Raw genomic sequence first — 144,179 nt, 5'->3', positions numbered from 1 at the left:
ATGATGGAAGAACTAAAAAGCTCTAGTTCAAATGAAGTAAACTCACTTTACGAAGTTGAAGGAGACTCCATGAAGATGATGTATCGGGATGTGGAAGAATGAAAAGATGAAGGACATTGAAATTAAATAGTGGTTTGGGTGTGTTTCCTAAAGGAGGTTGGGTCAACTCTCAAGGAAAAGGTCTAAGAGAATTCAAGTAGACAATTTATCTTAGTGAACTTGGAACAAATATTTCCAAATTGATTTACAAAGCTTAAGTCACTCATGTTTATAGAATGAAGGAGTTAGCCCAAGTAAAAGAAAGTGAATCTGAAAATGGAAAAAAGTTTCAAGAACCTTTTTCAAGATTGAGAATGCATGCACCTTTCAAAGTGCCTTGACCTTCAAGTAATGTTCTAAGAGTTACCTGAGGTCCAAGCAATCCTAAAGAGCACCTTAGTTCACATAGTCACTCAAGAATCAACTTGCAAAGCCAAAACTACACATTTATGGGATGCTTCCTAATTTAATTGATAAGGTTATTTACATAACCAATTAAGTTGAGGTTGTCACCCTAAAATGACAAAAATACAAGACCTAAAGGAAATATTTATTATAAAGAAAAGGCTAATTTTATACAAAATATACTACTCTTCATCATATATTTACAATCAAGGAAACAAATTGGGTTTTGTTATTGGCCGATGTTGTATCTCCTTGAATGGTTTTCCATCATACCCTCCCTCTAGATTATATGTCCTCATATCAAAAGATTTCTAAGAAACCTCAACTTTAGCATTTTATTTCTTCCCAGATCAAAGATGTACTTACAATTTCCATTAATTAAAATTTAGAATGAGTTTTTATACCAGAGTGAGAATGTGGTTGAAAACATTCAAAAGTAAAGGTTGGAATCAACCAATGAGATTCATTAATGACATGAGAAGAGTTAAAAGATTCAAAAACTCCCTTTAAAATTTCTAACTCAGTTATAATTGGGGGAGTGGGAGGTGCCTTTAGTAGCACTTCCTCCTTGAGTATGATTTCTTTTGTCTCCTTTTCTCTTCGATCAATTTCTTCTTTCTCTTTCTTTTCTCTTTTCTTCTTTTCTCTTCTCCCATTTTCTTCTTTCTCTTCTTTTCTCTCATCCCTTTCTCTTATAGCTTCCTCCTCTATAACTCTTCTAACTTATTCAACTCTAGCTCTTAGAATTTCTTCTTCTCTAGCTCTTAAAGTTTGTTGTAACTTGTTACAAAATTGGCAAATGTACCAAAATGTATAAATAATAAATTGGATAAGTTCAGATATTGTTTCCGACAGACACTTGCATTGTTAAGAAAAATTATGTTTATTCACTAATTAATGCTAAGAAAACTTTGAAGTAATGAAAAGTAGTGCTGTCAAAATGGGTTGTAACCCGTGAGCCAACCCGACTCACCATGGGTTTGAGCCGGGTTGGGTTTGAAAAAAATGTAATTTTTTTATGCGGGTTAATTTTCAACCCAACTCACTTAAAGCATGGCTCACATGGGTTGAACCCGTGGTGAGCCGGGTTGGCTCGCCAACCCATCTAATTTAATTTAATTATCCATTATTTTGTGTTTCAATATTATTTGTTAGCATTTTTTTTATTATATTGTAGATGGGATAAAAAAAAGATGTTTCAAGAGAGAAAAATATTATAGATTTATCTATTCAAGTCTCTAATATTATAAATGGACAAGTGATACAAAAATTCTCAATATTAAAAACTTATTTGTTTGTCTTTTGTGTTTGTTTTTGGATTACGCTTTGATTGTATGATATATTGTTTTTATTTTGAATTGTCTTTGGAGTTTAACATCATTTTAGAGTGAAATTTATTTAGATTTGAAATAAGAAAAATTTAAATTTTTTTTATTTTAAAAAAACTTATAATTAAGTGAGCTAACCCGTTTAACCCACTAACTCGTGGTGAGTCGAGCTAGGTTCGAATTTTTTTCAGCTCGTTAATAAGTGAGCCGAGTTGGATTGGCTCACGAAGTTACCAACCCGTGGTGGGTCGAGCCAGATCGAGCCTAGTTACCTGTTTTGATAACTCTAATGAAAAGTATTGATTTTTAATTATAAAATAATTCTAAAATTTTAGAAATAATTAATTAAATAGATTTAGGTTTAATCCTTTTCGACATCCCTATTTATGTACAAATGTCTCAATTGGGTCCTCGTTTTTTAAAGTGTATCAAAATGGTCCCTAATTTTGAAAATTGATATCAATTGAGTCCTTTCCGTTAAGTTGGCTGGACGGCATTAAAAAAATTGATGAGTGGATGCTGAGATGACGAACGAACGCTCGTCCACCAGCGAACGAACGCTCGTCCATCAGCGAACGAACGCTCGTCCACCAGAGAACGAACGCTCGTCGACCTCTTACTGCTGGACGACCGTTCGTTCCACACTGGACGACCGTTCGTTCGGTGGTCGACGAGCGTTCGTTCGCTGATGGACGAGCGTTCGTTCGCTGGTGGACGAGCGTTCGTTCGTCATCTTAGCATCCACTTATCAATTTTTTTAACGCCGTCCAGCCAACTTAACGGAAAGGATTCAATTGATATCAATTTTCAAAATTAGGGACCATTTTGATACACTTTAAAAAACGAGGACCCAATTGAGACATTCGTACATAAATAGGGATGTCGAAAAGGATTAAACCATAGATTTAATAAAACTTATCATAACACTTCACCAAGGATTGGTTTCATGATCTAATTCCATGCATAAACACCAAACAATATACTTCTAATTCCTACTTGAGCATTCACCACATGTAACAAATCATAATGCTTGGCAACAAGTCTAAACTTCAAAAATAAAACCACTGATGCCTTTGTAATTTTTATTATAATATGAATTCATTTCGGGAAGTCTTCATCTAGGTGGGCATATTCTTAGTGTTTTTTCTTTTCTTTCATTTACCTCTTATCCTTGGTGGTGCTCGCAAAGTAATGTCATCATTCCTTATCCTTTGTAGTGCTTGAATGATTGATATTATTGCTTATCTTTTCTAGTGTTATTTAGTCTATTGTTGGCGCTTTAGTGTGACTACAAGTTCAAAAAGTAAAGATGTTTCCTATCTTGTGAGTTAGATGATTAGTGGAGATTATATATAGTTTTTCATCTCAAGAGTTAAGTGTCACAATATTCTTTCTGATTCCTAACATTCTTAATTTTTAACTTATGAGATAGGTAACAAGTGGTGAATCATTATATTACCTATCTCATGGAATTTGAATAGTGTAAGGTGTTCTAAAATTTTTAGCATTTCCTTGTAGTCTTTTATGTTTCATAACTTTTTAGCGCAAAACAAGTCAAGATCACACTATTCAATGTATAATCCAAGAAAATTGTCAATCATAGTTACATTAATTTTTCTAACATGAACAAGTTGTTTTGAGTTTAGGCAAAGTTTCAACATGTTAAATATTATCACTTAGTTCTCTAATGACTTTGTGCTTTATATATGTGTATGGAATGATATGATGACTTCTTATAGTCCTTAAGAAATGGTTGTTAGTTTTAATTTCTAATATAATTAGAGCAATATTTTAGATGTTACTTTTGATATTGATGATTGAAAAAGTTTAACACCTTTCTTGTTGGGATCATAAACATACACATATACGAGCAATTACAAGAGAAAAGTAAAATAACAAGAACTATGTGGTTCAGTCAAAATGACCTATGTTCACTAGATGATATTTCATATTTTATTAATTAGGTTTACAATTATATGAGTATTTATAAAATTAGAGCAAATAAATTGGCAGACCAATAAACCCTTGAGACTCCACGTACTCAACTTTATCTTACAATAAGTTTTCTTATTGTGCAATTATGTTTCCTATCTTTATATAGCTTAATTACTTGTTCCTATTTTGATTTTTGGTTGGAAAGTTTCAAGTTGGTATCCGTTAAACTTTTTGTCTCAATTGTGTCCCAACTTTTGAAAAGTGTCTCAATTAATTTTTTAAAACAAATATTAAGGGTATTAATGACATGACAAATGACAATTTGTAATTTTTTTTTATTTTTTAAATTTATTTTTAATACTTTTACAAAAACAATTTCACATGTAAAGTCTTTGATGTGACATGTAATACTCTTAGTGCCACATGATAGAATAATATCACGTATCTATGTCAAGACGTCCGAGGCATACCCCCGACGTCCATATAGACGTCTGAGGTATACCCCGACGTCTATATAGACATCGGAAGAAGATACCCCCGACGTCCATATGCCTGAAACGGGTTGTTTAGGGATTAGGGGGTTGGACGTCGGTTTGTGCACTACCAGACGTCTATAGATGTCCGTTAGTGCACTAACCGACGTCTACTAGGTGTTTTTTTTTAAAAAATTAATTTATTTTTGCATTAAAACCACACCTGAAAGGCAGAAAATTGTCCCAGAACAATATAGTATAGTATATATGCGTTTCATATAAAGAAAGTTCTACTTAATGTACAAAATAATCCAATACCAAAACTATCAAGATATAAACTTAAACTAAAACTAAGCAATGTTCAACAACAAATAAAATTGTTCCTAACTCCATCTTTGCAGAAGATAAGCTGTCCACTCTTGCCTTATCTGCCTAATTGTGTCCTCTGGTATAGGAAATGTACTCTTGAAGCGCTGCAAAATTGAAGAAAGATTCATTATGGTTTCATATATGTTTAAAGATGAATTTGATTTGTAATGTATTCAAGGTATGCATCATTACCTCATTCCAGTCATCTGTAATGACAGCTCGAATGATGGTCTTAATCCAACACATGACATAGAAGCCACATTCCCATGAAACTTGCTGCTGGTTACACTAAAATGACAAACTAAATAGTCAAGAATTTAGATCATTCAATAACATAAAAAATGAATTAGAACTATAAATGACTTATAACCTTTGGATACAAAATTTGAACTAGTTGACCTCGAGATTTACCAATAAATCTGTACAGATTGAAAACACAAAGTAAAATTATCATAACTATATTTATCATAAAAGTTTAAGGTGAACATCAAATTCAAAGTCATTTTTGGAGAAACACTTACCCTTGAAGCATGGTTCTCAAGTCATTTTTCATCTTCCTGTGCAACGAACAAAACCATATAATTTTACATTGTTTGGGAATGATGACCATCAGCTGCCAGTGCAACCTATCACGAAGGACAAATAGTTATTTAACTAATTAAGGAAACTTTAATAATGAACTTTTACATATAACAACACCTACCCATCAATGTATGGCACAAGGTATACGTCTCTTTTTTACTCATTCATCCATGTTTGCAAATAATGTTTTCTATTTTCAAGTGTGTTACCAGAAGGTTGAATGGTCTGAGGTTCAACAAATCCGTACATGGAAGACCGACCTTGGTCTACAACGATTGTGTCCATGTACCTAAAACAACAAAGTTAAGTTGTTAGAAACTATAGGAATCTAAATAAAAGGAATATGGAAGACAAAATTAACTATCTTACATGCACCACAGTTGAATGATGGAAATATTCAACATCCTGTCTCGCCCAATCACCTCCAATGCATCAGGCAATGTGATATATACTGGCACATGGGGGGGCAGACCAAATACTCTCAAATCCCAGTATAGTTCTAATGGTGCTCTCTTCAACCTGGGTAATCTTGTCATTAGCTTTGATAGAGGATCATCCTTCGCTTCAGCCATGTCATCATCTTCATATTTGACTTTATCATGAATCGGCTGCTTCTAAGGACGTGTGAACTGAAGATAAGAATTTCATCAAAGAGTTATCAACAAATATTTTTAAACTTAACATAGAAATACTAATAACAAAGATATTATACCTGTGGAGTAGAGATGTGTGACATGATAAATGCTCTAGGCCAGGCTATAAATGATCCTATGGCCTCTCCCACAAAATTAATTTTTGGAGTGGGTACAGGCACTTGAGCCTGGGGATCCCGAATCTCGTCAATCGTCACACGCACGTGGTGGGGTAATATGGGAACACCATGAATAGTCTGCCCTCCCTCAAGCACTCGTCCGACAACCACAATGCGTGGGGGATCCCCATCAACCAACAGCTCATATTGACCGCTATACTGAGTAGGTTCTACAGCAGAGCATGATCCTCAAGTGCTGACACAAGGTGGTGTGGGAGTTTCAGCAGGTCCCATGTTGCCCTGTGTCATGGAATGCAGCTTCTCTTCAAGCGCTCTTTGTATTTCTTTTTGTTCTTGTAGCTTCTCCATGAATCATTGCTCCATTGATCTCATGCTTTGGTTGAGTCTTTCCTCCCACTGAAGATCCATCTGCCTCAGTGCCTCCTCACTCATTGGTTGAGTGGTTTTCTATGTAGGGCCAAAGTAGTCACGAAGACCTATCGCCCTAGGAACTCAACGTACACGTCCTGGGTGCTCAGGCTTTCCAATGGTCGTTGTTAGAATGTCGTTCCTATCTTGGCCAGCAAATGTTCCCTAGGTCTGCTGCTCAACCAACTCATCCTGCACATAAAAAAACCAAGTTACTTAGAAGACATGCTGTGATAGATACACAATCAAACAATGTTTAGAATTTGAACTTACAATTCTTTGTGAGATCAAGGCAGCTGAGGAAGATGTCGTGTTCCCATCAAATTTAGTCCGAGCAGCCTTCCACAGCTCGTACCTAGCAGGTGTAGGTGCTAGGTCCGGCGACTCAAGTCCCAAGGCATCCGCTCTAGACTTTCTAATTTTTTTTCCAGTTTTGCATAACTACCTCGTGATAACAAGTGTGGTGCATCGTTTAGCCTTTGACTTTCTTGGGCGGCTAACCTTTTACCATGTGAAACCATGTATATAAATAAGTGTAAAATCATAAGAACTCAATGAAAGACTTTTCAGATGTTAAGAAACATACCTTCCATTCCTTAGACTCTCTAGATGCACAAAACTGTATCCACTCCTCCTCTGTGAAGGTATAATGCTGACATGGATTTTCATGTTGTCTGTCTCCAAAGACATATAGTCGTGTCAGACGTGTCAGAATACCCCTAACAGAAGGAAGTAATATGCCTTGAATAACAACAGGTAACAATTGTTGCATCAATACATGACAATCGTGAGACTTTAAACCAACTAACTTTAACTCTTGCATAGAAACAAGGTTACTAATATTTGAAGAATAACCTTGTGGAACCTTCACACTTCTTAAACAGTTACAAAAACTTTGTTTTTCTTTTTTAGAAAGTGTGTGACAGGCTGGGGGCAGATAGGTGCGTCTTTCTATTATCTGTGGATGTAACTCAGATCGGATTCCCATGTCAGCCAAATCTTGTTGTGCTTTTATTCCGTCTTTGCTCTTCCCTTTGACATTTAATAAAGTTCCGATGATACTGTCACAAATATTTTTTTCAACGTGCATCACATCAATACAATGTCTAACATCAAGTTGACACCAATATGGAAGCTTAAAAAATATTGATCGTTTCTTCCAAATGTTTTTTGGAAAGGTACTTTTATGATGTTTTCCAAACACAATGTCAATGTTTTTGACTTCGTTGTACACCTGTTCACCATTCCGGGGTCTGCACACAACCTCATCCTCAACACTTCCATTAAATGTTTTTTTCAATCTACGATAAGGGTGATTACGAGGAAGGAATTTTCGATGTCTTGTATATACCGTCTTCTGTCCATGCTTCAATTGAAGGTAACTAGTGTTTTCTTCACATATGGGACATGCAAAATGACCTTTAACACTATAACCGCTCAAGTTTCCATACGCTGGGAAATCATTTATAGTGCAAAACAACATTGCACGCAAACGGAACTGTTCCTCAACATGTGAATCAAACACGGCAACCCCTTCTTCCCACAATAATTTCAAATCATCAATTAAAGGTTTTAAGTAAACATCAATGTCATTTACAGGTTGTCTAGGACCCGATATCATCATGGACAACATCACTTATTTTCTCTTCATGCACAACAAAGGAGAAAGATTGTAAATCATCACCATAACTGGCCATGAACTGTGTTTGCTACTTAAGTTTCCATAAGGATTCATACCATCAGTTGCAAGTGCAATTCTTAAGTTTCTTGGATCTGCACCAAATTCTGGAAATTTTTCATCAATCTTTTTCCATTGTGGTGAATCAGCAGGATGTCGAAGAAGATTATCGCACTTTCTTTCGTCAAAGTGTCATTTAAGGTTCTTAGCATCTTCTTTAATAGAGAACATACGTTTGAACCTAGGTATTATAGGCAAATACCACATCACCTTAGCAGGTGCACCATCATTACCTTCATTAGCATTGTTTCTGTCAGATTTCTTTTTAAAACGGGATAAACCACATGTTGGACAATACTTTAGCGAAGCAAACTCCTTTGTGTACAAAACACAATCATTAGGACAAACATGTATCTTTTGATATTCAAGACCCATTGGACATAAAAAAATTTTTTGCCTCGTAATTACGAATAGGTAGAGTATTATTTTCTGGAAGCATCTCCTTCAACAACTCCAACAACTCGGTGAAACTTTTATCGGTCCATCCATTCCTTGCTTTTAAACTAAACAACTTTAAAGTTGTAGATAGACGTGTAAAGTTCGAGCATCCGGGGAACAACAGTTGCTCTGAATCATTTATAAGAGAATCATACAACTTAGCTCTTCCAAAATTATCTTCATCGACATCACGTATCGTGTCCTCTAAATGATCACTCATTCATTCTTCCACATAATCTGTTCCTCGTGATGTGGTAGACTGGTCCAATACTTCTCCATGCCAAGTCCAAACGGTATAAGTCCTCATTATGCCGAACATGAATAGATGGTCATGCACATTGCCTAAGTCTTGCCGTATTTGATTAAGACAACGAACACAAGGACAAAAATATGTCCCGTTCACATGCTTAGCATTTTGTTCAACGTATTGCAAGAACTCCGAAAGACCCTTATCATATTCTTCACTGATGCGACGTTCATTCATCTAGCTTCGATTCATACTATGTTCGTAAAATCATCAGTTTAAGTTTTTAACTCTCACAAGGTTAGACCCTACCCATTCAAAAAAATTATTTTTCATAATTTGCTAAGACACGTGCAAAGAAGTCTACATCATAAATTTGATAAGATTTCGGTAGCATTTCGCATTAGTCTCCGAAATATATGAAATGAGAGTAGTCAACGATGACCACAATTAAATATGCATCCGGAGAACAACCCAAATACTGAACCAAAATTTTATCAATTTTATCCATAAACTCCAACTTACATGTTATTTCAAATTATGAAAATTAATTTTCTCAAACTGTCCAATCGGACAATTCAAAATTTAATACAAACGATTAAAAGATTAATTGTTTGTGTTAAATTTCAAACGGGAACTAAGTTTCACTCAATGATTTGATACTTATAATCTAACATGTCAATTATAATAACACAACTAATACATGCATATTCAAAAGCCAATAACACATGCAGACCTTAAAGTCAAAAACATGCATACACAAAACCCAATAACATGCATACAAAAAAATTATCAACGAAGAAGCTAACCTTTTTAGCAGATTCCAAATGAAATGGAGGGAAATCGAGGAGTGCACGACCTAAAACGTAGGCCAAAAAGAGTAAAAAACGCCACCCAAGAACACGCAAGAAACTGCACCAAAACGCACCGAAAACGATTTTTAATCGGTTCAAATCAAAGATATTTCATCACAGAGCAATTTAATCGGATTAAAAGTAAATTTAAACGGTTCAAAAGAGAGAAAATGCACCTGGAAATGCAATGCCGTAGAGAGAAATCGTGGGGAAGACGATAAACAGTGAGCGTAACTCCTCGCAGGTTCGCCATTTTAGTATAAATGGCACTAGACATCGGGTACTAGGGTCCCCCGACGTTTATAATATTATAGACATTGGAGCCATAACTAATATGACGTCTTTTGGATTTAAATATTCATATTTGCAGGGGGTTTTAGATGTCCGTTATCATGGCCCCGACGTTTATAATATTATAGACGTCGGGGGCCCCTCTAACGGACGTTTCAGTGGCTGAAAAAGTTAACTCTTCAACTACACTGTCATCCACTTAAACGTCCATTGTGGAGGGGCCCAGACGTCTATAATATTATAAACATTGAGGCCCCTCCAACGGACGTTTCAGTGGCTGAAAAAGTTAACTCTTCAACTACCCTGTCAGCCACTTAAACGTCCGCTGGACGGGCCCCGATGTTTATAATATTATAGACGTCCGGGCCCCTCCACAACGGACATTTCAGTGGCTGAAAAAGTTAACTCTTCAACTACCCTGTCAGCCACTTAAACGTCCGTTGGAGGGGCTCCGACGTTTATAATATTATAGACGTCCGAGCCCCTCCAAACGGACGTTTAAGTGGCTGACAGGGTAGTTGAAGAGTTAACTTTTTCAGCCACTTAAACGTCCGTTAGAGGGGCCCTGACATTTATAATATTATAGATGTCGGGCCCCCCACAACGGACGTCTAAAGTCCCACCGGTCAATTATTTACGTTGGTGTTTTCATGGATGGACATCTATTGGGTGACGTTAAAGGCCAATTCTGCACTAGTACACGCTAAACCTAAATTAAAAAAATAAAAATGTTATCGATTATAATCAAAAATGAATTTAACCCCTTAACTCAAGAATTACACATATTCGAATCAGAATACCGGTAAACTAATCCAGAACCTACCTATATTTAAAAAAAAAAGAACAAATTAAAGATAATTAATTTCACTAATTTAATCTAATTTCCCTATGTTTTGAAGAGAACAACAGCCTAGTTTCGTCTCGCAGAGTTCATCTTTCTACAATCCGGGGTCGCAGAGTCACAATAAACCCTAACGTTCCTTGCCTTGCCTCCGATTGATACACACCACCACACAGAGCTTCATCTCTCCACCCTCCACCGTGGTCGTTCGCTGGTTTGCGGCGTAGCTGCTTCACGTCAGTGGTGATCCGCGTCAGTGGTGCTCGTCGACGTCAGTGCTCCTCCGTGTCGGTGGTCCTCGATGTAGCACCACCTTCCACTAGCTATTGGCTTTAGATTAATTAATTATTGAATTTGGCAACACTAAGTTTCTGATTAATAGTGCCAAATACTAAGTTTCTGTTTGACTATGGTGTTGTTGTAGTCATACAGTGTGGTGCTTGTAATTGAAATGTTGATCTGTATAATGCTGAAAGGGAAAGCACGACAACATATGGCAGCAGTGAATAAGGTGTTTGTGGAAGCATTATGGTAGAATTGAGCATGAAAAATCCATGGTGATCACATGGAAAACCATTTTTGAATTCGTCTTTTTTTAAAACATAACGTATGAGCTGTTACCTGATTCTCTTGTCAGGGTGGTTCCCAAATAACACGTGATTGCTTAAATAATATGATGTTTGTCTTCCCAATATATTATTTATTTGTCCATTTTGTGCAAGGTTGTGTTTGATGTTTGTTGTGTTGAGCGTGCAAATTGTCCATCACTCTGTGGAGATAGCAACTTAAAGAGTAAATTCTGGGGACCGTCAATTCAACTTGATCCTGTTGGCATTTTGACTTTGGAATTTGATGATGAAGTATTCCACTACCATGTGTCCAGATTTGGTTCTAAACTCATGGAACTTTTCGTTCAGGTTATTACATCAATATACTTACTGTGTGTTATTGGGAAAGCTGTATTGTGATCATTAGGGTACAATCGGATACATGGAGATCAGAGTTATTAAGAAAAGGAAGACATAGTTATATTGTGTTAATAAACATGAACGTTGTTTGATGTTATCTGAATGTTGTTTATTGTAAAAGGAATGATGTTATCATGCCTTATGTTCATGAAACAGCTTCGTATTTTAGGTACCAATACATGGGACAGATTTGAACTTAGATTTGAACTTCGTGTGTACAAGAGATTTGAACTTTGTTTGGAATGAATGAATGATGTTATTTTTTCGATTTATCTTCCCTGTTTGTTTAAGCTGCAAATTTAAAAATTTGAAAATGATAAATTTTCTTTTTCAAATGGTGTAATGAGTAAACTCAATTAACGTATCAACCTCTAATCGATTGAGTTGGATTGTCAAAATTTTTGTTTATCATAAAGTAAATTAGGACTCACTCATTTTTAATCCAATTTATAGTGAGTCAATCAGGATTAATTCAGTTTTGACATTTTTAAACATTTATATAAATAAAAAATTTAATCTCAATTAAAAAAGATAATATTATTCTATTTTAAAAAAAATAAGACTAAATTAAATAAAATAAACATATATAAAAGATTAAATTGAAATTAAAACAAAAACAATTAAAATTAATACGTGGTATTGTCCTAACATGCACTAAGATGTGACACGTGTTATACTAAATACACATGTGGATAGCAAAAGATTTTGTAAAAAAAGAAAACAAATTAAAAACAAAATTGAAAAAAATTAAAAGCAATTAAAAGAATACCACACATAGACAATTGTCATGTAATTAAGACAGATTGTAGAATTTTTTTTAAATAACTTAATTGAAATACTTTTTTAGAAGATGAGACATATTGAAAACAAAAAATTAAGTCTATAAACTTAAAATTTTTTTTATCAAAGTGGATATCAAATGAGGATGTTTTTATTACATTTGTTAATTATTTATCTTAGACGTTTCTCATATTAAATGAAGACCAGCAATTTTCTTTTATTGATGTTTCTTTTGAGATATTTGTAAATAATTTTTTTTATACATACTTAACATAAATTTATTTTAAAGAATTGAAAGACATAAGTATACAAACTTCGCAATACAATAAAAGCACCTAAACTTATTTTAATTATTATCAGCACCAAAATTAAGATAATCATCTACCAAACTCGTCCAAATTCTAACACATCTTTGAAAGTTATTTTAAAAATATCTTATCTCTAGCAAAATCAATTCTACAATTAAAATTAGATAAGTGATTCAACAATCATTCTCATACAAATTTAAGTAAAAGATATTTTCAAATCACGTCTTCTTAGTAATTGCCAACTCATATTTTTCCACATAATGCATTTATGAAAGAGTGGAATTATTATATTTGTATCAAATAGGTATGGAAATAAGTCAGGCTATACGAGCCTATGACTTTGGCCTACATCAAACCATTATTTTAGGAAGTAGGTTAGACCTAGCCATTTTTCAAAACCATTTGGTCAAATCTTCGACAATTTAAAAAATTCTTTTTAGATCTAACAAGTCAATGCATTTAAATAAATTATTATATTGTTATTAGTATCATTATTATATTAAATTTGTTACAATATATTAAACTCATTTATTTATCTTAAGTATGTTTATCTACCTAAAAGATCAATCCTATAAGATTATTAAAAGATAAATTTCTATATTACTTAAATAATTTATAACAACATAGGTTTCTAAACAAATAATTTATTATGTTATAGTGTATACAAACATAATTATATTTAATATACATCTATTACATAAAAATATAAAACAAATCTACTAACTCTTTAAGGATCTTATAACAAAATATATTTCGAAAGATACTTGTAGATTAAGTTAGATTTTCATTAGATCTTATCATGTTATTTTATATATATATATATATATATATATATATATATATATATATATATATATATATATATATATAATTAATTAATTAATCTGATACACGTTTCTCCAGCCATTTGATATATTATTTTTTACTTTTTTTATATATTAACTTTTACTTTACCATAGCAAAAAAAAAATGTGAAATGAGTGTACCTCTGTCAACTTAGATTTTACCTTTTCTATCAAAAGTTACACTTATATCGACCAAATCTTTCATTTCATAGTTGCAACTTTTTTTAACAAAATACAAATTTATTTTTTTGATAAAATATCCTAATGTTTCTGATAAAAATGATACATTAAGAATTTTAATACGTTATAAACTTATTATTTTTAATGTGTAAAAAATATTAATGTAAAATTATTTTGTATATTATTCAGTGATGCCACTGACACAATATTACATCTATGTTGTTGTGTATATTTAATATACACTGACATGATATTCATTTATGACATGATCAAAGTGTTGTTTCTTGCCAAATCTTTTTTAAATATAATTCTTGCATACAATATTATATGGTTTTCCCACTGATCATGAAACTAACGTATCAGGTCAGTGATGTCACCAATTTATAGACCTCAATAAGTGATGTCCTTCTTATAAATTTAATTTCATTAATTTTGCGTGACAGGTTCAATAAATCTGTTTTTCTTTTTCGTTAAATTATTTAAATTTTTATTATATCCTTTATGTATTAATTCTAGACTTATCTTTTCTCATTAATATCGGAAAAATTTCCGTTTCCCATTTCTTTGAGTGAAATTTCCATGTTCAAAAGAATAATATTTTTAAACATGTCTTTGGAGAAAAAACCTACAAATTTTCTTTTTCATGAATTTACAGAAAACTGAAAATTTTTTAGTTTATTTGTTGAACGAAGTAATCATTAGAGAATAAATTAGAAACTATCACAATAACAATTTTGTTGTGGACCAAACTAGGTTATATAGTTAGTCAAATAAAAAAAACTAAGTAACTTATGGATTTTATCAAACACTGGTCAAAGCACATAGTGTTGTGTATTCATATTTTTTAGATATCTATAAATTATTTAAATTTTAAAAGTAGTAATTAAAAATAAAATTAGAAAAACAAAAGGTCTATATAATTATAGATATAGATAAAGATAAAATAAATTTTACTTAACGAAATAAAAAATATTATAAATAATATTGTATAAATTTTTTTTATTATAAATAATTATTTGAATTAAAAAATAGTTAGTAAAATGATAAAACTCAAAAATATGTTATGATTTGGAGTAGGTATCAATACTTTACCCAAAGTTTTGAACTATAATTGTTGGAAAGTTCTTAAAGTCACTTGTTCATCATAAAAAAAAAGAAAAAAGTCAAAAGATCACATGTGATGAAAAAATGGTTGAGTTGTGAGAAAGATATGAATTTTTTTGGGAGAATTATTGATATAGCATACTAAGATATTTCTGAATTTTTTATATGTAGATGCTCTCTTCGATTTAGTGGTGTTTTTTAATATTGGAAAACCATATTTCTTCTAGTCAAGTCTTATTACAACTTATGAAAAGACCTTTTGATCTAACCAAGTATGTGAATTGTGCGAATTAAATTATGGGAAAAAATTGATGAAGTGGTTTTATAACATGCCGATTATGAGTGATCATAAATAAATACTTGTGTGTAAAGTGAAATAATCATTCTTTGTGAGTTATTTTTACTTTAACAGTTTAGTTATAATCTTTTATACTGATTGAAAGATTAAAGTGATATAAAGAATCATGTCATGTTATCTTAAGTTTTGGAACTACAAGTGAAATTCTCTTCTCTTGCATGATTAGGATCGAGAAGTCATCTGCTTTTGAGTTTTCGACAGGTTGACTTGAATTTTTCTTTAGGCTTAATATCTCTTTTGGTGCCTCAAAAGAGGGAAAATGTTTAGAATCGTCCTACCTTTTTTAAAAAGTTCAAAATGGCCCCAACTTTTGAAAAAACTGGTCAAGTTAATCTTTTTTTAGTTACGACGTCAAATTTCTAACGGTGCAGCTGCCACCTTGGAGAACACTTTATGACGTGTCCAGTTTATTTGACTGCGTGGCTGTGTGAGGTTAAAATTGAAAAAAAAATTGGATAAAAAAAAGGATTATGTGGCACTGTAATGTACTCTACGAGGTTAAAGAAAAGGGGTTAGGGTTAGTTCATAATCGCGAATTGGGATTACACATTGTGATGAAAGTGGTGTTGAAATTGGGGTGTCGTTGAAGCTGAAATTTGAAGAGGGAATTGAAAAAGCGTAATATTGCAACTGTGATTCGTGTCTGATCGAACTTCAATCCTATTTATTCGTCTCTGATCGAACTTTCTACGAAGACGGAAATTGTGCAGTGGTGTTGGATAGGACAACGAAGCTATCTCGATGGCTCAGATTCCGAACCTAGATAATGGTCCCATCAATCTCACATCCATTAGGTCAAATCCCCACTTACTCATCATCCCATTCATTTTTCACGGTCACAATCTTCACAATTTCAGCTTCAACTTATTTTAACCATTATTTTTATCGTTGCGTTCAGGGAATAGTCCCAAAAAAAACTCCTCAATATCCTCAAGAATGTAATTCTTGCTCTTGAATTTCTCTATTTCTTTTCGTAGAAAATTGAAGTTGGTCAGTTATATGATTTGGAATTAAGATTTGATGTTCGACAATTGCCTGTTTCGTTTATTTTGATTTGATCGCTTTTACTGTAACGACACTGAACATTGAGTTTGCAAGCGTGTGATTTTTTTTCTCGTGTTCTTGCAGGTTCGAGGAAAGAAGTGTTTGGTCATTAATCCGAAGCTCGGGGACTCTATCTCACTTATTATACAGACATCCATTCTCAAGGCTCTTTTCTTGCCCTTAGTAAGTTGCTGGGTTTATCCCACCTCCCCTCCAACCACCACCATTGGACGAAGATCCTTTGACCCAACTTTTGAAACATGAAGAATACTCTTGGGAAGAACCATTCCTATCTGACCACAAACAATTTCCTCACCTCACGGACCAAGTTCGACGAACCCAAACCCTAACCCCTCTCTTTTAACCTCTGCCAAAGAATTCCCACGTAGTTTATATTTTTTTTTTTCAATTTTAACCTCACATAGCCACACAGTCAGATAAACTGGATACATCATTAAGTTTTCTCCAGGGTGGCAGCTGCACCGTTAGAAATTTGACGTTGTAACAAAAAAGGATTAACTCGACCAATTTTTCAAAAGTTGGGATTGTTTTAAACTTTTTAAAAAAGGTAGGACGATTCTGAACATTTCCCTTCTTTCGAGGGACCAAAAGAGATATTAAGCCTTTTTTTTTATTAATAGTGGCATCTTGCACGAGGGTATGAAAAAGTTTGAAGGCCAAAAACTTGTTATGAATATTGATAAATGTATCAAATCATACAAGTAACAAGATTGATCCGTGATTAAAGAAGTTAGTTCTCCTATACATTCTTAGCACTAGAAAAAGAATAATGATGAATACCCTCGACCTCCAAAATGAGACTATACTTTCTCTCCCTTTAGATCAAATTTCCTCTTTCAAAAAGCTAAATTTTTTAATTGGGTAAAGTTTTCTATTTGTAAATTTCTCAAAACGCACAACTCATTGAACGAGTTAAATAATACTTATTGGACGACTAGATTGACTCGTTGATTGAACTAAATCGAATTAGATTGAGTCTGAAATTTATACTTAATTTTGTAATTGAAATAATCTATTAATAACTAAATTTATCATATTCTTTAATATTATTTGTAAAATTATAAATTAAATACTTATATTTTCTAATTTATTAAATAAAACCTTAATTATCTAAAAGATAATAAATAAAATATCAATAAGATAAAAACTAAACATAATAAAAACATGATCATGTTAAAGTGAGTTCTTATAAAATTAAATTCAACATTGAAAATTATATTTATAGTATAATTTCTTAACATCTTGTGCTCTTATTAAATAAGATATGACAATTAATTTCATTGTACTTTTGTGTGTTCATGGAAATATAGGTTAATATTATTATTTTCGTTTATACAAAAGGTTAACAGAAATTCATGTTATTTAAATTGAGTAAAGTCTTTTATGTAGAAGAAAGTGATCAAATAAGTTTTCAAAATTTTATGAGTAGTTAGATCTAGATTGCTTGAAAGTATACTTTCAGGTTAGGAATCAATTTTAAAAACCCATTGCTTAAGTTCATAATAGAAACTTCATATTTACAACAATAAAAAAATGTTATCATCATTTCAAAGTTTTAAAAAAAAATTATAAGTATTTTCTTTTTGTATCTTACTCTTTTTTGTCTGTTTTATTATACTTGAATTTATCAAACAATTAGAAATGCTAAAAAAGATAGTAAGAATTAATAATGAGAAAATGGGAATGTATAAATTATATTATGATGAAATTTTTTTAAAGTATTTTAAAAGTTAAAACGTATACCTTTATTTATGATAATTGGTTTATATATATATATATATATATATATATATATATATATATATATATTTATTTATTTATTTATGTACAAATTAATTGGTAGAAGTAAGTAATTGTGGATCAATTATTCATAAATTTGGTATAAGTTTCTTACTTTAATTTAATTTATTCTTATTTTGTAGAGAGCAAAACTTGAAAATAGAAAAAAAATGAGAATGTGATATAATTTGACAACCAAGTTCTTCAAACATCCCATAGACAAAGATCAATATTACAGTTATATTAATTCTTTTATTAAATATTATTATTTATGTTTTACTTATTTAATTTGACCAGTGGCATAGTAATATTGATTTTATTTTTAAGAAATAAATTGGATTAAACTTAAATAGTATATTTTGTATTAGTATCTAAGCATAAACTTAACACTTTTACCTGTGTGGGCCCCTCCTCTGTCATTGCATTCGTGTCGTCTCCACTGACAAACGACGAAAGGCTGTGGTCGACGAGCTTGGCAAAACCCTAGACACGAAAATCAGAAGGTTCCGATCATTCTTTTCATCTGTCAATTCTCTCATCTTATTTCTTCAATTGTCAATTTCTTAGGGGAATCGCCGAAGAGAACTTGCGCATCCTTTGTTTTTTCTTGCAATTGTTGTTCGTCACCAGATCACCCGTGCTTCCGTTTCTCGCTGGGCTTGGTATTTTACTGTAATTACCTAAGACTTAACTGTGTTTGAACATGTTTTGTTTGCTTTATACAATTGAAGATGCAACTGTGTTTGAATGTGTAAATGCTCTATTTGATTTATAAAAATAAATAAATATAAATTTAAGGCGGGTATAGGCTCTACCTGTTGTGTCAATGTCAAGTTAGTTTATACTATGCTTTTAGTCCTCTTGTTGAAGTGTCAAGTTCGGATTCAATTACATTTTGTATTATATTTTTTCAGGCTATTAAATTTTTACATTGATAAGCAAGCTGTACCAGGTAGAGTATAGTCCATATCCTTTTCAAACCTTTCTCCTGGACGAGAACCATTCTAACTAATGCTGCATTTGGATATTCATGAATGAAATTAGTGTGGAAATTGCGTTTTCCTTCTAGTTATTCTTCTTCTTCTTCTTAAATGCATGATACTTTTACTTAATAGGGCACGCAACCTTGGTGTTCATTCATATATTTCACTGTAGTTTAAATCTTTTGTTTAATTTGTTAATTACCAGAGGATTTGTAGTTAAGCTCTTAGCGGTGTGTTATAAGGCAATATTTGTCTGTTCTATATAATAAGTTAATACTTACCAGTTATGGGTGTTTTATACAAAACCACTGATCTCATACCTTACTTTCCTGAATACACGGCTTTATAATCATACCTAGTCTCGCACCAAATTCAATCACTGATATTTAAGTCAGGACATTAGGTAATGCTGGCAGCAATAATATTATTTCAAATAATAGACAGGGATGGATTCCAAGTTGCAATACATCCAATTATTTTTCCTTGTTCAGACTCAAGTCATGTTTATAACATTGAATTTCCACACTGATTTTGTCTTGACTTAAAACGAGTTTCGAAAATAAGTACTGATCTAGCCATGCCCTGCAGTCTCTCCTCCCCTCTAAATTAAAGGCTTTGTCATTATTATATGAATTTAATTAAGTAATTTAATACATTTCTTGATTGTTGAATGTCAAAGATAATTTTTTATTCATATATAGAAAAATGAACTATATATATATGTAAACACTTGTTTGTATACTGACTTTTTCTTCAAGTAGGTTTGATAATGACCAATATCATGGTTTTATTATTCAATAATTTGGTTATGTGAAAAACTTCAATGGCTCATTGGCAAAGGGTAGGAACACGAATATGGAATTCTTGTCAGAGTCAAGATCAAATGGGAAGAATTGATGTTCAATGGTTCTAAGATATAGAAATTAAGTCTATTGGATGGTATGGTTTTTTTATATACATAATTGGGATGGTGAAGGCTTGTAGTTTTCATAATTAGAAAAATAACCTAGATTTTAGAATTGTGGATGTGATGTTTGAATGACTTGTGAAACTTTTTGTTTTAATCGGATATAAATTTTTCAGTTATGATGTGCCCAAAAACATATATGTTTAGTACCACTAGACCAATATATCTGTGGTGCAGAGACAGATATTTAAAACCAATTCAGTTTAAGAACTTATTCTAAAATCAGTTTAGTTTTAAAAATTATTCTAAAATAGTTTATTTATTAACTCTTATTGAAAGAATGGAACTTGAGATCCTCACCTTTGGTGTGACTTGTATTTAGATATGAGAAAAGATCAGTGAGTTGCTGCCCTCACCTGATGTGTGTGTGTGTGTGTATATATGTATATTTGTGTGAGTACGTGTGTATTTATCTATGTATGTATGTGTAGATAGAAGAGTACAATACAAGGAAAAGTTATATCCTATAACACTCAACCCTTGGGTTAGGTACATACACCCAAAAAAACAACTTTATGAAAGTAGTACAATACAATAACGATCATAATTTTAGCACTCCTCTTTATATTGGGTGAAAGTAGTACATACACCCAACAGGGAACATATAAACTGCATTGCTGGCCCTCTCAAGGACTTGGATATAAAATTTGTAAGTTGGTTAGAGTTGATAAATTCAGTACCGAGCTCCTTGGACAATAGTGTTTCTTTGACAAATTGATAATCAATCTCTGTGTTTGCTCCTCTCCTGAAACACAAGATTGTAGGCAATATAAAGGGTTGTATGATTATCATAATACAACTTCACTACTCAACATCAAATTTGAGCACGTGGAGGAGTTGTTTCACAAGTGGCCATAGCCATACATCTTTATTCAAATTCTGAGCTGGATTAGACAACAACATTTTTGTTTCTTGCTCTTCGAGGAGTAAATATTCCCTCCAATGAGTACACAACCTGTGGTGGGTCTCTTGTTGATGAGACAACCAACCCAATTTGCATAACAATATCCTATAACTTAAGTATTTACCTTGCCCTCATAGAGAGTCTTGTCTTGGAACCTTTTTTTATATATGACAATTTGAATTATAACATTCCCATGTGAGGATTCTGCATGAATTGAACAATATCTTTGATTGCATAGGAAATATTATGTCTTGTAATAGTGAGACAAATGAGTTTTCCCATCAGCCTTAGATAGCTTTGGATCTGAAAAAATTCACCATGGTCCACCATCAACTTTTGATTTGGATCCGTATGACCATCACCAGGCTTTCAATTTGCTATCTCTATCTCCTCTTGAATGTCAATAGCATATTTTCTTACAAAATAACGACACCTTCCTCGGTTTGAATCACTTCAATACCCAAAAAGTATTTCAGATAATCAAGATTGTTGGTCCTCTCTTTCTAGAACGCTATTGAAGTCTCCATTTCTTTGCTACTAGATTCCATCTCAGTTTGCGCATCTTGCTTCATGGAAGTCAATCTTTTGAAGATGTGACTAACAGCTATTTTCGAATCATTTTACCAAAGCCGTCGCAAATGATTCCCAGTCTAAATCTGTGTTGTCTTGGCGCCAATTATAGAACTGAAGCATTGTCGCACCCTCTGTGCTCATAAAAGTATTTTGCAGCTTACTGAATGAAGGAGTGTCTTGCACCTCAGAAATTTTCAGCCCAAGCAATCCAACCAATTGGATCTCACAAAGGCTGGAAGTTTCCCCATGGTCCAAATTTGTGTTTCCTCCATCTCTAATAGGGCTCTTCTTCGAAGACCTGGCTGGTCTGACCAATTTGTTAAGAACCAAGAATTGAGAAAAGAAGAAAAGAAAGATTTTTATTGAATTGAATGAAAAGAATAATAAATACAAGAGCACTCGTCTAAGGGTTTTCCCAAATAGCTAGTCGATAAAATTAACATCTTTCTCTCTCCGCTCCCTCGCCATGTTTGTTATAGCAATGTGTTCCTTTTTTCCATATATGTATTTATGTAATTACAATTTGCAAGTATAAGCACAAGCCTTATTGGTTATGAAATTGATCATATCTACAACATTGATTTTCTCCTTAATTCTGCAGTGAAGATGTGACCGTAGCTCTGACTGAAACCTTGAAGCTACCTCTGATGGGCGAATGCAATGGCTACAGCTTCTCTATCGGGTCTTCATTTGGTGTCTTTTTGAGTGCAATTTTTGTTGTCTCCTTGATTTTGGTCCGTCTCATTTATGTTATATATCACAGTAGCAGGCCTTTGAGTAAAAGGGGTTCAAAACCTGTCAGTACCCTTATTATTTTAGGATCAGGTGTTAACTTACTTTCCCTTCTTTTCCATCCAAATTAAAACATTTCATGACATTACCTAATTTTTAGGTTTATTTGCTGTAGGTGGTCATACTGCTGAGATGATTAATCTATTGGCAGTGCTGCAGAAAGATCGGTTTAATCCAAGATTCTACGTCGCTGCTGCTACTGATAATATGAGTCTTCAAAAAGCTCAAATGTTGGAAAACTCCCAGTCTTCTGAGGTTTTCATTTTTACTGTGTCAAGAAGTACCTTTTATTCAGAGAACTTTAATTTTCTTTTCTACAATATAAAATCGGATAGTGTGTCACGCGGTCTCTTTTTTGCTATATATTGATAAAAAATTATGTGTTTTAATTGCTGTCTGTAGTGATTGGTTCTCAACATGTTATGTCGTATGTTTTTAGGAAATAATGTAACTATTTTTGTTTGGGGATAGTATATTGGCTGAAGTCCTGTATAATTGGATGTTAATTATTGTTGTCAGACAACTAGAAACGTGACTACTGTTGTTTGCAATAGGTGCACCCAAAGCAATACTGCAAACTCGCGTATAGGTTTTTTGCAAGAGGCATCTGGGAATGTAATAGTAGCTTATGAACGAGAAGTTTGTAGTCTTTAATAGGTGCTACATTTATTTTTTGGTTTATTTCTTCTTGAAACTTTTGCAGTTCCAGACTCTCGGACCGGAAATAGAAAATATTTATTTATCTAACTTCTATTTTCTATTTTCTTCTACTGACATACTGGCAATATGTTAATTTTTATTTGCGCTTGATGGGTTTTGAATGTCACTTCTGCTTCTTGGTGGTTTACAAATTCTTATCAGAAATAAATTTTACTGCAGAATGCCACAGGGGTCACCGATACTGCACAGTTCATGAAGATATACCGGAGTAGGGAAGTTGGTCAATCGTATATAACCTCAGTTTGGACTACATTAATTGCACTGGTGCATGCGTTATGGCTAATGATTAAAATTAGACCTGAAGTGGTACCGTGCCATTCATAATTTGCTTCTATTACTTTTTACTCTGTTTCAATTTGACGTAATTTTGTGTGCTACTTAATCCAGATACTTTGCAATGGACCTGGAACTTGCATTCCCCTCTGTGCAATTGCATTCATATTTAAGGTTCTTATTCCCCCTTCATTATTGTTATATTAATTTACTGTCTACTTCATTTGATAGTTTGTGCCACTGAAACCGCCCAAACTTCTGTGCAGGTACTGGGAATCAGATGGTCATCGATTTTCTATGTTGAGAGTATTGCAAGAGTGAGAAGGCTCTCCTTGAGTGGCTTGCTCCTGTACAAGTTGCGGATGGCTGATCAACTTTTTGTTCAGTGGCCGCAGCTGCAACGGCAATATCCTCGAGTAATCTATGTTGGTAGACTCATGTAACCAACTGATTTCTTTGATTGTCGTATTGTTTATATACAAGTTCTCTCTGCATTTGCCAAGTGTTTTTATAGGTTAAATTATTACTATTCTTTGTTTTTCAAAAGGAAAAAGGAAGATAAGAAAATTAAGATTATTCAAAGAGATATGGAATACATATAATTTTCGGGATGTGAAAGCGTTTCTCGATAACCACAAATTACCAAACTTTTAAAGACATTTTTACTTTGTAGTAGTTTCATTTAAAGCAATGTACCTTTTTTAAGAGAAAAACAGAAACAAGGGCCGAGTGCAAACCAGTTCTTTTAGCTTACACATCTATATCAATATATATGGTTATTTTGGTGCGGCTATGATTTTTGGTGCAGATATTATAACATGGCTTGAAAGCAATGGATACTAGAGCAATAGAATGATTACAATCATGAGATAGCTAGAATTGTATGGTTTACAAAGCAGAAGTTTTATGGTCACTGCTGTTTCTGTTTGGTTTTGTTTCTACTGCAAGTTACACCTTATCCCGTGTTATAAAATAATTAAACAATAATAAAAATAAAAGGAGTTATTGTTATTGACATTCCAAAAAACTGAAGACGAATGAGCAGCAGTTGGAAACTGTAGTAGTAATAGTCCTCTGCAATTGACATTTTAAAATAATTTATTAGAACATGAGTTAAAATGTGCTAATTAAGTCGATAAATGAATTAAGGGCATTGGTTAACTAAACAAAACGATTTTCGTTTTATAACTCATTGATATATTCGGATCATGAATTGCAATGTATTTTCAACATAATTTGTATGATAAACTATTTTTATTTATTAATTTCTTATCTTAGGACGTTAATTAATATTTTTAAATAATAAATTTAATTAAAATCACCACACAATATTTTGGCAACGTTAACCCTGTTTAATAGAGAGAAGAAATAAAGGAAGAAAACATGTTAGGTGAGAAGAAATACGAAAAAAAAATGAAATAAAAGTTTTTTGGTTTAAGATAAATAAAAGAAAAAAAAATGTAAAATAAAGTTTGATTTTAATATTTTTTATCGGATTTTAATTTATATTAGTGACAGTTCTATCAATTTTTTAAAACAATGTTCGTTTTCTTCTATATATTTATGGTTTGAAGAAATGATGCCGTTTGAGATTCACATTCTTTTACATTTTTTAAACCAAAATTGAGTTGAACATTTTTCACACTTCTCTTTCATTCCTATCAAACAAGACCAAGATGTTAAATTTTATTTTTATATTTTATTTTATTTTTACTTTCTAAAGAAGTTATAATAATACTTTTTACTTTCTATTTCTTATTACAAATTTTCTCTGATTGAAGAGATTTGATGTTGGATATTTTCTTGTTTTTATCACACATTCACAGTTAGACATACACATAAATGAAACGCCCTTCAATTTCTCCAATTTCAACTATTTCCCTTCCATGAGAGAAGCTAATCGAAAAATGGAACAAGCCAAAATTGTAGGCTTAGAAAACCACTTTTATTATAGGATGCATATTACTGTCATCAATCCCATGGGTTGTCATGATGGATTGGATCACCAGAGAGCTTGATGAGGAGAAACCTTTAGCTCTTGGCAAGGTTGGGTGGGTTGTTGGGGCCTCCTTCATACACCCCCATAATTTTCTTCTTACACCCTCAAATTTTCCGAATTCAAGAAATGACCTTTTATTTTGACTACGGTAAAAACCTATTTTACTTTCTCCTTAGCATCTCAGTCATACTACCACCCACCCTCTATCTATACATCTTGCACCCCACCAATTTCTTCTTCCTCCATTCCTTCCACCACCTCTACCTTCCACCTTCCTTACATCTCGTCTTTAATTTGTTTTTCATCTTTGCACATTCCTTCCTCCACCTCCAACCTCCTCCTTCCTTCATTTGTTCTTCATCTTTGCAATGAACATGACGCACCTCCATTTTCTCCACTCCTCTTTCCAGTCTTTTGGTCCATATCCTCTCCAGGTAAGTTTACTTTTTTTTTTTTTAATTCTAAGAATGATCGTTTGGGGTGAGAAATAGTATTTTAGGGAGTTGAGAATTGTTGGTAAATGAAACTAATTTCGAAATTTTGTGTACCAAATTTTGAAATTCGATTAATGTTGAAGTCTAGTAGACATTGGATTACAAAATTTGATTAAGAAATTTTCTTAAGGTTTAAATAAGGTGACAATCGAATCATGAAATCTAGTTATTTTTGTTTATTTTTATAGTATCCAAATTTCAAAATCTATTTGAGGGAATGTACCAAATTTTAAAATATGGTTGAGGGAATGCATAGGAAAATCCAATTTTTTAATTGTTTGCTTTAAGTTGTTTTAATGTATGTTGAAAATGGTTTATTGCATAAATGACAAGAACACAAGATGACTCTACATACCAAGAAAAAATTTCTATGTAGGGTAAAGATAGAAAGAGACTCATGACATGTGCTCGTAAAAGAAGTTATAAAGATGATGATGTTAGAGAATCTATACCATTAACTCGTCATGATGTTAAACAAGAAAATGAAGTAGGTGGATATCTTGGAAGTCAACATGACACTTCTTTGCTAACCAGGTATGCAGATCACATACCATTTGCATTGTAGGAAGACCATGTTAGTAAAGTAAATGACTTTTTGTTTTGTTTTCATAATTGATTAGTGTTTAAATTCTATATGGTTTGATGTGCACATTTGTCTAGGATCGAAGAGAGATAAAGTTAGTCCCCCATGAAAAAAAGTTAAACAAATTTGGAGCATGCAATGTGAATAGTGAGAACTTTGTTCACAATTATGGTTTAATGACTTTGTGTGATATTTCTTACGATTATGCCGATAAATGATTGAAATTAGCCTTTGTGAGAGTGGACATATAGAGACAAACAATTTCAATGTTCTTGTTTGTGAGATGATTGTTATAGTAAATGATGTGTCAATGGACCTACATCTTCCTATAATGGAAGATTTTGTTTGAACGAACCCTTAAACTTTAATATTGCTACAAAAACCTATATGAATTTATTGGGCATGGATCGCATGAATGTTACATGTAAGCTTAGGCAATGCAAGGTCCCCACATAAAACTTAGTTAAGAGACCTATATAATGAGTGTTGTGAAAAACAAGAATGAGAGTATATCGCATGAGTCTATGTGTTGCATCTTGTTGGATGCACAATTTTCACAAATAAGAGTGTCACGTACATCAATGTTTCCTACTTGATGTTGTTTAGATATCTTCGATCATGTGGCAGATTTACATGGAAAGTTGTTGCACTTGCACACACCTACAAGTAGCTCAAAGATACTAACTTTGCATTGATAAAACAATTAACTAAATATCTAACTCTTTTATAAATACATATGATAGTAACTAAGGTCAAGACAGGATGGTGAAAATAATTTAAAAAATTCTAAGAAGTCACCACCATAGTTTATTTTTTTTTAAAAAAAAACTATAAAAAAACCTTAAAAAATAGTCTTTGAAATCAAGTATGAGTTCGAAAATTAATTATATGTGAGGAATGTCTTCTTTAAAATATTATTTAAATTTTTAAAAATAAACTCGACAAGGACGGACCCTAATCTTACTTCTACATTTTCATTGATAATAAAGAATAAAAAAAATCACAGTTCTTATAAAAACTTTATATATATGGAGTCTTGAAATCTCTTTCATAAAGGTAAAATCATCACTTTAAAAGTTAAGTGGGTGCGGATAGATATTATGGAGGTGCAGTAAGAAAACGCTCTTATTTTATGAGAGCCTAAAAACGTTTGTATATCAGGCTCTCCAGCCTGTTTTCTAAATGAACTACGATTTTTTTAGCTGCTCCGACTTTATATTGAATCAACGTGTACACTTGACTTACTATAATTTTTTAAGAAAACAAAATATGTATATATATATATATATAATATTAAAAATAATATTATTTTAATTTTAAATTTAATTTTCTATAACTATATATAAAAAATACAATTTTTTAGTATTATTTTTTGTTTTTAAATTTTATTCTCTTAATTCTACTTTTTAAATTTAAATAATAATTCATAATAAAAATTTTATTTTTAATTTCATTATTTTAGTTATTAATTTTTTGAATTCAAATAATTACTTATTTTAAATGAATTATTTACTTTTTCCTAATTTTGATAACCATTCTTTCAAATTTAAATAATTATTATTAATAAAAAAATATTTACACAATATTACTTATAATAATTTTTATTTCAATAACTAAAATTTATTTTATCTATAACTATATATCTATAATTATATATACTTTTTATTTTTCTAATTTTACCTTTTTAATTAGGTTTAATGTTTCAGTAGGTCCCTATTTTCGTCCAAAATCTCAAATTGATCATCTTTGTTTTCGGCATCTCAATTGGGTTCTTATTTTGTGAAAATTACAACAATTAGACCCTTGCTGTTAAATTAGGTCCAACGACGTTAATGTATGGTTGACATGACACTCTGATCTTCGTTTCTAAATAACACGGAATTCAATATATTCGGACATGTCTTTTCTATTTATTTTTTTTACAAAAGAAATTGGCAACCATCATAGCGCTGTCGTCATCTCCTCCGCGCTGCCACCATCTTTGTCAGACCTCCACGACCACCAGCCAGCCACTACGACCATCGTCTTCCTCTGCAAAATCCTCACCATTTGCAACCATCGTGAATCAAATCACACACACAGAAATCACGAAGCAGAGAAACCCTTGCGGGCATCTCCATTACACCACTACTTAGTCTGTAGATTGGGGAAGATGTTTTTATAATCACGGTTTCACCCCTTCATTCACGGCGACCAACGGTGGATGCGAAGGGTCTCTCATTTTGCGATTTGAAGGCGCGAAGATGGCTCTCTAGTGGCTCTGTGTTTTTTTTATTTGTAGGGTTTCCATGGAGGCTTCAATGGTGTTTGGGTGGTGGCATGGTTATTGTTGCGGCATGGTGGCCATGGAGTCTTGCGGTTGACAACGAGGTCGATGGTGGCGTTTCGCGAACTAGGGTTTATTGCGATTGGGATTTAGGATGAGCTCTTTCTAATTTTGTGGTTTGCAGGTTTGGGCTTGGCGAAGGTGATGGAGGTGTGCCATGGCGACGTGTTGAAGAAGACGAAGATGATCTTCTGCGATGGAGGTTGAAGCTTCATGCATCAATGGAGTTTGCGGTTTCTGGGTTCTTCTACAGGTTTCTGATGCGGTTGATTATGGTGAAGCGTGAGGGTTGTGCGAAATCCCTGTAATGGAGATGAACATTTTTAGTTATTGATGGTGGAGAAGATGAGTGCTGCGATCTGATGATGTTATCTGTGGTGGAGGTGATGAAGGATCCCCATGGAAATTTGCGGCAACTTTGCTACTGGTGGTCCGATGATGGATAGTAGGGGAAAGGCTAGGGTTTCTGGGGGTACAAGATGATGATGTGTCAAGGGTGATAACCTGGCTCAGTTCAATGTTTAATAAAAAAAATAAAATTCCACATCAGATTTTCTTATTAGTAAATAATATGAGCACGTCATTTAAAAACGAATATTAGCGTGTCATGTCAACCATACGTTAACGCTGTTGGACCCAATTTAATGGTAGAGATCTAATTATTGCATTTTTCATAAATTAAAGACCCAATTGAAACGCTGAAGAAAAGAGGATAAATTTGAGATTCTGTACAAAAATAAGGACCTACCGAAACATTAAACTTTTTAATTACTATTATTAAAATTTAAATAATTTATAAATATATAAAACTACATTCGCTGATGCAATAATACTTATATTTCGCGGCGACTGTGTTCACGCAGGTTATTTTATAGAGGATTTATCAGAAAATTAAGCGTGCGTTTGAAAAGTTGATATGGCTGCCCACCAAAACAAACTAAAAACACTATAAAATTCAGTTTAGGTTATTATTATTTTTGTCTTATCTAACCTATTTTACAAACTTTTCAGTTTGATTTTTCATGTTGGCTCAGTCACTCCAATTTTACAAGATAATTTCTTTTTAATTCACTTTGTTTTCTATAATGTTTAACAAAATTTTCCGATAAAATTAAATGTTATTACAATTTCTTTATATGTCAGCAACTGTCTTTTTAAACAATATAGCTTATAAAAAATTATACTTTAATTTTATATAGCTTTTTAATATATATTGATATGGTCTAGACCGAATCCTAACTATTAGTTTTTGCTTGTGGGACATAACTTTTGTTGGCCAAACATTATTTTAAAACTACAAGAATTAATCCTAGGATTACCGAGTTATTTCCCATGTCCAAAAATAAGTCTTAATTACATCACTGCATTAGTAAATAAATAGCTTTTTAATTCGCAAGTTGGTTTCAAACAAACCCAAATGTACTTTCAAGTTGGTTTCAAACAAATCGAAATGTATTGACATTATATGCTTCGGTTTAATGCGAATTGATGTCTAAGAGTGTATATTATCTCGGTTTTCTAACCAATCGAGACAAAAAATCTTGACAGCCTTTTCGGAATAGGTTTACTGCCTTGGTTATCTGATCAATCGAGACAAAAAATCCTGACAACTTTTTCGAAATAGGTCTACATTCTCAGTTCTCTAACCAACCAAGACAGTATGTCCTGCCAGAAATTGACAACCTCTGATTTTAACATTCCAAATCCATTTTGTCAACTACTGCCTCGGTTTCATTTTAACTGATGCCATAGACCCTTTATGTCTCGGTTTAACCGCGAATCGAGGCCTATAGTTAGTAGATATTTTCAAAATTTCCATCTACAATTTTATTTTGAATTTTTTCTGGAAGGTTTACACATCGATTGTGTTTATAATAGAGGTAATAGTTTTTTCAATAATTAAATTTCAGAAGCGTAAAACAGTTAGCACATTTCACTCTTTCTTCTTCTTCTTCCACTAGAGAGTCACTTCTCATCTCCTGCGAACAACTTCTTCTTGTTGCTCTACCGCTGCTGCCTCCACCACTAGCCGCTGCGCTGCCTCCATCACTGGTCGTCGCTACTGCCTCTACCACTGGTCGTCGTTGCTGCATTCACCACTTGTTGTCGTCGTAAATTTTTTTAACCTATTGTTCATTCTTCCTTACGCAACCATTCTCTCTCTCAACAAAACTGTTGGTTTGTGGCTTCCATTTCTCTCGCACGAAGTGCTTGGTGTGGTCTTCATTTCTGTCGCGCGAACGTTGTTCTCTATTTCTCTCATGCGAACTAAGCTTTTTGTTGTCACCACCGTCGTTCGCCGCCGCCATCGGCGTTCGTCGCCGCCTTCGACCATTCATCGCCACCTTCTGCCCTTCGTCGCTCACTTCGGTCGTTTGTCGCCGCCTTCGGCCATTTTGTAGTCGCCTCCGTTGTCCCATGGCAAATAAAAATAGAAAAAAAATATTTTGAATAGGCAAAAGACCTAATTTCTAAAAAAAAAAGGCATCTATCGTCTTGGTTCAAAACCAACCGAGACAAAAGATCTCCACATAGTGTCTCGGTTCAAAATCGTGACAGAAAGACTATCTCTTTTTGCCTCACCTATATATACCTTAGTTCATGGACCGATGCTTATATATGAAAATAACTGGTGTCGTTTCCCTTTACTACACTTAAAAGACTAGATTATGAAAAATAACATTAAATATTAAAGAGATAAATTATACTTCGGCTAATTACTGGTTTAAAGACTCGGTTATAAAAAAATGTCTTAAATATTAATATGTGAGATTAATTATACTGCTTTAATATTTTAGTACAAGTCCTTATAATATAATCATACAAATAAAAAAGAATAATTCAGTTCATTTTGTCAAATTTTCAAAACAGTGTGACCAATATATCAAATTTATTTTCATTATCAATCGTTTTTAAAGTTTTCTTCTGATTATTATTAATAAACAAAACACATATTCATAACCAATTATAGAAATTATAATTTTAATAAAAATAATTTTTTAATATTAATACATGGATCAATGAAAAACTTATAATATTACCTACATTAAGAAACATAAAATTTAGAAGAGAACGTTTACATGACAAGCTGAAACCCACAAAAATAATAACAAAAAAAAACAATTCATTTAAGCAATAACGTAGATGGGACTCATCCTAAATCTTATGATCCTTCGAATACTTTGCATAATCAAGCCCATCTTAATATATGTGTTATGTGTTGAGTGTATACCAAAGTACAAAACATGATTGAAGTAGTCTTCATTAATGATATTTTATAATTCATTTTGTTCCATAATTATGAACCACTTTCCTTGTTGTCTTATACATTGATCTTTTATTGAAAATATAGCACTTTTAAGGTATGATGGTCGTATATGAAAATAAAAATGTGAAAAGATGAAAGTTGAAAGAAAAAAAAAAGATGGTTGGGTGAGTGAGAATGAAAACTATCTAATATAGAAGAGATAGAATGAAGAAGAGGTGAGTGTAACCCACTTAATTGCATGTGCAGGCACTAGGACAGACCAAATGGCTTATAACTTACTCCCATTTTTGGTACTCAAAAGAATCCAATGTTTTTCTCATACCTACCCAATATATCTGCATGCCATTGTCTTTCCCTTTTTTCCAACTCTTCTCCATCTCAACAAACAACAAACTCATTCCAATACAAGGTGCTCTTCTTTATAAATAATACTACTCCAAACCATTTAACTTATATACTTTATGAGTTTTTTTTTTTCAGAAAAAACATTATTAAAAAAACAAAATCCTACAAAATCGATTTGTGAAGTGAAGTTTACATCCATTTATATATTATAAATTGATATTATTTCTAGTCGGTGTAAAACTTTTCACGTGACTTAACTTTTCAATGATAATATATAAACTAACTCGGCATCAACATTGAAGTTAGATGAAATTAACTTTTGCATTTTTAGATGTGGATAATTTAGTGACAACCTAGTATGGTTGCCGTGAAGAACTAAAAAACTACTTAAAAATTATGTTTGACAGAATCTAAAATGATATTAAAATACTAAAAATACTTTGTTAAGATAAAGAACAAAGCAATAACTAAAAAATTATTGCAAATTGAAACCACATGTTCTCCACACTCTTTATGGACATTATAATCGCAAACATGCTGGGAATGCTCATATTCTGCATCTCTTACGAAAACCCTAACAACCCTTTATATGATATATACGTGTCCAGTTAGAATCCCCTAAGCACGTGGCCACCCAATGATTCCACTGAAAAAAAATAAAAAAATAACTTAAGATCATAGTTGGTTTCTGAAAGTGTCATCAAATGCCAAAATTTTCAGCCATTGGGTGATTATTTTAAGCCAAGTTCACATGATCCCATACATATAACAGCGCAATACTATAATATTAATATATATAAATATAGTAGATATTGGAGGCAAGGCAGATTGTATCACATGTATTGTTTAATAGAGAAATGGATACTTACGTATATGATGTGTTTACAATGAAGGTGTGCGTAAGATTAGGGTCTTATTCAGGTTCCATATATGACAATAACATAATTGGAAGTTTATACATAACTTTCCAAAATTGCAAGGAGTTGTGCCTTTCAGGCGAAGCAATTGCTTCAAAGCAATGGTGTTTCAATTAAGAATGTGTCTTATTTATTAGCATTCATTAATTATCGACCACTACTGTCTTACTGGTATATGGATAAATAGCTGAACATGAAACCTAATATCAGATATATAGATATGCCTCCTCTTTCATTGAAAATGAAAGCCAATCCATTCTTCTGATTGCTATATAAAATTGCCTTCTTTCTAGACAAGTGTTCATACTAATCCATGTTTACAATTAATAATTTTATGCATCAATATTCATAGAAAATAAGAAAAACAAAAATTGTAAAGTGAGGCAACTAGTACTTTTGGCCACTTATTCTGAAAAATCAAGCAATAATTGAATTCAAAGTTTGATAGAGTAACCAAAGTTTAAGGAAATCAAAAGTTGAGAAAATCTTTCCCTTCAATTTCTTAAACCTTTTTCATAAATTATATGTATAATTATCCTTTTTTACAAGGATTTTTAAAACACTTTTTTTTATGTGACTCTATTTATACAGTGTCATTTAAAATATTTATTTATTTATTTTTAATAAGGTTATAAATTTAATTTGTTAATATTAGTTTGAAATATTTACATTTACTTATATATTATGAAATCGTTTTATTTTTAATTGAGGTAAGATTTTTAACACATTCTCTCACATCGAGACATATATATTTTAAATATGAGACTAAACATTAATAAATGGTTAGCGGCCTAATAAAAGGTGACACAATATATTCTACAAATGACAAATCTTACTTAAACTTAAACCAATTATTTTAATATCATATTAAAAAGTAGATTTTAAATTTAATTTCTTATAAAATCGGCTTGAAAAGTAATGTTTACATCGACTTATATGTTATGAAATCTTCTTATCCTAATCGACGTGGAATCTCCAACAAACTTTTATGTTGTTGTCTTGGATTTGGGAAGCACTTCATGCTTTGTTCAAAGTCTTCACTAACCAGACTTGCACTTCCAACAACTTCATCTCAATTTGAAGGACCAAGAGAAGTCGGCGATGATGATCATCGAAGCCAAGGATTGGAGCTAGCTTAGATAGGTCCTGGAGGCGTGGTGGTCTGTGTCTAAGTGGAAGGTCCCGAGATCCAAGAACAAGCACAGAAGAAAGGAGTCTCTTAAACAAATTGAAGAAGACAATGACCAAATGGAGAAAGATTCCCTAATGGGTTCTAAAAACTTTTTTTTATGAAATTATATTTAGGTCTATTTTAAAAAGAAATTAGTAAATAAAATGATATATAAAATGACTTCACATGTCACTCTCTAATTTTAACATAGTTGTTATTTAAAAGTCTTGAATTATATATGGTTTTATAAAATTTGAAGTCAGTTCAATTAATGTGGGTATATCTAAGTGATGAAGGATTCTATGTTAATTGTTGTTTTTTCGTAATGCGAGTTCAATTCCTCTTCACATCATTAAAACCCCTCTAAATTGGTTGACAACTATCTTTGGAAGATTTCTTGCAAGTTTAACTAGCTGCAAATAGATAAAAACTGTTTGTGATATATGCCCTATAATATATATATAATATTCTCTATTAAACGTATTGTTTTTACTTCATTCTCTCAAAAGTATTTTTACTTATAATAAAATTTCCTTGAACACTTGATACATTAATTTGAATAATGAAAAATTGTTAAATGGTGCTGATTGGAGTAGAATTAGGTGTAGATTTGTGAGATGATTGAAAAGTTAGACATAAAAGCGTTATTAAAAAGGGAAATGTATGTGGTGGTGAGTAAAATGACAGAAAAAATCGAGAATTAATTGCCCGACAAACAGAAAGGGAAGCATCCTTGCATGAAATTTAGCAAGTTAGGGAACAACTCATTCATACTAGAAAAGAAAAGAATGAGTCAGGGTAGGTGCTATAGCGTTTATCAATTTGACAGCAAGCCATTAGAAAAATGTTGCAAGAAGCGTGCTGGAAGGGGAAGAAGTTAATACATCTATGACAGTGACAACATTCATTTCTGATAGACATTATTATGATGATGTTGATGGTCTCCACAAGCAAAACTGAAAACAACATATCGTATGATTAATGAAAAAAAAAATAAAATAGAAGCAAGGGAAATTTACATTATATCTGCATGTACATATTCACCTGAGCTAAAGTTTCCTACTAGTATTACTATGCATGGCATGACGTGATGCAAATTTGACTGGTAGATTGTGACAATTTATTTTATGGTTTAAACTTTAGGGTGCAATTTTGACCACTGTCAACACTGGCATGTGATCCATATAGAGGAAAATAAAATGTACAAGTAAAGAGGTGAGTTGAAAGTGAGGTGTGAAAACGCACCTAGATGGATGATAGAGAGTGGGTGACAGTGATCTCACATGAACTCTTCCATTAAACCCTAAAAATGGTGCAGTGATGAATTAATTCTCTGATTGATCAGTGCCAAAAATTAAAAGTGGGTACGGCCAAATCCCCAATTGTGCTCCATATCCCAAAAATTCTTTATTTACTCTTTGTCACCCACGTTTTATTTAACACATTCTGAGTAACATTTAAAGAACTATAAAAAGATTTGTTAAACATGGTTTACATAGTTTACATGAATGAAGTTTTTATTATAGTAAGTAGCTAAACTTTTTCATACGATACCGATCCCCCTTTTCCTATGTTGCCATGAACAACAAAATCGACAATATCTCATTCACGAGAATGACTATTTCCAACTCTCTTTGTTTTCTTCCACTCTTCCTTATGCTTGTCTTCTTCCCTTCTTGGAATTTGTGTTTGATTCTTTCTTTTTTTATGCCCACTTTGTTAAGTTCGGGTGGATTTGGTTCATTGTGGGCACTGATTGATGAGATCAGCTCACATCATCGCAGGGTCTTTCTTCAGAGAAATGGAAAACATTTTCTTTCTCTAGAATATACGCGGGTGTGATTCCAAAGCAAGCTAAAATAATGAGTTTATGAAGTTAAGTGTAAGAGAGAATGAGAATCTCTCCTTATTTTAATGTTACACGCCATGTTGCCTGCACTCATCAGGCACTTGCAGCAACGGTTTTAGTTTCTCATTTCCCATTAATTAACTCAACCAGATACCATTACTCAGAGTTTCAAGAAAGATTGTTACAGTAACCAGCTTAGGGGGGGAAAAGTGACTAATTGCCCTTTATTCATTCATTCATAGAAAATTTTTCAAGCCCGGCCAGATTGAAAATTTCTACTTGATATATTAATTCTATTTTATACACCAAGTTTCAAAACATGGGTTTTAATTTAAAGAACTCATAATCAAGTGTGGTAATTGATGGATGAAGACCCTCTTGATTTCACAGGGAAAAAGTAGTACATTGAAAATTTAAATTAATTAACTCTTCCTTTGTTTCAATTGAAATGCTGCTGCTCCAACCATGGCCAAAACCCGGATTGATCATCCATGGCACAGAACATGTTGCTTAGGCTTTCTTCTTTGACCATTTGGTCAATCTTTTGGCATGGAAGGTCTGGTCTTGAAGAAGTTTGGAAAAGCTGAGCAACTCCTGCAGGCCTAGCAGAAGATGGAAACAGGGTTCTGCTCGGCTGATGTGTAGAGAGAGGACTGTCAATAGCTGGTGTCCTTGAGATATCCAACTTGATGTCTGAGCTGTTCTCACTTCTGTTGCTGCAGGATCCTTCTGTTTCTTTGTTAAGGTTGATGGATTCAGTTGGCTCTCTACTTTTCAGTGCCAATATCTGCACCACAAAAATTACCTAATCCAATAAGACGATACAACAAACAATATGCATGCACAAGAGTTGGACCTAAAAGGCTAAAACACCAACACCAACACCAACACCACCCCTGCGCCTTCAAATAAAAACAATTTTGTTAAACCTCTGGAAACTAGAATATGGTATGATGAAAAATGAAAAAGCTTAACCAGTGAAGAAGTGTGCAAGAGAGAGAGTGGAAGATGTCAATGGAGAGAAGATGGATCATTGAATCTTGAACCAGTCACTGTAGATGAAAGGGAAAAAGAAACAACTTTATAGAAAGTCACTAGTAAGTGAAGAGGTGAAAGGAACGGTTCTGAAAACTATACACTAGTCAAAAAAACATAAACACTTGTGAAATGAAAAAGGATCATCATTACTACCACAAAGCTTTATTCCACAGAATCAAAACAATCTCATCAAAAATAGTCTCAGAAAGAAGAAATTCAACATGTCAAAAGAGGCTTCATCTTTTATTGTAGTTTTCACTTTTCCTCAAGGAAAAGAAAAGTTGAAAAGCAAAAGATGATGTGAAAGTAAACAGGAAGGAAGGAGACTACACTGCTACAGAACTAAATGATTGGAATTTGATTGAGTTAGAAGGTAACTATTAACCTCAGCCTGAAGTTTTTGGTTCTGAGTTTGAAGTGAATCATTATCTGACTTGACGGCTTCATACTGTCTTTTGAGAAGATCGTAGTCTTTCTCCAACTGCTTGGTCTTCCACCTTGCCCTTCTGTTCTGGAACCATATAGCAATTTGTCTTGGCTGCAAGCCAAGAGCTCTTGCAAGTTGCATTTTCCTCTCTGGCTCAAGCTTATTACCCAACTCAAAGCTCTTCTCAAGTGTCTTCACCTGTTCCATGTTAAGCCTCCTCTTCTTCTCCCCTGCCTGTGATCCATCATCGGACAAATCTTCCTCAGCATTGGCCTCTTCTCCGTGCTCAATTCCTGATGAAAATGACATGGATCTCTTACCCAGAAAGGTCACTCCCCCTGCATCAACATTCAGAACAGGATATCAGAAACATGATATTTGAGTGTGTGTGCTTGTGTTTGTTTGATTGTTAGTGATAGAGAGAGTGTACCATGATATTCTTGAGGTGTGCAGGCGGGTAGAATTGACGTGAGCGAAGGTGGAGGTTGATGATCATCATGGTGAGGGGTTTGGAGCATGAAATTTGCTGGGAAGAAAGCCATCTCATTGCAGGTTTTAGGCCTGCCACAAAATCTTGAAGATCAGCTGAATGATAGATAGTGTGATCGCCACTCTGATAGAATAAGAGAAGATTGCATATGATATAAGGTTAAAGAAGAAATGACAAAGGATTACTGCACCACATCCTCTGACAATATTTTTGGAGCAAACTAAACAAGTTCTTCACTTGAAAGAGAATGGACTAATTCTTCCGAATGATGGCTTGTATATACATTATCAGTGCTAGCTAGAGTTTTTGTTCTCTAGTGCTACTATTTGAAAGGAAATGGGGTTAGGAGGGAGAGGGAAGAGGGAGGAGGGGAGAGACACAGAAAGAGAAAGAGAAAGAGAAAGAGAGAGAGAGAGAGAGAGAGAGAGAGAGAGGTAGAGAGAGATGTTTGAATCTATAGACTATATAGTTCTACACATTAACTTCCAAATATATCAGAGGGTTTTTATTTTTATTTCATTTGCTTTTGCTAGTAAACTATTGGTATAAAGAACTCCAATTTATTGTGTAGATGAAAAAGGAAAAACAATCAGTTAAGCATTTGTGGGGGAAAAAGATGAAGTATATTAAATGTGAAAGGATGTTTGGTGTAGATGAGAAAAGAATAAAGAAAAAAATAGTGATGAGAAAGGAAAACTTGGTTCTCTGGCTGAACTTGTTGAGTACTGTTATTCCAATGTAATGTAAGAAAGGTCTTAAAATGTAATTATTTTGCAAATGATAAACTAGTTTCTGACTTAGGAGACAAGAAGAGGGGGTTGTTTTTCACAAAACATAATGATGGAATTGGGAAATTGGCATTGGAGGTAGAGATTGAGATATGATTAAGTTATTGTTTAATGGAAGTGGGAAATGGAGATGATGATTAGATTAATAAAAGGTGATAAACAAAAGACATAGGATGGGGAAAGTGTTGTGACTGAGAGGGAAAAGAAACTTTACATGGTGAGGTGATATTTGTATGTTGTGTTAAATTTTGTGAAGGGAAGAGGTTACTTAAGAAAAAAGAGAAGTGAGTTGGCTATAACTTTATGTCCAAAATGGATTGTGTTTTTTGTGTGTGTGAGAGAGAGAGAGAGAGAAAAGGAAAGGGAGAAGGGGCAGGAATCTAGGGGATGGGTCCAATGAGGAGGGGCAGGGTTTGCTACCTAACCCACCAACAGGTATCGTGTATTAGGACGAAGCTCTTTCGCATCACCCATTATCCTTTGCGTCACTTCCACCCCTATCTCTCTTTTCACCTATGTCATCCACTTCAATTCAACTCTATTCAAACACAACCTATTATGCCTCTTCTTTCATGCAATTTCCATTACCAGCTAACAACTTCTTTTCTTTTTTACATTTTTTTTTTATTTCCAAATCATTTCCAGCAAGAAATCAGTGCTATGCTTTTCATCAAAAGAGTACATATTCCACCCAGAGTGAAAATATTTTCCTGCTCTTCCTACCCTACCAGAGCTCCTCTTCTTTGTCCTTTTCCTACCCATTTTTCTAATGCATAAAATGAGCCATGACACTCAAGTGCCAATCTACACTTACGTCACCTCTATTCTTCCAACCATTTTATTTTTGGAAAATGTTTTTTTAACAACTTTTTCAATAAATTCACGTCCCTCGTCTACTCATTCTACAACTTTTTTATATCTTATCACTATTTCATCAAAACACAACTCTTCCTCAAAAGTTAACCACCCCATGCTTCATCAATTTCTACCCGTTAACCACTTTAGTTCCTGATCTCCTTAGACAATCAAACACAACACACAAAAATATAAACCTCATTCATGCCATCCAATATAATCAAAATATTAATAAACCTTTTGGTCAAAAAAATGGATTCACTCTGTTTAATAATATAAATATATTATCACCACATTCCTCTCACCTCGCCTTATCCACTGCCTCCTTTCATATGGCCCTCCAGTACATACCCTGTACACATTAATATACATATAGATACATACATACATATATATATATATATATATATATATATATATATATATGAAAATTGACTCCATTATTTTATTTTTATGTATGTTTGACTGTGGTAAGAATGCTGTAAATGATGATTGATGCTTACTGTGATGCTGATCTATTTTGGATTACAACAATTTCTTATACTTGATTAAAAGAAATGACAAATTCATATTTATATAAAAATGTGAATATCCAATTCATACATGTGTATATAAACGAGTATTCTAAACATAATATAGAAAAGTAATACATGATTGTATAAGTTGTTAGGAATCTAAGAGTGGGTTTAAGTTTTACTTTGAATAGAAATGAAAAAATAAAATGATAAATACATGTTAACTCATTTTTTTAAAGTTTTGAATTAAAAATTGCGTGAATCACTTAGTATTGAACTTGAGTTTTATTAAAATTAGATCTTTCCAGTAAACCTCTTCTTTCAATAAATTCAACATAAACAAGGTGCAACAATAAACTATCAGAGTTTTTTGAAAAATGTTGGCATGGATTTTTCTAAGTGACGAAGAGTATAAGATTTAAGTGTGTATGTCATGTCAGAATAGAAGATGGATTCGAAGTCTTACATTTAATAATTTTTTTTAATATCTTATATAAATTCATAGGGTCAGTGTGAAAGAGAAATCAAGTTTTGTAATGAGATATGAAAGATGGTAAAGGTAAAGGAGGAAGAAGTGGTGAAGACTGAGATGTGTGTATAGTTTGGCTTATGTTTGAAGGCAATTGATGAATGGTGATGGTGGAAAAGTTGGGTGTGTGTGAAGGAGACAAGGAAATAGAGGCATCAGGAAATTACTTCCCTCTTTCAAACTGCACTATCTTCTACCGTAAGTTGCCAGAGAGGACCAGTTGAGGTGTATGGTACAGTGTGACTTTAATTTTGGCCATATCAATGGTAAAAAAGTACATGCATTCTACAATTTTTCCTCATCATTCTTCACTTTCTTAATTTTAATCAACATCTTTTTATTACAAACTTTTCAAAAAATTCCAACAACCTATCATCTCAACCAAAACTTTATAAATCTCTCTAACATCAATCTTATATGTATCAACTACATTTAATAGTTGATATAGTTTAAAAATTAAAATAAAAAATATTATTTTTTCTCAATCTTTCCATGATTTTTTACAAGAAAAATTATAACAATAAAATAAAAAATACTTTATATATGATAATTAATTTTAATAATACATTCCCAACGTATTAGAGAGTAATAGATTTGATCTAACAAATATCATGTTCATGAAAAAAGAAAAACACCTTTTAAGAACATGAGTTATTATTCCTGTTCAAGTTGGATTGGTAGTTAGATTCTTTTTTTTTTCACTTATTTTTATTTTATCTATCTCTCTCTTTTTCTTTATTTCACTTATTTGTCTTCTTGTGTCTCCCAATTGATGTCTTATTTTACTGGACCAACTTCTTGCAATTAACTTTTTCATCTCTAACAAAATAGTTGGGAGGTGTGCCTAGGTTTACATTTTTAAGATTCTTATGTTTTTTTTTTCCACAAAAGTAAAAGATACATTAAAATTTATTAGTGTTATTTTTTCTGTTGTTTGTTATGTTTTGGTGAATCTATTTCTGATATTTGAAACATAATTATAGTTTCCAACATATGGTCCCAAATTAGCTTAATCAGCCATAAACACACATCACCTCTGGTTCTTCCTTCAGTTAACGGCTTTCAGACTTTCTTCTATCCATCGATCAATTGATTTAACATTCAAAATCGATGGTCTGATTTTCACTTCATTCAATTAAACCAATGACTTACTTGCTTCCCCAGATTTTAACTATATTATTTATATTGTATAATTGTTGTGTGTATGTTTTAAATATATACATTTAAAATAAGTCCTTTTCTTTTACAAAAAGACACATGCTTAAATTTTAATAAAACTCTTTTATTAAAAAATTTAACGATATAAAAGGATATAGATAGGATTGGAAAAATTACTGTATATAATTCCACCATCATGAAATATGAGTAAAAATAAAAGTAATTTTTTCTATATGCAAATTAAAATCAGTTGCTTTACACGGTGCTTAAATTAAAAAAAAAAGGGTTATCTTTGAACGTTTTAAATAAAAAATTTAAATTCATATAATAGAAATATTAAACCACATATCGAATATAATGATATTGTTGGGCATTAAAATAGAATAATTGATTCATATTAACTTGTTTCTTTAACTCCAAAAACATAGTTGAAACCATCCAATAATTATGAGTCACTGATATTGATTTTGTCTTTGAAACGAAATCAATAGAAAACTTAATTTCCCTTTTTGGTTGTAACCTTAAACTTCATCTAGGATAATTGTTATAGTATCTAACATCACAAGGACTATACTACTCTTACCTCTACTACTTGCTTCCGTACAAGTTAGAATCACAGCACAACTTGCATTATCCTTCATTTCACTCAATACTTGTTCAATTCATATTAACTTTACTTTCTTTTAATAAATTAAACAAATAACATCTTCTGACCATAATATTTGAAACTGTAATTACAAATAAATCAATTCCTAAGATCACATGAGTCCCTCAAAACTAAACAAATCAAAGTCATTTTTAAATTTTATTCTCTTATCATTGAACATCTAACACAACAAGTTATCTTTAAACAGAAGATGATGTATGATTTTCATTATCGTTTATGAAATTATAGATATTAAAGTGCTCTAAATTTTTTTTTAGTATATATAAATTAATATTATTTTTAATTTCTAAATACAATATAAATTTAATTCTTATATTTCTCAAAATCCTGTAACACCCCGATGTAGTAAATTTTAATTTTTTTTATTTTATATATCACTATATAAGATTAATGAAAACTAAAATTTTTAATTATTTGTTCAAATATAACAAGATTAAAAAATTCATAAGTTAATCGAAGTACACATTATTTTACAATAACATCACGAACAAAATTTTTCGAGATGTATAGATCATTATTATTAAGGACTTATCCTCATTCTTAGAACTAACAAGGAATTCTAAAGAGAATAAAAAAAAAATAAAAACTAAGAAGGTAGCTTGAGGCAAAAAGTTTGTTTTTGAGAGGAGAATAGAAAGCTTGACTTGGTGTGTTTTTTTGGAATGCAGGAAATACTCTATTGCCATTGCAACAATGATGAGTAATAATGAGTAATAAAAGCTGACCGTTAGCACTTATGAGCTTTAATTGAGAAAATAAAACTGTGCACTTATGAGCTTTAATTGAGAAAATAAAACTGTGCACTTATAAACATTAATGGAAAAATAAAAATTGTTGGCCAACGTTCAAAACTAACGTTTCTTTTACAATAATTATTATTTTATAACAATCTCCCACGTATCAAAAGAAAGATAAGAAACTTTTATCATGGGTTTGATAGATTGTAATGCATCAGAGCTAGTATAACAAGCTATATGAATCAATCTTAGATCAAGAAACTTAGCACACAGTGTAGTTGATATAGCAAACTATATGAACCAAACACATTTTAGAGGTTCATCAATCATAATAAACCCTCCACAATCCTTGTTGTTATCGTTGTGTTGCGCTTATTAGATCATGCATGTGCCTGGTATCCATGAAGGCTCTAGAGATCATGTCAAGATCTTATGCAAGTGACCCTACTCGACACTTATATAGGTGATTTCATCAAGTGTATGCTGCTAATCTTTCACCACCCATAAGGGATATGAAAATCATTAAAAACTTTATTTAAGTTAAAATTCTTTCACCACATAGAATTTTAATGACAAAGTTTAACCTCTCATAATGTAATCTCTAACACTTTCACACACCATAGAAATGAATATAATTGATTAAAATCAGTTGGTGCTATCAAAACTAATGAGTGACTTGTTTTTACTCATATGAACCTTATTCATGAGATCTCCAATCACAAAGTGGGTTACCATCCCTTGTTTTTTACAAGTGGCTTAAGTCTCATTTTCCTTGATGTTTCTAATATCATTTGTCTTTCTAGGGATTTTGTTAGAAAATTTGCTAGATTTCGTTCTGACTTCACATAATCAATGAAAATAGTTCCATTATTTAACAACTACTTCACCAAATTGTATCTCGATTGTATATGTCTATTTTTTTCATTATAATTCTTATTTTTAGCTATAGTTATTGCCAATTGGCACTCATAGTGTATTGACTCCGATGGGAATGGTTTCATTCTTAATGAAATGTTTGCTAAGAAATTTTTCAACCACTTAACTTCATTATCAGTCATCTCAAGAGCGACAAAATCATATTCCATTGTTGATCTTACAATAATTTTTGTTTGGCTGATCTCCATGTAATCGCACCAACCTCAAGTGTGAATACATAACCACTAGTGAATTTTGTCTCATCTAACTCAGAGATCCAGTTAGCGTCATTGTACCCCTAAAATACAGTGGGAAATCCACTATATTCAATGGCATAATCCATTAAACCTCTTAAGTATATCATAAGCCTAGAAAGTGCATCCCAATGTTCTTGATTTGGACACTAAGTGTACCTACTTAGTTTACCTACTACATAAGTAATATCAGGTCTAGAAAGTTCATCAAGTGCAATAAGCTCCCAATCATCTGGGCATACTGAGGTTGAGATATAGATTATCTTCTATTTTTTATTAATTTAGAGTTAGCATCATAAAGGGTACTCACGGGTTTGAAATCATAATACCCAAACTTCTTAAGAAGTTTCTCAATGTATTGTTCTTGGGATAGCAATATACTATCTCCCTTTCTTATGATTCTAACACCTAAAATTACATTGGCTTCACTCATGTCTTTCATTTTAAAGTTTGATCCTAGAAACAATTTAGTTCTAGCGACAATCTCATTACATGTACAAAAAATTAATATGTCATCCACATACAAACATATAATGATATATTCTCTACTTTTAGATTTATAGTACTATTAATAGGTGAAAAACCAAACTTATTTCTTTAAGTAATTAAGTAAAACTACTTACACCCCCACAATTTTAAAATTTTTAAGATTGGTAAATGAGAAAATACTTTGTTGTGTTTCTCTCATTCATAGGTAGAGTATACGAAAAATTACTTAAGTACCTGATAATGGTCCACTGCATCACTTACCACATGAGGTGCTGAAATTAATTTTGGGGTGCACAAATTAAAAATCAAGAACCCAACATCATCTTCTTATTTCTTTTTCTTTCTCTGGAGAGAAATTCTCCTACACCTTTCCTCAAACATTACAAAGGCACGCCATATGAAAATTAGGATTCATCATCCTAACTCCAACAAACGCTAAGTTGTTGCCTTGTCTCCCTCTTCTTCACCTTCATCCACGGTCCCTACAAACGTGATCAAAAGCCACCGTTGCTGATAGCACCTTGCCAGCCTCCAGAAGTTCTATATAGAGAAGACCTCAACGTTTGACACGTCTGAAAGTGGTTTCACAAATACCGTTTGAGTTCCAGAATTTTTTTTTTTTTACTTTCTAGGATCTAGTTGTTGATGTCGGCCATAAGTCTTTAAGATTGTTGTAGAAAATCTAACAAAATCGTGAACAAAATTTCTTGAGACGTGTAGATCATTGTGCTTAAGGACTTATCCACACTGTATTACGCAAGTCCCCAAGGATACAACAAGAACTTCTCATAAACTTTTGAGAATCTCAAAAGTAGCAAGAAAGTCTAAAGATAGTAAAATAATAAACCCAAGATATAAAGAGGATAATAAAAGAAAGGAAGTAAAACTAAGAAGATAACTTAAGGAAAAAGTTTCCTTTTGAGAGTAGTAGAGAAAACTTGATTTGTTTTTTTTTGGAATGCAATAAATGCTCTATTTATAAAGCAGAAACTTGGTCAAAAACCATTGCCACAATAATGAATAATAAAAGCTGACAGTTGACATTTATGAACTTTAATGAGAAAATAAAATTGTGCATTTATGAACATTAATGAGAAAATAAAAATTGTTAGCCAACATTTAAAACTAACATTTCTTTTGCAATAATTATTATTTTATAACACATTTGTCTAAAACAAGTTTATTTACGAAATAAGTTCTTTCTCTAAAATAAATCTAAAGCTCTTCTGTGAAATCCAAACATTTCATAACTCTAATGTCTCACAATCCATCCAATTTCATCAATTGTCAACCATCCACAAAACATGTCTCACACAACAATTCAAAACATATTTTCATAATCTCGATGTCTAACCACAACATTAAATTCCATCGGTTGTCTCACACAATCATTTATAAAGTTTGTTGTCTTAAACAACAATTCAAAACATATCATCACATATTCAAACATATCATCATATGTTCAAAACATATCATTATAATAAATAATATAATCACTAGTGATCTCAATGTCAACAATTGGGTTGTAAATCTTGCATGCAGCTTACTAATAAACGTTCCACTTCCCTTGCTCACCAGGAGTCTTATAGGCGAAGCTCGCAGATGCCACTTCCCACCACTATCCTCGAGAGCTTCCTAAACAAAGTTCTCCTTCAATACAACTACACAAAGTTACCATTCTTACTACTCCCTAAGAGTGTTAAGAAGTGGACTTTAAGTCTGACTCAACTCTACATAATTGATTTGTGAGGTGAGGTTGGCACCGACATATATACTTTAAATTGGTCTTATATCTAATATATGAGACTTCTAACACATCCCTACTCAGGTCGAGGTATATACTTTTCAAGCATGCGACTAGACATTAATGGGTAGTCTGATAATGACTCGAGAGCAGATAGAACAATAAAACCAACAAACATCAAATTTCACTAGAATAAGCTCTAACGCATGGCTTTGATATCATATTAAGAAGTGGACTTTAAGCCTAACTCAACCTCATAAAATTGACTTGTAAAGTAAGGTTTGCACCTACATATATACTCTAAATTGGTCTTATCTTTAATCGATGTGGGACTTCCAACAAAGAGTCTTACGAGCAAAGTGAACACTCACGCTTACCACTAGAGACTGACAGAGTGTCCACCTTTCGTCGAGTCACCGTCACACAAGCATACTTTTGCATGTCATCACAATCATACTAAATAACATCTACTCCATGATTTTGACTCTTACATCAAATAAAACATTGTTCAGGTGATGCCCAATGCATCTAACCTAAGCATAGTTGTATGAATACAACAACATGAAAGTACTCCATGTAAACATTTACTCTTTCCACTTACTTCCTCTCAATGTTCTTCCTTTCAAGGATTATTATTACCTTAAAAATATCCTCTAACAATCCCAAATTCCCAATATCATAGTGATCGAGGCCGTACCCGAATCAAATTTAATGTTCAACAAAAAGTGCAGTACTAGGAGATTGACCCCTAGGTCGTCTCTCAAGGACAAAACTATGGTTCAAGAATTAGATCAAACACGTGGTGGGGTTGATTATGGACAGTTTTGTGACTAGAATTGACAAACCACAACACGAAATTCAACATAATGCAAAGACATGTTGGTCGTTAGCTCAATTACAACACTTCCAATCCTCAATTAACAATAAATTAACGCTACCCTCACCATATTCAAACAACAATCAATCAACTAAGCGAAGATCAATTGAGTTTTCCTAAGACGAATTAAGCAAACGAATTGCACCAATTTAATCAACCCCTGCACCAAACAGATTAACTAAGCGATAATCAACCCAAATTAGACCACTAAGCGTGTCCTAATCGCAAGTGCATAACAGATTAAATGATACAAAGTGATAGTAGCAGAATCACAGTAATAGCACAAAAATCTCATGGAAAACACTGCAAAATCACTAATGACCAACCCAACCCGATTAAACTACCATTATAAACGAATTAGAACTATGACCCAACATTAAAAATGCAAATTGCAGAACTAGAAAATGAATTACAACACCAAAATGCAAAACATAAACACACCAAAAACGCTCTTCAAGCTAGCAAAACGAAATGCAAAAGGGAAAATGAATGCTCAACAGAAAACGAAAATGGAAACAAGTGCAGAAATGAAAATGTAGTGGAAACGAAAATGAAATGCAAGTAGAAAACGTAACAGCAACAAAAAACGCAAACTGAAAACGGAATCAACAATAGAGAACGGAAATAGAAGAGACAAAAACAGAATTGTAGCAGCAAACAAGAAGATAAAACGAAAATGAAGAAGAAACTTAAGTGCAAAAACGAACTTCATTAATTAGAAAACGAGTTTACAACAAAAGAGAAGAGAAAATAAAAATGGACCTCCATGGGAGCTCTCTTGAGAAGCCAAAACGTAAAAACAAAATTGAGAGCATAAGAGAGTGCTTTAGGGGTTGCCCCCCTTTTTGCACAAAACCCTAGGTTAGATTTGACTAATAGGCCTCTCAAAAAACGACCCAAAACTTAAATCTACCCAAAAATGTCTAAAAACGAAATTACAACTTAAATTAAATTAAAATGCTGATGTGGCAAGTGAAGGATGACGTGACAACTCGCTTAATGTCCAGAATTAATATTTCAAAAATTTCCCTACAATTAATAATGAAAATAATTAGCCTCAGATAATTCAAATTAATTAAAATAAGAATTATTGACCCAATTAAGCCCAAATATCAAAACTGGGGAAATAATGGACATTCAAGCAGAATTCCCTAATCAAATCTAGTACCATAAGCTAAGTGAAGTCAAGAAAATATTGACTCATCACATAGCATTAAACAATACATTTATTCCATTCAATTCTTACTACAAACTCATTCACTAATTTTCTAAATTGATTCAAATATAATTAACTTACATAAGCTTAACTCATTTTCTTTCATCTAACCTCAAAGAATCCATTTCACTACATCAAAGAAAAATTAATCGATCACCCTTCAAACTTAATCACACTTTAAATACATTTAATACGACATTCCAATGCTACACCAATTTCATGATTTCAAATATCACCACACACACACACACACAGACACACACACACACACACACACACACACACACACACACACACACACACGCACACACACGTACACACACACACGCACACACGCAAACACACACACACACACACGCAAACACACGTACACACATACACACGCACACACATACACACGCACACACACGCACACACGAACACACACGCACATAGACGCACACATACACGCACACACACACACACACGCACACACACGCACACACACCCACACCCCCACACACCCACACACCCACACCCACACATCCACCCACCCACACACACCCACCCACCCACACACACACACACACCCACCCACCCGCACACACACACACCCACGCACACACACGCAAACACACACACATTGGTACACACGCACACACATGCACACACACGCAAACACACACACACGCACACACATGCACAAGCACACGCACACCCGCACACCCACACACACCAACACCCACCCATCCACCCACCCGCACCGCACACACACTACATTTTATTAATTAATTTTTACTAAAAATAATTAACTAATTTCTTAAATTATATATATTCATGAATGAAATAAAAATTTGACTTAACTTAATCATGTCATATCTTATAATAAGAACTCAACAATTCACTATTAAAATAACCCAATATCATTCACAATATCATAATGTTATAATGGAATCCATTCAACTTATTTACACATTAATACAACTCCTAACCATAAGTTTATACTCTCAAATCTTAAATTTTTCATCACAAATATCTTTAAAAATCCTCAAAACTCTTAAACTCAGTTTCCATCTTTGACAAATCATTTAAATTACAATAATCACAAATTATCATTAAACATTCTTTTATTCAAAAGTCAAACCAAAAGAACAAATAAAAGTCTCAAAAAAGTCTCAAAAGTCAATACTACGTGATAATCAACCCAAATTAGACCACTAAGCGTGTCCTAACCGCAAGTGCATAACAGATTAAATGATACAAAGTGATAGTAGCATAATCACAGTAATAGCACAAAAATCTCATGGAAAACGTTGCAAAATCACTAATGACCAACCCAAACCGATTAAGGTACCATTATAAACGAATTAGAACTACGACCTAACATTAAAAATGCAAATTGAAAAACTAGAAAACGAATTACAACACCAAAATGCAACACATAAACACACCAAAAACGCTCTTCAAGCTAGCAAAACGAAATGCGAAAGGGAGTGGAAACAAAAATGGAATGGAAACGAAAATGAAATGCAAGTAGAAAACGTAACAGCACCCAAAAACGCAAACTGAAAATGGAATCAACAATAGAGAACGAAAATAGAAGAGACAAAAACAGAATTGCAGCACCAAACGAGAAGATAAAACGAAAATGAAGAAGAAACTTAAGTGCAAAAACGAACTTCATTAATTAGAAAACGAGTTTACAACAAAAAAGAAGAGAAAATAAAAATGGACCTCCATGGGAGCTCTCTTTAGAAGCCAAAACGTAAAAACCAAAATGAGAGCATAAGAGAGTGATTTGGGGGCTGCCCCCCTTTTTGCACAAAACCCTAGGTCATATTTCACTAATGGGCCTCTCCAAAAACGACCCAAAACTTAAATCTACCCAAAAATGCCTAAAAACGAAATTACAACTTAAATTAAATTAAAATGCTGATCTGGTAAGTGAAGGATGACGTGACAACTCCCTTGATGTCCCAAACTAATATTTCAAAAATTTCCCTACAATTAATAATGAAAATAATTAGCCTCAGATAATTCAAATTAATTAAAATAAGAATTATTGACCCAATTAAGCCCAAATATCAAAACTGGGAAAATAATGGACATTCAAGCAGAATTCCCTAATCAAATCTAGTATAATAAGCTAAGTGAAGTCAAGAAAATATTGACTTATCACAGAGCATTAAACAATACATTTATTCCATTCAATTCTTACTACACAACCATTCACTAATTTTCTAAATTGATTCAAATCTAGTTAACTTACATAAGTTTAACTCATTTTCTTTCATCCACCCACCCACCCACCCACCCACCCACCCACCCACCCACCCACCCACCCACCCACCCACCCACCCACCCACCCACCCACCCACCCACCCACCCACCCACCCACCCACCCACCCACCCACCCACCCACCCACCCACCCACCCACCCACCCACCCACCCACCCCCACCCCCACCCCCACCCCCACCCCCACCCCCACCCCCACCCCCACACACACACACACCCACCCACACACACACACACACACACCCACACACACACACACACACACACACACACACACACACACACACACACACACACACACACACACACACACACACACACACACACACACACACACACACACACACACACACACACACACACACACACACACACACACACACACACACACACACACACACACACACACACACACACACACACACACACACACACACACACACACACACACACACACACACACACACACACACACACACACACACACACACACACACACACACACACACACACACACACACACACACACACACACACACACACACACACACACACACACACACACACACACACACACACACACACACACACACACACACACACACACACACACACACACACACACACACACACACACACACACACACACACACACACACACACACACACACACACACACACACACACACACACACACACACACACACACACACACACACACACACACACACACACACACACACACACACACACACACACACACACACACACACACACACACACACACACACACACACACACACACACACACACACACACACACACACACACACACACACACACACACACACACACACACACACACACACACACACACACACACACACACACACACACACACACACATTTTATTAATTAGTTTTTACTAAAAATAATTATCTAATTTCTTAATATATTCAATGAAATAAAAATTTGACTTAACTTAATCATGCCATATCTTATAATAAGAACTCAACAATTCACTATCAAAATAGCCCAATATGATTCACAATATCATAATGTTATAATGGAATCCATTCAACTTATTTACACATTAATACAACTCCAAACCATAAGTTTATACTCTCAAATCTTAAGTTTTTCATCACAAATATTTTTAAAAATCCTCAAAACTCTTAAACTCAGTTTCCATCATTCACAAATCATTTGAATTACAATAATCACAAATTATCATTAAACACTCTTTTATTCAAAAGTCAAACCAAAAGAATAAATAAAAGTCTCAAAACAAGTCAATACCTCAAATTAATAATGTTCTCAAATTTGAAGAATCAAAGAAAGAAAGAGAAACCTAAAATATAAAAGTTATGTATGACTATTTTCTCTAACCATTGGCATCCCATTATTGATCTCAACTATCAAAATAAAAATTATGTAAATAAAAAATTTGTGAAGAATCCTCTGTCAAAAATTAACCCGATCCAACATTTAACATGGAAAAAATCGTAATTTTCTCTTTTCATCCATTTACATCAAGCTTAAAAGAACAAGCTAAAAATTAGAAATTCTCTAAAACAAAAACATTGTAAATGAAAATTAAACATAATATCTTCCCTATATTACCCAAATAATCCAACAAGAACTACAAACTTCTATTTTACTAATTATAAAAATTATTTAAGGATAAACCCCGTAATTTTAAAATTTAGGAATTACAACTAAAATGTGGTAACTTTTTGAAATGAAAACAACTATATTAACTAGGTCTCTTTTTTTTATATGAAAGATAAGAGAATGTAACTCGCCAATCATCCCTAAGAACTTGGATAATGTAAAGTTGATATACATATAAGACTTAAAGAAAATTTTGTTATATCTCGTAAATTTATAAATTTTATTAGTGATTTGTAATCTTTTGTTTTCATTATTAATAAATATTTTATTTCTATTTCGATTTATGATGTTTACTAGTATATTGATTAAGTAATAATATCATCCACTTACACCTCAAGACACATGTATTTTTTTTTTGTTTAAATAAGATTTTGGTCCCACTAAATTTAAATATTTTAATTTTGGTCATCATTAATTTGTTTTCCCATTTAGACTTTTATATAAAATATTAATAGTTTAGTCTATTGTATTTATTGACATTCTTTAAGCTCGCTTATCTTTAGACTGATCTATGAGTGTCTAACTATAAATGATACCATACCAGTATTCTCTTTTTTTTTTAATTATTTTGTAGTAAAAACCATAACCAAATTTTGTCCTCATTTATTTCAATTGTTCACGTTACTATTATTGTCATGAGAAATTTAATTATTTTATTTCTCCTCTTTATTATCTTTATCTCCTCTTTTAATTGTTTAAAATCAAATGTCGATCATGTTATTTATCTTCCATTTTAATCTCACCTGCATATCACGACCAAATCTGTAAAGAGAATATGCATTGATCTCTTCTCTCCTTTCCTATTACTCTTACAAGTTTACATACATATTGATAAATAACTGGTGAAATATAATATTCTTTAATAATAAAAATACAATACAATAGATTACAAGTAGTAAAAAAAATATTATAATTATTATTTTTAATTAAAAAATTACAATTTTATTGGTCGATGTCAATATATCTTTACCTACTTATTTTTATCTCTACTGCATTTAGCAGTACTTCATTATTTGTCTTTTTTATTTAATTTTAAAGTAAATAAATATTTATACCCATACCTATATAAAAGAGAATTCATCTTTTTAGTGTCTATATTTATTTTCTAATTTTACTTTCTAAATATTTTTTAAAATTAAAATATTTCTTTATTGATATTATTTTTAAATGATCATTATCTAAATTCAATCATTTTTATTTAATTATTTTTTAAAATTGAATTATTTTTAATTAAAAAATTATCTATAAAAGAAATAAAAATTATCTATAAAAAAATTATACTTAATTTTATAATTATAATAATAACAATACCAATAATTTTATTATTATAAAAAATATGGTTAAATATGTTTTTAGTCTCTAAACTATCAAGCGAAATTGTTTTTAGTCCCTCTTTCAAATTAAGTTGCATTTTAGTCCTTCTTCTTAAGGAAACCTTAATTTTTCGTCCTCCAAAACCAACTGCGTTAAACAAAAGCTGAGCTGCCTAACGGTGTGTGTCACGTCATTTTTTTTTGAGTAATTTTTTGCCTCCCTCATCCAGCGCTTCTCCACTTCCCTCTCCGCCATCCACGACCTCCTCTTCGGCCACGTCACCCACCTTTCCACCACACCATTCGACAACTCTTCCTCTGTCGTCCCCACCCTCCTTGCCACCGTTACCGACTTCCTCTGCTCCCCCTTTTTCCATGAATCCTCAGACGTTGTCATCCCCTCCGCCCTCCACCCTCACTCCTTCGTCCTCGGGTGGTTCTCCGCTTGTCGTCAACCCGATCGGAATTCACAATAATTTCCCCTCACAACATTGAAAAATTGGGAGAAATCGTTGGGGCGCGCTCACACTCTCGTTGCAAGCACAAAATTGTACCTTAGAGGGATCAATATCTTCGTCAAGAAGGCTCATAATGGTTTCCAGATCGATGCAAAACTTGTTGTCATCGGCGGCGCTACCATCACCGTCCAAGAACCACGCGTAACCGAATCCCTCATCTGCCATCATCGCCGACACCCTAACTTGATTGATCGCATCAAAACCTTAACTCGCTTTTTTAGAAGCCGCGACAACAAAAGCAAAACCTCTGGTGGCAAATTTCGAAATTGAAGAGTGAGGATGATCTCAATCACATTCTATGATCACTTTTGTGCAAAAAACATTCACAGACATCAACAACGATCATTGTCCTGGCTTGCAGACAAATACTGAATTGATTTATATTGGATTAATTTTGGTATTTGCTGTTTTAATGTTGTCTTTGATCTTCTGGGTCATCTATGCAAGGGAGCGGTGACACCGTGTTTATACAAAATAGTTCATTGATGGCTAAATGTGTTCGAACTTCACATTAGGAACATCATCGTTTTGTTGTACATTTGAGTTATAGATGTTTGCATTTCCAATTGAGTCTGTTGTTTCATGTGATGTATGTAGAGTTCTTAAACTCACAATTTACCTATAGATTAGTAAAAGAGATGTGTGAAAGTAGTATATCAATTTTTTTATTTCACTCGAGGACGGAGGAGTGAGGGTGGAGGACTGAGGGGATGACAATGCCTGAGGATTCATGGAAAGAGGGGGAGTAGAGGAAGCCGGTGACGGTGGCGAGGAGGGTGGGGATGGCGGAGGAAGAGTTGTCGGAGGGTGTGGTGGGAAGGTGGGTGACGTGGTCGAAGAGGAGGTCTTGAATGGCGGAGGGGGAAGTGGAGAAGCGTTGGATGAGGGAGGAAAACAATTACAAAAGAAAATGACGTGGCACACACCGTTAGCCAACTCAGCTTTTTTTATAACGCCGTTGGTTTTGGAAGACGAAAAATTAAGGTTTCCTTAAGGAGAAGGACCAAAATGTAGCTTAGTTTGAAAGAGGGACTAAAAATAATTTCGCTTGATAGTTTGGAGACTAAAAACATATTTAACCTTAAAAGATAATATGTGTGTTTTACTAATAATAAATAATAACCATAGTAATTTAGGATTTCTCTTATATACACGCATCCGATATCATTTCACATTCACCTCGGTCTAAATACATTTTATGTTGTTATTTATTTTTGTCTTTTTTACAACTTTAAGATAAATAACCGGTAGAAATAGGGTTTTAGGATTTGTATAACAAAAAATCAATATATTTTAATTTATAAATGATATATATATATATATATATATATATATATATATATATATATATATATATATATATATATATATATATATATATATATATATATATATATATATATATATATATCATCTATAAATTAAAATATATTGATTTTTTCTTATACAAATCCTACAATCTTATTTTTACTAGTTATTTATCTTATACAATATGCATTTGATATTGAAGTAAAAATTAAATAATAAAATAATAATTGTAAGAACTTAGAAAATAGAATATTAAAATTTATTGGTATTTTAAAATAATGAGATCAAATTATTTTAATGTTAAAATAATTGGATAATATAAATATAATTTTATAAATGTGTCTCATTGTTTAAAAAACTTAATATCTCTCTAGAACCTTTTCTCTATATTTCCTTTCCCTTCTCTCTAAGTTTTCTAACTCTTTATTTATTTTTTTGATGATTGAGAGATGCCTAGACGATCACGAGAATGAGGTCTATAACTTCATCTGATCAATTTCTCGAAAATAGTAAGGTAGTTTCTACTCTTTTCTTTGGTAAGTTTTTTTTCCTTGCATGCTAGTTTTTTCTGTTTTGCATGTGAAGTCTGGGTCTTCGATAAGACTCTCTGCTGATCAGTGGTTTTAACTATATACTCTGATCATGGTTTTGTGAGTTGTAGGTGCAGATATAGTTTCTTGAGTTAGTGAAGTTGTCTTAGCTCTTGTAGAGAAGTTAGGTAATCTGTAAGGTAAGAAAAACTAATATTCGCTATAATTTCATTAAGAAGTATGTAATCGTATTTGATAGAATGTGAGATGTATATTTGGTTGAATTTGTTACAATTTGTATAAAGTTTGTATCTTGATGAGTGAATGTTTTGTCTAATGAATATTGTGGTGTATGCTTATGAAATGATGCTTGCTTGAACATGTGATGTTGCTTTGGAGTTCTATGAAGTATAAATATGTTATAAAGTTGAAAGTAGTAAAAAGGGAGTGTTGTTGGGTTGGTTTTTGGTCTAAATTGAAGTTTTGGTAGGTGAATTTTTTTACTAGAGTGATTTTGGAATTAAAATTGATGTTGGTGAGCTGTTTTTAGATCATTTTAAACTTGTCCAGAACTTCAAATAACCAAAAATATAATGTTAAATTGGGAAGTAACAAATAGGTACAGTTATAGGCTAATTTTTATCTAAAAATTTTTGATAAGTGAGATTTTGAGATTGGGGTTGAATGGGAAAACCTGAAGTTTAAGGTCTATTTCTAGGCTTTTCAAAACTTGTTTGGTCTCTTAGTACACAAAAATGAGGCTGGTAAGGTGTCAAATTTGACATGTTAGCTTTTGAAATGTTGGTATGAATTAGTATAACTAAATCCTAACTAAAGACTAAAATGGTATCCACTTTTGCGTATAAACATGTTTGTGAATCAATTCTAAGATCAAGGATACTAATTTTGGTCATTTGAACAAGTCTTAGGTGCAACTAAATATAAAAAATCATGTTAATGTATCCGAATAATAACGTATGTGTACAACCCGCCATAACTCGACAATAACATATGTATATGGATAAATCAAGTCTAGAATTGTATGCTTAGGATTGTTTGATTTATCGGTGTTGATGTGTTAACCTTTATATTCTAGTTATATACATTCTTTTTTATATTCGCTTACCCTTATTTTTGTGTTTGTCTATTTGTTAATGATCACTTTAATGATGAGAGCATATAATGAAGTCTTCTAGTTGATCTAGCGTGGGGTGCGAGTGATACAGTGACATAGTTAATTTTAGTTTTCTAAGAATAAGTCTTATCTTTTAAAAATCTTATTTTTTTTCTTGTTATTTATCATGTTTGAAACGCTTATTTTAATAGTTTTATACTATTAAAATAGAATGTAATAATAATAATAATAATAATAATAATAATAATAATAATAATAATAATAATAATAATAATAATAATAATAATAATAATAATAATAATAATAATAAATAATAATAATAATAATAATAATAAAGAAAAATTATTTTATAACAATTTTAAAAGACTTAGTTTTTGACAATCAAAGAATTACCAGATAAAACCATCAATTTGGAAATTTAAAATATATTTTATATAAAATGATAATAAAAAGCAATTAGGTATAATATATTTTGATGACAAATTGGCTCAAATTTATCTTTTTAATTAAATAAAATAATAATGATCGATTTTATTAAAAGAGACCATTAGATGTAATATCTTGATGCCTCCTTTTGTGTTTATTTGATGTGCTCAAACTCTTCCACTTTTTTTTTCTTTTTACAAAAAAATCTTCAGAAATATTAATTATGAAGTAATCTTAAAAAGAAAGATACGAATTCAGCATTTATCGAATGAAAATAAATTTTTGAATTAAACAATATGACAAGAATAAGCGATTTTAAAAATAATTCTTATTTAATCATGATATTAATGATTAATTTCCATCATATAGTTATTTAGATTATGTTATCTATTTATAACTTCTTCAAAAGAGGAGGGATAATTTTTTTATTCCTTAAAACTTTTGAATCCATAAGTTGTGTATTTTTTTATTTGAAATTATTTCTTAGTTGATTTTAATAATAACAGTAATAATTATGACATTCCCTAGAAATGCATGTTTAACACTTTTACAAAATCATGAAGTATCAATAGAACAAATGATAAAATGTAACATCATTTTGTTTAAACCTTTGAGGATATAAGTGGTCACAACTTAATTAAGGTCTCAACAGTATCTATATCGATATATTTATAAATAAATTATATATAAAAGGAATTATCCGTGTTCACATTTGTTTTCTAAATTTACCTTTTAAATATTTGTTTAAATTAAAATAATTATTGTATAAAGTTTATTATCTTTTAAATTTAAATGTTTTTTTCGATTAAACTTTTTTTTAACTTAATCATTTTTTTTATAAAACTACTTATAAAATAAAAAAATTATTTACAATAAAATTATAAAAAATTATTTACATCTAATTTTTATAATTATAAGAATAATATATTATTATTATTTTCTATTATCACAAAAAAGTAAACACATATCTACATACTACATGTGTTTTCACTTATTATAATAATAATAATAATAATTCTAATAATAATATGTTAAAATTTTGTGAAAAGATAATAATTTATAACATACTTAAAACAAAAATTTTTAATACAAATTTGTATTTTAATGAAAACTTGCGATGAAAATTAGAAATAGAGAATGTATTAACTGAAGGTGTAAAAAAGACTTGAAAATTTGTATCATACTTTTTGTTATACTTAAAACATACACAATTTAAAATAATAATAATTTTAAACAAATAGTTCATAACATTTAATACTTTAATTAAGAATATAATAATATTTAAAAGTAGAAAATCAATTAATTCAATGTGACATTTTTTTAATTATGTAATTTAAAGATACAAGTCTTAATTAATGTTTTTTCCGGACAAAATAACCTAGAAAGAATTTAAAGTATTAAAGTAATATTAATTTATTTTATCCACAAGGTTAGTTATTATTAATAATAAATAATAATAACAATAAAGCCGTTAAATATGAGAAAAATATTCTTAAAAGCATCAAAACACAAATATTTTATGCATAAAAAAATTTATTGTAATATAACAATTTTCCTACTTATAAATTCATTCTCAAACTTAAATAGTCCTTTTCAAATAGAAAAGTAAACAGTAAGATATTGGTACATTTGAAATGAGTATGGATAGTTAGATAGTGATGATCACCTAATTTAAAAAACAAAGAAAAAAGTATGATATTATTGATTATAATCATCTAGCCATTAATTGTGATGGTTGGAACAGGAAACGAGCACTGGACATTACACCAAATTCATGAACACACAGTGTGATATGTAGAATGAGTGTGTGGCCATGCAGCTCTTCTGAGAGAGAACAATGCCCTCATGCAACTACCGCCAAGATCAACACTGACAGCAGGTGGAACCCAAAACCTAAACATGTAAGGCAACCTCGGTGGTCTTGTTCATCCTTCTTCACCACTTCGACAACGGCTAATGCGCCTTTCATTTGGTCCCTTTCATCCACGACACCTTCCTTCTCATCAATCCTTCGTGTCTTCCAATTTCTATTCATGCCCCCTTCCACGGATTTCTTCCATTGTTTTCATTTAACTCCTTCATTTATCACCACCAACTTTCACACAAACTTACTTGCATGTGCTGCATGTCTTCGCAATATCTTCAGGATAAGAAACCACATATAGGTCCATAACTTTCATCACTTCTTTTCTCTCCATCTCTCAATCAAATTTAAATTCATGCTAACTATACATATTTATTACTAACTTATATATTTGAACTTTTTAATATAGTCTTTGCAAAACTCAATCTAATTTTAATTGTGTTTAAAGGCTGTGTAAAATTATTTTACTCTTTAAATTGATAACCTAATTTTTCATATTATATTATACTTTATATAAATATATATTATAAAATAATAGTATACATTATCTGTGAAGAAATTAAACCACAATTATATGTCATTTTCAAGATTAGATTGATATTATTTATTTATTTTTAACTTTATATTGATCTAAATTAAAAAAAAAAATCTATCAATCAAGAAAAGTTACTGAATTTTTAAGCTTTTTCATGTTTAAAGACAGATAAAATGACAGTGTTTGAGTTAGAAGAAGCTTACAGTGTTCATGTTGTTGATAGCAGATTCACTTAGAATGTTGAAACGATTCATGGCAAGGAGGGAACCAAGAACAGTAAGCAACAGTACTTTCAGATTTGGCATTAATGCAATCACAAAAAGCTTCAATATCTCCATGTTGATTCTCTGCACTTTCTGATGAGTGGAACAAGCAGGAAAAAAAAACAGTAAACATTAATCTTAATGTAATCTTTTGAAGTAAACTTATTTAACTCTCTGGAAGACGGCGTTTGGGGATGGAGACGGAGGTTGTGACGGTGGACGGTGACGAAGATGCAAGGAAAGAGACAGTGTCGGTGAGGAGGGAGAGAAGCAGATGTTCAGAGGGACGCTCTGGATGAGTGTTTAAGCATTTTGAGTGTTGAGCGGCTGAATATCAAAGAGGTCGAGAGGAGAGAAGCATGAAAATATCACATGGCACAACACCGTTATCCACCTCACCTGATTTTTAACGCCGTTTGTTTTGGAGGACCAAAAATTATGATTTCCTTAAGGAGATGGATTAAATCGTACAAAGTTTGAAATAGGGACGAAAAACAAAATCGCTTGATAGTTAAGGGACTAAAAACATATTTAACCCCTTAATTTTTCATATGATATTATACTTTATATAAATATATATTATAAAATAATAGTATACATTAAATTTAAGGGTTAAATATGTTTTTTTTCCTTTAACTTTTCATGAAAATAGAAATTAATTCATCTTCGTAATATTGATTCAATTTAATTCCTCAATTTTAGAAATGCATGAATTAGTTATTGAGTTTATTTGATGTTTCAAATGTGTTTCTCAACTAACATTGAAGTGAAAATGTGTTAAATGGTATAAACAACTCAATGCTATCACGAAACACGTTTAAAATGTCAAATAAACTTAACAAAATTTGGTTAAAATGATTAGATTTACGCATTTCTAAAGTTGGAAGACTAAATTGGACCAAAGTTTCGAAGATGCACTAGTATAGATATAGGTTTTGACATCGGTTATTTTGGGAATTCTACTTCGCTTTTTTAACCAAAGCATTCAAGCGAGATAAAAAAAGTTAGGACTTTAGGTTTCGGTTCATATCTGAAGTCTATTCTTTACTTTATATTTTAGTTCTTTCTTGAAGCGAAACCTATTCCTTTTTTCTAGAAAAATTATTGTTTCAATTTCTCCTCATCCTCACATCTTTTCAGCATTTTTCATTGTGTAACAATCGTGCTCCCCACTAACAAACAGAACCACCACTACCCTTCTCACCCCAACATTGAATAAAAGGCATTAAAAATATACTTGCATTAGGAGGAAAGGATTATGAAACAGAAAAAAAATGCAAGATGAGAGAACGAATCTCTCATCGCTTTCGAAATAGGAAGGAAAGGGAGGCTCATAGTGGTGACATAATGACACAGTTCGCGTTCGCGACAAGGAAGGATAAGGAAGAGAGAAGAGTGGAGGAGTGACAATGAAAACGACGACGTGGTTCGCATTTGGCGACCAGGAAGAGAAGATAGTGGTTCTTGCAATGGAGAAATGATGTAGTGACACAAATGGAAAAGCTTTGGTAGGGAGGTAAAATTTATATAATTTAAAACCTAACAAACAAACCAGTCTCGCTTATTTAAAGAACCAAAGCATATAGTTGTGCAACTATTTTCAAAAAGACTACCAAGATAAACTTTAGTTATTTTAGAACTAAAGACTATATTTGTACAAAAAAATTTCAAAAATACAACCGTATTTTGAAATATTTTATTCTTCTTGAAATCGAAACAAGGCAATTTTAAAAGTGTTTTTTTACGTACAATTAAATAATTTCAATTTTCATTAAAAATTAAAAGACAAAAAATATATTTAATTCTAAATTTAATTACATTTATGTTTGCATATTTTTAATAGGTATATGAATATGTAATTTAAATAACGTGTGTATTTACTATTAGTAAAATTATTTAAATTATAAAAATAATATTTATAAAATACATTTTACAATGTTGAGAATAGTAGATAAATACATAAAAAAGCATATTAATAATAAATTTTAAATGTAATATCTAAACAAAATATGACATTTTTTAATTTGTTCGTATTTTTAAATCTTAATCAAATTAGATTTTGAAATCCAGTATCTAATCATATTAAAATTTTAAGCTTATAAAAGAGATAAAAATAAATGTCTTGTATTTGTACTATAATCTTAATTTGGTCCTTAGATTTTAAATAGTCTAAATTGAGTTTTTTTTTTTAAATGTGTAACAAATAAGTCATTTTAATTAATGTGACAGAAATGACATCAAGATGTGGTTGTTTTTTGAAGTGTGTTTTTGTTGTATTTTTCAACAGAGTGGGAGTAAATATTTGGTTAGCTACAATTATTTTCAATAGTGCAGTGAACAAGAAATCGAAGAAAGTTCAAAAAATAAAAAAATGGATGGAGCTGTCGTGAAGATGGAAGAAAGAGATGGTGAAATGATGAATTATCAAATTTAGAGAAATTTGTTTTTATGTTAGAAAAATGGTTAAAGGTGTTAAGGTGGGATGGTGTTTATTGTCTGTGTATTTAATGTAATTGTAATATCAATGTGGATGAAACTTCCATGATTTATTGTAAAAAGTTGAAGTACTTGATGTAATGTGTAGTAGTTAATGAGATAATTTTAATAGTGTTTTGGAATCTATTAAAGGTAAATAGAAATTGGTGTATATGCACAAGCAATACATATTGGTTGACCAATTCATATTTCATTGTTTACCAAATAAAAAGGGATCTCCAACAATTGTAATTAATGATTACATCAAAATGAAGCTGGTATAATATAGCTTAACAACGATCCAAAGTTATCAAAATACATGACATCCTGTTTGAGAAAACAAATACATGTATAAAGTAAATCCATGACAATAATAGTCAACAAAATAAAAGTCCAAAGATAGTCCACAATACATATTGGTCGACCAATTCATATTTCATTGTGTACCAAATAAAAAGGGATCTCCAACAATTGTAATTAATGATTACATCAAAATGAAGCTGGTATAATATAGCTTAACAACGATCCAAAGTTATCAAAATACATGGCATCCTGTTTGAGAAAACAAATACATGTATAAATTAAATACATGACAATAATAGTGAACAAAATAAAAGTCCAAAGATAGTCCACAAAATAAACATTGCAAGTCCAAGGTCATAGCTTCCAAATACATCCCCTACTAGCCTTCAATTTATGCATGATGTTTGGTCTGCCTCTTGTAGGGTGTCGAGGTGGAATCACAACAACATGAGATGATTTCTGAGTAGAGTGGATTCCATTTGTTGGTGGCACTGCTTGTGTTGGATAAATTATTGATTGAGTTTCTTGTGGTGGTGATATTGTTGTTTTTGTTTGTTGTGGTGAACATCCTGCTGATTTAGTGTCTTGTGCTTGACGTCCTTGTGGGCAAGATGTTTTATTGTGTCCAATTTCCCTATAAACAACACATATTTTTTTAAACCCACCCTTAATTTAGTATCGTTCTTCTTTATCTCTCACGTCTCTAGTCGTTGTTTTTTCTTAAGCCTTCCTGACATTACTCTTTTATTTGAGGGCGATACATCTGGATATGGTGTAACTTGTCACACATGTTGACCATTAATACAATATATAATTGAATTGTAGGTCTCTTCATATGTTGACTTCCTAAACCAATAGGTAATGTAATATTCTCCATTTAAATTCAGAAATTTCATTGCAACAAGGGCATGATAGTAAGACATTCCACTTATGCTCCATTTTCTACTTGTGGAGTCCATTTTGTCAATGTTGACAGTTCATTTCTCCCCAAAATGAGATATGTGCCTTACTTTAAATAATTTATCTGTTGACCCCTTTCATGTATAGAAAGCCACAACACAATTATCATTAAAGTACTCATCATGTAAAAGAATGTTAATTGATACACTTAAACTTACCTTGGTATTCAATATGTGGTAAACCATGATTCCTTTAGAAGTTTGTTCAAAACTTTGGGACAGATAGAGCCTTCATATGATGTCATCTTTCTCCTGTTCATATCCCATCTCCTCATAATGTAAACCTTAATGTCTTGCAACATGCTAATTATGGGCTTAGACCTAGTATGACTTGTACACTATTGAAGCCCTCACACATATTGTTCACAAGTGTGTCACACTGTTATCTTTGGGTAAATCTAGATCTTGACCAAAACCTGATTTAATGTATGTTAGTGTATATAAGTCTGAAAAGTAGGGGCCACAAATGCATATCAAACATTTATAATAGTAAATGCATACATGGGGGGAATAACAATTAAGTGTTTAAACGCATATAAATTCTCCTCTTTAATGTTCCTCATCTCAGTCTCCTTATGTTGTGGATATGTGGTTGTTGCTACCCTTCACATGAGGTGTTTAAGATTGTTTCCTATAATTTTTTTTTCTAAAAATTTGAATACAAATTCTAAAAGTGATCTTTTGTTGGTTTGAAATAAAAGTGTGTGATGCACACACATCTTCCTGACCAAGGTCCTTAATGAGAAGCTCTAAGAACCATGTTCAAGAGTCCTTGTTCTTGACCTCTACAACAGCATATGCTATAGGTAAAATCTATTTATTTCCATCTCTTCCTACTGTTGTTAGTAACTCTCCTCCATATTTTCCTTTCAGAAAGCATCTATCCAACCCAATGATGGGGATTTACAACATATGAAACTATTTTTGCATGCCTTCAAACACGCATAGAATATGGTGAAAATTAACTCACTTTGTTTGTTCTCAACTTTTATTTTAAATGTTGAACCTAGATTTACTCTCAAAACTTTATGACCGTAATATTTTAATGAGTCAACTATACATATTTTTTATATCTTTTATACTTTTAGAGAATCTATTGAATTTTTGCACGTTTTATCATTTATATTTTAATAGAGTCTACTTTTATATTTTTATAGACAAGTTGACTTTCTAAACGAATAAATTAGTTTTAAGGTTGATTTTATTCAAAACTTAATTATAAACTTAAAAATATTTATTTTTTTATCTCTAGTTCTATTTTAATAAACACACAAACAAAAAAAATAACGTAGTTTAAAATTAGTTTAAAATAATTTATTCATAATACATTATTTATTTTTTTCTCTATGGATTTAAAACATTTTACTTGTTCAAAACACAAATTAAATTGTTTATAAAACTAAAAATAAAATAAAATAAAAGATTTAATAACGAAAAGAACAAATAAAAAGTATGAAAAAAAATCTAATAATATACCATTGACATAACACATTTTAGATGTTTGTATGACCAAGTGATTGATAATTACAATTGCAAGGAAATTTTCACAATAATTTATGAAGCAAGTTGAAGTAAAAGAAAGTAGTTAGTTAATTTCTGCCCTCTAAAGTAAATAGATGGTTGTAAATGTTGTGCATGGATATATTATGAGTATTTGGTATTTGTTAAAAGTTAGGACAGATATGAAAATGAGAGAATTCTTATTTGATTAAAAAAAATGGAATCAATCTGGTCTTGATAAAAAGGAACAAAAGGACCCACTCATCTAAGTATAGGTAATGATGTGACCTTAACGGGGTCCCTATAAATAGTGTTTTGTATTTAGCCAAAGACAAGGAGCTCTCACAACTTAACATACATCTTTATTAGTTGAAAGCTGAAAGGGTACCCTATTGCCATTGGGTGGATCCATCTTCCTTAAATTAACACTTTTCTTTCTTTCAATCCTTTCATCTCCTCCATTTTCTAATCCATTCAATAACTAAAATTAGGAACAAAAGAAAAGCCTAAAAACTCTTTCCTTTTGCATTTTATTTAAGAAATCTACTACCTAATTTTATAGTTTGGGTTTGGCCAATGTTCTAAGGACATGGTTAAAACACTATAACGAGAAAAACAACATAGTAAGTTCTCAATGAAGTAATAGTTTTATCATTTTCACTTTTAGTAAATAAAAATAATGTATTTATTAAAGAAACACTTAGTAGATTTACCAATTCATTTTTTATTACAAAAAATATATATCCAAATCATTTAAACATATTAAGTAATATTTTAATTTTTAAAATATCAAATTGTCAACTTCCATAAATAAAAGTACAAGAAATTATGATAAAAAATATGAAAAATTAACAAAGATCATTGTTAGTGGTGGATTTTTGACCTATATTTAAAAAAATTGATTTTTTTTAACTCAATCCAACTCAAAACCATTACGAACCAGATTGGATTGAACTGGTTTGAACTCATTCTAATATTTCCAAAAGGTATCTTATCACTTCTGAAATGAAAAATAAAATAATGATAAGAAAAAAAAATTAGGTGGGAAAACAGTGGGTAATGAATCTTCCCATCCACATGCTCATATTCTTGTGGTGAGTTCAGCTTACTCAAAATTCCATGTGCTATCTTTCTCTTTCCATAAGTGCATTGTTTTCTTAAGAAAATAAAAAGAAAATGATAATAAGATTGATAATGGCGTTCCTTTGTGGAAATTTTGAAAATCTGAAATGTGTGTGGAGGAAACATGGTTTGATGGTGATTCGTGAACTACCAGTCTAGTGTCTCCAGTTATGTTCTTTATTTTGTTGGTGGGCATGACTTTTTACTTTATGAGGAAAAAAATGGATCGTACATCACAACCGTCCATTGCGGAGGACACTTCGTGGATTGGCTCCATCTTGAAAATGCCATCCATTTGATAGGGAAAGGAAGGCAAAGGAAAAAGGGAGCAAAACATTTTTAGTATCTTCGTTAATCTTACAATCAAAACTACAAATTCTACCTTTCCAAATACTATATACTTCTTTAGACAAATTTCACGTTTATTATTCCCCTTGCATTCAAAGTTTTATGTAAATAGTTACAACTCTTAGATAAATAATATGTTCGGATGGATAAACAAAAAGTGAACTTTTTTAAATTTATAAGAATAGTTTGATTATTTAAAATTATGGAATTTTAAAATTTATTTAAAGAGTGAGATTTTCTTTTGTTGCTTTTATTTTTTATTTTTTATGTTACGTGGATTTCTTACATTAAAGTAACAATATTCCTTTGCACTTATAGTTATGTATTAATTTTACTCAAGATAATAATGCTGAAAAAAAGAGAAAAAAATATCATATTCATCACAAATCACTCTAGATTCAAATGCTAAAATAAAGAGAAATTTAGATAAAGAGATAGTGTGAGAACTCCAATTATATTTAAAAAAAAGCTTTTTATATCTAAACCTAATTTCTCTCAAAACCTTCTATTTCTTTTCCAAAATTTATGATCTTATTATCATCATTTTAAAGATTTAATGCCATAGAAGTGAGTAGGAGGAGAACTCCATTAAAGCCCTTAACCAATTTCTATTTTTATGTGAGGTTGATTTCTATCTTGTCTCTTTAAGAATAATTTATAATAAAAACTGATATTATCGATGGCCTAAATCCGTCGGTAATGTACAAAATTCGTTAGTGAATGAATAGATTACCAATGGCCAAACGTTTGTCGATAAAACTGCTGTCGATAAATTTTATCGACGAATTTTTTTCATCGGTAAATATCAAAATATGATTCATCTTCTTCCTCCGCTTTCCTTCCTTCTTCAGTTTTGTTTCTTCATTTTTTTTTTTATTTTTACCAATATAGAAGATTAAATACATTAAACGCATGGATAAAATTTGGTGTTGGTCAAACTTAGAACAAAGCGTGCAGTAGTGGCAGTGTGCAGTGGGACAATGTGCAGTGATGACAGTGCACCGTGGTGGCAGTGCACAATGGTGTCAGGGGCGACCAAATTGAGCGGAGCGACGACCTTGCTAAATAGAGATGGAGGCGGTCTTGATTTGTATCTGCAATGGAGTGGAAGAGAAGAAAAAGATGGAGTGAAAGATGGAAAAGTAGGAGAAGAACTTTCTTCCTCACGCAAATGAGGAAGAAATGTGAGAAAGGGAGATATATAAGAAGACTAACTCGCGGAGAAAAAAGAAAAATGGACGGGAAAATTCTCGCTCATTTTATCGATGAATTTTCCATCGGTAATGTATATTTCATTTACAAACGGAAAAGTCTGTCGATAAGTCAAATAATAGACGAAAAATTCTCACAAATTTTGTCGACAGTAATGCATGTCTCATTTATCGACGGATTTATCGATGAACTTTTTCGTCGATAAGTGCAATATGCATTACCAACGGACTTTTCCATTTTTAGGTCCAATATGTGTTATTGACAAAAAAATTTGTCGGTAAAATTCGTCGGTGATGATTTTGTCGGTAAAATCCATCGGTACCAAAAGAATTGGAGTCCATCGGTAAAATTTTTTCGGTAATTTCAAGATTTTTTGTAGTGCATTTCCGAATACATGTTACATCCTTTCTCTCTTAATGAAACTCTATTGGTTTGTGATCCTAAAAATTTTACCTTGATTATTGATCATACCTTTAATTATGTAGATAGAGTAATTTCTTGTGTGAATTTGTTTGAGAGGAGAGCAACACTAGACAAACTCTATTAGGTAAGGAATGTTAATTTCATGATTTTTTTTTCTTCTTATTATATATAACTATTGTGTGATACATGTTGTGGTTGTATGTTTGTTGAAACTGTAACTCATTTTTTAGAATTATGAGTTGTTGATGTCAGTCTAAGTCTCACATTTGATAGAAATGAGAAAGTGTAACACCATATAAGGATAAAGATTTATTAACCCATTGCCTTGAGGTTTTAGGTTGGAAGTGACATCAATCCCTTATGTGGATGGACTCGGGTCTCATTGATATTGTTTCCCCAGTGAACCTCCTCCTCGATAAAATCTAATAGTGGTATCAAAGTTATGTATGTCCCATTAAGATGAACAAAGGTATGAAAAAGGATATGCTTTCGCTGGAAGGGGAGTGTACCAATGTGGAAGGGACTCACTCTTGAGGGGGAGATTGTTGGGAATCCAAGTGTGAGTTTAAGTCTCACATTGGGTAGAAATGAGAAAGAGCACTATATAAGGATGAAGACCCATTAACCCATTGCTTTCGAGTTTTGGGTTGAGAGTGGTGTCATTCCCTTATGTGGTTGAGCTTAGGTCTTATTGATATTGTGTCTCTTCAGTGAACCTCCTTTTTTATAAAACCCAACAGTTAGATGGTAAATTAGTTGTGATATTTGAGAATAACAGATAAATTCAATGAGAGAAAATTTGGTTTGGACCATGAAGTTATAAAATTGTGGTAGAATATAGAGAAGTTTAAGTGTGACTGATGATGTAATAACAGGAAATTGTATGAATAGGTGACTGCGACTGATGATGTATTAACAAGAAATTGTATGAATAGGTGACTTTGATGTTGATATGGTGAAGTTATTATTTGGGTTTGAAGGATTGAATGTTTATGATAATGTATTATAATTTTTCCTTACCAACTTTAGAGTACTTGAATACCTTAGTCTAAAAAGATTAAAAACTGGTGATTATGGGTGTATGGTTGCAAAATTTGTGAACTTATTTCACTTAATGTTTGTGTTTTGAGAGTGTAGTGTGATTATGTGGAGTACAAGTGGAAACCTTATGGAGATCAGAAATTCTCAAGCATCAAAAACAAAAAATGTTGCATTGCCACTAGGCGACAACTTCCACCACTAGGCAACGCTTGTGTGTCATTGGGCTTTGTGCGACGGTTGTTTAGAATTGGGCAATAACTTTGTGAAATTTTTTCCATGCTTGAAGTGCTTTATAGTTTTGGATAAATAGTTTTCCTTGTATGCTACATAAGATAGTTATGATTATATGAATATATGTATGATAGTGTAGGTGTATGGGCAAATTACTCCCAGCCCTGCTGTTTCAAAATCTCACCATGCAAAACCTCAAAATTGACCAAAATTGCCTAGAAACTTACTCTAAGTTTACTCCAATAATTCTATACCAAATTTCTTTCATTTAAATCCTTAGACCAAACATAATAGTCCTCAAAACAACCTCCTAACTGCTCAAACCAGTCCTCACTACCTGCAACCAATTCTTACTATTCAAAACCTCCTTTTTACATTATAATACTTCAAAACTTCAACAATGAACCCTCTTCTTTGTCCCATATCAGATTTCTCTCAAACTAACACTTCTAATAAGTCCAAAATAATCACATAAAAGTACTAAATCAGTTCCTTCATCACTTCAACACCTACCTCTAAAACTCACCCATCAAACCCCTATTTTTGACCTTAAAACCTAAGCAATTGATTCATCTTTACTCCAACAACTATTCATTCAATTTTAAACATCAAAACAACTTCATCATACATAGTCAAGACAGTTTTAAGCATCACAAACACATCATTCCAAACATATCAACATCATACTATCAAAATCATCAATTTCATAACTATATACACTCAAACATAACAATTTTCTCAAAATTCATTTATTACTCATATAGATACTAATTTTATAGTACAAGCACAATCTAAAAAAAGGTTCTAGCTTCCCTTACCTTACACAAATGATACAAAGCTCTAAGAACACCCCAATTACTTCTCGCACAAGAAATTTCTAAAAACACCTACGAATCACCAAATTGAAAAAGGAAAGAGTCCTTAGGACCTTAGATTTACCAAGAATCTCAAAGAAAATTTCAAGATACACATGCAATGGAAACTTCACTGCATTGACTCGATTAAAGAGCGAAGAGCAAAACGGTGTTGAAACTCACTTGCTCTATTCGCTAGTGCAGAAAAGGCCTTTAACGTCACCCTTTAAACCTCCGACCCTCGAATATCTAACGTAAAAAATGACCGATGGCATTTTCCGTAAATTAAACAACCATATAAACGTTTATTCTGGAGGGAACAGACGTCTAAAGCCATATAGACGTTTGATGTGGGGGAACAGACTTCTATATACTTATTTTTTAAATCTAAATAGTCACTTTTTGACTCCATTTACATGTCCAATCCCACCAATCCGACTTCTAAAGTCATATAGACGTCTGATGTGGGGGAAACATACTTCTATATACTCATTTTTTAAATCTAAAAAGTCACTTTTTAACTCCATTTAGACGTCAGATCCCGCCAATCCGATTTCTACAGCCATATAGACGTCCGATGTGGGGGGAACCGACTTTTATATACTCATTTTTGAAATCTAAAAAGTCACTTTTTAACTCCATTTAGATGTCAGATCCCGCCAATCCGACTTCTACAACCATATAGATGTCCGATGTGGGGGGAACCGACTTCTATATACTCATTTTTTAAATCTAAAAAGTTACTTTATAACTCCATTTAGACGCCAAATTCCGCCAATCCGACTTCTACAGCCATATAGACGTTTGATATGGGGGAACCGACTTCTATATACTCATTTTTGAAATTTAAAAAGTTACTTTTTAAATCTATTTAGACGTCAGATCCCGCCAATCTGACTTCTACAGCCATATAGACGTCTGGTATGGGGGAACCGACTTTTATTTACTCATTTTTGAAATCTAAAAAGTTGCTTTTTAACTTCATTTAGACGTCAGATCCTGCCAATCAGACTTCTAAAGCCATATAGACGTCTGATGTGGGGGGAACCGACTTCTATATGGCTGCATTAAAACACCACGAACGCGAGGCAGCAGTTACGTGCACTTAATGTTCATCATCTTCCTCGTGTTTTCTCTCTACGGGTTACGCTTTTAAGGTTCGTTTTCTCACTTTTGCACCGTTTTAAATTAATTTTACTCTGATTACATCACTCTTTGATGCATTATCTTTCATTTGAACCGATTAAAATACGTTTTCGTTGGGTTTTGGTGCAGTTTTGCTCATGTCCTTGGACGACATTCTTGGGCGGCGATTTCTTATGTTTTGCACTCCTCCATTTCTCTCCACTACATTTTTAAAACCATCCAATACAAAAAAAAACGTACAATACATTCTCTTCAACTAAAATATAAAGCTTTAAACTCGAATCACCATGAGCCAGGAGCAACCCAAGAGGCCTCAAGCGGAAAAAGATCCAATCAAATATGGCGACGTTTTGGACATCTTATCTATAGTGTAAGACATCTATATAGACGTTTGACTTGTATGGATCAGACGTCTATATAGACGTCTGACCTATTGGGTTCAATGTCTCATTAACGTCACCCATATAAACGTCGGACAGAGATCCTACGTTAAAAGCCCAAAATAACATACATCTAAAGTCTTTTCTGCACTAGTTATTGTCAAAAACTGATCGGATATGAATGTAAAGCTCGTCGTCGTGGTCGATTCACTATGTAAAAAAGGTTTTTTATACCTGTTAAAAAAAAATTATACCTATTTTGGAGTAGCTATAGATGCAGGGAGTATAGAAAGTTTTCGTTCTTTTACACCGGTTCTAGAACCGGTATAAAAGTTTACTTTTTTACACCAGTTATTTCTGTAACAAGTATAAAAGTTTGATATTTATATCTGATATTCTGGGATCAGGTATAAAAAAGTCGCATTTTTATTAAAAAAAGTTCACTTTTATACTTGCTGGTAACAAAACAGGTATAAAAGAAACTCACATGTAAACCGGCAAAAATGTTGCTCTTTAGATTTCAACAAAAAATCTGGTGTCAGAAGACTCTTACCATGCAAAGTATATGGGATGGTCGTATTCAAAGAGACTATTTCCAAATTTGAACCCTTGACCAACCCATGGGTTACTGATTAATTTTAAAGTACACAAGTTGATACGTTTAAATTTACTAAAGATAAGCCAAGATTAACCAAAGTATCATTGACAGTTAGAGTGAACAACATACTGAGTGTTCTCTGTCCTTAAACAGCAAAAAACTTCACGCCTGTTTAAACAACCTACTATCAGATATATACTCTTTATACATAACTACTGACAATTATATTCTACACATAACTACCATAATTGTCCTTGATGATCAGTTCCTATTATATATATAACTTTATAGTAGCAAAATGTGATTCAAGAGAATAAATATCACTCCTTAATACCACGTGAGTCATTTTCTGGTTTTTAATCTTATTTAACATTAGTTCATTGCTGAAATTCTTGTCATTCTGCTCTAGAGTCATTGCAAACCTTTCCTTCACATTCCAAATTGCAGAACTAGCTTGCTTAAATGCTTGTTACTCAGTATAATGGTCAGAAACGAATTTAAGTTGTGTGAGTTGACCAAACTAGGAAAAGGCAAAGCTGAAAAAAGAACTGCACATGTGATTTGGATACCTTGAAAAATGTTTTATCATTGAAATTTAATATTTTTATAATTATATATTTATTTGATAACTTATTTTCAAGGATAATGTAATTATCAAAAACATATTTTTATAATTAAAAATAAAAAGAACAAAACAACGAATGTAAGTGATTGTATAAATTTATTTGGAATTCATGGTATTATTGTGTAAAGTAAATAAGAGTGAAAAAAATTTGTTTGAGGATCTTCTTAAACTCAACACCTCTTTAATAATATAAATATAATCAAAATATTATTATTTTGTAGTGTTAAATAAATTAAATTTTGTGTTTTGTGGTGTAAAAGTATCATCCGATAAGAGGCATTTCAAATGACAAGTCTGCAACATAATACCACAATAATTGTCTCTGTTATTCCTTTGAGAGCTAAAGTATCTTACAAAGTTAATCAAAAGTTTCGTCCCTGATCAACTAAGATGTACAAAATAAACAACACAAGTAAAATTAGAATTAAAACTAACTAGCTAGATCTATTCTGCTATTCAGATTACCCATGATACTAGCTTAATTAGACGACATGAATAGTTAATGGCTTTGTAAGAATACAAAAAAAACTCATGTGTTGATTTCTACGAGTAGCACGAAAAGCAACTCCAGCCGTTTGATGAATCTGTGGTTGGTTTTGGGTATGAAGAATAGCCTTCACAGCAGTAAAGAAAATAGTCGTAGCACCCTAAGTTCAATACCTTGAACACCATATTAGCCACCAACCTCTCTACTCTACTACTTTTAGGATAAGGTTTTTCTTTTCTTATAATGGAGCAGTCACGAGGGATACCCTAGCTTAGATCTAAAAGAATATGTATGCAGTTGCACACTTCCTCAGCCAAATAACATATAAAACAACGAAACAGATGTCTGCAACAGCATAAATATTTTGCACACAATTATACAAGCGAAATTGATTGTCTTAACAAAAAATTCATAAAAGAATTATCAGTATAAACCCTAATTCATAAAAATGTACCACCCATTGCAGACCACCTGACGACGGAACACCACGGCAAGGGTTTCACCCACACATCTTCAAACGTGGACCAATAGCTTCACCAAACCACCTCGACAACTTCGATAATAACAACGAACCAAAACAATGGCAGGAGAAGGAAGGAGGGAGAACGAAGGATGGGGAAGAAAGGAAGGAGAATAAAGGAGGGAGAATAAAGGAGGGAGAACGAAAAAGAAATTGCACTGAGGAAGAAGAGTTGAGGGAGGGAAAAGAAATTGAATATGTAAATAATTCATACCTATTATAATTTTCAAGCGGTATAAATCAATAATTTATACATATTTTAAGGTTAAGAGGTATAAAATAAAGGATTTTTTATACAAATTATCATTGCAACCGGTATAAAGCTATTTGTATTTTTTACAATTTTGTCACCGTATCAATTTTTATACATGATTTCATTATAACCGGTGTAAAAATGTTTCACATATTTACAAAATTGTCACCGCATCACTTTCTATAGTTAATGGATTTTAACAGGTATAAAAATTAGCTATAAAAAGTATATTTTCCACTAGTGATTAGGCATCTCTTGATCGCCAAAGAGATGACTTAGGAGTTATAACTGTTAGAAAGAAGATAAAGAACTCTAGAAAAGTATTTTCTAAAGAGATGGTATGAAACTCGTTTATAACAAAATTATTTATAAATAAACTATTTAATATTAAAATAACTTAGTGTCATTATTTTTAGATTATCACCACTTTTAAAATACCATTTTTGAAATTTTACACTAACAATATTAATAATAATAATTTTAGTACTACTAATTATTATTACTAAAATAATATATATAAAAAATAATATTATTATTATTATATTTATGATAAGAATAATACTATTACTAATAATAATAATAATATATAATACTTGAAATAATAATAATAATATAATTAATTAAAATAGCCTGTAATCTATAAATTTAAATGACACGTAAACATTAATAAATACAAAAAAAAAATAATAATAATAATATCAATAATACTAATACTACGGAAAATACTAATGGTAACGTTAGTACTAACAATAATATTAATACTATTAATTAGTATATATTATTACTAATATCATTATTAATATATATTATTACTATATAATATTAGTTATAATATATAATATATAATAATAATAGTAATAATAATAATATATATTAATAATGATATTAGTAAGAATATATAATAATTTAAATAATAATAATATTATTAATACAAATTTTAATAATAAAATTATATAAGAATAATATTAATAGTAATAATTATAAAAATATATAATAATAATATATAATAATAATAATCTGAATAACATTTTTGTAAATTAAGAAAGGTAGCAAGGTTATTTATGAGTGACATTTTCATATATCAAGAAAGGTAATAGAGATATTTTGATAAATGGAATGGTTGTTAGGATTTGAAATGATAAAAAAATCAAATAAGATGTCAAAATTATAAATGATGGTAAATTGGTAATGTTCTTATATTATAGTTGATAGTTGATTAAAGAGTGTCATAAAAACAAATGTCAACACCATATTTAACTACATGTGTAGTGTGCTTAACTTTCTTTTAGTAAATTTGGGTACTTTTGATTATTGAAGTGTATAATTTGTAGATATAAAGATATATTTAAGGTTTATTTGAACAAAATGCTCAAAATAAAATTTAGAAAAAATAAATAAGGCTTGGTAAACTTTTTTTCTTTAAATTCTTATTGTAATTTTTATATGAAATATTTTTTTAAAATGTTTTCTTGTAAAATTACTTATAGATAAGGTTGTGGAAACATAGATATTATTAAGCAAATAGAGTATGGGCAAATGAAAGAGAGTGTTTCTTTTTTGTTGTGTACTCTTAACATTTTGGTGCATAAAGGTGATTAAGCCATGGAAGTTGTGAGCAGGCAAAGAAACAAAAGTGATGAGAATTGACAAGCCAACTGTTATAGTTTCATAAATAACAGGCATAACATATGCCATGCCTCCATCAACACCACACACTCTCTCAGATTCCAATCTCTCTGCTTAATTTTAATGTATAAATAATTAAATGGTAAACTTTTGACTTAACACTGTTCAACCACAACTATATATTTCTTTTATATAATTACTCACTAAAATATCAGTTTTAAACATAATCACACATTTTTAAAACAAAATCGTATCTGATTAACTCTTCTTAGTATGTACTTATCTGGCAAAAACTGTCATTTATATTTAAATATACAATTCAAATATTTTGATAGTTCTCATTAAATCTAAATTCAACCAAAATCAAATAGAAAAATTACTTCCAAATTCAAAATAAAATTATTCTAACAGAAAACAAATTCTCTCACAAGGTTTCAAATATATTTAGATTGGATATAACTGTTGTTCTATAATACAAAGATTACAAATATCTCCTAAGGTCTTCAGACTAAACCCATTTAGTCTACATTTAAAAAGTGTCTAAAATAAATACAAATATGCACCAATGTAGGCGGTAGAGTTTTGTCGAAATACCATAGAAAAGAAATATTCTAAACCCAAATATTTTTCAATTATCATTATATAAATTCTACTTTTAAGAACACTTTGCATATTTTTATTCATTGAGACTATAATCGGACTAATCAGACCAATTTAATCAGAACTACTCAGGTTGCTAGTTTGGATGATGAAAATTATTAAACACCAAGCAGAATAAGTAGAAAATTACTTCGGACAGATATTTAAAAAATAACTTCTTTTTATTTCTTAAAATGAATTTACAATAGATAAAGGTTTATACGTGAGATGTAGCTATAATTAGTATCATGTAATTATTTAATTGTGATTTTCTATCTTGTATGCCATGTGTGTCTATATATATAATGAGTAATAAATTAATATAAAACAATAGAAAAGTTATATCCTTTTATCCCAACAAATCATAATCATCTTAACCCTTATTGACTACTACCGTGGTTTACTGTAAAGTTAGAATCGAGATTCAATGGTCAAAACAGCGCAGGTTTCATAGTCCAATCCTGTCTTAGCATATACTACGTTTATTCATAATTACATGCACTATGTTCCTGTTAAGATAAATTTTTCAATAAATTCTGATAAATTAAAATTAACTTGCCTACTTTAAATTTTAAAAAAGATAAAGGAAAAACTTCTATGTAAAAATGAGTACATAAGACGATTTTAGCTTATAAGGGAAACTCACAGCATTTTAGCTTTCTTCTACAAGTGTTTACAAAGAAATTTATTTGAACAGGAGTTAGGCACTGTAGAAGTGCAACAATATTACTAAATGAAGTTTCACCAGGCATTTAGCAGAGGCAGACATATCTACAACAGAGTGTTTAATATTTTCATGCTTTATTTACTGTCTATCCCTGCGAGTACCCAAATCAGAAGCAACTTCAGCAGCTCTACTTAGAGCACCTGACACCCACAAAGCACCTTTTGAAAAATAGCTGCTGTTTACTAAAGTGTTTGCAGCCGCCGCTACCGATCTTCCCGCCGTGGATGCTGCCGCAATGGTTGTTTCAGAGACATTATATCTCTGATCCACAGATTTAACAGCTCCAATACCAGCAGATATCTTATCTGTGAGGCCAATTCTCTGGCTCAGTTCAGAAACCTTTGCTGTTGCAGTGGCAGAAACCTGATGAGACTCGTCAAAATCTTTAGCCTTAGCTAGCGCATCCTTGCTGAGAACATATCCCTTTGCTAGCATGGTCTTTACTACTTCTTGGGTCATGGTGACTGCTTCTCCAGCAGAGGAAACAAATTGACTGCTCTGTGGTGTCTGAAACAGAAAATGTAGACATATAGAATGTCACATCACGAGCAGAAAGTTATGATAATTAGCAATTTAGAGATTGAGAGAAATATATATACATACAGTTGAAGCAGCCTCGTCCCCGTGACTGTAAGAGGGCTGGTTCCAAAAGTCAAACTCATTTTCATAATGCCCCCAGCGTGTTATGCATATGCGTTGATCTAAAATAGTGGCTCCCTAACAGAACATATTAGTAAGAAAGGCACAAATTATTAGACACTGCTCACTAGGCTGATGTTACTTGATGTATAACAGCATGCTATTTACAATTGAATGATTAGTTCATTACATTCAGTTAGTCAACTATGCAGTTATTCAGCTGTTATATTAGGAGGCATGGTTACAGATTAAAGCACCTGTAAGTAAGACATTCGACAATAACTGATTCCAGTGTCATATAGAAGCACAGATAAAAATTAAACTGAGAAAATATGAACAAGCAGAAATATAGAAGGCTGTAATTGATAATTTGATAGGACACTAAGAGTCTATAAGAGAAGAGAGAGAACTTAGACGGTTGGGGAGTTAGTTAACTACTGTGAGTAAGGGGTGATGCATTGGTTCGAATGCAGAGGGTAGTAGTTAGTCGGTTGGGGGAGAGTAGAGCAACCTATATAAGGGTTGTATATTTCGGTAAGGGGGGTAGCTAACATTTTGAGTGTTGTATAGACAGGACAATTCATATCCTGTGGAGGAGGGATTAAGCCCCCTTTTGGAGGTTGTACAGTTGAGAACATTACAGAGGAAATATACCATTCTTTTCATCTTTTCTGGTGTTGTGAGTGTGTTTTACTTTTGCACCTGGATAGTTCTTGGTCTTTCTTGACCCAAGAACCTATCATAATTGCAAGCACACCATTACAAGCATGTCACTGTTCTTCATGTAGAGCTAAAATATAACTGAAATTTTTGAAAAAAAGCACAATAACATCACGTAAAGACTCTGTCTATTTACAGTTAATTATTTAGAAACATCTTTAGCTGAATAACCAAGGCATTTTCCAACACATCAAGTGACAATGTTCATTTTCATAAATTTGAAATCATTTTACAAAGAACATATTACGAAACTTATCACTGAGGTAATTTAATAACTAGTCGAGTACGTGACCATTCCAGTGTCGATAACAAGTATTCTGGACATGAGTTTGTTAAATACTCACGCTGAGCAAGCATGCAGTTTCTTGTGAATATGCATCTTCGAACGTCACATAAGCAGTACAAGCATAATCACCAGACCTGTACTCAGCAATACCCAGCCATCAGATTAAACTTTAAATAGCAAAAAAATAATATCTCAAACAAATGTGATAAAATACAAAACTTGGTAATTTCATTTAGATTGCTAAAACAGACACTACCAAACATAAATGATCAATCCTCTTTCCCTGGCAGGAAAAATAAATGATTCCTTCATGAAAAAGCTTTCTAGAGTTAACAAATTCATAAATACCAAATGGATATTTATATTCATATCCAAAACGTCTCATTGAAATTTGTTTCCAGGCCAATTTTATAAATGTCCAGTTAAGCCGAGAAATTACAGATATAAAATAAAGTTCAAACAAACAATTTGTGGTGCACTAGCCTCCGGCCTATCATTCTCTGCCTTCATCAGCATGCAAGCTGGCCTTGGAAGGGAAGAATGCTGAAATCAATCATGCCAGTTCCATGTTGAGAACTCATTCGGCCTTGGACTTTGGAACCATTCACAAAGTTAACATGCATAGGACCGACGTCACAAAGCTGACATATGCAGACCACATGCAATATATCGGCTATAATGTCATAATAACACTTCCACCTAGACTATTCCTATACAAGACAGATCGGCCAGCTAGGTATGGATCTAACCCTCCAGAACTACTCCTATATAAGGTTTAATGACTTTTCCCACCAAAACTACTCCTATACAAGGTCTGGCAACTTTTTCCTTCAAAACTACTCCTGCTTAACAGGGTATGCATTACGACTGATCTCAGAGCTGAAACTCACATTTTGGCAAGAAGCGACACTTATACTTGCTTTTCAGCAGTATTTTGGTGCAATTTGATCAAGATTGCAATAAATACTTTCCACATTTTACAAGTATAGTTTTATGCCTTTTTTCCACTGGATCTTTACCTTTCAGTTTAATTTTGAAGGAAATTCAGTTTAAGCTTTTTGCACAAAGACGGGAAATTCAGTTTATCAACCCCTTTTCTCTAGCATACCAAGTATTCGATAAAATTCCCATGTAGCTTTTCTTTCCTTAAACTCTTTACTTTCAACAATTTTTTTACTCTTGCAAAATCCAAATAGCTGGTTCACCGAAGTTATACCCTTACATAGGCCGTGTTCACTATATAGGCTTAACGACTATTCCTGCCAAAACTAGGTATAAATTTAATCCTCAATTTTCCCCTTATAGTCGGAGCTTTTGCAGATAACAACCAACACATACCTAATCACCTCTATACTGAATCCTTACTTTGCTCCGCACAACCAAGTGGAAACCGCCTTAGCCTTGTCCACCTTTGGTTTGTGAACCGACAACAATTAAAGTTTTTATAGTTTCTCTTAATTCGGATTCACAGCTATGACGAGTCAACAATTACAATCAAACAGTACAACAATCTGAGTTATGCCATGAAACTTAATAAAATCAATATCATCAATAAAGAATAACGCAATTCAAAACAAAGTTATAATTTTCTAAGGAGAAAGAATCGCTTAAATTAAAAACTTACCTGATAATTTCAACAGTCTCAATGACACCAGAGAAAGCAAAGAAGTCACGGACATCCTTGTCAGTGACGTTCGGAGAGAGGCCCGTAACCTCTACAGCGTACCCTCCAGAACTCATGTTTCTCAGCTGTGTTCTGAAACAACAAGGAAACAATGAACTAGAACATTCCAGAAGATTAAAATAAAAAGGAAAACGGCCACTTAAAAAGGAAGTGAATTAACGAAGGTTTCAATAAAATTTATTAATATTATTATCACTTAATCACATTTTAATTTAAGTTTTATAATCATAAAGTTGACCAATTACACTTGTAAAATTTATCTAAAGACGAGATTATTTATTGAATATGAGAAAGTGTCTGAAGATATTTCATAGACTTGATGGGTGCAAGTTGAAATTTGAGGAGATACAGGAAGCAATTGCCTCAAAGTTTTCGTCAGAGCCCACTATGAGTATTGGGCCTCCACCAATAACAGCAATTGGTTAACGATCCGCCACGTGGCTAAATCAGTGCCGCTTAGGAAAAGGTGGTCCCACTCCTCTTTCCACCCAAAAAAAACCCATTACCTGCCACTCAAAAACTCTACGCTTCTAAACGGATAACATAATTAATTACACTCATTTCCCATTCCAACACACATGGCATCCATTCCCCTCCTCTCGCCACCCGCCGCTGCTACCACGACCACCGCCGCCGCCTGCAGCAACCAATCCTGCTCCCTTCCCCTCTTCCCACTCTTCTCCAAGTCCCACCGTCGACTCACGCGCCTTCACGTGTCCTCCCCCACTAACAACCCCCGCACTACCGCCACCCCCACCAGTCCCCCCACCTCCGGCGAGACCATATTCTTCGACGGCGGGGCCCACTACGGAGACCTAGTGGCGAACCTTCTTCTGGGATTCACCCTCTTCTGGCTCCCCCTAACCCTAGCGGCAGTGTCACGCGCCATGTACCTGCGGTACAGGTTCACCAACCTGAGGGTGACGGTGATCTCGGGGCTGACGGGTGAGGATCGAAGCGACTTTGGGTACAGCGTGGTAAAGGACGTGCAGGTGGTGCCACGTTTGATCGGAGAGTGGGGTGATGTTATCATAACCCTGAAGGACGGAACGAAGGTGGACCTTAGGAGTGTCCCTAAGTTTAGAGAGATCGCGAAGTACTGCCTGGAAATGGCGCAGAAATCCCAAGTTTTGAAGGAAAGTGGACCCAAAGGTTTTTAGTTTCCCTACTTCTTCTATTCTTTCCTTCTTTCTTTCTTATACGCCTTCTTCTGCTGCACTATCCCTCTTTCTATACTTAAATGTAAATTTCTATTTCATTTTCTTCTGTCAAATTGAGGTTATTTGCAAAAATATCAAGAGAAAAATGGCATAGAGAAGATGAATGAGAGTAGAAATGTTGATTGGAGCTCGGAGGGTTAAAGTGTATTTAATCATAACATTAAAATAAGATTTTAATTAATACTTTTGAGGATTATATAGGCTCTTAAAAATATTTTAAATTGTAAATTAATTCTTAAATATTTCATATTAATGATAAATATTTAATTAACTTTTAATTCTGAACTTAATTGTAAAGTTGGGTTGACTCTTGGACTATTTCAGACCCAACCTAACATGCCTAGTATAAACCAAAATAACAATGGGTTTGATCTAACTCAATCTCATCTCGTTCAATTTAATATGAATATGATCTAGTCTAATATGCTTGGACCTAACTTCATCTAATTTGATGATTTGGATCTTAATGACTTTACCTTTAATGATTGGGAGTCCAATTTAACATGAGATTCATACCACTTTCTCTAACATGAGTTCATACCAACTTAGCCTAACCTTCGTTTCGTCTACACAACTTGGCATGACCCCCGTCTTCATTCAATTTGACGTCATCACTCCTCCATATGGGTCTCACCTAAGACATCTTAACTTTAATTCTAATTTGAAAACAATCTTACTTAGCATAACATGAAAAAAAATTTATTAATAAATAATTTTTTTTATATATTTTGATCTCAAAACTTAAAAATAAAAAATTATAATTCACTTAATTCAATAATATTAATTTATTTTATGTTAAATGATTTATCAGATTAATATTTGAAATTGATATTTGAGCTCGAATGTATTAAATAATATAAATAATTTAAATATAAATTAAAAATATAAATCGGAAATGTAAATTGGAAATGTCGAACAATTTTAAAGCAATTATTTATTTTAGATAAAAATAAATTCTAATTTTATATTAAAATTTAATGATTAAAAATATATTTAATCTTATTTTTATTGTATAATCACGAAATTTTTAATTTTAAGTTATCTACTGTTTGACCTCAGTTTATTCTAAAAGTTTCTTTCTTTATAAAATCCGATTTCAAATTTAAGAGAATTTTATATGCGAAAGTCCGAACCCAAATTTTCCCACTGCTGTTAGACTGTGAATGAAGCTCCAAATAATAAAAAGAATTAAAAACGACTTACTATATATAATGGATAAAGATGATCTTGAAAAATTATTCTCATTAATTTACTTATAATCCTTGGAAATTTAAAATTGTGTGCGGAAATTAACAGAGACTAGAAATCTATAAATATTTTTATTAAAAGTAGAAACTGAAAATAAATACAGCTGACAACAGAAGAGTAAAAAAATGATTCTGCAGATTTGACCTCGTCCCGTGTAATTAAAATATAATGAGAGATGAAACTGTTTTCCTTTTTCTGCTGAAAAGTTAAAGATATGAAAATGAAATATTATCCTCCACTTCTTAATTTTCCTAAATGTTTGTTTAAGTTGGATGGCTATGAAGCCTCTATATGGATCCAAATATAGCTGGGTTTTATTTGACGAAGATATTAAAAAGATGGGATTTTCAGGGTTTTATCCTATACTTCCAAGTTTTAAATTTCTCATTATGAACAATGAGGTTTGGTAAAAATTAAATGAGTAACAAACTTATTTAATAAAATGTTTTATAGTTATTATTCATGCACTTCTTCACTTTTTTCCTTTACTTCTTTCATTTTGTGCTTTCTCGTAATTTTGTGTTTTCTCGTGTGTAATTCGTGGTCTTCCATTTTCGACTTCCCATTCTCGTTGCATTGAAAGAGTTTTAAGAGATATTTGAGAGATATTTTCCGTTGGAGAAGTGTAGTGGAGGTGCTCCTTAGTGTTGTTGTTTTCGCCGTTGACATTGGAGTTGAAAGAGTGATTTTGTTTGAAGTTTTTCATGTCAAATAGGTGCATGGTCCATTTGAAAGCTCTAAATCTTAATTGAATTTGACAATTCGATGCATACCCTCTCGGATATCAAAATCCGAAAACATGTACATATGTCAATATCCGATGAAGGCCAAATCAGTTTTTGAAATCCAATTTGTGTCTGCTCGCGTTTTCTGATCCGATTAACTGTTTTCACAACTTGTATATACAAATGTCTTTTCTTTCTCTCGTCCAAACCTTCCAAACCTTCTACATACAAATCCTAATACAACAACGAATATCAATGAAAAGGAAGTTAAACAGATGCAGCAACACCCAACAACCAGAACGTGATCTCCAACAAGAAGAAAAAGTTGATCTCGAACAAGTACAACGTGATATGTGGATCTGTGGAGAGAGATGAGAAAATGAAGAAGATGGGAAAAGCTTGGTGGAGAAAGCTTGGTGTGAAGAAGAGAGAACTTGTGATATGAGAGAAAGCCAGATATTTTAATGGAGAACGAGAATCTAGTTAAAAAATGATATGGTCAAAAGATTCTTCTGCATTTATTAAAAATTATAAATTAATCACGTCTTAATGAAAGACATTATAGGTATTTCAAAAAATTTTGGAGGTAGGATGAAATCCTTGGAGGTAGAGTGAAATTCCCTGAAAAGATTTGTTCATAAAATTTGATACACCCTCAAGTGATTCATTGATTTCGGATTTATGGCATTTTCCCCGCACCTCACTATCACTAAGTGCACTGTTACTGATAGAAAAATACTAAAGTACCCTTCTTATTGCATAACACCTCTATTATGCCATCATCATTACATCTCTGCCATTGGCTACTGAGGAAAAAAGAAGAGAGTTTACTTTGAAAAACAATTCGTTCTGAAAAACTCATTTTGAAACAATATATATAATTTGGAAAGTTTGTTTAAAACAATTATTCCAAAAGGTATATGTTTTCAAAACCTTATTTCCGAAAATTTATTCTAAAAATCCTATTGTAGAAATTATGTCCTAAAAGATTTCCAAAAACGTATAAACTATGGTTTTTAAAATCAAGATGGTGCAGTTAGAAACTACGAGAGTGAAGGAAGAAAAAGTCAGATTTATTGTTGGTGTGAAGTACCCATCTTGCAGGCTGCAATCTATTATAAAATAGCCCAATATGACAACACAACTGAAAAGGAAATTACTTCCTACACCCTATCAAATTTCTTCCTCGCTCCATCAAAAAAAGCTATGGGAAGATTTTTCCGGAGTGATTGCTAAAATAATTTTCGAAAGTATTTATTGGGTTCCGGAAAATATATTTCGGAAGTAATAGGATATAAGAAGTAATACTCAACTGAAAATTGAGGTAAGAAATATATTTTGGAAAGTTTGTTTCGATAATTCTATTCTGAAAAGCTTATTCTAAAATGTATTTCATGCATTTTAGAAATTCTATTTTGGAAAGTTTATTCTTAAAATCTTATTCTGAAAATTTTGAAAATATTTTGAATTTATTTTTTCAAAACATGTGATACGGAAGTCAGTTTTACTAAGAGCAAAATTGTAATTTAGAAAATTACGAGGATGCACGGCGGGAGTGCAGGAAGTAAAAGCCTCAAATTTATTTCATCATTCAAAATATTATTAGTATGGACTAGATCCGTTCTTCAAATAGATTTTAATTATTTTTTATCTTGCAACAAGTTACGTTAACTTATTTTGAAAAACTAAAATTTAAATAAATCTAATTAAAAATGAAAATAAGGTATATATTTTAGAATTCATATAACGTAATTATAGTATACCTTAAGAAAAACTATTGAAAAGGCCAAACTATATTGATTAGGCAAAAGCAATTTGAACCTATTGCTTAACATTGATTTAGATGTAAAGAATAATGTAGAAGCCACCAAAGTTTTGAAAGAAACAAGTTTTTTCACAAGCCGAAAAGCACGTTTTGTGAGTTTCGTGAGAAGTAAGAATGATGGAAATATAATAGAACTATTATTATGTTTCCATTATTCTCCATAAGCAATAAGATTTAAAGTAGTTTTTTTTTTGTCTAAATAATAAACATTTTTTAATCAGTAGCTTATAATTTAATTGATGATTAAAAAGTATTCAATATTGTAACTGGTGTATTTTGTTTCTAGTATTTGATTATGCAGTATGTTTTTAAATGAAAATCTATTTCGTTGTATGTGCAGATAATTTTTTAACTAACGATATTTTAATGTATAACTACTAACCACTTGCTATAATAATAATATGATGATGATGATAGAATACTCAAATTAAAAATACAATTTTTAAATGGTATATTATTATATTATCATAGTAAAATTATTAATTAGTTGCATATAAAATAAAGTTTGTTAAGATATTATTTCTTTAATTATTCCTACTAGAGGAACACTTTTAATATATTTTGAAAAATTCAAATGTAAGATGTCACATTCAAATAAGAAATAAATTATTTAAATGTAGTTCACAATAACTCTTTTATCTGAATGATAGTTTAATAATTTAGTATGAGTAATCCGACCTGTTTTTGAAGATCTGACCAGGTTTACAGGTTTAAAAAGATAGAATTGATATATTTTGACATCTCTAATTAAAATACATTTTTTTATCAAAATTTATTTAAAACATATAATAAAATTAATATAAATCAAACTTATAAATAAATTGACCTCGTTTATAATCTAAAACTTTAAAATAGTAAATTTATAGATTTTTGAACTATATTTAACTTTTAATCTCTAATTAATATAAAACTTAAACTTATATGTTTGTAATTCTTCTCCTTTTTTTGAAACCAGATGGATAAACAAGTGTTTTTAATTTTGAAAACTTAAAAATGGAAAGACTTTGATGTGTTTGTGATTATCGTCGGTGGCATTCATTACGGTTGTTGTTATTAGACGATGTTAAGTATGTAGGGCATGATTGAATTTCACATCCATTCTTAGGAAAGTGTCATTCTTTCACACTTTTTTCCTTTCATTTTTCAATTAAGAATTTGTCATTATTCTCACATCCTACTTCCCCACTTTAACACTCAATCTTCATATTCTTTGTTTTTTCTTCCTAATTTATTGGTTATAAGTTAGTAATAATCATATTTATTATATCAAATATTAACAATGATTTTCTATGGTGAAAGGTTGTGCATGCAAGAACACCATAATGACATGTGACACCTCAATTCAAGCCTTTACCCCATCTTATTTATTATAATTAGAACCCAACAAACCTTTCATCTCAAATCTTTTCTAAGATTTGGCCAGCATAAATAAATTTACTAGTACAAACATTATAGTTTTTTTATATAATTGAATTTATTGTACAAGTTAATCAATTATTTATTAGTTTTCTTAAAAAACGATAAATAAGTACTTATTTCTTGAAAAATATCTTAACTAAATGTACACAAGGAAAATGCTTACGTTAATTTACTCAAAATTGGTTTTATGAAATACTTTTTGTAATTAATTCAATAATTATTTACAAATATTTTTAAGATGAGAATTTTTAAGTAGATTGATCTCGCTTTTTCCGCAATCTAGTAGGTCACTTTCTATAATGAGTTATGGTTATCTCTCACATAGATTGTTATCATTTTTGTTTTTTGTCAATAATTTTCTATGAAATTTTGTTTAAATACATGGTTTCTTTTGGAACTTAGTAGATAAAAAGAATTCCAAACAACAAGCATAGTATGTTTGACAATAATTTTTTATGTATGAGGAATTTCATAGAAATGGGGCGACGAATTAATACATCTTTAATTCGTTTTTCTTCATACTTGACTGGCCTCCTTTTGAAATGTTTAGTTATTGATATTGTTAAGCAGTATTTTTAAGTGCATGTTGACATGTAATGTTGGATAGGACACTCTTATTAACAAGTTCATAAACATTATACAAAAGGTTGTCAACCCAGCATAAGTCCTCCATGTTCAACATTTCTCTAGTGCCACCATCCTTTCTGATTCCAACATCCTTTTCGGTGACGTTTCCAACACTAGCTACCAATAATGTTAGTGTGTCTTCTAAATGAATTTTTTTATTCTTCACATAAGTATATGTTTCTTCCCTCCATATATTGAAAATTATAGATGAAAGAATTAGAAAAAATCAACAACTTTTACAACGAGGGCAGTCTTGCCTTATATAGCAACTAACAATTTAAGGTGAGCATTAAGGTGGCAGAAAAAGTAAAATAATAAAGTAAAATAATACTGTCTCTTATATTTATCACGAAGACACGAAGGTTAGTTAATGAATGATGTCATCCTCATTTTTTACTTAAATTACATTAATTAAGTACTTTATTTTTTAATTTCTAGCTAGATATGTGTAAGACATATGGTTGATTTAAAATTACTATTGAATGTTAATGATGTTGTAACAACCGGTACCGATTTTGCATAGCGAAAATATAAAATCAGAGTACGATACCGATTTAAAAGTGGTTCCTTTAATTTTCTCTTAAACGTTTTATCAAACAGTTGATGTGCAGAAAATGTAAAGAGTGCAGAGAGTAGAAAAAATCACACAAATGATTTTTATCCTGGTTCGAATCAAAAGATTCTACGTCCAGTCGTTAATCACTATGAATAATGATTAACTTTTTCACTAAAAACAGTTTTACATATTACAATATAGTGAATGAAATAAGAATGATAAAACCTTCTTTCGACAAACGAACCAGAAGGAAACTTCCTTCGACAAACGAACCGGAAGCAAGCAGCAAACACTTTCTTTCGACAGACGAAACGGAACAGTGCAACAAATATCTTTCTTCGACCAACGAACCGGAAGAAAACAGCTCTGCCAACTTGAAGAGAACCGCTCCGACCTTTGACACACAAAGCGCGAGCTTCTCCTATTCACAAGACTTGACAAGAGCAATGAACTAACACTTGAGAACTTCCTCAAATCACACTGTATCCTCAAATGACTTAGATTTTTTTCTAAAGTGTTTGGCAAAGGTATATATAGCCTACTGGTTCGAAACTAAAGAGATGCATTACAATTGCCAGTGATAATCGATTATTATAAGTGATAATCTATTATCTACGAGACTTGGAATAATTTAGAATATTTATTCTTCAACCGATCGGTTCCAGTTCTTCACCTCCTTCTACCATTCGGTTTGAGTTTGACACTGTTCGGTCTTCACCTTGTGTTCGGCCAGTGTTAGTGACCGTTTGGTATTACTGAGTTTCGTCAATGTTCAACTTGGTTCGGTCCTGAACTGTGTTTGATCTTTATCGACCGTTCGGTCTTCTAGCTGTATTTGGCCATGAACAGTGTTCGGCCTTTATCTATTATATGTCGTTCGGCCTTCAACTGCTGAGTGACCGTTCAACCTTAATTTGATACGACCGTTCGGTCACGGTCATGCCTTCCACTACTTGGTCTTGGTCATAACTTTACCGCTCGGTCCTAAGTTCTTGGTCATGACTGCTCGTGTCCTGACTGCTTGGTCTTGGTCATGAAGTCTACCGTTCAGTGCTCACCGCTCGGTCATGAAGTCTACCGTTCGGTCTTGATGTCTTCTCTTATGCAGAAATGCTTTTAAACTCATACAACAGAAGTCTTCTTATTCTTCACTTTATAACATCATCAAAATCATTATTTTCAAGATAGCAATGCTCCTCATTGGTAACAAATGAGACCTTGACCCCGAACCTAAATCAACATCTTTAAATCTAAATCAAAGGTAAAAATAACAAAGTAATTGGAAATTACTCTTCAACACGATCTCCTATGCTCAATTAATCTGGCCAATTTGCCCACTTCAGTGATGAATTTCTCTTTTATGGCACTTTGTTGTAGCACCAACAACTCTTCATCCAATGTAAAGGATTGAAAGCTTGTAAATTGAATAGGAAATCTTGAATCATTAGTAGTAGGTGAAATTATCTCACATTCATCAAACAAAATTGCACCAATATTATCAAGACCAAAATAAATCTCAACAACCATGTCAAAAATGAGTTGCATGAGTGTTATTATTAAAAGCATTATTTGTATTAGTTGCATGATCATTCAAAGGAAAGTCAACGTGTATGTATGTAACAAGGTCAAAATGGATTTAAGAGTTATTATCATTCAAAGAAGAGCTCCTGTTGTCGCCTTGCAACTTCTGTTGAGCCTACTATAGATCTAAGGGAGGTCTAAACACATAAGCTCATAATAGTAAATTTGAAAACAAAAATAAACCTAGAAAACAAAAAATCAAGATTGAGGTATCAATTGAATTCAAAAAGCTTAAAGAAATTGAAAATTTTTCAAAACAGAAGATACAATGTCAAAATAAAATAAGACCAAGGATCTAGTTATACCTTTTTAAAGACAGCAAAAAGACTCATAATGCAAAGCTAAGTAGATCGAAAACTCTAGTAAATCAATCAAAAGAAACCAATAATTAGAAATGTGTGATCTAATGTATGAAATCATTTAACATTTTTTCATTTACACTCCCACTCCACTAAGTTGTTTTTTTTCCAGACAAATTGGCTTAGTGAAATGTTGTCAAGGAAAAATATGTGTTAAAGCCTTTGTCACAATTGAGTTTAAGCAAAATCCTAGTTTTCTCTTTTTGTAGTGTAGGGCTAACTAGGGTATCAATACAAGGAAATTCGATGTCAAAATAGAAATTGGTCTAGTTCTATCCCAGATTTAAGTTTGGGGAGAATTAAAATGAAAAAATAAGTACTGCAAAAAAATTAAAACTAACCTAAAGAATGGAATGATATTTTAATGTATGAGACTAAAACTAAGGCAGAAAATATGTATGAAAACAATTTCTAATTATTCAAAATTGCTAATGAACACTTAGAATGCAACAAATGATGTACTGGAATTTGTTTTGGTACTTAAAAGTATGAAATACAATGAGTTTATTCATTTTGAAGTCTCTGATAATTCATCAATTTACAAACTTAATAACCTAAGCGATATGAGACTATTAGACGCGATATGAATATAAATCCACCTAATGAAAGTTTAAGGAAAATGACAATCAATCTCCAATTGAAAGTTTAAAAAACTAATAATTTATCTTAAAACATCGTTATCGACCTCACAATAAACGTCAATATTTCGATCCTAAGTAGGTCATATTATCGATTCAATCTTATAATTATATAATTATGACCAATAGAGTTTTATGTGTAAAGTACACATTTTTTTTCTTCTATCATACTCATTAAAACTTATTCTAAAATTTTGATGTGTATTAAGTTGTCACATGTAAATTACCAAGATGTCCAAAGTGCACACAACATAAAAAAAATTAACTTAAATAGAATGTTAAACCCTAAATATTAGAGTCAATTTGTAAGTGATGAATTAGTTCTATTTTTTATGTAAAAATATTTCTATTTTTCTTAAAACTCGTCTTCTTTATATATTTAAATTAACTCAATTTAAAAGTTTAAAGGATTATGGTTTAAAATTAATTGAAGTTCTTCATATACACATTTTAAGTTAAACCTAATGCATTTCAATGATAAGTCAAACTGAAGCGTAAACTATATCTATGTATATAAACGAAATTTCCCTATTTATATTTGTTTTTCAATTTTATCTTTTACATAATTTTTTATATTAAAATAATTATTTTATAAATTTTACTCTTTAAATTACCGTTTTTTTTAAATCTAATTGATTCCTTTAATTTAACTACTTTTTAAACTTAACTATTACTTTTTAATTATAAAACTATCTACAAACTAAATAAAAATTATTTACAATAAAATTATGAAAAATATGTATATTTAATTTATAATAATAATAATAATTTTATTATTTTTTATTATATAAAAAATGAACACACTTAAACATAGAACATGGGTTTTCATTAATAATATATAAAAATAAATAAATAACGGACTCTCAATATGATCCAAAAAATATATAAAAAGAAATAAAAAATCAATTACAATGACTTTTATATTTATAATTAATTACTATACTTTTATCTAGACCTTTAGAATTCGAAATGTACGTACCCATATATACAACTTTCTGATTAGGATATTTTAAAAAAATATAAATATAAGAATAATTGAAAAACGAATGGTAAAAGACGTGTCAATAGGCACTCTTTATAGCATATCTTTAAAAGCAAAATAAAAAAACTTTTTTAAATAAAATAGATAAAATAAATAAAGTAATAAGGACAAAATAGTCAATACATAACAATAATTAGTTTCAATAAAAACAGATTGTGATCTTACATGTTATAAAATATTTGAATAGAACTTGAATACATATTCATAAAAATAATGACAAAATTGTCAATTCAACCTAATAAATATGTGTTATTAATATATAAAAATGTATGCGTCAATACTTTTTGTATTTTTATTCTCTATTACATTATTTACTATGTTTCACATTTTTCTCTTCCATTTCTTAGCTGTATAATTCATTCACTGCACAGATATAATTTCTCAAACTTAAATTATCTTTTACTCTCTTAAAATTATACTCTCTCTCAGTTGCACACTTTTCAAACTATTTTTTTTTTTAAAAAAAACACTACCTTCTAAAATAATTCTATACAATTCAGCAATTAATTCTCGTTCACCAATTATTCAAAACAAATGTGTTATATAAATAAAATGGGTAAATTCAGCAATATTCTCATTATCTACGTTAAATTCTTTTTATGAGTTTCTCCTAACTCATTGAACTATAAATAATTTTTTTCGTGCTTCCTTTATGCTAAAAAAATTGAGATTTTTTTTTTGCAAATATTCCTTCATGTCATGATAATTGCAAGGTATGATTGTTTTTAGAAAGAATTATATTGAACAAAGTTTACTAAATTAATTACATTTTTCAAATATTAATTTAATTTATTTAAAGACAAATTTATAAATGTAATTACCCTTTTCTTATTTTAGCTAACAACCATCGAGTACTCACTTAAATAAACTGAAAATCGATATATAGTTATACTTATTACTAATTACTTATAGATATATTTAGTTACTTAATCATTTTATATAATGTCATGAAAATTTACAAATATACATGGCGATATCATTGAAGTATTCACTTAACATGTATTTTTTATTTATATTATCTAAAAAAAGCTTTTATTTATGACGTCAAAGAATCTTGGAGATGAACCTTTGTTTGAACATCTACAATTCTTCGACAAATCAACTAAAGAGTTTTGGCATAGAAAGTTTTCATTTTCCACATTGAAAGAACAAATAACATTTATAAATATATTATTTCTTTAAAGAAAACTAAAAACTATAGTTATTTATAAAGGTAAATAATTCCATATATTCTTTAGAAAAAAAAATAATGTATAAGGTGAAGAAAAAGGAGGTGGGGGTCCCATGAGGATGTAGAAGGGAATGATTAATTTGGCAGACATGGAGTTCAGCTAAAATAGGCTTTAAAAAGAGAAGAAAAAGAAATGAATAATGAATTGAATTGAATGATATAGTTGTATGATCTGACAAATTTTATGAAAGGGTCCTGAAAAAGGGTGCAATCATAAGGTCCAGCTCCTACAATGAGACATTCATTCTTTCTTTCTTTCTTTCTTGCTTTGTTTGAGATTGCATTGCATGAAGTGTGTGTAACCATTGCACCACAACTTGTTGAAATGTACTTCCATTCTTTGCTTCACCATAATTAAAATCCACTAAAGCAGCTACATGTAGGAGTGTAGGTGGGTCCCATCACAATGAACTAGGGTTTCCCATTCCAATTGGAATTACTTCTGCCATCCCATTTCCAGACACCTTCCTGGAAATTTCTGAATTTGTTTTCTCAGTTTATCACAACACTTTCATTAATGTTGTCAAATACCTACCACTAGGTTTGGTCTCTTGCAGAATCCCCCGTATCATCATCATCCTTTCAACTCTTCTTACTCTTCATATGACATATAAGATTCTTTTGTTTAGGTTAAAACATATCCTTTTCAAAGGCTATGTTACATAGTTTAAACATTAAAGTTAAATTAGTTTTATTTTTAAGTGTTTTGTTTAAATAAGATACTTTACATTTGTTAAATAAGATAGTTATCATGAACTTTGTTGACATTAAAAGAAAACAATCTCTTAACATTAATCCAAATCTTAACAAACTTTAATCGATAAATAGTTTTGACTTAACTATTGATAATTGATATTTGTAAAGAAAACTCTAATTAATAGCAACTTGAAAATAAATTGATTTATGATTGATCATATAAAACTAACTTTGGTAATGATAACAAAGTAATTACAATTAACTTTAATTTAAATGAAATTGTTGTTGATATTAGCTGAAAAATAAAATCAGACAAACAACGTCTAAATTTCAATTAAGATGTTACAAAGTTAATAATATGTTCACTAAAGCCAACTTAAAAAGACTATAAAGAGAGAAAAAAAGTATTATAAATCTATTGGACTCACATAAACTTCATTAAGAAAAAATAAATAGGTATTTTTATTTATATACTTTTAGCTTATTGTGCATTTAATAGTATAACTTTTTGCACATGTATTTTAGGAGGGAAACACACTGGGAGATCAGAAGACAAAAACTAAGTTTCTAGTGAGAAAAGGAAAGAAACTAGCAGAGAGAGAACAACAAGAAGAAAAGAACAACCAGTTTATCTTGTGTAAACCTTAAGCTAGTTCGAAGAAAATATTTTAATCTTCATCTTATATTTTCAGGTTTTATTTGTTGTTTAATAAAATACTCATTGGTTTCTTGTGTTATTATCATATTATGGGATATTCTTTTTAGATTCATAGAAACTCCAAAAGAACTTATGATCTACCTATTAATTATTATTATTATAGACAATAGATTTTTCGACCATATCAAGATTTTCCACATTAAAAAGTTTGGGTAGTAGTTGATTTTTCTTTTATTTATTTTATTTATTTCATTGTTTTACATATTATTTATATAAAATATTTATTTCACTTTTTATTTGTTATTTTTGTTATCTTTCCAATATATATATAAAAGAAAAATATGAAAACAATTTAAATTCTTACATTATGCTCAGAATTTGATTTTTTTTTTCAACTTTTAATCAACTAAAATATTCTTCTAAATTCATAAAATTTTAATTTCATTTAAAATTATATGTCTAAACATTATCAAATATTTCTAATTTTTTATGATTTAATTTTTTTTTCATCAAAAACATGCACGTTTTCTTGATGATACAGTGCCCAAATGACACAGCGAGTTTTGATAAAATTAAACTTTCGGTTCTAAACTTCATAATTTATAAAATCTACTTCATTCATTTTTTAACTATTAAAACTTTGAAATTTTTTTTTTTGCTTTTATTTATTTTAATTATACTAAATAGTTGATTTAATATTAATATGTTTCATTTGTAGTCTAGTAAAAACATTATAGTTTTAACATAACAATTTTAATTTTATTAATTTCATTTGAAATTTATTAATAGTTAATATAATTGAATATATATTTGAACTTTAGTAATTACCGTATTTATTAAAAAGAATGAAAAATTAATCTTAATATGGAATACATTGAATAAATTACTAAAATATATCTTCAATTATACTTAACTATTATGGGAGTTCAACGAAATTAAAACTTTTGTATTGAGATACTAAATAAAATTTATCCTAATATAATTTACTATCTTTATTAGTTTACTCAATTCTTAATCAGTATATATATATAAAGAGAGAGAGAGAGATGTAAAAGTAAAAGAATGAAAAATAAAAAAGCTTTTGTATTTCTTAATTTTTACGTGGAAAGCACATGAAAAAAAAAAGGAAGTATTATTGTATGAATTAAAAGAATTAAATATATAATTGTAAAAAAATCTTATAGAAACGAGAAAAAAAAAAACGAATCAAACAATATCTGAAGGTGGAGAAAAAATAACACGTAATCAGTGGTAAGGGGTGCGATGATATTTTATTGTTATCGTTCATTGAGTCAATAAACAAAGATTTTGACTTGTAATAAATATCTTTTAATAGTTTTCCTCTGTAGTTTTCTTTTCCCACTCTTTAACTGTTATTATTGTGATAAGATAAAATCACTTTCATTTGAAATATCCTCCTACGTCTTAATTAAAACTTCAAGTTGCATTTTTCATACACGTTCAAATTATCAAAAGCGAAATTTTACCATACTTTTTTTTGTAAGTATATGCAATCACAACTTTCTAATCAATTGATACACTTATTCTTAATCTTATCTGTCTTGGTACATGATTCATCCAAGAGATTATAAAATGGACACGTTACGAAATTTGATTGAAGAATATGCATTTTCATTGCAAAAAAATCCCCTATGTAGGGATGGGAAGACAACGTTTGAAAAGAGTGAAAATCACGATATGATTACTTAGCAAAAGAATACAAAGAATGGAAAGAAAATGTGTTTGACAACAAAGGAATGAAAATGAGATGAAAGTGCAATATCACGAGTCCAAACAAAAGAATTTTCAATAATTTCCTTTTCAGCTTTCTCTAAAAATCAAAACATTGGCACCCCATCCACTATAGCTTGTTCCTATCCTAGTTTTCACCTTCCCTTTTTTGCATCTCTTGCTAAACAACTCTCTTAATCTGATTGTTTCATGGTTAGAAACACCTCAAAAACCTTAGAATGTCACTGTGATGTTATGTTAGAGTGATCAAATGCTGATTACAGTCACAAAAACTCCCCTGCATCAAACCTGTGGCAATTTGTTGGAAACACATTCTGTTAATCAAAAGAATTAAAATTTGATAGGAGTGGCTTATAGGTCCCTCATTTCCAAAGCAGTGATGATTAGGTGGGCAGTGTGAAGAGAGGATACAATTATCTAACTCCTTCAAATGTTTGGACTGACAAATAGAGCCAAGTCCCACACTTGGTCATTCCCATACTTTCCTCATCAATGGTTATCATCTGATACACTCTGTCAGTTCAAAAGAAAAGAAGCAAAATGGACCAACCTCAAGCCACAAAAAGAAACTGAAACTGGGGTTACTGGTTCATTGGGACTTTTGACCATGCTCCAGCAGTCTTCATTTCTTGTTTTTCCTATGCACTAAAAAATGGTTTATTAATTGTTATTCCTTAGACAAAAGCAAAACCATGTAGCAGTGTGACTTTGGTGTGTAATGAGAAAGAAAGAGGTGATGTCAAGTCATGTGTGAAGCAGAGAATTGCCTGCTCAGCCATATGAGCTGTTCTATTAAGTGCCTTCTTTATTGAAAGATGCTAAAGAGATAGACCCATTTGGAATATGACAGAATGTTTTTCATCCTCAGTTCCTCTTTGGCACTTTGCAGGTTCTGCTAGCTATTAGGCCCCAATTCCTCCTTATCCAAAGCAACTCTCACCCTTTTAAAGCTTATGTCAAAATCAAATTCCACTCAACACATCTAATACTATTAATCTTCTCCTCACACTTCATTATCAACTCATAGCTTATACAACATCATTCACCTATTGATAAAAACACTACCAACCTCCCCACATTATATTAATCAGATGGCAATAATTCCTCTACTTAGGTCACTATTTCGTGGCCATTAAGAAACACTTCCATAGGTATATACAAAATACTTGTGTTGGCGGGAGTTTGAACAAGTGAAGAAATGTCGCTTTCTAGTACTTGACCAAAACAAACTTTCTCGATCGTTATTGGATTCCCTTAACTTATTCCCGTGTCTATAGGGTTTGCAACTCCAATGAAATTAAATTAGGTAATCTCAATCTTTACTATGTTTGAATTCAAACACATCAATAGATAGCTTAAGCTAGTGTCACCATCATCACAAATCTGTTGAACACATCAGTTGGGAAGCTTGTAGAACAAAATTTTGTGGGTTTGAATTGAATGTCATGATAAAGTATATGAAATGAGTGAGCCAAATAAAACTTTGGTTTTGATTAGTATGTGCAATTATATATATATATATATATATATATATATATATATATATAGGCATACGTCATAATAAGTAGAAAGGTACAGTGAGAAGATAAGTGTATGATCACAATAGTGGTTTTCTGAACAGAAGCTTCTGCATATTCAGTTACGTAAAATCAGTAGCATAATTTGAAGCAGTGATGAGTTGTTGAAAGCAAATACATGAGAGTGATAATAACATGGGATGGGAATATTATTATTATCTCAAAAGGGATACAGCAAAAGGAACCAAACTATGGGAATATAAGGAGGGGCATAGGATTCCTAAACCTTTTTCTTTTGCAAGAGCGTGCTAAGTAGAAAAGATAGGGAGAGAAAGTGAGTGAAGTGAAAATCCACAGTCCATTGAAAAGGTGGCTCTAATATCAAAAGGATGGTTCCCACAAGGACGTAGGAATCCCAAGTAGACGAACCCCAACATCTACATAAAGCTAAAAATAGATAAAATATAATAGCATGAGCTTCAAATTCTGTTCCACACGTGGGGCCTTTGCTCCCTGTTTCTTTTTCATATGGGATCAATCAAAGAATATTTTTTTTTTCTTTTGTTCATTGCATTAAAAATGAAAATAAAGAAAAAGGGGGATTTTAGTAGGGTAGGGACATTGTTTCATGTTGTGCCAAGTTTGATTTTGTTCATGCCACTTGTAATGCAATAAGCTAGATTAGCCTATTCATTCTGTCAGCATTTTCAGCAGAAAATGGTTTCATTTTTCAAATATCTTCCACCATACTTAACAATTAACCCAAAAAATGTATTCTACCGATTTTAGGTAACAAATTGGATCACTTAATGGGCAGTACCATTACATCAACAAAATCTCATTTCATCAAATGATATCAATAACATAAATCATACAACACCATTTAACTCAGCAACAGATCAAAGGTTTCAGAATTTTATTTGCTATTAAATTTCTATTGACATTTTTAACCTCTCTTCTGCTCTCCTCTTCAGAAACAGAAAAGACAATTAATAACACAACTTTAAAATACCATCCAAATTGTTAATTGATCCTTTATAGCATTATTGATTGTCCTTTCCATTAATTCTCTGAAAAAGAAAATATCCTCATAAACAAAATAGGCCAAAGTGGTTCTGCTTTTCATTTTGCCAGTTAGACTTAGATTAGACACCTTTGAACTATATATGCATTTGGTCCTGCATTACCAATGAAAAGTGATAAAATTTGTTATCTCCACTCTTGTTCATATGGAAGATGACTATTAACTGAAAAGTAACCGTGAGACAGAACAAGGTAGTTTATAGTACTTGGGGGAAAGAGAAGAGGGAGGGATAACAAGCAATTAAATCACTAAGGAGCATTTGTAAAAAGTTTAGCTAGATGCCTGTACTTTTTTTATTTTTGTTTTCGGTGTGTGTGGTTGTTGAACAATTTTCATAAAATGAAACTTTATATGTAGGGTAAAACACTCTTTCTTTTCCAGTCTTCTTTTTGGACCTTCTTGTCCTCTTTTTTGGTAAGTCCAAATTGGTTTAGCTAAAAGGGCATGATGAAGGAGCGTAAACAAATCCTAACAGCGGCTTTTAGAAAGAAAAGGAAGGGATTAAGTTGTATTGAATAGCTTATCACTGGAATGTCAAAAAGAAAGCACAAACAACAAGACAAATTAATCTGTACTTAGCCAAAAATTAAACACGGTTCACAGTGTCCCTGTTGAAAAGGCAGTTCACCAGACAAAGATGTCCCCAGACACATTGCTTTTCTCATGCAAGAATAACAAAGGATCATAAAACGTGCTTAAGAAACCAAGAGTCCGAGATTACATATTATGTTCTTCATGCATATTTGGACCCTGAATCCTCTCAATTAAAGCTGTGTTTGAAACTATATTGTTTAGTTTTATAGATACCACATATTCACATTCCCTTTGCTGGCTTTATTTTTGGTTTTCTCCCTTTTCCACATGCTTTTTGGTTTTGTTGTATTCTATTTCTGAGAGAATTTAAGACAGGGAATGATTAGTTCCCCATTTATTAAAGAATATAGAGATCATATATAAAACTATATAACTTTCCCAAATTTAAAACAGCCAACGATAATAGGGGACCTGTATTTGCACAGTAAAAACAAATGAGGGAAAGCTAAAGCAAACTTTACACACCATAAAACTGCATTACAACACAAGAAGTTCAAAGATGGTATTCACTTTAGATTTTCGGCAGTTTCACTGTCCCAGATTGATATATGACCATACACGTATGCCATGTATAAGGGATGAAAGCAAGTCATAGTGAAAACAAAAGGTACATTCAGATTAACCAGATCTATTCCAAATAAAAGTGACCCCTCTGCTGTGACCTTTGTGGTCACTAGCAGGTGTAAAGTGATGAGATAGTGAATAAAACCAAAGGAAGAATAGAGTGAGTTGTGGTAAAAGCAAAGCAGTGCCAGAAAATGTCTAGGGGATTCTATATTAAGCTATTTAGATGAAAGTTATCATATGGTCATTGAATATTAGTAGTTAATGATTCACATCTATTTCTTTTTGTTAAGAATACAGTTTGGGGAGCCTGTGAAGAAAAGTCCCCACGTTTTCTTTCCTTTATGTCTTATTCATCCAATTTATTAGTTTTCTTTTCCTAATTTTGGGCAAAAGAAATTAAGGGCTCAAAGAGTGGGGGCACTTGGAGCTTAGCAATTGATTGGGTGGGTTTGACATGATGAAGGGCTAATAAAAAGAATATACATAAGACCCTCCCTATCCAATCAAATATCAATCTCTTTGGGAACTTGGGCCTCTCCACTCAGCTCCTAATAGTCTTTGCCATCATAATATTCATTTAATTTTGGAGTCATTAGCCTCCATCACACGGGTTGCTAATCTGTCTCTTGTGATTATATCAGAAACTCACCAATTCTTTTTGCCTTCAATATTGGCCATTCCTCTGTCACTCAGTTCTGAACTAAGCATATTTTTATGTTCAACTTGTATCTATTACTCTTGGACACATCGCAATAATGGTACACAATCAATTTCTAATTTCTCAAACATTCAACAAGTCTTTTGAAATGTTACAGATAAGCATGGAACCTAAAACATCACACATCATTAATGGGTCCTTAATAAACCTTCAATTAGCCAGAAAAAGCCAGTGGAATTATATCAATTTCCCCACTTGGTTTATCATTATCTTGATTTTATATTTCATTGTGGATGGAGGGGTAGGAAATGTCCATCCAAATTAGGTTAGTGGGAAAACCCCCCTTCTAAAAGTCTAGCAAACTGGCCATGGCATTTCAAAGGTTATAATCAATCAGTCCATCTTCTGAAGGGACCCCTGAATACTTAGGATATGCAATTTTGCCTAACTTTTCTGTACATGCCATGGCCATGACTATTAATTATGATTCTCACAAAACAATGTGAGGTGGAAGTTCAGACACTCAGAAAATGCCATTCCGCTCCCAAGTGCTCATTACAATCCCACAAAAATGACCCAAATTCTCACCTCATCACTCCCTTTCTCTCTGTCTCTCTGCTTCCATGTCTCATCACCTATCCCTTTACTGTTCATGGTAAAAACCAGAACTTATAGGACCCTATTTAAATCTACTGCATAATAACCAACCATTTGGGCGGTGATTCAACCTTTTCAAATTATTATATTCTACACACCAGGGCTAATTATTTCTTTACATACACGTATCAAATATTGGTGTAATGTATAGATATTAATAAAATTCAAATGCAATGCAAAGCAATGGGTCCAGTTACCCCTTGCGTGCGATTTGTCAAAGATTAAATCAATATCAACGCGTTTTAGCATCAACTTTATCATTCATTCGTAACCCATTAGCACAAAGATTAAAAAATAGAATACATAATAAAAGATGAGGCTACATAGGGTTGATACGGTCAAGCCTGGACAAGGAGATAGGAGCAAGGACTAAGTGCCCATCTTCAATCAATAGCCGAAAAATGACAAATTTGTGGCTTGATGGATGGAAAGAGAGACCCTTTTCCTCCTTTTTGAAAACTTCACAAACTAGGTTCATACTTCATACACTCTTACATATATATATCACACTCGAGGGTGTGTTCAATTTGAAAAATATTGAAACCTATTTCCTCTTTTCTGTTTGAACATTGGGTCATCTATGGTATAAAAAAAACATTTTTTTTCATAGGGTTCTACCCAGTGACTGGAAAAAATATCACCGACTATACCCTTATAACTACCCTTTTTGCTCCCAATAATTTTGATTTACTTTTTCATTGCCCTTTTTTCACTCCAATTTCAGCTTCAGATTCCCTCTACTAAAAGCATCTGCTTCTCAATGTTATTCACATTTTCTACTTACAGCTCCCTTTGTATATCATTATCTCTACTCCTTTTCATCCTCTCTCTTTCACCTTTCCTTTCTATATTAATTGTGTATCATTTCTTCCACACAGATTCTTGATTTTCGTTTATCAACTTTGAATCATTGCTCAATTTTTTAAATTATTCAAGTTTAGTCTCTTTTCCACTTCTTTTTGACAGTAAAAGATATCAAAAAAAAGTATTTGGTAAACTAAATTAGGAAACTATGTTTCTTATGTTTGGTTATTTTTTAAAATTTTATTAAACATCATTTTTCGATTTTTTTCCTCTATTCCCACAAAATCATTCATATAGAAAAATACAATTTAACTTTTCTAAATTAATATATAAGTTCTACTACAGTGAAAACGTCATATTACTCTTATTAAATGAAAGAAATTCTAAGAAAAATGCCATGACACGATTTGATTGTAAGAAATTATTTAAAAAATATAAAGAGGAAGTTTGATAAAAAAAAAGTTGAGAATTAAAAAATACATCTTGTCATTTATTTATTTTGAAAAAAAAAAATATTTGGTGGGTCCAATATGTATGAGTAAAGACATGGGTTTTGGCAATGAATGAGAGTGTGAAGACAGGGGACAATGAGGTGGCCATTTTGTAGTTTTATGCCACCTTAGGGATCCACCACTTCCACATTCAAAACCCTAGATAATCTCTCTCTCTCTCTCTCTTTCAACTCTCCACGTGGCACACCCTCGTCTTGTCCACGTAGGAAATGGTGGATCTTGGTAGGTAAAACCGTTTCTTTATGAACCAACATGGAAAGTTAATTAAGACCGAAGGTTAGTCCCATAAAAATTAAGGTTAAACCTTATTATTTTCTTAACAAGTTTTGCCTTTATAAGCTCATTAGGGTTTAGTGGGTTACTTTTTTATCAACCAAAAATGTTTCAATTTTGATTAATGTAAGTCTAAATCTATCCTGAATTCCAGCGTTGTTAGGTTCAGGTCACTTCGCTGTGGGCTCATGCCAATGCATCTCTTTCCGTCATGCTGTTTTATTATTTTTCAATTTAAAGCAAACAGCTTTCTTTCATGTTTATGGATAATTTAATCGACTTTAAACTTTAAATGCGTCATTCATTGCATGGTGATTTTAATTATTGGATGTGATATTCTTTAGCCACCTTATATTGAACATAAAACCACACTTCCAACAAAAGATAACGTTAAGAAAATGTGTTACATGCTATTGTTGGTCACTTGTAACAAAATGGAAGTGCTTAATTAGACCAAAAGTTGGACTTTTTATTATAAATGTAACGGTCGAATTTGAATTTCTATTCTTGCATTGGATATTTTTTGACGCAAGACCTAGAATTAGAAAAACAGTGAATTTCTAAGTTGAGGAACGTACATTGTAGACTTTATACACATTAGTTTGTGTTGAAAGCAAATTCATTTGAAAAATATGGCAATAGAGAGCATTTACAAGATAGTTTATAAGGTAGGAGAAAATGTTAACCTTCCTTTACAAGAAGGAAGGGATAAAGAAACCTTGAAACGTTTGATGGGGAAATGTTGATTGAACAAAACTTCTCGCATAAATTTTTACCTAAAGTTTGGCATGAATATGACTTTTTCCTAAATTATATCTTACTGATGGATACTAAGGATCATTTTTCTAATTTTTATAAAGTTATAAAATAAAATAAGTTCAAATTTTCAGACAAATTAAAATTCATTTATGCACATTAAATTATGAAAATGAAATCAAGAAATACTTTTAAAAAGTTAAACTGCATAAACTTATTTTAATTTATAAAAATTAACTATTTTTACGTTTTGAATTTAATATATATATATATATATATATATATATATTTCAATCATCAAATTGGCTACAAACATATGGACGGATGATTTACATGCACAAGATGTCCCACTTTGATTAAAGGTGAGCTAACCTCCCAAACTTTGGGTGCTGATGAATACGTCTCCAAGTAAATATTAGAATTAATTTTTCTTTAAAATTTTAAATTAATTTAGTTTCTCAATTTTGATGAATATGTGAATTTAATTATTTTAATTAAATTTAGTTAAATTTATTTAACGCTTTAAAAACATTTTATAATAATATTTAAGTTAAAATGTGTTTAAAATACTAAATAAGTATAATAAAATTTGATTAAAAATATTAAATACATATTGTTTTAAAGTTGAGAAATTAAATCAAAATTTTAAGAAGAGATTAATTTTAATTTTCACTTAAAGTTAATAAACTAAAAATATATTTAACCTTATAAACTATAATAACAGTGAAAAAGAATTCAGATTTAAAAGGTTATTTAAAATACTTCTCTTCTTTTAAAGTTATAATACAACTGAGAAGCATACACTAATAATAAATGTGTCAATGTTATTGAATTTACATAAAATGTTTAGAAAACTTATATAAAAAATATGTAGTGACATCTTAAAAGTTGTCCACTATTCTTTTTTAGCTTGACTTAACCTAACTATGAATGTTATGATAGATTTAAAGCATTTAATTAAAAACAAATCTTTTAAAATGATATCATTGTATGGCCAAAGAACTTATAATTTTTTCACAAAAGTTTTTTGTTTTAATTATTGTGATATAAATGATAAAAATACTTGTATATGTAAATAAAATCTACAATGGTATTTGCATATGGATAATGGGTATTTTAATATTCATTAATAAACGGATTGGGTACGAATATCATACTACTTATACTCGCAGTTATCCGTCATTCGTAAAACGTAAAACGTAAAATTAAAATATAATTTATATTTTATTAAGTTAAATTTAATTTATATTTTATTAGGTTAAATTTAATTGAAATTAAAATTTAATTTATATTATATGTAACATCCCATTTTAATAATATAAAACTACTAAAATAAAATGTTACATAATTCATAACTTAGAAGAAAAAAATTGAGATTTCTAGAAAAAGAAGATTATACACATGAAGAACGAACCTATCTACACTATTGTTTTATCCTCCTCTGCACGTTGAAACGACCAGAGATATCCCCTCCCTAAGCTCACACCATTTAAGGTGATCATTGCAAAAGAGAAACATACACAAACAACATAAAGACAAAGCAAGGGCAAACTAGTATGAATAGAAGTATCACATAATATTTAAATTCCAATATATAAATTACAGCTCAAACCAAGAAATTTACACATTTTAGAATTGAACAATGACCATAGACCTAACTCATCCGGATATACTATGAATGTCGAGCTATAACATGTTCTGCCCTTTGTGTGGTGGAACAGTTGACCCCCCTCAGCTACCATACAAAGTTAGTCCATTAAAAACACCCTTTTCTAGATGAAGAAAGAACCCCAAGCTAGGACCATGGTGGGTTATGCACTTGTGTGCTGGAACAGCTGGACCATCTCAAACTACCATATAAGTTTAGTCTGTTAAAACGTCCTTTGCCAATTGGAGAAAGACCCCCAAGCTAGGACTTCCTGATATTCTCACCACATGACTCATCACTCTCTAATTGAGAATGGATGATCATTAGAATGTCAGGATAACCCATCAAAACTAAGTTTCTTACATTCATTACAACAACACATGAAACCACCAATAAGAAGTTCCTCCTTGGAACTCTTTTGCACAACCTTTTTTTCACTTATATAATCGCATATAAACATTGCATGCTATCATATGAAACCTCAAAGCATTCATCACAAAACCATAAACAATTCATTATAACTCTTAAAGTCATACACACAAAATAAAGGATTAAAAAACACCTAAGAACACAAACCCACTCGTCCAGCTAGAGCCAAAATAACAAGCTCCCCAAGCTAAGCGAGCTGGCTCGCTTAGCCACTTCAACTATCTACCAAAAACCCCAATTACTCATCCAACGTGAACCAAAACAACAAGCTTCACAAGCTAAGCGAGCTGGCTCGCTCAACTACTAGAACTCTCTGCCAAAACTCCCTTACGCTCACCCAACTAGCCAATTATGATCGCCCAACCGGATTACATAATTTTGCAGCACTAAAACTACAAAATTAGCACTTCTATACCACTCATTACCTCTTTTAACCACTTTTACAAATTTCTAACACTCCTAGATTGGATTTTATTTTAGACTAAAAACCTATCATAAACTAATAATCAACTGTTTATAACAATACATCAACTCAAAAACCTCTAAATTCTCAACTTAGGGACCAAAATTGCATTCTACCTATTCTAGCTCATTTTTAAGTAATTTAAGGACTCTAACAAGTCAAAAGTGACTTACCAATACCATTTAAATTGACCAATTTAACCTAGAACCTATAATTCAAAATCTCACTACCCCAAACATCCAAAACATACTTAAAACCTGTTAGATATATTATCTTTATTTTATATTTATCTTTTATCTTTAGTTAGTTTGTTATTATTTCTTATTTGTATTTTGGGCTTAGCCCATATTTCTTCTATCATAAATAAAGGACCCTATGTGTATATTCAACACAAGGGAGATTAATCCCATATATAGTTTTTCACTATATTCAACATAGTATCAAAGATATGGTTTGAGCCTATCCTAGCAATATTTGTTGTTTGTTGGGCATGTTGTTCCACTCGCTATCGGGCCATTATCAGACCACCCATTAATGTGTAGTCTCACGCTCGAGATGATGTCTAGACCTCGGCGTGAGGGGATGTGTTGGAAGTCTCACATTGACTAGAGATAAAGCCAATTTATAATATATAAGTGGGTGCAAACCTCACCTTACAAGCCGATTTTGTGGGGTTGAGTTAGGCTTAAAGTCCACTTCTTAACCAAGTTGTTGTAATTTGGTTTGAGTCGTGTCAATTAGGAAAACATATTCGTAGTTCCTTTCTTTATAGTGTCTCACAACGTGCTTTGTCTCCTTTTGCTTTAGTCCATTCTGACATTTGAGAACCTAGTCATGTTAAGTATAATTTATGTTTTCAATATTTTGTTATTTTTATTGATGATTATTTTATATGTATTTTGACTATTTTTAATGAAAAATCGTTATGAATTATTGTATCTTTTTCAAACATTTTATAATGAAATTAAAATTCAATTTGGTGTTTCTATTCAAACTTTTCGTAGTAATAATAACTGTGAATATCTTTCCCATTTGGAAATTGAAATGTTTGCAAATTTCTAGCTTGCATTTCCGAACAAGATAAACCAGTTATTAAACGAATTAAGGCAATAAAAAGCAACTAAATTCACCTGATTTTATTAGTCCGACATCTTGATTAGATTTTCAAATCCTCGTTCGACAAGATAATTGTCAATCATTCAAATGCAACAAAAAAAAAGAAAAAATCAGACACTAATATACCATTTCTCAATACATCTATGTATGCATACTACACTTTCATTTTTTAAAACGGCATTTAAAATTTCACGCACCAATTGGTGAGAATAACCAACATTTTCAATCCCCTGAGAAAATTAAAAAACATATTGCTGCCAATGGACAAATCCTCACACTTCTTCACACACACATTTACACCAAAATGAGTGCAGGCAGCTAAAATTCAAATCCAAAATTTCCCATAACCATGGAGGAAAAATGGAAACAAATTGAATGGTACTTCGAAGCGTGACCAGAGATGCAAAGATAAATGAAACACGTGCAAGTCACGAACCATTTATTCTCATTACAAAAGTGCTTAGCTAGCTCTACCTCACGTACCTTCTCATGTCTCCTTAAAAATCACAAAAATTCAAATAACAACCTTATGTATATCTGTCATCACATCATATTTGTCTATGTTATATATACACACACCCAATCCAATACAATAGTTGCATCAGTATATTACATCACAATTGTTTTTCTCTCTGACTTTGGCAGTATCATCGTCATATGTTGTGGTATGCATCTTTTTTTTTATACATGAGACTATTTACATGTTAGCACTAACAATCGTATCACTGTGTTATTTTATCTGTGTTTGAACTTTGTTTAATGGTGCAAAGTGCATAATGCACATTAGTCTACGCCGCCATGATATACTGCACACTGCACGTAGCTTATGGAATTCAGCGTTATTTTCAAACTTCCTTCATGCCCGCGCACTAGCATAAGCATCTATTTGTCGTATTTTATTTTATTTTGTATACTATATTTTTCTTTTAAGTGTGTGAGTGACCGTTTTGGAAAAGTTAGAGAGAGAAAGGGGTGATGAAAGAAACCCAACAAACATCACTTCCTAGTACAACTGTACACACCAGTGACTACACTGCTCTAACTAAAAGTTTATTGCATTCAACCTCCACCGTCCTTGTTTTCTCTTCTCAGTTTTTTGGGGTATAACTCAGACATGAGAATCTAAGACAAAGTAATATTCATGGTCGAGGTATTTCTTTGTTGTCTACTTGAGCACTTTGAAAACATCACTTTTCTTTTTCTCATTTTGGGTATTCACAAAGTTGGTAAATTTTTTTAGATCTAACCAAATACACTTTCTGGGTATCTCTTTTTTATACACACCTGTAATTACACTACATCATCAAAATCAAAATACATTCACATGTTCTTTCTCTTGGGTTTCGAAAAATACGATTTTGATGCCACCCTCTGTACCCTTTACAGAGGCTGATATGTATTCTTCATTGCCCACCTTTTGTCTTTCTCCTTTCATGTTGTTTTGGCTCCCTAATTTGAGAGTTGGGTCGTGTTGTGCTTGGTTATAGGGGATAATAAGATAGAGTGAGAGTGAGATCACAGGGTCTGAAAAGTTAGGATCCGAGGCCATTTCTTTGGAGGGTAGTAAGCAACTAGTAGCCATACATAGGCATTTCTCTTTCACTTGAAAAGCTTTTGGTTAAGGTGGCTTTTGAGAGGGGAATATATGCTTGTTACGGTTGCCGTTTTGAAACACAACAGTGTGTGTGTGAGGTGAGAGTGTAAAAGGTGAATCATAGAGAAGAGAAGAAGGGTTTCTTTCTTTCTTTCTTTCTTTCTTTTCCCTTTTTGTTTATTTGTTTTAATTTTGTTTTCCTTTTTGAATAAAAATTTACAGAAAAGAGGGAGCGTTATAAAGGGGGAGCGTTGGCTTTAGCATGCAACTTGGGTTCGGTAAAAAGAGGGAGCGTCCAAGGAAGAGAGCCACACTAATAGAATAAACATAAACATAAACACGGAGACAAGATCATGCAAGAAGATATGAAGAAGCAGCAGAAGCAGAAGCAGCTGGTCAATGAAGAATCTAAGAAGAAGGAGCGTCACATTGTGACGTGGACTCAAGAGGTCCTTCTTCTCTCACTATAAAATTATTTTCCTCCTGTTTTTGGATTATATATTCATTTCTCAAGTTCTTCTTCTGTGGAGGACTGGTGCCTGATGGGTGCTGTGTGAGTTGCAGGAGGATGATATACTCAGGGAGCAGATTGGCATCCATGGAACTGAAAAGTATTCAAACTTTAATTCATTATAGCCCTTTGGTTATTCTTCCCTTGAGTTACTCAATAATCACGCCACTAGTGCTTTCTTTTTTTACATGGATATGTGACACTAAGGGGTTTTAATTGCCATGACCATATGCAGTTGGGCAATCATTGCTTCTAAATTCAAGGATAAAACGACAAGACAGTGCAGAAGAAGGTAAAGTCTTTTAATTTTGATGATGATTCATTCAAGATATTTTATTCGGTCCTCTGCTTTAATCCTTTGATTCATGGGGATCTTCATGCCCCCTGCTCAACTTTGATCCTTAATCTCATGCTCAAGTAAATGATGCTTTGCCAGATGGTACACTTATTTGAATTCTGACTTCAAGAAAGGAGGATGGTCACCAGAGGAAGACATGCTTTTATGTGAGGTAAATGATTGCTTCTTGTGTTCTGTATCTGTCATTCGAGTTTAGCAATTTTGTTTTATAATAGTGATCTTACAAAGTACTTGGAAATTTCGGACTTTATCTTTTACTGTTTATTTTTCTGTCTTTCCATTCCGTATGGTGGACTTCAATCCATTGATATACTTAAGGATTGCAAGTGCTGTTACCATGGCAATTGGCTTGGCAGTCATTTATTTTTCCTTAAACTCTACCCTACCAGTAACCAAGATTTTGTGCTTGTATAGTTTTTTGTAGATGACATCAACAGGGTTACACTGTAATTTATGATCACATGTAATCTGTGAGCTAATTTCTTAATACTATCTCTGCAGGCTCAAAAACTATTTGGTAACAGGTGGACAGAAATAGCAAAGGTGGTTTCAGGCAGGTAATCAGAATTGCATGCATTTTTCTCTTTATGGAAATACAAAATCAGTTTTTGTTACAACAGTGTCTTATTGCTATGCTTCAAATGCGTTGGTGCAGAACGGATAATGCTGTGAAAAACCGTTTCTCCACACTGTGCAAAAAGAGAGCAAAATATGAAGCCTTAGCAAAAGAGAACAGCTCTTCATACATCAATTCAAATAACAAAAGGACTTTTCTCCAGCACAGGTGTGATACAGATGTAGCATCAGAATCTGCAGTAGCTATTAAAAAGATGAGGTATGGTGAACTAGGAGATCAAAGTATGCAAATTCTATTAAGGAGAATATTAACATGTCATCCTGCTGCAATATAGGAGGTCACATATCCCCGATGCTGAAGAAAATATCAACTTTGGAGACAGATCACATAAACAAAACGGAATTCCAATAAATCAGCAGTCAAGAGCACCATTTGCAGTTTTAGCTCAAAACTCTCGCAATGTCAACTTGCCAGACCAGGATCATGTCTGCAATTTGAAGTTTAGTGATTATGGTAATGCCTTTAAATTAGGGGGGGAGGGGAATTGTGTAGAACTTCATTCTTCTAGTTGTGAAACTCAAAATAACAGGACAAGATTGTGTTTGGTTTGCAGAAGTGTTTTCTGCTTTTATTATTAATTAGAACAATGTCACTTTGTTTTCACCTCATTTCCTATGTTGTCACTAATCTTATTCAAATATTTGAAAACCGACAAGTGGCAAACACTGTGGCATTTTTGTCATTATCAATGAAAAGTGAAAATGAAAACATAAAACATTTTCATAAAACAAATGCATCATTTGGTTTGATTTCTATTTTCATTTACATTTTCAGTTCATACCTTTTTGCTGATAATATAAAAAAAAAATCACATTGTTTGTATTTTGTTTCCTGTTTTCAAGTTTTTGTGAAGGAAATGGTGAAACTGAAACCAGCATAAGGAAAAGAGGAAACTAAATGATAACAAGGTGACATTTTTAAATTATAAGTGAAAACATAATAAACTGAATATGAAAATAGTAAATAACCAAACACTTCTAACTAATATATTAAGCCTGAAATAGCACTCTCCATTGTATAAATCTAACGTGACTCTTGGTTTCTCATGATTTTACAGCCCAAAACAAGATTCAAGGAACATTCCTTAAAAAGGATGACCCAAAGATAAATGCGTTGATGCAACAAGCTGAGTTATTAAGCTCACTGGCTCTAAAAGTTGATTCAGAGAACGTGGATCAAAGTCTTGAAAATGCATGGAAGGTAAGACTGTAAGGTTTCAGAACTTGTTTTTGAACATTTTATGGGCTTCTTTAAAAATAAACTCCAGTTGATGTCTTCAAAAGCAAAGACCAAATTACAGATTATAAGAAGTTTAACATCAACAGAATTGAATCAATTTTTACAATGCCAAGCCTATCAACGTGAAAATCATAGAAGTTATTTATGGCAGGTTCTTCAAGAGTTTCTCAACAGAACCAAAGAATCAGACATCCCCAGATGCAAGATTCCAGATTTACAACTTGTAGATCTTAAAGATTTGTTGGAGGACTTGAAAAACAGTAGTGAGGAAATGCAGCCATGCTGGAGGTACTTTATGTTCATTTGAAATATGACTTGAAGAGAGCTATGCAATATTTGATGGGAACTTTGGGAATATCTAATAGTTTCTGAATCTATTATAGGCAAATGGAACTATATGAAGACTCTCCAGGCAGTTCTGAATACAGTACGGGATCAACTCTGCTGCCTCATTCAGCTGGTGAGAATTTGGAACAGTCATTACATCAGGACATTGGAACCGAACTGAATATACAAATGGGTGGTCCTGAAGAACTTAGGGGATGTCACCAAGGGGTTCTTTCAAGTGCAACTCTAGATCAAGGTAAGATAATAAAGTTCCATGATAGAATAAACAAAAAGGAAAGGTAATTTTTGGTAAATTTCCATTTTAAGGTGCAGCCACTTATTTTCCTAATTTAAGTAAGCTATTCCTAAACGGGAAGTATTTTTACCATGAAGTTAACTTCTATTATAATTTTTTCAACAAGAGTTGTTTTTATATGCTAACATTTTATTGAATCAGAATCACTAATTAGATATATATCTTTTCTATAGCAGATTTATTCCCATCTTGTGAGGAGCAGATAAACAATGATGGCATTGTTTCTGCCTTGTCATGTTCGGAGGATTTCAGTTCACCTCTTCAAGTTACACCTCTGTTTAGATCCTTAGCTGCTGGAATTCCTAGCCCGCAATTTTCAGAAAGTGTAAGTTATCCAAATAACTGGGTCAACCAAAAAATTATGACTAATAGTGACAACAGTCTGATTAATAAGCATTTATACCTGTAATAATCACAAATAGGGGAAATATTAAACCAATGTAACATACTTTTAATAATGACAAATAGGGGACATACTAAACCAATTTTATATACAAGTTGTACCTCAATAGTTCTAGTAGTTCTTAACTTCTAATAAGATCAACTTTTATCAGCCAGAGGACTTTCAGAATACCATTTATTGTTAGATACTTCAGTATGGTGGTGGGGATTTTTCAGCTTATTAATGGTGGAGATTACCATAGCAGGATATAGGGTAAATCATTATATAGGTGTTTTTAAAGTTTTTTAAAGACTTTGTAGCTTAAAAATCTTGTTTGAGGAAGGTCCATTACATTTCATAACACATTCTTCAAAACAATAATGTCTTTTAGTTTTTGAGGCATCACATTTTTTCACCTTAATTAGCACATATGCATATAAATATATTATGCAATATATATTGCTAGCTAGATCTCTACCCCTGCTTCTCACAACTCAAATAACTACTAACTAAAGGTGGAAGCTGTATTTGTTTCCATGAAAAGATATTTCAGTGAAATATGTTTATCACTTTTCACCCACAAAAAATGTTTTCATCTCTTCAACACTTAAATACACTATACATTTCGTCAATAAGAAAATATACTAATATAATATTGACAAAACAAACCCAGACGTTATCATATATAGATGAAGCTTACAAATATAGTATCTTTGTGCTGAATATTGAAGCAAGAAACCTCTTACACAGCAAGAAATAATTGTTTATCATCTGATATGTATGTATAATATAAAACAGACATCTACTGTTCTTGCTGCAACAACCATACATTATCTAAGTTGCTGCTTTGTCTGTTCTTGCTGAACGATGGAGTTGTGAACTGATAGTTAAAATTGTTTATGCAAAATCATTTGCAGTAACCATGTTCTTTCTTTGACATTATGTTTTATCCCTTTTTCAGGAAAGGAACTTCCTTATGAAAACGCTTGGAATGGAATCTCCATCGCTCAACCCAAGTGTTAAACCGTCACAACCGCCTCTCTGCAAAAGAGTGCTCCTAATCTGAATCTCTAACTTATCTGAAATCTAAAATACAAATCATTTTGAAGTTCCTTTCCTTTTCTGAACCCTTTCTCCCTACCCATGGCAATCGGGCCTGCTAGTTCTTCTCTGCCTGGTTTGAGAAAGATTGCAATTTTGTTCTGCCTAAAATTTTGAAAGCCATACACTCCTCCAGAATGTTATGGTACATTCTGAGGATCATCAACACATCTAACAGTGTCCTTTTCTTCCCCCTCTTCTCGAAGGGTTACCACCTTACCTTTCTTGATACTTGCACCGAAAAAATAGTGTGCTTACTTCTTAGTGTGTCATTCTTTGGTTTGTTTTGATATCATTCTGGGTTTGTTTTTTCTCCAATCCAGCTTTTGATCTTGGTTTGCCCTTTTGTACAGAGTTTGGTGTGTAGTAATCCTGAGTGTATGTATACTCCGGCAATTCGCCATCCTACTACATAAAATGAACAGAGACATAGATAGAAGAGAGAAGAAAAAAAGAGAGCAAAAGATTAACCAGTGGCAAATTGGATTCCTCTTTTGTTGTTTTGGGTGTGCATAGATCATAGAATAAACATTTTTTATTCCTTTTCGGTTCTGATGTACTGAAACATAATTATAATTGGAGTGGAAATGCATTTTGGCTTGGGTGTGCAGATACTGTTTCTGTTATGTCTAACCCGGATTTAACACCACCATCTTCTGTAGACAATTCTTAAAACTAAGGAAAAGTATATGAACTCACCAAGTCTCAAAGAACATTATGAAAGTAAAGTTTCACATGGACTTCCCCACCCCCATTTTCAACAAGAGAACTGTGGTTAGCAAAATGGCAACCAACTCATTGCAAATTTGACCCTCACTACTGCAAAACACACAGCTTTCAAAAAAATAAAGAAAGCTAAAGTTATGTACTTACAAACACTGCACAGCATACCTGGGACCCTGGACTGACGGAGAGGCATGCAAACATTTCTCTTACTCTTTTCTTTCAGCTCACATGGCTGTTTTGCCATGGAGTGAGAACTGTGGTTTGCTGAAGAGCAATTCTGGGGGAAACTAATTCTTATTTAAAATCACTAGTTCATGGTGATGGAGGAAGACCTTCAAAATAATAATAATGACAATGATTAAAGATTGGTAAAAAGAGGGAGGGAACTCCTTACAAAATAAAGCACATACTGTTAACTTTCTTGAGGGAGGGCACTCTTTGACTCATTTGACCTACCAATATCCACTCACTTAACGACTTCATCTTGCTCAAACATATTAACTGGTCAAAGAGTCAACTGATTTTTGTAAGAAAAAAGAGATATTATAATGAATAATGTTATTTAAGCATACATTTATTTTGTGGCATTTCAGAGTGAAATGTTTATTGTGGCCAAAATAATAGTAGCGTTGTTCTATTCTGATATGAAAATTAGTATATAAAGCACTACTCTATATAATGGACATGTACCCCACCTGTTCTAAAGTGAGTTTGCCTGTGGAGATCCAACCACTCACTCGCAATTTTCTTCTTTTTTGCCTCGTTAAAGCTACATTGAATTTTCATAAACGGAAATTGAGCATGAGATAACTAACATTTACTCAAATAACAATAATTAACATTTACTCCTAACACAAACACTATCTGCCGGTTCAATAAATTGTCAAATATTTTAAGTTGTTCATTTGGCATTTCCTTTTTTTTTTTTAAAATAAAACAACCCTTTTTGCTAAATTCTGCCCTACAATATTTCGCATTGAAGTTTGTCAGCCATAAATGTTAGCAGTTTGATTACAAGCTTTATTTAAATTATTAAGGTAAACGAATTTGAACAGAAGAATTCTGGAAGCAAAATAAACCAGCAAAGCTAATTTTGGGGTTCATACGATACTGTGATGATCTCTAAACAAACGAGGTGATGTGATCTTCTGACAATCATGTTTACAGAGAGTATAACTTTATCTTAGTATTATACTCAAACTAAATCCAGCATTTCAGTAAAATGCAGGCAACTAAAAATATCCAAAAGGAATGAGAAAATGGTGACTAAACTTTGAACTTTTCTCGGAAAGTATCTATCAATTAAAATTACATATATATATATTTTTTTTTTGCTTAAACCTAAATCCGGTTCATTAAACCTTCAAGGTTTTAGTAAGGGGGCAAATTAACTAGGATAGTATTAACGTTGACTTCAAAATTGCTGAAGGCTTCACATGGCTTTTCTTTTCTTCTGCAATCTCTGCAACTTCTCCCACTTGAGATAGATCTGATAAGACAATCCTGAGAACACCATAAAAACACACCCCCATTGCTTTGTTGACAGGGGATTCCCACTCAATACGGAAGATATCACAATGCTAACAAATTTGCGGGTGGTAGTGATGGTAGTGTTTGCCAAAGAGCCAAACCGGCTTATGGTCAAGAAGATAAAATTTTGGCCCACAGCACCGCAGCAACAATAGAGAAAAATATCCCATGCTGCCTCTGGATACTGTTTGCAGAATCGAACTGCCTCAAATCCACTGGCATGGGGCCATCCGAACATGTAAATCAAATTGTATATGGTTCCCCATAAATTCATGCCCAGCATAATACCCCAAGCACTTGTTTTTGGATACCTGGAAAGCCAAACCAATAGTTAAAAATAATATAGTTAACATTAATGAATCTGTATGTAAGATGTTGTCAACTAAAAGAGTCATTTGCCACTCAGAAAGCCCAACAGTGTTGAGATTTCAGAAGTCAATTTCGAATGAAAGTTCAACTATTTGACGTGTGAAAGAGGATCGCTCTTGTCATTTGTTGGGTTATAGGTCTTTGGTTGGTATTGTGGTTGTTAGGAATTCTGAGTTTTGCGAAAGGTTTCTGTCTTCCCGTTTTGGGTTTGTTGGAGAAAGTATTTAGAGCTGGGTATCTGTTTCTTTTTATTTTTTGTTCCCTTTCTCCTCTTTTTTTTTTCTTTTATGTTTTTGTATAAGGGTCGGGACAATCCTATTGTCCCCTTCCAATTTGTTTGTTATTGCTGATTAAATAAAGAGAGAGAGAGAGAGGAACATGAAAATTTGTATTTAGTTTTGTTTACTTGACTACTAAATTATTCACCAGAGACAATCCAATGGAAGACCACTATTTCAACCCCGTAGACTAAATACGTAAGCCTCACATTCTAAGCCAATCCACTTTGGTTCATATAATCAGGTATCAGCATTAACTCTAAAAGATGTGTTTAACCGAGATAATAAATATAACCGCATTTCATACTTCATAGCTTGACTAAAAAAAGACAACACCTAAACCAATGAAAGAAACAATTTCAAGAACTTCTACATTTAGAAAATTGTTCTCATTAAAAGAAAAAAAAAAATACAACGAGAGGAAGGAGGGGGTGTGAAAATAGTAAAGAGTAAATCAACGAAGTGCATGTTAAATTTGGTAGTCAACAAGACATCAGACAGACTGAAATTGTAATATGCAAAACAAAAAGAAAAAAACTTCTCTATTATTACCTTCCTTTTATAGAATCCTGGGTAGCATTGGTAAATCCATCAAAAGCAAGGTTCAGGAAACATAACCCATAGCCAAGGGGAGCATTTGGATGTGCCAGCTTGCTGATTGTCTTTGAGCTCGTCTGTAATTAGCATAAACAAATAATGCTAAGCTGGGTTCATAGACTAAAAAACTTTCCTTGATAAGAGGAGTGAGCTTTATTATTCTGACAAGTTCCTAACCTTTAGAAGAGCAAATGTTGATACCCCTCCAGCAACAAGGAATGTACAAATGTATTCTGGAAGAGAGTATCTTATCCCATATACTAGAGTACCCATCAACATAACTGCATTTAGGTGAAGTGAATCTTTTGTTAGACATATAAATTTAATTTTTTTAAGAAATTCGACAAAAAAATTATTATAAGATTTTTCTATCATCATTTCTTCCAAATGTTTTATATGTCAGTCCCTGCCAGAAGCTCTAGCATGATCAAACAAAGGTAAAAAACCATGGAATTTAATTATTTGCGCAGATCCATAAGCAAATCGGAAAGAATGGGTGCATAATAAGTAAAAGTTTAAGATACAAATCACAATGGATTCTCAAGTCAAATGCACAAGTACAAGAGCTAAAAAGTCTCAAAAAATACATAACCACAACAGTTTCCATGGTATTGGTAAAATGCTAAAAGACTCGCTTCCTTTGACCTATTGAACTTAATAAAGTGAAATTCACATACAACCTATCCCTAGTCCCCGTAAACCAAAAGTATACAAAAACACAGACGCACACACAATATAGTGATATAATTCAATCATATATTAAGGGAATATGCAGAAGATATAAAAAATAAGCTAAGTTCCCATTGCTTTTAATTAAAATGCAAACTTTTGTCCATCAAGCACAATATACTGACCTGGAATCATTTTGGAAGACTTCGCCAGCACCTGCAAGTAGAAAAATTAACACCACCCATTAAAAAGATCATACAGCCTCGTGCCGAAAACAATGAATGACTGGACAATAAGTTCGCCAGAAATGCTGCACCATGCAGCATAAATATAAAAATACTTGCTTCAACTTAGATGCGTGGTAAGGATAGCTTGTGTATCATCCATTATCTGTAAAATAGTTATTTCATTGATTTTCAAGAAAGAAGAATGGATTTTCGTACATAATACCGAAATCGATTTACTAATACTTATAACTTTCAAATAAAAAAGACGAGGGAAGAAAAGGTGTTGAAGAAATCACACCTGAGCAGGGTAACTAATATACTTCAAAGCTTCAATTCCCATAGCGGGACCAATGGTGTTGGTAATTCCAGCGCTCCAATAACTCCACCAAGGAGCACCACCAGAATTTCCACTGGACCATATCTTTATCACTGTACGCATAAAAAAAGTGATTAAAATAAAATGTTAAGCGGATCTGACGTAAATACACACAGTATAAAAAATATACATATACTATAACTCAATCATAATTTGCCGTAAGATAACGGCTTTAAAAAGTAATACACACGGAATTTCCAACAAGTTTTAGAGCAACAACGCATAAAACATAAATTCAAATCAAATATATTCACACACTTATTACTAATTGGCGATAGAATCTTACTTATAAACGACCAGATTAAACACACCACACTCTGCGCCAAGTTCAGAAACGCAAGGTGCTCGAACCTTTCACCGTTCGGACCGAATCGCTTGGTCGACCTGAAACAAAATTCAAAAACAACTAAAAAAACATTAGCAACGAAAGGCATTTCGAAACTCACGACGGTTACGAGAATTTCGGAACGAATTGGGATTCTTACACGTTTTCCTGCAGAACGCCTTGGTAGATGTAGGCCGACCAGATTCCGGCGACGCAGAAGGCGAGGAGCAGGATGCGGCGGAGCCCTCCGCCGTGGGCCTCCATGAGATCCGCACGATTCGGTTCTTTTACTATTATAGAGTATTGAATGAAGGAAACGCCGTTGAGAGAAGCAACCGCGGTGAAGAATGGATCAAATAATGAAATAATAATAGAAATGGGGACAGTGAAAGAAGGAGCTTAGAAGTGTGAAGTGTGCGCCAAGCTATGCTACGTGGATTCGCCACGTGGCTGAGTATTATTGGATGATGCCATGTCATTACGCTCCCATTGGACGCGCCAACGCGTGCCGCGTTTTCACTTTTTAGCGGTAGACTCCTCCTAATGTCGGTCCACCCTATTTGGTCTTTTCGTCAGTTTCTTGTTGTGAATATTCTGCCATTTCTGTTATACGTTTTTTCTGTTCCAGGTTTTATAAACTAATATTCCCTCCATTTTCATTTATAATATAAATTAGTTTCATTGAAAAGTGAATAATTTTATTTTCAAAATTATAAGACATAACCTTTATGTTATTTAAAATATTTATTGTTAATTATTTTGGTGAAAACATCTCCATTAAATAAAGATGGTTTTTGAAATATAATTAATATATCATTCAACTTTAAATTAGTCCTATAAAAAAATCACTACAATTTTCTTTTAGATCTTATAATTATGGATGGAGGGAGTAATAATTTATAAATTAATAATAACTACTATTTTTCCGGACGAATATTTATTTTTATCTTACTATTATTATTGCAATTGCAAGCAATGATAAATGACATTTATAAATACATAAATTGTAGGAACAAAATTATTATGAAAAAAATGTAGGTTAATTAGTCTCTTAAATTTAAAATTAAAGTAATAAATATAAATGAAAATTATAATGTTTCAGTACAAAATTATTAAAATAGATCATTACATAATAACTATTTTTTAAGTTTCTGTGTGTTGGAACCAAAATGAAAAAGGAAGGGTTCATTTTGGGTTTGTGGTACATGTGCAAGAGGAGAAAGAAGGTTCGAGGAAAGTTGGCCAAGAAGAGTTGCCTTTTGATCTTAGGGAGTTGCTCCCTCCACCCCCACACATCTCTTCCTCCACCTCCCCTTTACTTTTTTGCCCCTTCCTCTACCTTTCCTTTACTATTTTGCCCCTCAGTAAAATTTTATTTTTAAAATTATTGTTTTTTAATTTTATTCATTTATAACATATTTCACTGATAACCTACGTAGTTCCTTGTATGAGTAAAATATTTTTCTGCAAAGCTTGGTGATCGTGAAAAGAATTATCAAGCAATCTTCCTCTTGTTCTCGGTGCAATACGTGGTGCAGTGCGTTTATGGTGTAGTGTCCTTGTCGTGGTTCCTCTCCAGGTACGTAGTCATAATCCTTCCTATAATTCTAAACCCTAAACCCTTCCCATACTTCCAATAATCCTTTGAATATCCAAGCCTATAATCCTTGCATGAGCCGCAAAACGTAGTAAAATAAAAACGAAACCTAAAAGGAACACTGCCTCTGGACGGATGACATCCTTCAACGGATGTCAACATCCGTTTAAGGCAAAACGGATGTCGACATCCGTTTCGCCTTAAAAGGATGTTGACATCCGTTGAAGGATGTCATCCGTCCAGAGGCAGTGTTCCTTTTACGTTTCGTTTTTATTTTATTTGTTTATTTTATTTACAGTAATTTATATTTAAATTTATAATTTTAAATGTTATATATGGTAAGAAGAAAGAAATGGAGAAATAGAAGTGAAAGGTTGATGAGGCTTGAAGAGAAAATGATAAACGGAAATGGAGAAATGGAGAAGAAGCTTGACGGAAGAGAGAAAGGTAAACGGAAATGGAAGAGAGGAAGAGGTGCAGAGGAAAGTAAATCAGAAGTTTTAAATAAATTAAAATATTAAAATAATAAAAATAAAAAATTTTAACTTTTGAGGATATAATTGTCATTTTAGAAGGATATAATTGGCATTTTAGAAAATTGGGGAGGTGGAGGAAGAGACGTGTGGGGGTGGAGGGAGCAACTCCCCTGATCTTAATTTCTTGGTTCACCTTTATTGTAGATCTTTATATTTATCCACGACTAACCAAATTTACTTAAGCCAAAATGGAAAAGACGTATCAAGTGAAACTTTTGACCTTACTAAACAACTTGACCAAGGTCTCTCTTTTTTTTTTCTTTTTTTTATCAAAGGTATATATAATTTTTTTTATAATTGAGAACATTTTCTCTCTGTTTTTTCCTTGAATATATAAATAAAAAGAATACTCAAAATAAAATAAGATAAAAATAAAAAAACGAAAAAGAAAAACATATCTTCTTCATACCTCATTGTTTTGTGTTTCCATTATTTTTATTTTTACCAAGCTTCATTTTATTATTTATTTATCTAGACGAAATTGGATATTGACAATTACTTAACCACATTATATAAAGACATATGAAGTTGTTCAATTAGAAACATTACTTCGAATTTTAAAACAACATAAAACATAATAAAAACGTTACTAATGCATGTAAATAAACAAAGTTTAACACAACATTAAATAAACATGCTACTTCCAGATATAGATTAGTGATTGTCTAGTATATTGCGACCTCTTCTGCTTTCGAGACATTTTCTTCATACGTCCCACTAGCTATCAATAATGCTTATTAGTCTAGTCACATGCTATAGTGTTCTCACTCACATCATGATAATCAATCATTTTTTGTAAGATAATAATAATGTGTTTGATATAGCCTTACAATGACGACAATAACAAATTAAATAATAGTTTTTTCATTACATAAGTACATAAACATTGTTTATTTACGTACTAATAAACCAGATCTTGTCTCGGATCTCTTGATCAATGGAATGTCATCTGGGAGCTGTCGATGAAGTTAGGGTATGAGGCTTGGTCGGTCATCCTCAACACCATGAATAACATAAGGTTGAGATACCCGTTTGAACCATTGGAGTATTTGAAAACATGCAAATGGAGAGTACATTAGAATGACATTAACCAATACATGTTCCGTGAAGCGTAACAAGTGATCATCAATGGTTGGCAAGTCAACCTCTGGATTAACATAAGGATGAGATACCCGTTTGAACCATTGGAGTATTTGAAAACATGCAAATGGAGAGTACATTAGAATGACATTAACCAATACATGTTCCGTGAAGCGTAACAAGTGATCATCAATGGTTGGCAAGTCAACCTCTGGATTAACATGTGGAAACCACGAGATAGGCTGCTCAAACCCATATTGCCTCAACACATGTTTAGGTAGATGACGGTGAACAATCTCACTTACCTTGATGAAGCTAGAGAATAAGGAGATTGTCTCAAGCGCACAAGTAACACGATTTGATCCATATAGGGCTTAGATCATTCCATCATATGCTAATGCATCTAATTATGCCATGACCTCATGTAGGCTGGAAACCTACCTCCCGTTACAAAACATTGCCACCCAAGGTCTTTGCTCATCATAATTATCCAACACTTGCCTCTTTCCCATTCTAGGGAAATGCTCATATATCCAACTCTACCAAAAAGTGAAAATGTATTTCAATAATGAAACAATAAAGGAAATCAAAGTGGAAGATATATGTGTACTTGTAAAAGATTCAAATTTACAGCTAATTGTTTTGCCTCTACAAAGCTAACATCTCCAAGTTGCTTGTACAGGTGTACAAGTATAGCAACTCCATGTGTATATCTGCCACATGACTACAAACAGATGTACGTGATGCTCTTATATCCAAAAATTATATATCCAACAAGATGCAACAAATAGCCTTGTGTGACATCTCCCACTGTTGTTTCCCACAATAATCATTATATATGTCTTTCAACCAACTCAGTCTTACATGGGGACCATGACATTGCTTAAGCTTAGATGTAGTCCTCGTACGGTCTACACCCAAAAGGTCCATAAGAGTTTCCAAAGTAGCATCAAAGTCCAAGGGTTCATTCAGACAAAATTATTCCATTATAGGTAGATGTACCAACATTGACACGTCATCCAGTGTGACGATCATATCACCAACAAGGATATGAGAAGTGATTGTCTCTCTATGCCACCTCTTAACAAACCTCAATATCAACCCCTTATTGATGTAATCGTAAGAAATATCGCATAGAGGCATTAAACTACAGTTCATCACAAAATTTTGAATAGCCACTTGACATGCTCCAAATTTGTTTAATTTTTTTTATAGGAGACCAACTTTATCTTTCCTCGGTCCTAGACAAAATAACTGCATATAAAATTTAGAAAATTCATCAAGCATTAAAAGTAAAAAAAAAAAATTTCATCTATTTGATTAAATTGGTGTTCCCACAATGCAAATGTTACATGATCGGTATAGCTCATTAGAAAAAAAGTGTTTCAAACCTTTAGGAAATCCATCAACTTCATGTTCTTGTTGAACAACATCCTTATACTGCTTAACAACGTCCTCCTCCAAAATATCCTTGTGCTGGTCATCAACATCAAGACGAGATAATGACGCAACTTCACCATGAAGACCTCTTATACGAGCAAATGTCGTAGGTCTCCTTCTAGGTTCATCTTGTGTAGAGCTCTCAGCCAAATATGTAAAGGCACCTTGTGTTATTGCTATTTCTGTAACAAACAAACATTAAAAACATAAGTAGAACACATCAAGTTATATACATAAAAAAATAACATAAGCAAATTTTGAAATCTAGGAGAATCCTTAATTGGATTTTTAAATTTGGGAGAACCCTTAATCAAATTTCGAAATCTGGGAGAATCTTTAGTCAGAGTTCGAATCCTATACACTCCTAAATCGAATTTCGAACCTAAATCGAATTTCGAACCCCTGAGAATCTTTAACCAGATTTTAAGATATGATACACTCTTAAACAGGATCTTAAAATTTGGTAGACTTCTAAACCAATTTCCTAAATCCAATGCTTCTCAAAACTTGGTTCCTTCCTAAACCTAGTTTTAAAATCCAGTATTTATCCTTAAAAGTTGGTGCTTTCCTCGACAAACATATCACGATTTTCTAAATTTGTTTCACCTATCAACCAAAATTAATAATCTAAACTCTCATATTTTAAATTTCGTTCACCCCAAATTATTCCCAAATTAATAAGCAATACAAAATTAAAAAAACAACAACTTACCTTTAGTATTGCGCGACAAAGAGGATATGTAGAGAAGATGCAGGAAGAAAGGAAGGGTTGTACTATGGAGTGTGGGAATTCGAAGGTAGAAGGTTGTCAAATGGGGAAAGACTCTAAGAGGCAAGTGTGTGACACTTGAGTAACTGTAAGGAGTGAGGGCTGCTAAGAGAATAAATAAGGAGAAAGAGTAATTATGTTTTTACATAATCAAAGTAAAAGGAGATCATTTACAATATTTAAAAACAATTGTGGGTGTAGGAAAAAAATAAGACAAGTGCTGGAAGAAGCAAAAGTTTATCATGAAAAGATTCTTTAGAGTACAAAAAAAGTGTTACTCCCTACACCACCCCACGTTTCTCTCCGCACCCCTACATTATATAAAATTCCAAAATTAGTCTTGTACTTCAAAAAAAACCCTACACCCCTCTTCTTTTCTTAAATGAATTTCGAAATTCGTTTAAGAAAAATTTCTTCAACCGATTTCGAAATTTATTGAAGGACTTTTTAAGCCTTTAACAAATTTCGAAATCCGTTAAACATTTCGAAAAATTCTTCAACAAATTTCAAAATTCATTGAAAGAGTTTTTTTCAACGAATTTCGACATCTGTTAAATAATTTTTTTTCTTAAACGAATTTCGAAATCCGTTGAGTGATTTTTCGAAAGTTTCAACAGATTCGTTGAAGAAAGATACTCTTGGAATGTGGGGATACAAGAAGAAAAGTAGGGAAGTGTAGGGAGTAACCCTCTAAAAAAATCCATATGTGATACACAATTGGGCCCATAATTTTTGCTGAACGGCCCAAATCACCATGCAGGTTGAGAGTTTGGCAAGACTGCATAAGTATGAAGAGTGCTTTTACCATTCTAAAAAAAGAGAGAAAAGAAAATAGAAAAACATTTTCCCATTCTCAAAAGTATGTTTTTGTTTATACTAGAAAATCTGAGGCGCCCCTGTACAGACAGAAAAAACTTGTGTCATTCTCTGTAAAAAGCAAATATTATTTTTTTTATTATAAAAAGCAAATACTACGTCGTTCTAAAGTTATAAATTAATCTTTAGCAATATTGGTTACATCTTTTATTATTTTTCAATTATAAATAGTGTTTTAAGGTTGATTTTACAAATCAATGAGGTATAACTATGAGCTATAATGATCGCATTAGACCATATTTCCAAATGCTAATAGAGTACTTTGAATCATCATATCTCAACAAATTGTTTCTATTGAGTGAGAATATTAACTGATAGAAAGAAATAATTTGAAAGGTATATAGTTTGAAACTAAAAAAGTTTGAATAGTTAAAAGTAACAAGATATGAAGTGAATTAAATAAACTTTTGAACAAATTTTCAATTATGTTAGAAATTATTTAAGTACGATGAAATTTTCAATTATGTTAGAAATTATTTAAGTATGATTGAGATGATGAAAAAATAAGATAAACTAGTATCTAACATATTTGCATAATCAATAAAATGATTTAAGATATCATCTTGATCCACCCAATTAAGAACAAACTCCAAAGCAGTACAAAAAAAAGGGCTTTGCCCCCTTCGAAAATAGATCAACAAAGATATCTTGGAAACTCCGTAAAGTTTCAACTTGTGAGTATAGATGCCCACCTACGGAAAATTAATTAAAGAAGTCTATCTACATTTATTAAAAAAACTTTTTATATCAATTTTGAATTAGTATATAAACAGAAAATATAAAAAAATTTATTTTTTATATAGATTTTGTAATCAATATAGAAAGTTCATTAAAAAAATAAGTTTATATATGATCCAATTAAAAATAAAAATTTAAAAAGAGTAAGTAAAACTATATTCCAAAGTGAAATAAGGTATAATAAAGTGAAAAAGTACTCTTAAACTAACGTATAAGAACAAAAAATTGTTTATATCATCAAAAAGTAAAAAAAAAAAAGAAGTAAGTAGTATCGTATAAAAATACCTGTTGTATGGACAACAAAGAATTATCATATTTGACGTGTACCTAATTGTGTAAAATATTGTTACTCGAACTTGTAATAACCATGGTTATTACAAGAAGGTTTAATACATTATTTGATCCCTACTTTTAGAGGTTTGGTTCAAAGTGATCCTATCTTTTAAAAAAGTTTAGTAAGGTCCTATATTTCGTTAACAAATGTTCAATCCGGTCCTTTTCGCTCACTCCGTTAAAAACATAAGGGTGTAATGTGGTGTTATGAATACGTGGCACGTTTGAAGAGGTTGCACTGTGTAAATATTTTAAAAAAATTAAAATGATATGTTAGGTGCAAATCTCAACAGCCACACCATCTGCAAATCCTCCAACCTGGTCCAAAATCACTCTCTGATCATGATGGAATAATAACGTCATTGCATTTGCATCAGAGGGCTCTACCTCAATAATCCTCACCTTTGGATTAACCCTCTTCACATAACAATCACCGCAGAGCAGATAACTCTCGCTTCCAACAACTTCCTGGGAAGCTTTGCCATCATATTATAAGCTCCACGAATCTTAAATGAGAATCCGGTGGGTAATGGAGGGAATCCGGCGAGACCCGGGAGCGTGGGGGAGCCACTAGTTGGGTATCCTCAACGACGACGGCAGTAGGGGAGGAAGAATGCGCGGCCTCCGGCAGCTTGTGTGCGAAATAAGAAGCAACCTTAAGTTACATTCTAGAACAACTCGAGAGAGTGCGCAAGAGAGAAACAACCACTTTTTGTCCTCCACCATGAGCGTAATGAGTAATAGGGAGAAGATTGTGAGTATCAAGGAGTTGTGCAAGGGCTCTTGTTGCAGTCACAGGATTTTCCAGGAACCAAGGGGCCTTTAAAGAATTCACTGAAAAACCCAGGTAAGGGGAGTTAACTTTTTGATGTATTGATTGAGCATGATGTGTTTCTTTTGAAACTTGTTAATCTTGAGAAACTATGTGGATATATAGTATACCCAATTGGAAGGTTGTGGGTTGCTAAGGAAAAAAAATGGTTTGGGATGTTATTCCCAGAATATGAATGCACGGGTTGAAGGATTATAGTGCATGTGGTTTTCTAGTAAGGGAAAAGTGCATATCGTGAATCTTTGGAGGGTAGCCGTAGGTTGACTAGGTTAAGAATGTAAATAAGAGTAGGAAGTGTTAACATGTTGTATGAGTGAAATATGACAATAGAGTGCATTGGTGATGGGTTGTGTTCTCAACAGAGATACCAACATGGGTTTATGGGTATAATAAATTATTATTTTGTAATTGCATGAAATGTTTTATGGGTATTAAATGTATGGAAGTGGTATAAATGTGGAGTAATGTACTGTCATCACATGATGGTATGAGTGTGTTGGGTAAACTTTAAATATTTGTTTGGACCCATGCACTAGGAAATGTTTTGTTTGTATGTAATTATGTGAGCACCGAAAGTGAGCACTAAAATAGTCACCATATTTGGATTGTTTATGATAAATTGTCACCTTGTGGCAAGATAAGAAGCGTGGCACACTTGTAAGCGAGTGCACCGTGGGATTGGGTAATAGAATGCAAAGAAGAGAGAAGCCTCATGGTTTTATGAGAGAAAGAAAGGAGAGGGTCTCCGATAGTGTGTGCAGCAAAGTCATGATGTTTTGTGAGAGTTATTTGTGTGAGAAAGAGAGAAAGGTTCACCACCGTGAGAAACCAGAGAAAGAGTGGAGTTGCTGCATGTATTATTGAGTCATGTGTTTGTTTGTGAGTTATGCATCACCGTGAGAGAAAGAGAAAAATGGGTTGTACTTTGTGAGTTGTATGTTGTGTAAGTTTGAGAGTTTAAAGTGTTCTCTGTGTATTTGTGTGTTCTGGAAAGTAATCCAGAAAAAATACAAAGAGTATATATTTCGTCCTAACAGTGAAATATCTAGTTTTATGGGTTTTGAAAATTATATCATTTTTTAGTTATTATTGAGCGTAATAGTATATAGGATGATATAGGATGAGATCTGGAGGTGGGTGTATAAAACTGGTGCATTGTTGGGTGATATAGGGTGATATAGGGTGGAATAATATATTATTGGGTGATAAAGTCATTTACGTTTCTCTCTCTGCATTTAATTCTTCAAACAACCATTTACGTTTGTCTCTCTGCATTTAATTCTTTCAGCCACCTATTCATCAAATTGCACAACTCACTCAGGTTTGGCCACTGTAGCATTTGCACCGTTATGTTTTTAACGGTGCGAGCGAAAAGGACCGAATTGAACATTTTTTAACGAAATATGGAACCTTACTGAACTTTTTTAAAAGATAGGATCACTTTGAACCAAACCCTTAAAAGTTGGGACCAAATGATGTATTAAACCTTACAAGAAAATTATCTAGATGCACAACCTCCAATATTTTCCTAAGACCACTAAAATAAACAATTAGACAACATGAATACATTGTTAGTCTACAATTTCACTCTCTCCCTCTAAAATAAATTGTAAAGTCTTCGGTAGCTTGAATGTTTACATAAACTTTTGTACACCAACAACACGTATGATATAGTCTTATACAAAAGTTTAACTAGTGCTTTAGTTGAATGTAAATATTTAATTGTTTTTTAATTTGGTCATTCTATTAAATTGGTCTATTTAGTAGTATGGATACACTTTTATCAATCTCATTTACCACATTAGTAATTCTTAATGTAGTATGATAACGAAAATTGTTTCAAAATTTAAAATATGAACGAAATTCAATATTTAATCTGATAAATAAAATTGTTAAAAATGCTGGAATAAAAATATATTATACAAAATAAAGATTAAATTAACGATGTGTTATAAAGACTAAATTAAAAACGTGGAGAACACCAATTATATAAATTAGATTGATACATTTTACAAACTAAATTGAAAATTTACTTTTCAAACAAAGAAAATTTATGTAATTGATGTATTAAATAATAATTTGTTTTCTCAATAATATTTATTTATTTATTCATTTCTCTGATATAATTTAAAAAAAAAGTATTTAAAAGTTATAAAGGTCATATATAATATAAACGAATTTATTTTTCATTTATCTAAAGTATTTTGTTTCTTTAAAATATAAAACTTCTAAATTTTCAAACAGTTTTGAAATAATTTCTTTGTCCTTTCTTTGATTATAACTTATATAGTTGAATGATAGAGTACAAGTCAATCTGAGCCGATCAAATTTTGACTTTGAATAAATTTTCTCTTTTCTCACATCTTTAGTTTTATGTCTTCTTGTTGCCTGTATGTATAATAATTTTGTTTGCTTGTGAGCTTTGAGTCAAATAGATTAATTCTTGTTTGGTTTGCGAATTAGGATCTCAATGAGCAAGTTTTGACTCCCCTAATTTTTCTAAGTCTTTGGAATAAATTTTTAAATCATACAAAAATTAAGGTAATAGAAGGTAACTTAATTAGCCGCTTTTGAAAGAGATTTATTATTGTGAGAATGGAATTATGATGAAATCAAACCCTTAGATAAACAATTCTTGAATATTATAATATGTAATTATGTTGTTCAATTTAGATTTGGTTTTTTTAATAATATGTTTTCATACTTTCGTTAAGTTGGTCCAATCTTTTAAAAACGTTTTAATTTGATCCATACTTGAAAAAATTTGTCTCAATCAACGTAAGTATGCATAGGCAAAATAGTATGCTAAAGTAGCAAAAATAATTTTTTAAGGTTTACAAATATTTAAATGTATTATGGTGACAAAGGGAGAGTTTATAAGTGGATGTTTGGATTATAATTATAAACAAATTACGGTTGAGATTTTCCTTTTAATTACAATTAAAAATAAATTAAGAATTAGGAATTTATTTTGTTAATTATTTCTAAAATTCAATTTTTGATTAATTCTAAATCCCTCTAACATTACAGTTAAATACGACAAACCCTAAATTGATCCTCAAACTTTAATTTTCTTTCTCTTAACCGAAAATCCAAATTGAGGGGGAAGGGTTTTTGTGTTCGTTGTTTGGTGGTGGTGAAGCTCTAGACTTGTGATTCATGGCGTGAAGAACTCACGATTCCAGTTGCACAAAGAAGATGACGGTGTTGCAGTGTCGCACGTGGGGTTCTTCGTCGTGCATGAACCGTGGTTAGGAGGGTTTCGTTTCCCCCTTTCAGTTTGGTTGTTTTCGTAGGGAGGGGAGGCGCGCTCAGGTAGGCATGACCTCTTCACGATGCAGCGGTCACGATAGCGACATCTCTACGACACAAGGGTTTCTCTCTTCGACGACTTCGTAGGAAGGGTTTCGATAGGGGTTTTTAGGGCTTGTTGTTATCACATTTTTTTTATCTCACATTTGGGGGTTTTGGAACATCTGTTCTTGGGTTCCTGATTTCTTCTTTGAAAGTTGGTGGCGCAAGAGGGAGGCTCCTACTCTTCTCTATTTTTGGTTCGGCCTTGTTTATCTCCATTTCTTCCTTCTTTTTTCTGGTTTTTATTGGGATTTTTCTGTTACTGGTTTTTGGCTCACAATGCACATAGGTGTGACCACGAAGAAGATGTGGTGGTGGGTGTAAATTTAGGGTTCTTGGTTCTGTGAATTTGGGTGGTTCTTTGCTATGTTGTGATAGGTTGAGGTTGAAGAGGGTCTACTGTAATGGTGATCGACGATGGTGGACCTTTGGGTTAGTTGGGCATGCAATTGTAAACCCTAGTTCTATTAACATTAAGTATTTTCTCAATTGTAAACCCTAATTCCACGTCACCCTCTAATTGGCTTATATATCACAATCATTATCCCAAGACAATATCACGTTACCATAGTGAAAAAAAAGTTAAATTCCTAATTTTTTCACACTCTCATTCACATGCATGTTTTTTTTACAACTTATACTTTTACAAAATTAAAAAATGAACTTTAAGTTTCGAACATCTATATATATATATATATATATATTGAACTAGATATTAATAGATAGTTAGATAGTGATCTAATAATGAATGATACAATCACTAGTGCAGTAAGGGGAAATAGCATCGGTTAATTTTGTTTATAGGCACCGGTTCTGCAACCGAGGCATATACGGACGAGGTAAAAAGGGGGTGGCTTTATGTCTCGGTTCTGAACCGGGTTAAAACGAGATCAGATTATGCCTCGGTTCTTAGATAACCGAGGCAATAGCGTGTTTTTTTTTTTGGGTATGCACAATCCACTTCTCCCTCTTCCTTGCACAGTCCACTTCTCCCTCTTCCTTGCACAGTTCAAGCAAAACAATCCACAGTTCAAGGAAAACAGTCCACAGTCCAAGCAAAAGGGTTATTGAATTTTCCTTCCCTTTCACAGAACCAAATCTCAAAAGATACAGAACCAAATCTCAAAAGATACAGAACCAAATCTCAGAAGCAAATCTCAGAAGCAAGCACTCCAACAGCAACTACACAGAAATCGCTCCCAAAATAACACAGAAAAAAAAGTATGGGTTTTGATGCAATGAGCATAGTGGAGGTTGTCATCACCAACTCTGAGAACGATTTGGGGAAGAAGAGAGGCTCCTGCAAGGCCAAACCAGAACAGAGAGAAGAAAATATGAAGGTTGATGCCTCCCCTTCTCGCAGAAACGCCACCGCTGCAGGACGCCCTTACCGCGACCTCGCCACGACCTCGCCGCGACCTCGCCGCGGCCTCGCTGCGGTCTCGCTGTGACCTAGCCGCCACCTCGCCTCCACAGAAACCACCGCGATTCGTTCAACTCTTAGATCAACGTACCTCCCATCATCTCCAAGGCACCATCTTCTATGCTCGCCAAACGCCTTAGATCGGCGAGCCTCCCATCATCGCCGCCGCGGTACTCGTCTCCACCATCGCGCCTCCCCTCCGCTTTCGACGCCAGCCACCATCGCGCCTCCCCTCCGCTTTTGACGCCGGCCACCATCGCGCCTCTCCTCCGCTTTCGACGCCGGCCACCATCGCGCCTCCCCTCCGGAGCGCAAGCTGCTACAATGGAGGAAAGAACCTCCTCGCGCCATGGCTGCCAAGTGGGAGAAGAGAGATTCCCCTTTTTGTTTCTGCTTCTGCTGCGAGAGGAAAGAAAAGCGTTTCGTGTAAAATGAAAAAGGAGATACGAGAGTAGGTCATGTGCGAGAGGTAATAGGCCTCGGTTCTCCTTTAACCGAGTCAATACGCCAAAACACAGACCTCGGTTCCACCTTTAACCGAGTTAATAGGTTGTAATATGTGTTATATGCTTCGGTTCTCACTGAACCGAGGCATATAAATTCATCAAAACTACAAAATTGCCACCGCTTTCTGATAGGCTTCGGTTTTTCTTAGACGGAAGTCTATTAGGCGAGTTAAAAAACATATTTTTTACTAGTAAATAAATCCAACAAACAATAAATTTTCTAATAACGAGTGACACAATAAAAATTAAGAAATAACAAATTTCATTATGATAGACTTTAATCAGACTTTAATACTATGTTAAGAAACAAATTTTAATTATAATCTAATTTTACAAAATCGAGTTATAAAATAATATTTATATTTATATATATTATAAATTTATTTTATTTTTATTTGATGTGGAATCTCAATAAAAGATATAGCTTAATCACACTTCAATTTAATATTAAAAGAAAACAAAATCATATCCACGGATATCTCCTAGGAAAATATTGGTTATGATACATAATTGAGATGATTAAAATGTTGATGGGCGCAGGTGAAAGGGAAAAGTAGGTATCCATATTAATTCTTTGTTCCTTAATTGGTTCATGCTTTAATTATGGAATGATTTTTGATAACTACATATTGACCTTGTTGGGTATAGCTTGTAACATGGCCACACGTTTCTGATGCCCAGAACGTGAACATGCTCCATCTACATACCTCACACAACATCATCGTTCACATCTCCTTTAATTAATTACTTAATTATAACAACCGACGAACACCTTCCAGATTTGTCAAACCCTCCGCTACAAATATCTTACTTAGAGAGAAATTTTTCATATAAACTTATTATAATTGAATTATGATTATTTATATAAATATATTTATAATTTATTGATATTAAATAGAAAGATATTATCTGTTTTAGAGATTATAGTTCCGTTTTATTTTATTATTAAAAGATATTTAAATTGTTTTAAACTTTGATTTTTTAAGTAGTGTAAAACTATTAGACATTTTAAAAATAAATATAATTGTTGTTTAAATCATAAATACTAATCTAAACTTTAATTATTGATTGACTATGATGAAAGAGAACTTTGAATGTATGAGAAGCATGAGGAGTTAGTTTAATCCCACGGATATGAGAGACTTAAATGTTGATTAATTAGTTAACAAATCAAACACATAATGAATTACTTTCTAATATATCCATGGGCACGAGTGAATGGTATGAGGTATGAAGTTGAGTGGTTTCAAGAAAGTATATACTACTTGCTAAACCAAACAAACATATAATATGATCCAATACATATATATTTAAATAATATGGGAGAAACCTGAAGATTTTCTTAAAGGAGATTAAATATGAATTAAAATTAAAATATAGTCTAAAAGTAATATAATAGTTTAAATTAATTATTATCATATTTCTAATCATTTACGTAACATCTCTACTTAATAGTTGCACTACACTAATAATCATCATCTTTAAGTACGCAAACATTTAGTGATTTATAAAATACTATACATTTTATTTTAATAATTTTTCATCTCATATATTCATTCAAATAATATCAATCAATCACAAAGTATCTATATCTAACAATTATAGAAATGAAAACAAATTTAAAAAAGTAAAAAAAAATCTTAAACAATTATAAAAATGATTCTCTCTCTTTCTTTCTCTCTATCTCTATGTATTAGAATGTAAGAGTGATAAAAAAGAAAGAAAACAAGTTAGATGTAACGATAAACAAAAGTGATAAGATAAAAAAATATATTTTCTATCCTTGCAAATAAAGGAACAATTAGGACACCAGTTTTACTATTTATCTAAAAAAATAGTAAATAATTAAAGTTAACTGCGGTTTTGCTTCACAAACCACGGATAAATTATTTAAAATAAAATAAAACTAAAAGTATAACTGCGATTTTTCACTAAAATCCCGAAAGTTTATTTTAAGAAAAAATATTAAAACTTAACTGCGCTTTTTGTAAAAATCAGTGGAGGTTTTTTAAAAGCGCTAGACACAAACCCCTCCTATTTTATATTATTCTTGTAGTGATTATATAGTATAATTTTATGATAATTATAATTATTTCATATATTTGAAGTAGTGTGTACGTGCTGATTTTGTTTCATGTATCTTATTAAGTAATTATGTGATTGTTTCATCTCATATATTGATTATTTTTGCTGTATTTATTTTCATTAAATAAATTCAGATCCAATTTTACTAATCCTTTAGGAGTTTATCAGCGTAATTTTATTTTCAATAAGATTAGAAAGAAAAGTACATGGGTCTTTTTTAATTCTCAAATTCTTTTTTGTTGATTAAGATTGTTTTTTATATTAAGCATAACTTTCTTTTTTTAGATTTGACGGATCTGATCAGAAGGAACCCTCTATGTAAGGATTACATATAAGATCATATAATTAGTAAACTTAGTATAATTTAAACAAAGTCGTTCCATGGTTGAGCTTAAGACCATCTCAATACAACACAATTACTTCAAATGTTTATCTTAAATATTGTTAACTTTGGAAGAGAAGAAAACAGGGGAGAAGATAGCAAAGGGAAAACACACACGCACACAGAGAATGGGTGTTTGGTAAGAAAACTTTTATTTACAAACTGTTACAGTACAAAAGAATAGGATGACTCTTATTTATAGTTTTTAGAGTCTAAGTTTATAACCACTTAAAAGTAGTAAACTAGGCTTGAATTAATACAACACTTTCCCTTAATTCAAGTACTAAAATCAACCAAGCCTAATTCAGATATTAGGCTTCCAAATCTGTTCCTTTTCAAAGGTTTGGTAAAAATATCTGCCAGCTATAACTGAGTGGAACAATAGATCAACTTTATCCTTCCATTGTTAACTTGTTTCCTCAAAAAATGAAATCTAGCCTCTATGTGTTTACTCCTTCCATGTGATACTGGGTTATTGGCCAAATTGATTGCTGACTTATTATCTACAAATAACTGGATGGGTCTCTTCAATTCCACCTTTATTTCTGTCAAGATAGAAGCAAGCCACGTAGCTTGGCATGCAGCAGTAGATCCAACCATGTATTCTGCCTCACAGGTGGACAAAGCCACCACTTGATGCTTTTTATTGCACCAGGATATCGGTGCACCCATAAACCTGAAAAAAAATCCAGTAGTGCTTCTTCTGTCACTGTTGTCTCCACACCAATCAGAATCATACCAGCCCTCCAAGATATCTTGCTCCTCACAGTCTTTAGGAAACAATATTTCAAGTTCTAATGTCCCCTTTATATATCTTAGCACCCTCTTCGCAGCTAACAAATGCAATTTCTTTGGCTGGTGCATAAATTTGCTAAGGATCCCTACTGCAAAACAAATATCAGGACTGCTATTACATAGATACCTGAGTGAACCCATCATTTGTTTATACAGTGTGATGTCCACTTCATCTTCATCATTTTCTGAAGTAGTAACCTTTGCCTCTGCTGGAGTTGTTGCTGCATTACACGTCTCCAAACTGAATTTCTTCAAGATCTCTGCTGCATATTTTCTTTGGTGGAGAATAATTCCCCTGCTGGATTCAACAAATTCAAGCCCAAGAAAATACCTCAATTTACCCAAATCGGTCATTTCAAATTCAGCCATCAACAATCCTTTAAACTTTTCAATTTTTGAGATATTACTCCCTGTAATCAATAGATCATCCACATAAATGCACATTAGGAGTAAATTTGCATCACTTTGGAACCTTACATACACACCATGCTCCCCTGAACATTTCAAAAATTTGTGCTTTATCATAAACGAATTTATCACCTTATTCCAAGCTATTGGTGCTTGCTTTAGGCCATATAAAGCCTTCCTCAATCTATATACCTTGTCTTCACACCCTTTAACCTCAAACTTAGGAGGTTGAGTGACATACACCTCTTCTTCAAGTGGCCCATTCAAAACCGCAGATTTTACATCTAATTGAAATAGTGGCCACCTTCTTCCATTTGTCGATGCCACAACCAATCTTATGGTTTCAATCCTTGTCACAAGAGCAAACACTTCCGTATAATTCAGCTCTTGTTTTTCTAAGAAACCTCTAACAACAAGCCAAGCCTTTCGTTTGGATATAGTCCCATCGGGATTGAGTTTAAGCTTGAACACCCATTTAACATCAATAGGTGTTTTATTCAAAGGTAACTCAATCAGCACCCAGGTTTGACTCTTCTCAATAGCTCTCATCTCTTCTATCATAGCATCTTTCCACAAATCATGCTTCAATGCCTCTTTATGATTTATGGGTTCAGCCTCTGCTAGCAGTGCAAAATGCATCAAATCTCCTTCACCAGTTACAGCACTATCTGAAAAAACTTCAAAATCAACAAGTGACCTTCTTGGCATATTTCTTTGTCTTAAAGCTCTTTGTGGTTGTGGTTGTGTATTATGCACCTCATCATCAATTTTTCTATTCCCATTGGACTCACCACCTAGTCTCTCTTCCTCATCTTCAAAAATAATTGAAACATTCTGTTTTGAACCATTCACCTTTACTGTCCAGTTCCATGATTCAGCCTCATCCATCATAACATCCATGCTTATACAAATCTCCTTGGTTAGAGGATTGTATAATCTGTAGGCTTCAGTAGAATGATATCCTACAAATATCATGGCTTCACTCTTATCTTGCAACTTACTCCTCTTCACACTTGGTACATGTTTGTAGCAAACTGAACTGAAAATCTTCAAGTGATTCACCACTGGTTTCCTTTCAGACCATACCTCCTCTACAACTTTATTTTTCAGCTTCTTGGTTGGGAACTTATTCAGAACATACATTGCTGTAGACACTACTTCTCCCCAAAATGCATGTGGCAAATCCTTATGTTTTAGCATACTCCTTGCCATGTCCAGTATGTTCCTATTTCTTCTTTCAGCAAGGCCATTATGCTGCGGAGTGTATGGTGTTGTTATTTCATGCTGAATTCCATTCTCAGTGCAATAATTCTTGAACACTTTTGAAACATATTCTCCTCCTCCATTTGTTCTGAATATTTTAAGTACCTTCTCACTTTGCTTTTCAGCCAACAATTTGAACTTTTTGAAGATAGAAAACACATCACTTTTAGCTTTTATCAAATACACCCATATCATGCGATTATACTCATCTACAAAAGTCACAAAATATCTATTGTTTCCCAACGACAACTCTTCAAATGGTCCACACACATTCGAATACACAACATGTAGCACTTCCTTTGCCCTCATGTGCATATGTGAATTAAAAACATTTCTGGGTTGTTTGCCTAACAAACATTCTTCACATTTCTTCACAGGAACAATTAATTCAAGTAATCCAATTACCATTCTATTAACAGCTAGCAATTTCAAACTGTAAAAATTCAAGTGACCAAACCTCTTATGCCATAGCCAACTGGTTTTGTCTACAGCTGTTGCAGAGAGACATTGATTCTCCACTGGATGCAATCTTGTTTGGAAGGTTCGGTTTCTTGACAATGATGATTTCAACACCATTCTCTTCTTTGAGTCGTATACTCTCAACATATCTTCTCCCATGGTTACTGAAAACCCTTTTTCTATTAACTGACCAACACTCAACAAATTGCATTTCATTCCAGGAACATACAACACATTCTCAATAACTGCAACCTCCTCACCTTGTTTCTTGATTACAATGTTACCAACTCCAGCAGCCTCCATTGTGTTGTCATTTGCAAGCCTAATCTTGCTAGTCTTGCTAGTATCAAGATTTGATATCCAATTCTTGTGTCCAGTCATATGATTTGAACATCTAGTATCAAGAAACCAATTTTCATCAACAAAACCCTCTTCCTTCATTGTGACCATCAACACTACAGGTTCTTCATCTTATTCGTCTTGAGCCACATGAGTTTCAATCTCGTTTTCCCTTCTCGGCTTGCCCTTTCCATGCCAGCAATCAGCCGCATAGTCACAATTATAACATTGTATATTCTTTCTGTCTTGACTCCTCTTTCCTCCTCTTCCTCTGCTAAATTACCAGACCTTGAGGAATCTGATTGATCCCTTTCATTTTGATCTTGCTTCAGATCTTTATTGAATCTTTCACCTTTGTTCTTTTTCCATTTTTCCCAGAAAAAACCTCCTTTCTTTGACACATGTGCCTGCAAAGCTTGTTCCTCTCCAACCTTCTCTGCATTTCGAGACAACAACTTCAATTCGTGTGCCTCCAAAGACCCTTGCAACTCTTCCACTGTCATATTTTCTACATCCTTAGACTCTTCTATTGCCACCACGATGTAGTCAAACTTTGGAGACAACATATGCAGTATTTTCTCAAGCATGCTCTAGTCAGTCACAACCTCCTCACACGCTCTCATTGAATTCACCAATAGCTACAATCAGTTGAGGTATTCTGCCATTGTCTCAGAGTCAGTCATAGACAGTAACTCATACTGCCTTCTAAGGAACTGCAATCTAACCTTCTTGGTTTTCTCTGCACCTCCATGTGCCTTCTATAATATATCCCAAGCCTCTTTTGCTGTTTTTGCTTTGAAAATTTTTTCAAAATTCACCGTATCCACACACTGATGGAGAAGACAACGAGCTTTGCAATCTTTCTTCCTATTTGCGGCTTCGTCCCTCTCTTGGACACCATCTCTCACAATCTCCAATAATTCTTGATATCCAAGAATTGCTTCCATCTTTATGCTTCCATCTTTATAACCCAGTGGTTATAATTTTTTTCATCAAGAACCGGTAGATTACCTAGGAAATTTCCACCTCCATTTGCTATCTTCTTAGTACACGACCCAAAATGAACCTTATTCTAATATCACTGTTAGCTTTGGAAGAGAAGAAAACAGGGGAGAAAGAGAGCAAATGGAAAACACGCATGCACACATGCTAATATTCATCGTTTATAAAATATTTAAGATTTTGTGTGACGAAAAATAACTAAAGATGTTCAAGATAAGATAAGATTGCATTTATTAGGTTTGAAAAAATATATACATCTCTTTTTAATTGCTCTATGTTTTTAACAACTTCCCAGGTCTTATCGACTTTGTTGGAATTCAAAGAAGTTTGGAATACGAAACAAAAACTTCCTTACCTTAAGGTACATTGATGTCTGTGAAATAATAATTGCACAATTAATATTTAAATATTGTTTTAAACTTTTGGATCTAGGATTTTACATCATGTATCTAAGGACTAAGGAGTACGAAATTGCTCATGTGCATTAATTTTTTAAACCACCATCCACAGAAAGTCAGATAATAAAAGAGAAAAAGAAAAACAGAGACAGATACTAAATTGACTCCTACAGGAGTGAAAAGAAAAATGTTTAAATTAACGCTTATTTACATAAATTAGTTTATTATAATATGTAAGTGTTTATATTATTGTATTTCATAATCAAATCTTACTCTCTTTTTTTTTATTAATAAGTGACAACTTCGGATTATTTATCTGGAAAATGTTGTTCATTGATATTGTTCTTTGGAGTCATAAATTTGACTTGAACATAAAAACCATAATAATTAAAACAAAAAATAAATAAGTATGTACAACATATTTCTTCATTGCGTTTTATAATTTTTGGTCTTGGAATGATCTTAAATTTAACATATATGTATGCTTAACATATATAATATTTGATTTTATAGATGTGACTGTTATCTCATGTATTGAACGTAGCTCATTGTAGTAAATATTAGAGATCTTAGTTTAAGGTAATATACATTTTTTATTACTTCCACAAATCATATATATGTGATTCATAAAATCATATTCTTAATTTAACTTTAAGTATTTAGAAGAATCAACGCTAATAGCTAATACTTAATACCTAATTAACGAGGATTTTTACTCATTAGCTCGAATTTTGACTAAAATTAAATATTCATTTTCTCGTTGATTAATATTTGTACATTCAAATTATAAGTTTTACATGTTGGTTCACAACGAATATAGAAAAATATGACTTTCAACTATGTCCTTTAGTTCGAATTATTTTTTTTAAGATATTGTATGTGTGTGTGTGTGTATATATATATATATATATGTATTGCTTTAGTATATTTATTTCTTATATATTGATAAATTATAATTTAAACTTATGAACGTACCTTTATAAAAGTATAACTTATATATACATTTCTTTTAAAAAGCAATCAATGTATATTATAACACTATACATATACAGACATCCCCACAAGAAAAAACATATATGTAAAGGGTAATTAAAAGTAAAAAGGGAAAAAGTAATTATTAATTAAATGAATATGAAAAGTTAAGTTGATTATTTAGAAAGTGAAGGGAAGTCTTGGTCTATTTTAGTTGAGGAAGAATTGGAGAAAAAAAAAAGAAACCTTAGAAAATTGGTAGTTCCCAGTTTCCACTTACATTGCAAACACTTGAGCATGAATTGAAGAAAAGAAAGAAAGAAAGAAAGCTATTTTTTTTGTGTCTTTTTTAATGAATTGAATGTGAATGTTTAATATAAATGTAAATATAATATTAATTTATATATTTAATTGATTTTTGGTTTTATTTAAATGAGTTATATTCTAAAAACATGATTACGATGAGAGTTGTATAAATTTGGGTCACAAATATGAAAGAAAAATGACATATGAACCATTGTTTAACTGTGTATGAAATAGATACACTTACGCTTAGATTCCTTTGTTTAAATGATAATTTAAGCCACATGAATTAAGATATTAGATGACGAAAAATTAAAGAAGAGGTATAATCCATTTATCTTTATCGATTCGCTTGCCAATCTATGTCTTTGATATTCACTGATAGAATATATTTAAAAGATTCTTTTGGAAGATGTTGCTATTTGTTGAATATTCTTTTATGTATTTATCGATGTGTAATTTATATGATATGGAATTGAATTATTTTTTAATAACTAATCAAAATGTTTACTTTTATATACATTTTTCTCATGTTAAAAATTTATTTGTATAGCTCATATTTATATGTATTATTTATGTAATGATATTATAATTATATTATATACACCAACAAGTACCTGTAAGTACAAGAATAATATATAGAAACAATTAAAATTGTATTTTATAAAAGTTAATATTTATATATATTTTTGTTATGTTTAGGTTGTCTTTTGAAATACTAAATGTTTGTTTCCTAATAAAATAAATAAGTTTGTGTTATAAAATATATAATTAAAGATAAAACAATAATTGAAGACGGCTATTTTTTTTAATATTGTATTTTTACTACTTATAAGATGATAAAATATCAATAAACAAAATAAAAAAATATAATATTAAAAATTAAAAGAGGAAGGAAAATAACACTTATTACTACAAAAATTTCTATAATATAAATAGAATTTTATCAAAAAAAAATTATTAATAAAATATAATTTGTCAACAAATTTTGTCAAAGAAAAATAATTCGTTTGGTAAAATAGAATTTACTAATAGATTTTAATTATCAATAAAAATATTCGTAAGTAACATATTTATTGATAAAGTTCATCAATAATTTATTATCTTTATGATTATTAGATATTTTTGTCAATAAAATGGGTACACAATTTTTTAATTTAGGCTTTGACCATGATGTGGTAAAAACAGTTGGTAAATTTATCGATTAATATTTTTTTAAAATTCACTAGTAAATCTATTAATAATTGCAGTTTTTGAAAATTTGTTGATAATTGTAGTTTTCAAAATTTATCAATAAATTCTTTGATAATTGTGATTTTAAAATTGGTTAGTAAAGCGAGCACTAACTTTTTTTTTTTGCCAAAGTTATAAATAAAATGAATGAGAAAAAAAAGAAAAGAAAAAGGAAGAAGATGAGAAGAAGAAGAAAAAGGAAAAAGTGGAGACAATGAAGATGATTGTAACTACCACGACAACGATGACAACTATAACAATGGCAAAACCGACTACAACGATGACAACTACAACAATGGCAGAAACTACAACAATGGTAGAAGTGACTCTGACAACAACAATAATGACATAGGAGAAAATAGAGGAGGAGAAAGAATAACGGAAGCGATAAAAGGATGACTAAAAGGGCAAGGAGGAAGATGATGATGAGTCAAATGCAGCATTTGCAATGACAATGACAAACATGGCGACAACAACAAATAGACATGGCAACCGTAGAGGAAGAGGAAAAGGAAAAAAACAAGAAGACAATGAAAAAGAAAAAGAATACTAAATTACGATATTTATCAACAAAAAAGTTATTGATAATTAACGATAAATATTTATTAAGATAATCTACCAATGAATTTTAACCATCAATAATACTTATTGATTAATTTTGTATTGTCAATAATAATCAATTTTACTGATGAATTTTTTATTTACTAAGTTTTTTATTTACTAATAAGTTTTATGATTGTCAATAATTTTTTTTTCTGTAGTGTATCTCTTGAAAACTCTAAGTATAAATAAAACTGCTTCAAATTTATTGTTGTAATAATATTACTTTATTGCAAAAGAAACTTTTGCAACATTGAACTATACTTTGAGAGCAACGTCTCTTTTGGCCAACGTTACTGCAGCGTTCCTTTTTCCAATTCAACGGTCAAACTCTTTCTTCCCTTCTAACTCTATAAATAGAGGTCTTTCTCCATTCTGTAAAACACACCAAAAGAAGTCTTCTCTCATTCTCCTTTCTTCTTTTCTTCTTCTAAAAATATTCTGGGTTTATTTTATACCCTTTTTAGAGATCCTTGCTAGTTCTGAGATTCTTAGAGATATTATGGGAAGTTCCTATTGTATCTTGGGGGACTTGCACAATACTCAGCGGATAAGTCTTTAAGGACAGTGAATCTACACGCCTCAGGAAATATTGTTCGTGATTATATCAGCTTTTATACAACAATCTTAAG

At 32.0% G+C, this 144,179-nt stretch overlaps 6 protein-coding genes and 1 long non-coding RNA gene across 23 annotated transcripts; 3 read left to right on the top strand and 4 right to left on the bottom strand.

The window, feature by feature from the left end:
• Window positions 1-18,482: 18,482 nt before the first annotated feature.
• On the top strand, window positions 18,483-23,818 carry LOC108322476 (uncharacterized). 10 transcript variants are annotated; one of them, XM_052869184.1, is made up of 8 exons: window positions 18,494-18,776; window positions 19,019-19,056; window positions 22,133-22,213; window positions 22,295-22,356; window positions 22,439-22,578; window positions 23,203-23,349; window positions 23,431-23,490; window positions 23,583-23,818. In XM_052869184.1, the coding sequence occupies exons 3-8, from the start codon at window positions 22,179-22,181 to the stop codon at window positions 23,757-23,759; spliced, it is 621 nt and encodes a 206-aa protein (XP_052725144.1). In that variant the 5' UTR covers window positions 18,494-18,776; window positions 19,019-19,056; window positions 22,133-22,178; the 3' UTR covers window positions 23,760-23,818. The 10 variants fall into 10 exon arrangements, with proteins under 10 accessions (XP_052725142.1, XP_017410072.1, XP_052725144.1 ...); XM_052869182.1 differs by lacking the exon at window positions 19,019-19,056 and having other exon boundaries at window positions 18,483-18,607; window positions 18,672-18,766; window positions 22,133-22,356; XM_017554583.2 differs by lacking the exon at window positions 19,019-19,056 and having other exon boundaries at window positions 18,483-18,607; window positions 18,672-18,776; window positions 22,133-22,356.
• A 12,801-nt stretch (window positions 23,819-36,619) lies between these two features.
• Window positions 36,620-38,935, bottom strand: LOC108322474 (homeobox-leucine zipper protein ATHB-13). 2 transcript variants are annotated; one of them, XM_017554579.2, is made up of 4 exons: window positions 38,409-38,935; window positions 38,164-38,294; window positions 37,692-38,071; window positions 36,620-37,055 (listed from the first exon to the last, which is right to left on the bottom strand). In XM_017554579.2, the coding sequence occupies exons 2-4, from the start codon at window positions 38,273-38,275 to the stop codon at window positions 36,708-36,710; spliced, it is 840 nt and encodes a 279-aa protein (XP_017410068.1). In that variant the 5' UTR covers window positions 38,276-38,294; window positions 38,409-38,935; the 3' UTR covers window positions 36,620-36,707. The 2 variants fall into 2 exon arrangements, with proteins under 2 accessions (XP_017410068.1, XP_017410067.1); XM_017554578.2 differs by having other exon boundaries at window positions 38,414-38,935.
• A 39,185-nt stretch (window positions 38,936-78,120) lies between these two features.
• On the bottom strand, window positions 78,121-82,156 carry LOC108322487 (binding partner of ACD11 1). Of its 4 annotated transcripts, none has more exons than XM_052869178.1 (5): window positions 81,970-82,156; window positions 81,548-81,679; window positions 79,982-80,057; window positions 78,882-78,995; window positions 78,121-78,785 (listed from the first exon to the last, which is right to left on the bottom strand). In XM_052869178.1, the coding sequence occupies exons 2-5, from the start codon at window positions 81,661-81,663 to the stop codon at window positions 78,357-78,359; spliced, it is 735 nt and encodes a 244-aa protein (XP_052725138.1). In that variant the 5' UTR covers window positions 81,664-81,679; window positions 81,970-82,156; the 3' UTR covers window positions 78,121-78,356. The 4 variants fall into 4 exon arrangements, with proteins under 4 accessions (XP_052725138.1, XP_052725139.1, XP_052725140.1 ...); XM_052869179.1 differs by having other exon boundaries at window positions 81,957-81,975; XM_052869180.1 differs by lacking the exon at window positions 81,970-82,156 and adding an exon at window positions 81,853-81,871.
• LOC108322488 (uncharacterized) lies at window positions 82,137-83,009 on the top strand. Its single transcript, XM_017554610.2, has one exon. It carries the CDS (start codon window positions 82,186-82,188, stop codon window positions 82,765-82,767), a length of 582 nt encoding a protein of 193 aa, XP_017410099.1. The 5' UTR covers window positions 82,137-82,185; the 3' UTR covers window positions 82,768-83,009.
• Window positions 83,010-109,091: 26,082 nt separating this feature from the next.
• On the top strand, window positions 109,092-115,337 carry LOC108322482 (transcription factor MYB88). Of its 4 annotated transcripts, none has more exons than XM_017554597.2 (13): window positions 109,092-109,412; window positions 110,079-110,305; window positions 110,421-110,467; window positions 110,603-110,659; window positions 110,804-110,876; window positions 111,227-111,282; window positions 111,381-111,560; window positions 111,637-111,815; window positions 112,420-112,562; window positions 112,753-112,889; window positions 112,985-113,184; window positions 113,418-113,569; window positions 114,588-115,337. In XM_017554597.2, the coding sequence occupies exons 2-13, from the start codon at window positions 110,210-110,212 to the stop codon at window positions 114,690-114,692; spliced, it is 1,425 nt and encodes a 474-aa protein (XP_017410086.1). In that variant the 5' UTR covers window positions 109,092-109,412; window positions 110,079-110,209; the 3' UTR covers window positions 114,693-115,337. The 4 variants fall into 4 exon arrangements, with proteins under 4 accessions (XP_017410086.1, XP_017410085.1, XP_017410084.1 ...); XM_017554596.2 differs by lacking the exon at window positions 109,092-109,412 and adding an exon at window positions 109,446-109,954; XM_017554595.2 differs by lacking the exon at window positions 109,092-109,412 and adding an exon at window positions 109,446-109,969.
• LOC108322484 (uncharacterized) lies at window positions 111,284-116,140 on the bottom strand. Its single transcript, XR_008245539.1, has 3 exons — window positions 115,864-116,140; window positions 115,619-115,785; window positions 111,284-111,789 (listed from the first exon to the last, which is right to left on the bottom strand). It is a non-coding gene; the product is annotated as an uncharacterized LOC108322484 (long non-coding RNA).
• A 429-nt stretch (window positions 116,141-116,569) lies between these two features.
• LOC108322485 (UDP-galactose/UDP-glucose transporter 3) lies at window positions 116,570-120,200 on the bottom strand. Its single transcript, XM_017554600.2, has 7 exons — window positions 119,985-120,200; window positions 119,786-119,883; window positions 119,422-119,552; window positions 119,082-119,112; window positions 118,405-118,508; window positions 118,183-118,304; window positions 116,570-117,294 (listed from the first exon to the last, which is right to left on the bottom strand). The coding sequence occupies exons 1-7, from the start codon at window positions 120,086-120,088 to the stop codon at window positions 116,886-116,888; spliced, it is 999 nt and encodes a 332-aa protein (XP_017410089.1). The 5' UTR covers window positions 120,089-120,200; the 3' UTR covers window positions 116,570-116,885.
• Between the last annotated feature and the right edge of the window lie 23,979 nt (window positions 120,201-144,179).

Source organism: Vigna angularis, chromosome 10 (genome assembly GCF_016808095.1).
Source record: "Vigna angularis cultivar LongXiaoDou No.4 chromosome 10, ASM1680809v1, whole genome shotgun sequence".
Taxonomy (NCBI): Eukaryota; Viridiplantae; Streptophyta; class Magnoliopsida; order Fabales; family Fabaceae; genus Vigna; species Vigna angularis.
Note: the sequence above shows the minus strand (reverse complement) of the source record. Positions and strands in the feature narration are given on the sequence as shown.

Coding starts and splice junctions, on each gene's coding strand:
- LOC108322488 (XM_017554610.2), top strand. CDS start 82,186: ATGGCATCCATTCCCCTCCTCTCGCCACCCGCCGCTGCTACCACGACC.
- LOC108322482 (XM_017554597.2), top strand. CDS start 110,210: ATGCAAGAAGATATGAAGAAGCAGCAGAAGCAGAAGCAGCTGGTCAAT. Junction 111,816..112,419: donor TTTGAAGTTTAGTGATTATG/GTAATGCCTTTA, acceptor ATGATTTTACAG/CCCAAAACAAGATTCAAGGA. Junction 113,570..114,587: donor GCCCGCAATTTTCAGAAAGT/GTAAGTTATCCA, acceptor TCCCTTTTTCAG/GAAAGGAACTTCCTTATGAA.
- LOC108322485 (XM_017554600.2), bottom strand. CDS start 120,088: ATGGAGGCCCACGGCGGAGGGCTCCGCCGCATCCTGCTCCTCGCCTTC. Junction 119,113..119,421: donor ATATTAGTTACCCTGCTCAG/GTGTGATTTCTT, acceptor TTCTACTTGCAG/GTGCTGGCGAAGTCTTCCAA. Junction 118,305..118,404: donor CAACATTTGCTCTTCTAAAG/GTTAGGAACTTG, acceptor TGCTAATTACAG/ACGAGCTCAAAGACAATCAG.
- LOC108322476 (XM_052869182.1), top strand. CDS start 22,179: ATGGGCGAATGCAATGGCTACAGCTTCTCTATCGGGTCTTCATTTGGT. Junction 22,357..22,438: donor CCTTATTATTTTAGGATCAG/GTGTTAACTTAC, acceptor TATTTGCTGTAG/GTGGTCATACTGCTGAGATG. Junction 23,491..23,582: donor CAATTGCATTCATATTTAAG/GTTCTTATTCCC, acceptor ACTTCTGTGCAG/GTACTGGGAATCAGATGGTC.
- LOC108322474 (XM_017554578.2), bottom strand. Junction 38,072..38,163: donor CACACCTCAAGAATATCATG/GTACACTCTCTC, acceptor ATGTTGATGCAG/GGGGAGTGACCTTTCTGGGT. Junction 37,056..37,691: donor ACCAAAAACTTCAGGCTGAG/GTTAATAGTTAC, acceptor TTTGTGGTGCAG/ATATTGGCACTGAAAAGTAG.
- LOC108322487 (XM_052869178.1), bottom strand. CDS start 81,663: ATGAGTTCTGGAGGGTACGCTGTAGAGGTTACGGGCCTCTCTCCGAAC. Junction 78,996..79,981: donor AAACTGCATGCTTGCTCAGC/GTGAGTATTTAA, acceptor ATGTTCTGTTAG/GGAGCCACTATTTTAGATCA. Junction 78,786..78,881: donor GGGACGAGGCTGCTTCAACT/GTATGTATATAT, acceptor TTTCTGTTTCAG/ACACCACAGAGCAGTCAATT.